Below are 130,943 nucleotides of genomic sequence, written 5' to 3'. Positions count from 1 at the left end.
GTCATACTATAATATTAGGTATGACTTTGATTTCTAATTTTCTGTGTAAAACATGTAACTTCATTAACATTCTCTAGGGACAATTCTTACTAGCTCTTATTTTATTTCTCAGTCTGCCACTAACATTCATGTGAAACTACAAAAGGCTGAACTTGGCTCTCAAACCCCACAGTGGAAGCTTCTTAATATAGCTTTTCATGTTTTCAACAATAGAGATAAATCTCAAAGGAGGAAAAAGAGGCATATAAAAGAAACTTTCTAAATATCAATCTGATCTTTTAGCAGTGGCACTTGGCTTTTCTGACACAGGTAAACTGAAAAAAGGCAGAGTGGCCTGAGCCCTTCCTGGACCATGCTTCAAGTGAGACAAGAAAGGGGACTAGGCAAGAGAATGCCCCAACTCACAACTTTCTCTAGGGCCCTGCCCCCTCTGCAATCTCAAGGGCCATTGCAAGAGTGACTGCCCTAGTCACCAGAGAGCAGGAGGCCATCCTTTAATTCCTTGCCCTCACAGGAGATCTTGTCACCAATGGATTCATTGCTGGCTGATCTACTTGGACTTGCTGCTGTAGAAGATTGATGGGGTTCAGGGTCCACAATCTCCACTAAGGTGTCCTTCTTGGAGCCCTGGGTCTCACTGGAGATCAAAGGGAAGATACTCTCTATACTCGTAGATGCAGAGTCCATATACACTGTTCTTCCTGAGTTTTCAGGCCATTGTATTGAATCCTCAGTCTCTGTAATGGATGTTGACAACCTACACAGCCTCTTCAAGTAGGGCCCATTCCATGCAGGTTCTAAACTCTCTTCTTCACCCATAGCTTTCTGGTAATACCAATGTGTTCCACACCCATTTTAGGTAGAGATCTTCCGCAAAAGATTAACTTTTCCTTTGCATTCTCCCTCCTCTTGGCTTTCATCTTCCAAACACATCAAACAAAACTCATTTTAGAACTACACCAACCTTGGGCTCAACTTATTCCCCTAGCCTTAGCCAAAGTCAGAGCACTTCCCTGGGCTTCTACCTTTTAGGCTCTTTTAAACTTATCTATGGCCAGCCATTCCTATTCTACAATCCTCCTAAGAACTTGGTGAACCTGGCAAGAGAGTGGGCAATCCCCTCCTCCACACAGAGAATATCAGATAGGTTGAAGAGTTTGCCAATAAGCCCCCCCCCCAACTTGGAGAAAATTAAAAGAGCTTATGAGACACCCAGTGACACAGTAGGGCCTCAGTTGACACAAACACTATAGACAGGGAGATCTGGTGACATGTAACAACTTGAAGACAGCAACAGCAGAAACTAAGAGTTGACCTACATCAATAATTCTAGGCTAGCTAGCCCACTAAGAATATAGGACTCATCCAACAGGCCCTGCAGGAGGAATTCAGGTGACTGGCTCTTTTCCTCATTGTGGTACTCAGCAATTGGACAAACATCAACCACACAGTAGGACCCTAAAATTCACACTACTGACAGTTGAGAATATTGGGATTGAAAGACCAAATATTTACCCAAAAGGTGAACATGACAAAACAAAAAACGTAAAATGCAATCTCTAACATATAGCCCATCAGGAGCAAGTACAGGTGAAAGTGAAATAGCAGACTTTAAAAGTCATACATCAGAAATTTCTGAAAAGATAGCAAATGAGATAAAGAAACAAATCTATGAGGCTATAGAGAAAAATCAAATTAGAAATAATATCTCACATAAAGACAGAAATAACAACCTTAGTGAACCTCAGTTGCCCAACATAGCTAGAGAACAAATAGATTAAAAAAAATACAGGAGCATGGGAAATTGATTGAAACTTTGAATGAACAATGAAGAAAACAAGCAGAATCCATGAAACAAATTCTAAGAGATACCCAAGAAACAAAAAAATTATATTAAAAGCTAGCAAAACTGTTTAAATGAAGCTGAGGGAAGAATTTCAGACCTTGAAGAAAAGATCACAGATAACAATCATGAAAGGGTAGAACTTATAAAAACAACAAAGCAGTATGAAATGATAATCCAGCACCTTCAAGATGATGCCAAGAGAAACAAGAAACAATATAATACTAATAGGCATCAGTGAAGATGCAGGAGTCAATGCAAATGACATAACTAAACTATTCACAGAAGTAATAGTAGAAAATTTCCCAAATGTGGGGAAAAATCTCATATACAAATAAGTGAGGCATATAGAACACCAAAAAGTCACAACTAACATAAATCTACTCCCAGAAATATAATAATTAAGATCCCAGACACACAGCATAAAAACAGGATACTAAAAGCTGTTAGAGAAAAGACACAGCTCACCTATCAAGGGAAGCCTAATACAATCACAGTAGACTTTTCAGCTCAAACTTTCAGGTTAAGATGAGCTTGGAGTGAAGTATTTCAAGCCCTAAAAGAAAACAACTTTCAACCCAGACTGATGTACCCAGAAAAACTGTCTTTCAAATTTAATGGAGAAACAAGATACTTCCATGACAAAAAACAACTGAAGAAATGTATGTCCTCCAAACCAACCCTAGAAAAACTATTGAAAGACATGCTAGGTAGAGATAAAAATGACTACAATATTCAGAACAACAATAGAAAACCACCATGCTGAACATGAAATTAAACAAGGGAGAAAAGCAGGAAACCAACAACATGGACACAACATGGCAAAGGCAAGCCAGTACATATCAGTGATACCCATAAATGTAAATAGGCTCAATTCACCTATCAAAATAAACAGGTTGATAGAATGATTCAAGAAACAGGATCCCACAATATGCTGTACACAAGAAACACATGTGACTCAAAAAGAAACTCACAGATTAAAAGTCAAAGGATGGAAAACAGTATTCCATGAAACAGAAACCCAGAAAAAAGCAGGGGTAGCTATTCTGTTTGCAGACAAAATGAACTTCAAGCCTAAAATGATTAAAAGAGATAAAGAAGGCCACTGCATACTTGTAAGTGGAAAACTACAAGAGGAAGAAGTAACAATTATAACTATATATGTACCAAATACAGGAGCACACAATTATATAAGACAAATACTAATGGACATGAAAAACCAAATACACAAGAACCCAAATGTGATAGGAGACCTTAACACCCCACTGTCACAAAGAAATAGATCACCTAGATAAAAAATCAGCAAAGAAATAACAGAACTGAATCATACCTGTGAGCGAATGGACTTAGTGAATGTTTACAGAGTGTTCCACCCAACCACATCAGAATATACATTCTTCTCAGGTGCACATGGGACAGTCTCCAAAATAGACCATATATTAACCCATAAAGCATTCTTAACTAAATGCAAAGAGAGTGAAATTATCCCATGCATAATATCTGACCACAGTGCATTAAAATTGGAAATCAATGGCAAAAAGCCTGCAAAATCTGCATAAATACATGGAAATTAATAACAATCTTCTGAATAACCAATGGGTCACTGATGAAATTAAAGAGGAAGCAAAACAATACCTACAATACAATGAAAATGCAGATATAATATACCATAACCCATGGAATGTGATGAAAGCAGTCCTAAGAGGGAAATATATAGCAATAAATAGTCACATCAAGGAAACTGAATGAGCATCAATAAATAACCTAATGCTACTTCTCAAGCCTCTAGAAAAGGAAGAGCAAGTCAACCCCAAAGCTCATAGAAGACAGCAAATTTTAAAGATTAAAGCAGCAATATAGTCTCTAATTTTCCAAACATGATTCAGCTGTCAGGCCTTATGTTTCTCATGCTTCCCACTCTCTCTAGCTCAATCCCTGGACCAAGGACAAGTCTTACCTACATTTTTACCTTTACCCTTTCAGATGGGGGAATAATTTCCTCCTCTAACTTCACTTCTCCCAGATCCATGCTTATTTTTCAGATTCCCTAATGTCATCTTAGAGCTTATGCCCAAACTGGGATAAGGGAAAACCCAACTAAAATGGAGTAATTGCTGACCTGTCAGTTAAGCAATAGGTATTGTTCCTCACCATGGGCATGGTAAAGCAATATTCAGATCATGAGTGCTGTACACTCACAAAAAGAGCTTTGTTATGTTTGTGTTATGCCTAAGTTATATGACCAAAATACCTGTAACGCTGTCATACTGTTCTGTATGCATCATTTTTCTGAGTGATCTAATTGATATGTTAATCAATGCTCCCCTCTGTAAAGAACAGTAAATCCCTGGGAATCTGACCTAATTGATATGTTAACCATTGCTGCTCTCTGCAAACCACAGATGTTATCTAATATTGAGTGCTAAAATAAGTTGACAAAGGATTGTTCATTCCTTGGAGACTTCTCTGTCCTCTGCAATGGGAAACAAAGGTCTTCCTCATTCCTTAGCAGATCAAGGATCTTTCATTTCCTGATCCATGCCCATAACCCCTTACTTTGTAAACTGTGCTTTCTACAAAAAGTCTGGAAGGTTTTGAGGGAGACACACAGCTTTTGCAAACTCCAACTGCACTGTGTCGTTGGGCCCAGGATAAAATAAATCAGCACTGCTTTTTAAAAACATGTCTTGCTCCATTTTTGACTTGAGGTTGGGGGTGTAAGGGGCTCATTTTTGGACTACAAGAATGGGCAATTTGCTTCTATCTCTCGTAGGTCCTTTAGTTATGACCTGCCTCCTTTTAGCATCTTGCCTTTCTAATTCTCCAATCCAGTATATAAGCATTCACCAATGATGAACTCCTTGTCTGGGCTGAGAAAGTTGGTACCAGCTTCTACACAGCCATCAACCATCATTCTGTTGATCCTCCTGAACCCCCATATGATATCCCTGAACATATGATAGCCCCTGAACAGGGCTGTGTCTGAGAAATTGATGAACAGGAAAGGAAAGGGGTGCTATGTGTCCCAGAGCTTGAACTATGGAGATAACAGGTGTAAGTTGTTGAGACCCCAGAGTGTCTGGATCAGTCTGCACAAACACAAAGGAATAAAAAAGGGCATTCTTAAGATGTATGACTATAAGGTGAGTGGTGGAGGGTGGATATGAGACAGCAAGGTTTGGCACCACTGGGTGGATTGGGGTAACAGCACTATTGATTACCCGAAGGTCCTGTACTAGACTGTAAGACCCATCAGGCTTGAGTACCAGGAGAATGGGAGTATTATAAGGTGAATGGGTAGGTTTAAGAAAACCACTGTCTAAAAGGCACTTAATTATAGATTTAAGTCCCTTTAAATGTTTGGGAGCTATGGGATATTGGGGAACACAAGGAAAAATTGAAGGATCCCTGAGATGAATTAAAATAAGCATGGCATGGGTAGCAAAGGGGAGATTGGTGGTATCTGAAACTATGGGATCAGCTAGAGAAGAAGTGAGTCTGGAACCTGCATGGAATAGGCCATGTCTGCAAAGGCTGGATAGGGTGGCCATCAACACTCACTGTAGAGACTGAGGACTTAATATAGCAGCCTGAAAACTCAGGAAGAACACTATATATGGCCTCTATATCCACAAGTACAGAGATTGTCTTACCTGAGACCTCCAGTGGGACTTGGGGCTCTGAGGACACCTTAATGGGGGCTATGGGCCCCAAACCCCATCAATCTTCAGCAGCAAGTCCGAGTAGATCAGTCAATGATGAATCTGGTGGTAACAGAGTCTCCTGTGAGGGCAAGGAGTGAGAGGATGACTTACCCACTCTCTGACAGCTGTGGCAGTTGCTCTTCCAGTGGCCTTTGAGATTGCAATAGGGGCAAGGCCCCAATGGAATGCCAGGGTTGGGGCACTCTCTTGCCAAATGTCTTTTTTTTTTGCTGCACTTGAAGCATGGTCCAGAAGGGGCTCAGGCAGCTCCACCTTGTGTCGGTTTACTTGTCTCAGAGCTCCAAGCATCACTGCTAAAAGATCAGATTGTTACTTTTCCTTTTGATTTTTATCTCTGTTGTTGAACACATGAAAAGCCATATTAAGAAGATCTCCTGGGGGGTTTGAGGGCCAAGATAAGCCTTTTGTCTTGGGAGCTGGCCCACAGTGAAAGGTATCTGTCTCTTTCACAGTCACAAGACATCTGGTTTTTATCTTGGGTAGGTGTACAGATTTAAGTATAAAGAAGACAAAGGCAAAGAATCAATTAAGTATGCAGGAGACAAATAATACAATCAACAGGGTATTTATGATTATAACTTCAGCAATGGCTTTCCATAAGGAGGATAAGGTCCAGGGAATTTTAGAAACTGACATGTCATTCATTTGTCATATACACATTTAGGTTTTACGATTGTATAAGTACCTCTTATGCTGTTAAAATGTCTAATGCCATCTGGTTTTTGGAGGATGGCCTGTTTTATTAATTTTATCTTTTTATTTAGGAGAGATATCAGCTATGGTGTCATTTAATGCCAGTGGAGTATAGTTAAGTATGGTCCCAATATGCCCGGTCAGCAGAGGGCTGAGCCAGGGCCGGGGGATGGGCTGGGACAGGCTCAGACCTGGCCCCTGCCCCAGCCTCAGCCCCAGTGCCAGTTTCATTGCTCTGTCACCCCCTGCATCATATAACCTTTTTTTTTTCTGGAAAAGATCTGGTGATCCCAAAACAGGAATCCAAAAGGAATTTATAATTATCTCTTAATTTTAGTTGTTGAACATCTAGAAGATTGATAACAGTACAGTGCAGTATAGGCAGTAAGCTTAATGTAGAACATTAAATGGAACTATTATTTTCTGTTAACCATGGGTGTTTTAACATTTGAGCACTGAATAAATTTGTGACATTGTTTGGACTGCTCACTATTTAAACACCTCTAAGCATAACATATACATTACATAAATTTTTGTCTAAAAATTATTATTTGACTAGTGACCTGATGTTGGTCTGATCTGAATCTCCTGGCTGGAACACAAGAAAAAGACAGCAGATGTCTGGATCTGAAAGAAAATATTTGTTATCATAAACAATCCTAATTTTATATCTGAAGGTATAGATATACCATCAGATCAGCAACAATGAATTGTCTTAGTCATATGAACTGTAGTTGAGGTGTCTCCCACAAGGCTATGGATATTATTTGGGCCTCCAATTAATGAACAAGAGCTGGTTAAAGTTACCAGGTGGCCACTTTCTTGTTTATCAGTTGGAGTCCTGTCCAATGTCTCCTCACCTCAAGGGATTTTGTTGAACCAATTTTAGCATCATTTTGACCAGCTGGCAACATAGGTGGAAGCATGTTTTTAAAATCTATAACCCAAATAAACCTTGATTACATGATCTGAAAATATAAAAAAGGAAGAAAATTGTTGAGCTCAAATAAAAAGAAACAGTTATTTACAGAGCAGGCAAATGGACAAACAGACAACAAATATATAAATGATAATCATCTTGTAAAATTAGAGTGCACTCAAGTATATTTGGCCAATTTGAACTGTAATAAATATGACTAATGTGAACCTTCTTGTAGATTAATTAATAGAGCTCTCTTGAAATAATACCAGAAAAAGGACCTAATTTATGGCTAATCTGAGATAGCTCAGAAAGTTAAAAAGCATAATCTTTTGGGGCCAGCCTGTTTCCAAAGCAGGAGTAGAGATCCATCTGGCAGGCATGGTGGGCAATCAAGATGGCTGCTGGCAATCATGTGGCCTGCCAGAGGGCTGGAATGCCTGAGACTGAGTATGGTGAGCTGGCGGAGAACATGGCGACACAGAGGAAAGAGACAAAGAATCCTGAGACAAGACAGATGGCTTGGGCGGGGGGGGGGGGCAGATTGAGAAGTTGGAGACTGAAGAGAAATGCTAAGGGAAGGATTAGAGACCCTAGGGGAAGGATTAGAGACCCTAGGGGAAGGATTAGAGACCCTAGGGGAAGGATTAGAGAGACCCTAGGGGAAGGATTAGAGACCCTGGGGGAAGGATTAGAGAGACCCTAGGGGAAGGATTAGAGACCCTGGGGGAAGGATTAGAGATCCAGGGGGAAGGATTAGAGACCCTAGCGTAAGGATTAGAGACCCTAGGGTAAGGATTAGAGACCCTGGGGGAAGGATTAGAGATCCTGGGGGAAGGATTAGAGACCCTAGGGGAAGGATTAGAGACCCTAGGGGAAGGATTAGAGACCCTAGCGTAAGGATTAGAGACCCTAGGGTAAGGATTAGAGACCCTGGGGGAAGGATTAGAGACCCTGGGGGAAGGATTAGAGACCCTAAGGTAAGGATTAGAGACCCTAGGGGAAGGATTAGAGACCCTGGGGGAAGGATTAGAGATCCTAGGGGAAGCATTAGAGACCCTAGGGGAAGGATTAGAGACCCTGGGGGAAGGATTAGAGACCCTGGGGGAAGGATTATAGAGACCCTAGGGGAAGGAAGAGAAGAGGATAGTGCAGGAGAGTTACCTAAAAATATTTGAGCAGGTGCACATGATTTAATGAGAGAAGAGCACATTCATAGGGTAAGGAAAGCCTGTACCTACGGAATTTCTGCTAACTTGTCACCGGTGTAACAAAAGACATAATTCTACAATGGTTTTCTTTAGGCCAAGGTACCAAGGTTACAAACCAGGCATCCCAGAAGTGTGTTTTTTTGGGGAGAGAAAAAAGTATATCCCATGACCAAATTAAAAGTCAACCAAAAGGGACAATTTTGCCCGGACCACACCTGACCAAAAGAGATCTCACCTATTTTGGAAGCGCAGTTAAAGGAACAGCTCCAACTCGTACCCAGTGGCCATTACCAAAAGGCACCGGTGGGATCCCAGAAGACCATTGTAACAGCTGTGCCTCGGACTGTTCAAGGAACGTGAGAACTGCTACCTCAGTCCAGGGACAGAGTGGGTAATCAGGTGTGAGCCCAGCCCACGACCACGGAGTAACCCTAGGCCGGAGAGTGGCTCTCCTGAGGTAAATGAATTAGGCTGGTGTTGTTTGCAGGCTGATGGCGAAAAGTTGAGCAGCTCCTGTGTGTTGAGAAATGAGGAATTAATCCAAGATGCGGTCCGGTCCATGAATTGGCAAGGGGACTCAACTGGGGAGTCTTCAAACCTTGAGCTCAATTCCATGAGAGATTATTAGGCTTTTGAATCATGCTTTCCTTGTGTGACAGGTAGCAGCAGCAACAGCGCCCACCTTCTGGGCAGCTTCTTTCTTGGCATGATGAGCCTGTACTCCCGGTCAGGGAGCCAAATGATAGGATTTTTGGTGTGGTAAAAGAGAGAGAGTATGAAGTAAAAATGGCCTTTATTCTAAGAGCACAGAGAGAAACTCCATGACCCCGGGGCCTGGCTTTCTCTGCTGGAAACACGGTGTGGGGGGCATACATACAGTTTCCACTGCTTAACGGCGGCATTGCTGATGCGCGAGTAGCTGATTGGGACTCTTTTCGTGCCACAGGTAGGTTGCATAGGGGAGGAGAAAGTGACCTCAAGGCAAACGGTCCCTTTGCCTCGCCTCCCACCGCCGCAATGTCCTGTCTAGTGCAAAATCTTTTCATGTAGTGAGTCATGTCCATTTGTCAAGCTTAATTGCCTTTAATCCATGAGATTGACTCTTGCCTGAGTAGATTTCATCCAGCAGAACTGTTTTAGAAGTTAAATTCCTGAAAAATGCTAACAGATAATAACTACAAAGTTTCACAGAGAAAACTTGCAATAGAAGGCAGCATAATATTGTAACATAAAAATCATGATGGAATTATATTTGAACAATTAGATTTTATTATCTCGGAAACACATTTAAGAATTTATCTTAGTATAGAATAAATTTTTAGTTAGTTTTCTTGATCTAATTTCAAGATATTAAAAGTTATAAACTGTTATCTAAATATGTTACCTCTTAATAGAATATCATTTGAGGAGAATGTACTTGTTTGTATATGTATTTTCTATGTTATATACTTCTAATCTTTTAATTTCTAGAGAGGACACTTCCTAAATTGGGCCATGTTTTGGTATCTTTAACCGTGATAAGATAATCGCATAACAATCACATAAATAAAAACATGGAAAAATATTTGTGTCATCTGGCTGGTTATATCATGCCAGATTGTCATGCATATTTCATCAGAAATAGCTGAAACCCAAGTGAGATGCTTGAACCTAAAAAAAATTATCACCGTAAGTCAACCATGTGATAAGAAGGTTTTGGTTTTTTTTCAACGTTTTTTGAAGCACTGCACACTTGGGAAGCACAAATATAAAACTCAATTTACTATGAGATTAGCAATGATTGGCATCACAGCTATTTAGAAATCTTCACATATATTTAGTCTCTATGGTTAAGACAAAATTTAGTTTCCATTACCATATTTTATAATGTGTAACTATATTGACAAGAATTAAGGACATTTTTATAGCTCTGATAAATTTAGGAAATTGTGTTAATCACTGAAAATAAAGTTATTACCTAATATACAAGCATTTCTCCTTTATAAAATAGCAAAATATTTATTTAACCAAAGTCAATAGATGTGGATCAACTTTAAATGTCAGCACCAAATTTAAAGAGATGTCAAAGTTTGAATACCATGTATGTCTAGACCTATTAGTTACTTCATATGTATTTAACAAGTGTTCCTAACTCCATGAACTTAATTTTAATGCTTAGACTCACAGCAGAGCTTGTTTTTAGCTTCATACACACATATGTTCACATTTGTAAATTAGGTCATAAACTAAGACAATAATTATTTATTTAATCAATTGTGAACAGATTATTGAAAGCATTTTACAGATTAATATTTAAATATTTTAAACTCTTTTTTTCAACACTAAGTACATTTATTAGATATTCTATAATTCTTAAATCTCACTTTTTTTGTTTGTTTGTCTTTTTGGTAATGGGAATAGAACCCACAGCCTCACACTTGCTAGGCAGGGCTGGACTGCTGAGCTATAACCCCCGCTCAAAGCTCGCTTTTTAATGATTAAAAGCCTAATGATAAAAATGTAAGAAAAATTTGAGTAAAACACAGAACCTTTGCTTTTAAATTTAGTTTTATAAGTGTAGCATCTTAGTATTTTTAGAAAACTGTGTTGTTTTGGACATAGAAAATTTAACCTTTTACTGAGTGTGGTGGTGTACACCTGTAATCCCAGTACTTGGGGGGGTCGAGATATGAGGATTGCTTAAGGTCTGAGGTCAGCCTCGGCTACAAAGTGAGTTCAAAGCCAGCCTGAACTGCATAGTGAAAGCTTGTCTCAAAAAGACGAAAAAACCAACCAAACAACAACAAAAACCTTAACCTTTAAATCAGAACCAAAGACAATTACTTTAGATCACCCATCACAACTGATAACACTAATACAGCCACATGTGGAGCCTCTCAGCTCTTCTGGCAGTGTCATCCACCAGGACCACGCAGCTTCTTGCGAAAGCATGGCAAACTCTTCATCTTTGGTGACTCTCCTTTCTAGCACACCGTGTTTTGTCTCCTGTTCTCTGGAGTATGACGATATCCTTGTTTAGGGGGTTGGGTGACTCACCAAAGTTATAGCATCCTGTAAAGAGGTTTCCTCATGTCACCAGTCCTTGTTGACCTTGGAGGGCTGCAGCAAAAATATTGGCTACCTTTTCAGGTACTTAACTTTTGTCTTTAAACCTTAGTTGTTGAATACCCAGAAGGTCAGTACTGAAGTGAGAGCAGTGAACTTAAATATCAGAATGTCATCTGCCTATCAAGCACTTTGAAATATAAAGTACACACTGAGGACTATTATTTTTCACCAATCATGGTTGTTTTAGAAGTTTAATCCCTGCATAATGTTAACAGATAACAATTATAAAGTTTAATGAAGAAAACTTGAGATCAAGAGCCACACATAGGGGCCTTGGGAAATAGCTCAGTGGCACAGAATCTACTTGGCAAGTACAAGGTCCTGAGTTCAATTCCCAGTACCAAAGAGGGGGAAAAAAAAAAGAACCACACATAGTATTTAGCATGATGACCTTGTCTTTGAAACACAATTAAATGCCCAATAGAGAATGGCCTTTTTAGTCAATCGTCTCTATCTGATCACAAGACATTAAATGATACCAAGAAATTCTCACCTAATTTACCCTTCAGTAGTGTCTATAATGTACTTTAGGAGCTTTTAATGTCTATCCTATTATTTTTAGTGTGTGACGTTGTCTTGAGTGCTTAGTGCCTGAGCATCTCAAATGTCTGAAGACACTATATAAGCTCTTAAAAACTATCATTTGGTTGCTGATGGTCTCATGTTGGCTTGACATGCATCTCTTATCACCGGTAGCTGGAACAGAAATAAGAGAAAGGCAAATATCTGAGTCTAAAAGCAAAATTTATCACTGTAAACAACCCTAGTTTTACATCTCTGACGATCTGCACACCTAGAAATCATGAATGTACTTGGAACACCATGAAATCCGCAATAACAAAGTGCATCAGCTGTATGGAAACCTTCGCCTCTTAATTTAATTTTGTACCAAGAGCATCTTTTAAGATGAAAACCTTATTGTTTTACCCACAGAAAACCTGACCTTTTGATGATACCCAATAGAAACATATTAGAGGCAGCTCCCTGGGAACATTTACTCCACCCTTTATTCAATAATGGGCCCATAATTCCCATAGCCTTGCGGGACACACACCTCGATAAACATTGCTAAACGTATTAATGGAACTATAAGCAGTCTGGTCAGAATTTTCCCTATAGGTCATCAATTAGCAGAGATCTTTTGTAATAGAGTGAGAAGGAAAAAACCCTTTTATGCCCATGAAAGCAAAGACTGTTATTAAGAAGGGATTTAGGCTGATGGTGTGTATTATTGGAACAGACCTATTTCTGTTTAAAACTGTTAATAAATTCGTAAGGATCCCTAGGGATACTTTTTGTTTTATCAATGGATCTATTTGTATCATAAAAACCAGTGAGTTTGCCTTGTGGAATAGCATTTTAGAAAGAAGAGACAAATGAAAGGAGTTAACTTTCAGCACTGTCTAAGGGTAGCAAGGCTGATGGATTTGGACTAAAGCATTTACATTATTCTTCCAGAGTCTGAGGGTCAAATCCAGACCAGTTTTTAAGAACACAGCCTGGAAGTGAGGTGACCTTCAGGGTCACAGGGAGGGAGAAACTGGTCGGAGAATGCAACAGCCTCAAAGAAGAGAACCTCTGGGAGCCTGAGAAATAAATACTTACAATGTGAGGGCAGAAAAGCATCCAAACCAAAAGCTTTGTGAGTGTGATCTCCACTCCTTCTGAAAGTGTCTCCAAAGACAAGACCCATGATTAACTCCCACTGCATCGCCAAATAGCAGTTTAAATCCCTAATCAAAGAAGCTGAAGTGCTTACCTCTTAACTTTCCGAGCGCTAGAGAAAAGAGTAAGAAAAATCAAAGGACAGATTGGAGATGCTCTTTTAAGATTTGTAGTTTTGGGTTCATGTACTCGTGCTTAAGCCTTTCTGAAGATGGCAGATCCTTTTTCCTGATAAATTTGTCCCACTTTGCCTCAGCTTGCTGGCTTGACTTTTGTTGTTTATAGCTTTCTCTCTCTTTTCTTTTTTTAATTTGAATTCTTACTTTTATTTTCTTTTCCTATTTTTTAAACTTTTACTTTCCTTTTTTCCTATTTTCATTTTTTATTTTCCTATTTTTATGTTCTTTTGTTTTCCTGTTTTCATATATATTTAGTATTTGTAAACCAAGTCCAGTTGTCATAGCATATAATTATACAGCCCTCCCTCTGGCCCCCTCTCTTGGTCCCCTAGGTGATCATACGGGAAGGGAATTTTCAGAGGGCAATCAGGGAAGAAGAAGAAGACTTTTTGGAGGAACTTCTTTTGTTTGGGTAGATTGTTTATCAACATGGAGGTACAGATCACATGTACAGTATGCTAGCTTTTATATAAAAAAAGGGAAAAGTCATACACACACACGCCTCTCCACAGCACAGAGATACACTTGGAAGGTTATTCCAGGAACTAATAATATGGTTATCTAATGACCTTCAGAGGTGATAGTGATGGGTTAAAAGAATCTGACCTCTCTGAATATATGAGCCAAAAAATCAAATATTAAAGTTTTACATTTCTTAAAAGGTAATAATGTCAAGAGGATGAGAAGAAACTCTAAAATTAAATCTGAACAGAAACAGTGACTCTGATTGTATGTCTTACAAATAAAAAACATAAAGAAGGAAAAGTATTTTTCTGAAATTTAAAGAAAAAGATTATTAAAGATCTGTAAAACAATTCCAAAAAGACTGACTTTTCCAGAAAACTGTGGCTACACAATGCATTGCATATATCAGATTAAAACATTCATTAGACAAAAATACAGAAACCATGCAGCAATTCACCATTGTTCAGCAATCTGAGCAAAGACAAACTGTCTAAGGAACAACATGGATGACTTGCAAAGGGTGGGCTCTTTAAGCACTGATTAAAAAGTTTACAAATGGATGAGTGTGCTCAGTTATATACACTGAATTGGACCTTTGGCACTAGGAATCAGAGCATTTTGTCATGCAGCATTAACACATAGTGTAAAAGTGCCCAGTGTCAAAGGAATAGAACCAGCAGCGTTCAAAAGCAGCTTTGTCAGCTAAGCAATACAGCGCACTATGCCGTGGCTCTCTGCTGTCTGTCACTGAGCACACTGGTAGCAACACTGCAAAGAAACAGAAAAGAAAAGGAAGTGTGACCTTTTTATTTTCTCCGTTTAAAATCAAACAAAGATATCAAACAAAACAAACACCAACTTTGTTATCCACTAACATCTTCAAATTACATCATTTGTACAAGAGACACACTAGGGACAAGAACGTGTTGACAGAAATGCAATTCGAATTCCAAATTCCAATTTTGTGTGTAGTGAGAGATTGCAAAAATGAGTCAATATGGTGACTTTGTTGAGGAACAAAATGAAAACTGTGAGATAAGAGGAACACGGATATGGAAAATCAGAAAGAGAACCCTGTTATCATTGAATTTATTATTTTTTCATCATTGAATTTAGAACTCAGTTCAGAAGGCTGCATTTTAGTGTCAGTCTTATTTATTGTTCATAATCTTCATTTTGTGTTTTTATTCTGTTGCTAAAGTTTTTATTTTAGCTGTAAAGGAAGTCCCTTTGCTGGTAGTATAATAGTAAAATAAATACATTATTTCCTTGAGTTGCATGATCTGAGATGTTTTAGTAGAACTTCTGAAATATCTTTCTGTCTTTATTATTCAAGAACTTAACAGTGGTAAATATGAATAACTTCCTGGAAATTGACCCCAAACCTGAAAATTCTTTTGATTTTCATATTGAATTCTATTAGCTTTTGTAGTTGTTTCCTTTATATTTGGTCCCCACATTGATGATTTAGATATGTGTCCTGCCCTCAATACTCCAATATATTAGCTTTCTACCTCAGCTTTGATGGACCTAGGACGTGGCGCTTTGGATAAAGAATATCTGATTCCTACTATGGAGTAACCACTGGAGTGAAAGAGGGTGACACGGGCTGGGGGCCGACATCCACTTCTGTGCTATCCTTGTTGTTTATTTGTTTCTGATCACGATGTCAGTATTAATTATACTTCAACTTTACCACATTTGTCCTTGTTTTATAGTTTACATCACTGCTTTTATTATTTCTTCCTGAGTAGATTTCTCAAAAGTAATAAATAGAGTAATAAATGTTTATATGACTAACTGGCAATGGAAAAGTCAGCTTTATAATCTATGGGACCAGGAGAATGTTTATACAACGGCCCTAGGTATAGGGTGGCCCCATGCTGTTCTATCTAGTAGTATTAATTTTGCTAGGAAACCAATTTTTGCTGGACCTGGTTTATACTAGTTCATTAGAGCTGATGGTTACATTTTCAGGAATTTTATGAGACAGTTATTAGCATCACACTGTGTAAAGTGCCATCAAAATAGATAGATGTATTTATTTATTTTGTGGCATTGGGGATTGAACCCACGGCCTGTGTCCTGGCTTACATTCACACTCCTTTTATTTTTAAATTACTTTACTGAGACAAGTTCTTGTTAGTTTGCTGAGCTGCCCAGGTTGGGCTCAAACTTTTGATGCTCTTGTCTTCTCCCCCTTCTACAGCTGGATAGCAGATGCATGATACCATGCTTGACTTAGGTTACATTTTTGAAAGATAATAAATACTGAGAATGTATCACTTCCTAATTATTTGATTACACTTTGCTCCCATTTTAGTTACTTTTCTTGGTGAGACAAAATACCCAATGCTCAAAATCGAGGAAGAAAATGTTTATGTAACTCACAATTTGTAGAGCTTTCAGTCCATAACTGGCTGCTCCACGGCACGTGGCTTGGGAGAGCAGAACAGTTCATGGCAGCAGAAAACAGCAAATCAAACCAGAGCAGGGAAGTAAATCTCTCTCTGCTCCTTTTATCTCACCCAGACTACTAGGATTAGGGTGGTGCCGATCCAACCAGCTGCTGATCCAGTGATCACTCAGCCTTAATCCCAGTACTGAACCATGAGTCAATCACAAACTTGAGAGTCAGCTGTCTCCAAAAAGCCCATCTAAAAGTACACGAGGCTTTGTGGGGACGTCTAGACACACCCATAACAGCTCCTACCTGTGTTATTGTGGTATATGCCTTATGTGTGTGTGGTACAAAGAGTGGATTTCCTGCTTATTATCTCTTCCCAACTCTGTGTTCAGTGATATCACACCAGAAATTTAATCAGACATAGTAGGAATATTTGTATCATTGAATTTCCAAACACTACAAATCAGGGCTCAGCTGTTTTGAATATTATCTACATTTTGGAAGATAATGGAGAGTATGCTCACATGGCAGAATGCTTAAATGCATACCATGCCTGTATTATTACATCAAAAAAATGCAATCAAAGAATTATTCTCCCAGTACTTGACTCTAGTATCCTATTCAGTAATAAGGGAGTCAGGCCAATAAGAGTTCTGACTTACTTTCATTGTTTCATCGGCATCTTGTTTGTTCATGCAAATGAAAAGTCAACCAGCATTTTCAGCAGAATGACATTTATCCATCATTTGCAACCATAGATAGGCTACAGATGATTTAACAAAAATCTTGGAAACGTACTTCAAGAACCCAATGGCTATCTGAAAATTACAGCAAAGTGTTATATATTTTATTATTGTTTATTAATTATTTTACAGGCAATCATACCTATAAAATTTGGTTTAATTTTTTTTGGTATGGAGGATCACACTCAGGACCTTGCACTTGCCAGGCAGGTGCTTGTGCTGTTGAGCTAACCCCCCCAGCCCTATATCTGTAAAATTTATAACATACTTACACATACTTCTTTTTTCCAGCACTGAAGCTTAAGCCCAGGACTTTTCTACTGAGTTGCATCCTTAAAATTTTTTTTTTTAAATTTTGAGACAGGGTCTTACTAAGCCACTAAGTTGGGCTGGGCTTCACTTCTCCTGCCTCAGTCTAGTAGACTGCTGGAACTACACCATCATACCCATCATACCCAGGTTATGCAAACATTTACTCCCAAAAAGCTGACTGTTCAATAATTAACAATATCAGTGTGGAGATCATGCATGTGTGTGTTATTCTTTTTAAAAATAAAAATTAGCTTGTGCTCTCTGGGAGTTAAATGCTTGTCTTGTATGCCTGTGAGTCTGATTCAGTGGTTAACTGGATAGCCAGGAAAGACATTAACACTTTCTACCACCAGCTAACCATAGTATCAGGGAAACCTACATCACTCCTGGAGCAGGGGAGGCCTGGTGCCTGTTGTAGGCAAGTTGAAAGTAGCTTGGTGGTCGGTTATAGAAGTTTGGAGAGAAGCTGAGCGGTGGCATTTAGATGAAGTAGGCAAATGGAAATTCAACCCCAAATGCACACAGGGGCTATTATTCTGACACTGCTGTGGCTGTGAGGCAGGAGAACCAAGGAAAAATGACATGAACATAACCAATTCTGCCTTGGAAAGCCACCCCTCCACTCCCATCCCTGCTCCCAGGTCCTCAGGTGACACTGCTTCCTAGGGAGGAAGGTGGTTTTAGGATCAGACACCCGTGGGAGACTCAGAGTGGAGAGAGGATAAGCACCCGAGGGGAGAAAGAAGGGTTTGGGTAGAATGAAAATAACTTAGTAGACAAAGTCCCACAGGAGCCAATGATGTTCAACAGTTTGCTCCTTCTAAAATCTTCTTTCCACTGTCACTGGGAAGCTGGGTCCCGATGCAGAGAGGAGCAGGCCCCTCACCGTGATGGTCCTCAGTTCTTCCTGCCCTTGAAAGAATTCAGTGAAACACACAGGTGACCATGCAGGAGCACAGGCAGAAGTTGTTGTAAAGTAGATACAGAGCTAAACCGTCAAGAGAGAAGCCACACAGGGCCACCAAGGGATTCATTGAGAGTTTAGATATCTTTTTACGCACACAAAAATTATTCCTGGTATTCAAGGAACTATGATGGTTATAATGCTTATCAACATTTCCCTTAGAGTGATTATTTTTGACAATCTGAAGGTGCAGAAATAACAGGAAGACAAAGAACAAAAAGACCTTTAATGAGATACACACACTGAGAATGTGGGAGCTCACTCAGTGGACAAAGGATTGGGGGTTGCTTATAAAAATGACCTTTTGGCGAGGGTTAGCTAACCAGTTAGTTAGTTGACAGTGATGGATTATTGCTACGTGTTAGTATGTGCAGGTTAGGGACTGGGAAATCCTTGGCACCTACGGGAAGAAAAGAGAGGAAGCCTATTTTGGGGTTTGTGGTACAGAGGAAGCAAACTGGTAAGGTGCCTTTCATGGTCTCCTCACCATGTTGAACCTCTTCCATGAGGATATGGCAGATTTATGTGGTTAACACTTATCAGAGGTTACTCTGGAATGTTGGCATCTTGAAGGTGACTTCACTATTCCATCTACATCGTCAGTGTTTCCTCAGAGGCCTTCATCATGTAAGAATTTAAATCAGTTCTCAGCCCTCGGTGGGACGGTCTTTAAAGAAAGTTCCCCTTTCTGATATCCTTGAATATGGACCATGATACCAGAGAACGTAGAGGGCCTCGGTGTGAGAGAGAGGTGGCCAGGCTGCACACAATGTATGACCTAACAGGTCCTAGTGCTCTGTGGGATCACATTGGGTCTGAGACTACACTGAGAATACACTGAAGTCTTTGTTTCTGTAACTGGCAAAGATATTTCGCTATTTTGGACCCCTCCCTTGTCCATCAGGCCCTAATGTTTAATAACATGCCTAACAACGTGGCTTTCGAGGCCTGCTATCCTGCCCTCCGATGGCTTCTCATCAGTCCACCCAGGAGTGATCAGCGGAGCTCCAGCAGTGAGGCACGTTGCTAAAGCAGGAATCCCCTTGCTAATAAAGCAATCCCAAAATGCTGGCTAAAACTCACTTCTTACAACATGTGGCTGCGAGGATGCTAAAGAAAACACTTGCCTAAGCATCTGGCCCCCAACTCGGAGGAAGGGGTTGCTGATTTTTTGTTGTGTTTTGAGGTGAGACAGAGGGGAAGCCCTGGGAGAGTTCTGCATGTTTGGCCAGGATCTGCCCTGCCCTGTAGTATTCTCTCCATTTCCTGTGGGGGTCCAGGGTGGGGTAGCTGAAGACAGTAGGATACTGTTCAGCACTATTGTACAGTGTCATCAGAAAAACAAGATATTTAAAAACAATTGCAATGGGGCTGAGGATTTAGCTCAGCGGCATAAGCGCCTGCCTTACAAGCAGGCAGTCCTGTGTTCGATCCCCGGTACTGATAAAAAGACAAAAAAAAAAAAAAAAAAAAAAAAAAAAAACAATTACAGTAAAGTCTCATTAAGTTCCTTCAGCATACTCCCCCGCACTTTGACCACATTGTTCTTTTTGCTTTCTGATGCAGTTTCCGAAGTCCCCTTTCACGAGTGACTTTACCAGGTCTGCTAAAATACACAGTGAATGCTGCTGCAGTGTCATCCGATGGAAATGCAAGCTTCTCACAACATGCCACTGTGTCTTCATCCAAATTGTTCACTGGAGATGGGACTTCCAGCTCTTCCTCCAAGTAAAAATGAAAAGTAAACGCTTCACATCAATTCAGGACACCGAGGTGGCCACCACAGAACAACTGAAGATCCTCGCCAAGGTGGACTTGTAGAACTGCTTCAGAAAATGGTAAGAATGATGGGGTAATACATTTAAATCACAGAGGAGTATTTTAAGGGAAGTCAAGGGCCACATATCTTTTACAGTAATTTTTGAACATTCGATCACACCTCATAGATCAGAAGTAAAAGACTAGGAAGCTTCTTTGGCATGGCTCTGAGTCGCTTCCTCCTGACATTCAGCTTCATCTTGACCAACCAACAATGTACAATGTGCTTCTCTGCAGAGAAGAGCAGCTCTGATTTTGGTGGGTCCGAGGGGGCCTCACCGCTCTCCCACAGAGGCGCAGAGTCTCTCTGCTCAGTGCACACTGAGAAGGACCTGCTGCTTGCTCTGTTCCCGCTGCTGGCCCCCAGGGAAGGTGTCCAGCTCCCAGTGGCACTGGGAAGCCCTTCCACCATCTCCCCTCTCCGTGATTTCCCTAAGATGTTCCCCGTTTACCAATACTTAGGGCCAGGAAAGCCGAAAACAACACCTCCCGGATCATGTAGCCGCCTAGCTACTGCCAGCTCCTTTCTCTTTACAGTCAAGCTACTGGGCGGGCTGCCTTCACTGCCTCAGCTTCCTTTGCTCCTTCCTGTCACCCCCACACCCCCAAACCAGGCTGCTTTGGCCACAGTCACTTCTGTCCTGGCAGCTCTGAAGTGCGGGCAGCTCCCCCTGACTTGAAACACTTTTATCACGGTGGGGGGGGGGGGCAAGGATACATATGTCAGCTTCTCTTCCTCCTCTCTGCCCACCCCACTGGATACCACCTTCCAGCCACTTGCTAAGGCCATCCTCAGAGGAGCTCTCCAGCACAGCAAGCCCAGCCTTCAGTCTCCAGCTGGGCTGGCCTCTCTCCCTCTCCCCTTCTAAGCCCTGCAAGGTCATCCTCCGGGGTCTCCCACACTGCTGGCCTGCGACTGTGTCCTTCCACTTGGCCCCTCCAAAATTCTTCGAGCTGTCCTTTCGCTCACGATTCTAGACACGTAATATTGACAGTCGGAAAGCAAAACTCATAGGAAGGAAAGTCATAAGTCCATTGATTGTGGATCTTACTTCCAAATGAAGGTCTTAAGAGCGTCCCAGTTTGCTGGCCCACTTATGCCCTGGTAAAATGTCGGCTTCTGGCGTTTCAAACAGGAACCCATCCCTGTGTCCTCAGTCCAGCAGTGCTGGCCTCTGCTCAAGTGGTCCTTGCCCTTGCTGTGGCCAGAGGAGAGGGTGTGCTTCTTCCTGGGCGGCTCAGCTGCAGACAGAAGAAAGTCAGGCCCCCAGGGTTATTTCTAGGAAACCGAAAGAGGCAAAGTTAACTTCCCCGAGCAGCCAGGCCGCCCAGTCTGGGGATGGCTAAGCCCGGGATGGCCGCGTCTCGGGCCTTCCCGTTGCTGGTCGAGGGATCCTGGGGCCGCGACCCTCCCAAGAATCTGAGCACCAAGCTGCAGTCCTATTTCCAGAGCCGCAAGCGCTCCGGAGGCGGCGGGGAGTGTGAGGTCCGCAGAGACCCCGAGAGCCCGGGGCGCTTCCTGGTGCTCTTCTCCGAGGACGGTGAGGGGCGCACGGCGAGGGCGAGCGGGGCGGGCTGGGGCGGCCACCCGCTCCTTCCCCGGGGGATCGGGGTCCTGGCCGCGGGTGCAGGTCCGCCCCGCCCAGCGGTGGCGTCCGAGGAGCTGGAGGTGAGGCAGAGCTGGAGCGCGCCCGCCCCGACGCGGCCGGTCCTCTGCGCGCTGCGCCCCTGCGCGGTCCGCTGGGCTGGGGAGCTGTGGCCAAAACAGCCAATGGATAGATAGTCCCTGTCCTTCCCACCGCTGCCCTCCCTCCCCGTTGCTGTTAGGGGGGACGCTAAGAAAAATGAGAACTCCTAGTAATTCCTCCCGGGTCGCGGGATTCCCAGGGCTTCTAGACTTTGTCCAGGGTCATTTAGAGAGGGGCAGTGGTGCTACCCAAAGGCACCTGGTCTAGGTGTAAATACAGGCTTCGCTGTGGTCCGCGCTGGGAGGGGAAGGCCAGGCGCCACAGATCAACAACACACTTCGTTGGAGACTTCCTCCACCTCTGTTGTTTCCTCCTCCTCTCAGGGTGGCTGCAGAGTGACAGCTCGAATGGTGCTCAGAGGTGATGCTGGGTTGGAAAGTTTCCTTCTCTTGGGCTTGCAGGGCTGAGTTCTCCCAGCATGGCTTCCCAGCTGCGGTCCTACCTGGGAAGCAAGGCCCGGTCTCATGGCTTAGGATGCAGACAAGCCCTATGGGCCTCGCGGTGAAGGATTGGCCTAGAAGCTTTTGGGCCAGAGGAGAGGCAGGGAGGCCTAGAGAACCAGGCAGCTGGAATGGCCCAGCAGGGATCCAGCCTGGGGGAATGGCTCAGAAAGAGAAAGGCATACAGATGGGTGTGCAGGAAGTGAGTGTGGAAGAGGACAGAAGACCCTTGTTTATGAAAAACCAAGGATAGTCTCTGCCAAGGACTGCCTCCATGAGTGACTATCTGGAAGGCTGGCTGGGCAGCTGAGTCATTGTCCAGCCAGTCACTTGCTCAGTTGGATTCCAGCTGTCAACATCAAAACCCCTTAGGGATTGCTTTTCTGAGGGTCCTGTCAGTCTCAGCAGTAGTGCTCTAATTGTGGGCTCTGACTTTCCTCTGAATTCCCAGAGGGCAGTGAGCAAGGGACCTGGGCAACTGTTGGAGAGAGTCCCAAAGTGAGTGTGGGTGGGTGGGAATCAGCCCCTGGGGTGACCTCAGTGCCTGAACTTGGAGAATCTCTGGGGTCTGCTAATAACACAAAATGAAGGAAAATGGAAATCATCATACAAATTTTCAGCAGGCTGAGTACAAGCAGCTTCCCTGTGAGGCTTTCTTCTTCACAGCTGCAGGCTCCCTGCACCTCAGAGGGTCCAGTGCCCCCTTTTCCCTTACCCCTCAGCTAAGGAACTCAAAACCTCTGGGAGCTGTTTATGGGCAAAGTTCTCAGGGTGGGGAAAGTCCTTTTTCAGTTTCAGTTTCCTTCTTGGGAACCACTTTCGTAAGTATGGAGTCTTCCAGAATTCTCTGACAATAAACAGCCAGTCCTGGCATTCCTGCGGGGCAGGGTGTCCAAAGAGAGCACACTGTTGCCGTCTGCCCACCCTCCATGGCAGGCAGTGGCCCTGCCAGGTGTAGGCCCGCCGTGAAACATGACCTCATGCCAGTGGCAGAAGAATAGAGACGAGGCACCAGTGCTCCTCTGCAGAGAGTGGCACACAGCAAATAGGAATGAGTAGGAAGTGATAATCCGGCTTTCATAGTTACATGATTTTGTTGAGAAAAGCTGGTTATTCCCCCAATTCCTGCTCCTCTTTCTTCTCCTCCTCTTCCTTCTTTTTCTTTTTCTGGGCTGGGGATGCCCTCAGGGCCTCATGCATGTTAGGCAAGTGCTCTCACACTGAGCTGTCTATACCATCAGCCCTGGACCTCATGTTTTCTTTATTTACTTAAAAATTTTTTTTTTTGGTGGTGGTACTGGGGGTGAAATGCAGTCCTGTGCATTCAAGGCAAGAACTGTACCACTGAGCCACATCCCCACCCCATGTTAAACCTTGTTTTGGGTGTATACATTTTGTCATCCTTTCTGGTCATAATTGAGCTCCTGCTGATTGTCTCAGACACCTTGGGGTGAGGAAACCTATCTACTTAAGTAAAATTAAACATAGATGATCTGAGCTTTGTTGTAACCCAAGTATTGAATATAGTAAAAATCTGAGTATTATAATCCCTTCACCAACCCTCACAATCCAGAAAGTTGTATTTGTAATCCCATTGAAATGTTATTGGAATCCCGGCAAGTTAATTCCAATCTACCACCTCAGTGTAACCCATAGCAAGAGTAGAGACACGGCGACATAGTCAAAGTTAAGGGCAGTCGGGGTCCTAAGCCCAACCAGGTGAAGATGTGTGGACAAAGGCCTGGATCCAAGGCCCCTCCAAGTATTTATTATGTTGTGAAGAAGCAAGTGGCTCAAGGATCAGTGACAGTGAGGATGGTGGGTGACTTGAGCTGGCTGGCCAGGTGGGGAAAAATCATCTCTGCAAAATGCAGGGAGAATGAGGTGAACAAGGATCAACCTGCATAGTTCAATTAAGGTAGAATTTGAATTGTTTTAGGAGGCTGTTGTCTCAGTTTCTGATACGATAACTTTTGCAGCTTACTGGTAATGCTTTCCCCACTCTGAATGAGGAAACAGATTTTAGAGGAGTTAAAGCATTGCCGTGAGTCACTTTGCTAGTTTGTGGCAGAGTTGAAGGTCGAATTTAGGTCTTTTTTTTTTTGTACCGGGAATCAAACTCATGACGTTGGGCCTGCCAGGCAGGCACTTGTGCCACTGAGCTAAACCTGTGGACTCGAATTCGGGTCTTTGGACTCTTTTGTCCGCTCTTCAGTTTGTTTACTGCTGCCATTCTCCTGAAGTGCTAATTATTTTTGATTTTATATTTGCAAGTATCACTCTTCCTTTCTTCTTCTTCTTCTTCTTCTTCTTCTTCTTCTTCTTCTTCTTCTTCTTCTTCTTCTTCTTCTTCTTCTTCCTCTTTTTCTTCTTCTTGTTCTTCTTTTTTTTGTATTGGGGATCAAACTCGTAACCTCATGCTTGCCAGGCAGGTACTTGTGCCCCTGAGCTGAATCTCTGGCCCTCATTCTTTCATTTTGCACTCCCTTTACTAACAGATGGGAGGCTCTTATCATCACAGGTTAACAAATTGGCTGAAACAGCTTTCTGTTTAGGCTCCTGGTCATTTTGCTCGTGGCCACCTGAATCCCTTCAGAAAATGTGGCTTTGATCACGTCATGTCCCAGGCACCAAGTCTGCCCTGGCTCTACAGGAGGGTTGCTTTCATTATGTCACATTAGTGTAGAATGAAAATCATCACCTTTTTGATGTCTTTGTGACAGGCACTGTGGTTCTTTACAGTTTTTCTTCAGTTTAAACTAAACTGGTACAAAAAAATTTCCACTAGCCTCATTAATAAAAGGACAGCATTTTGGGGGCTGGAGATTTAGGTCAGTGGCATAAGCACCTGCCTTGCAAGCAGGCAGTCTTGAGTTCGATCCCTGGTACCAATAAAAATGAAAAAAAAAAAAAAGACAGGATTTTTTAGCAACGCCTATTGAATAATACACTAAATGTGTTTGTAATCAACTTACCATTAATGTGACAAAATACCTGAGATTCGCAATTTTTAAGGTGTAGTTCTGCTCAATAGTTTTGGAGGGGTCAGTCCTGCATCAGTTGGCCTCTTGCTTCTGGGTCCTCAGCAAGGCTGTACATCATAGCGGGCGTAGTTGAAGAGGAAGCCCTCTTCTCATGGTGGGAAGGCGAAAAGGGAGGAAGAGGAAGGGGAAGGGTCCCCTTTTCCCTTTAAGGGTTGGTGCATGTGACCTACCTCGCTCCCACCAGGCTCTGCCGCTTAGAGGTTCTATCACTTGCTGTTGGTTCAGAGGCTGGAAACTAGTATTTCAGTGCTGGGCCCTTGAGGGATGTTCCATGTCCAAACTCTAGCATTATTTATTTTAAAATATATTGGAGGATGCACTGCAAATTCACATCTGCTTCTAAAGTTTCCCTCTGTGTACTATGGATAGCGTCTCTTGAGAAACTAGCTCAACTATTGACAGAGTGACGAAACCAACGGACACCATGGGATACTTATATAAATGACAGCTGCTTGTCACTTGGCTTTATTTTCATATTTTTTTTGACATTTCAGTTCGACAGACAGTTCTGCAAAAACCAAATCACGAGTTAGTCTTGCCAGGAAAAGGGACGTACCAGTTAACAGTCCAGCTGCCCACCACTCCGGATGAAGTCCCAGATTCTAAGGAGAAAATTCCAACACGTTTTGTAAGTAAACAAAGGGATCCAGGCATCTGAGCAGAGGAGGTAAAGCATTCATCACAGTGGAGTGAGAAAAGTAGGCTGCACATGCGCAGGAGCAAAGGCAGTGCGGGGGCCACATAGAGTGATGAAGAGGGAAGCGCTTTGTTTGACTTTAGACACTTGAAAAGGCAGGATGTGAGAGTCCCCAGGACGGTCAGGGTGGGGGCGGTGAACCTCCGGCACGTGTGCCCTGCGAGCTGTTTGCATCATTGAAAGCTCTAAAAATGTCACCACCACTGGTTTAGGATGTAAATTTTGAATCTGTTGGCCTTGGCTGTTTTGTAATTTGCAGCTTGCTATTTTCTTTTTGCCTTTACATCATCTTGAGGGGACAGTGGTTCGTACTGCAGGTAATCTTTCCTTAACTGTAAGGGAGATTGTCAGATTCTTGTGAGGATTTAGTGTAATGACTGCTTTGAAGACCCGGAACCTTTCTGCTTGTATAGTAAACAGTAAATGTTAAGTGGAAAGACATCATGAGCTAAGCTCTTTGTCTGACTTAGGTTTTACCCCGAGCCCCTGACACTGGGTGCAGAGCTTGGTGCAGGGGTGCATGCTCATAATCCAAGCAAGTGAGACGCTGAGGTAGAAGGATGGTGATTTCTAGGCCAGCCTCAGTTACTTAGGGAGATCCTGTCTCAAAACACAAAAATAAAATCCCAGTTGATGTACACTGGGATTTCTTTTGTTTGCGTCTCATTTTCAACAATGATTATTGTGACTAGTAAGGAGATAAGCTCTGACATGCGGCCCCAGATGCAGTCAAGAGCCCCGTCACTGGAGCTTTCCTGTTTGGGTTTCTATGTTCTCTGCATCTCCAGGGTGATCCTAGGGTCATCTTCTTAATGTAAAGAAATTATTAGCCCTATATTAATGTTACTTTATTGTCTGGGTTTCAGGAATCCAAGACCAAAGAAGATGTCAAAGAACCAGGTAAAATATCAGTTGAAATGACTCTGACCTTCACCAGACAATTTTGTTTTGATTAAATAAGACACTTGAGATCAATAAAGTTAATTAATAAAGAGAAAGAGAGAGAGAGAGAGAGAGAGAGAGAGAGAGAGAGAGAGAGAGAGAGAGAGACAGACACCTGGAGGACCTATCCTGTCTTTGTGACATACACAACAGAGTTTGCCCACCTAGGAGCTGCCATGCGATGCATGATCCTCATACTTGGGCAATGAGAACTCCTTGAGCTCTCAGAGGTTGGTTCACAGGATGGGCACAGTTCCCTCTGGAGACAGTAATGTGTTGCAGTGAGGGTAGAACAGAAGACTCCCGGGGCAGTGGCAATGAACTGAACTCTCAAGCCCACGTGTGCCCAACTGCCCAGTGAGAAACAAGGACAAGCATGTCGTGTTTGTGGACGCCGTGCGTGGTCAGTCAGTCAGCACTGCGCAGTGAGCCCTGTGTGTGCAGACCTGTCCTCTGGACCTGCTTCAGGGAGGCGTGACTTCTCTGTGGGCCACAGCTTCCCTGAGGTGGTGGCCTGTGAGGGAATGTCCCGTCTTCCCAAAGGCAGGAGCTCTTCTGATCTCCTGCTGTAGGAAAAGCCAGCAGACAACTAGATGGCGTGGACTCTGCTGCTGAACACACTATCGTGCCTTAGTCTGTGGTGCTGCCTGATCAAAGCAGCAGCACGTTCACGTGATTAAGCTTGCTGCTAAATGAGAAACTATGCTAAGTGAACCTAGCAAGAAAGAAACAGTGACACAAGTACCCACATCTTTGGGAAAAAGAGATCTGGAAAAAACATTGTCCTGGTCACAAGAATGGTAGTTTCCTGCAGCCTTCTTTTTGTTTATTTGTTGATTTTTAAGTAGCATGAGAATGAGAGCTTCCATTACCTAGAAAAATGACTAATTAGTGGTTAGGAACATGCAGACTGTTTTCACCTGATGTGAATTTACAATTCCATTATAGAATCCAATAAGCACCTTTTATAAAAAGCTTAAGATTCTTATGAAATAGGAATCTTTTTGTGTGCTTGGATTAATTCTTGCTTTCCATCTTTCAGATCTGAAATTGGCTCATTACTGTTTATTCAAATCCTGGTGTTTATTATTGTGATCTCTTAAAGCCTTATTATTTTCTGAGAAATTGCCTTAACTTCTGTAGAATCAAGCTCAGTTTCAGAGGAAGTAGCTATTTGTATATGTATACTCCTACTATTGTATATCCTGGATCTAAAATGTATTTTTTAATTGATTTTATCGGTATACATGATGACACACATAATGACTGCATTCCTCACAGGGAGTTTGTACCCGGACAGGACGGATCATGCTTCTTTTCTCCCCATTCCCCTCCCTCCCTTCACCCCTTCTTACCCTCCTTATTTGCAAAAGCTTTGCTTCTGTTTTTGCCTTCTGTTCTCTTCTTTCCTTTTGCCTTCCTTCCCTCCTCCTCCCCCTTCCTAGGTCCTCTCCCACTTGAACACTTCCTTCCTGCTTCCCAGTGTGTGTCATGTGTGCTTTGGTTTCTCCCACAAGGAAAACACTGATATTTAAACATCTGTGTCCAATTTATTTCACTTAAAGAGTACGGTCTTAAGATTCGTCCATTTACCTAAAAATGTCTCAAGTGTATCCTTTATGGTGTAGCACTCCATTGTATATAAAAACCATATATTCTTACTCACTCATCTGCTAATGGGCATCAGGTCTGTTTCCCAGATTTAGCTGTTCCACACTGTGGTGCTATATACGTGGGTGTGCGTATATTCCTATGCCATGATGCTAGAAGGAGAATAATTGGGTCAAATGCAACGTATAGTTTCAGTTTTTCAAGGACTCTCCACACTGGTTGTACCAGTCTACCCTCCCACCCACAATGGCAAAGGGTCCTTTTTCCTTACAGCCTTCTTGCCAGCATTTGTTATTGGCTGATTTCTTTAATGTAGTCATTTTTTCTTGGGTGAGATGAAATCTCAGTGTCATTTTAATTTGCATCTCATGAATGACCAGTGAAGTTGAACATTTTTTTCATGTATTTATTTGCTGTTTGTGCTTCTTCATCTGAGAAGTGTCTCTTCATTTTCCATGCTCATTTTTTTGACTGGGACTTTAAATTTGGGGGAGTTGGGTGCTTTGAATGCTTTATATATTCTAGTTATTACTTCTTTGTCTGAAGAGCAACTAGTAAAAATTTTTTCCCTTTCTGTGGGTTATGTTTTCACTCTGTTGGCAGTTTCTTTTGATGTTCAAAGACTTTTTATGGTGAGATGGTGAGATCTCAGTTTTCAATTCTTTGTAATATTTCCTGTGTTATTTGGATTTTGTTCATAAAGTCTTTTCCTATACCTATTTCTTCAAGTGTTTTATCTCTTTTATCTTCCAGGAGATTAAATGTTTCTGTTTTAATATTTATCTGTTTGATCCATTTCAATTTTAGTTTAGTGTAGGGTGACAGATGTGGATCTACGTTAATCTTTGTCATGTGGAAATCCAATTTTCCCAGCACAGTTTATTTAAGAGGCTATCTTTCTTCCAGTGAAGGTGTTTGGTACCTTTGTCCAAAACAAGATTGCTATAAAAACAAAACAAAACAAAACAGACAAACAACAATAAAAAAAAAAAAACGCAAACTAGACCCAAGGATCCTTGCTGTTTTTACCACTGTAGTTTTGTAGTATAATTTCAAGATGGGGGTTGTGATGCCTCTGCCTTGCCTTTGTTACCCAGAATTGCTTTTGCTATTGGAGATTTCATCTAGTTCCAAATGAATTTTAGGATTATTTTCCTAGTTCTGTGAGGTATGCTATTGGTATTTTGGTTGGGATTGCATTAAATTTATTGTGGCTATCCAAGAAAATGATATCTATTTCTATTTCTTTCTTTCTTTTTTTTGGTACCAGGAATTGAACTCAGGACCAGTGCTTGCCAGGCAGGTGCTTGTGCCACTGGGCTATATCCCTGGGCCTTCTATTTCTTTATATCTTACTTAGTTTCCTGTTTTGAGAGTATTGTAGTTTTGAATCTATAGATATTTCATCATTATTATTATTAGATTGATTCCATGTATTTCATTTTTCTTGCTACTATTGTGAAAGGTATTGTTTCCCTAATTTTTCTCTCAGTGAATTTTCTATTTGTGTGTGGGGACGCTATTGATTTTGGAGTGTTGACATTGTATCCTGCTTATTAAATCTAGAAGTCTCTTGGTGAAGTTTTTGAGATCTTTCTATATAGAGTATCATGTAATAAGCAAATAATGATAATTTAACTTCTTCTTCTTCTTAATCGTTTTTTTTTTTTCTTGTCTAATTGGTCTGGATAAAGTTTCCAGGACTATGTTGAGTAGTAATGATGATACTGGTCATCTTTGTCTTGTTCCTGATTTTTGAGTGAAAGCTTTCAGTTTTTGTCCTTTTAGTATGATTTTGGCTATTGGTTTGTCATAGATGGCTGTTATCAGATTGAGGTAAAACCCTTCCATTATCATTTTCTGTCAGATTTTTAGCATGAATGGGTATTGGACTTTGTCAAACGGTTTTTCTGCACCCATTGAGATGATCATATGGTTTTTGTCCATAGTCCTGTACATGTGATGTATTAAACTTATTGTGCATGTTGAACCATCTTTGCATATATGGGATAAATCCTATTTGGTCATTGTGATAATCGTCTTGATTATTTGCTACATTCTGTTTGCCAGTATCTGACTAAAGATTTTTGCATCTATGTTCCTTCTTGGCCTGTAGTTCTCTTTTTTTTTAGTTGGCTCCTTCTCTTGTTTTTGTATCAGGTAATTCTTGCTTCCAGGAGTGAGTTTGGGAGTGTTGCTTCTCTTTCAATTTCATTTTTTTAGTTTGAGGCGTAGTGGCATTAGGTCTTCTTTTAAATTCTTGCAAAATTCAGGAGTGAATCTATCAGTTCCTTGGCTTTTCTTTGTTGGCAATTTTAAAATTACTTCTTCAGTTTCATTAACTGATATTGGATTATTTAGAAATTTTATACCTTCTTGATTCAGCTTTGGTAACTCATGAATCTAGGAATCTGCCCATTTCTTCTGTGTTTTCTACCTTATCAGAGTACAGCTTCTCAAATTAGGTATTAATGATCTTGTGGATTTCTGCAGGATATTAGATCGAAAATTTAATGAAGGGTTTGTTTTTCATGGCTTCATAAATTTTACCATAACTTTGTCTTAACTGATTTACTAAGCATTCTTGCAAATTTGCTTAAAATTCAAATTATATTGTCAGGGAGATCCACCTAGCCACTCACCAACAATGAAGATTTTAGACCCATTTTCTAACCTGTTTTTATCTGACCCAGACTCCAAAGATAGCAAGCATCTAGGAACTTAGGTGGATTTAAATAGGTAGTCTTACATAGACCTTTATGTTGGCTCCTTTAAGAGAGGAAGAAGAGGTCTTCTATTGAGTGGTTAGCAAACCTTTTACCTGGCTTGTTTCCCCAATTCTACAAAGGTACAGATCTTTCACGATCTGTACCCTTTCCTCTTCACAGAAGCCTTTCCACACCAGCCTTCTGTAAATTTCTTGGGCTCCTGAAATGCTCCTGGATGCTCTTTATCAGTTCACCACACTTCTTTCAGGATGAAGCTGCTGATCACAGTGTTATAAAACTGTGCTGCTGGAGTGACTTACTGTGTAGTTCACACAGGCCAGCACTTTCATTTTACTGTGAAAACACTTGTCCGTGGTCTCGTGTGGTAGAGTGGCACTCAGAGATCAATCACACATCACTCATCACAGCCCAGTACCCACTCTTTTTGTTCATAGTTATTTCTTTAATGCTGTGTTGTTCTTGAACCCTTAAACTGTCTTGTGTTTGGCATGTGTGTGTGTGATTGGATACTTTTGTTTTCCTCCAGAGAGCCAAGCAGTCATCTCCAGTTCAGCAAACCTTTCCTGAGTTTCAGCTGTGTGCCATGGGCCAGCAATGCAAGGACGAGTCGGCGCTACCTCGCTTTTGAGAAGCTTAGTTTAATCATTTTAATGTAGAGCTGTGATAGGGGCATGTGTCAAGTGCTAAGAAGGATAAGGTAGGTTCGTCAGACACACAAGGCAGGAAAGGATGTGATACACCTGAGCTGCAAACAGTGGACAGTGGGATATCACATTTCATTTCTAACTAAATGAAGGAAAACCCACCTAAGGCTTGATTTTTAGTTGAGTTGGCCAAGATGTCTGGAAAGAAACGGGCATGCCTAGTGATTATTTACTTTGCTAAGACTATGGTGGATAAAGAACATCTCGTATCTCTTTTTTGTCCGCCTAACATTAGGTGTGTCAGAAGAGGTGGAAGATATCCCAAGAGAATGTGAACATGTTCCCAGTTTGGTGGCATTTGAAAACCTCCACACGAATGTGACTGACATGATGTTAACCTTGTTAGTGGAGAACGTAACTGGCCTGACCAGTGATGACTTCGAGGTGGAAATAATACGAGATTTTGCTGTTGCTGTGGTTGCCTTTAAAAAGCACACAGGTAAGCGCGAGTGACATTTCCTCTTGCACCGCACCTTGGGTTTGGGATACTCAGCAGCAGAACATCGAGGAACGTCCAGCTTTTTGTGGTGGCAGTAAAAGAGCTAATATAGATGCTTTTCTTTCTCTGTTTAGAAGAAAAGTACCTAAGTTTTGAAAATAAATTCTCACCAATTTTAATTGTTTAATGGATTGAACTTTAGCGTGTGAGTGTGTGTGTGTGTGTGTGTGTGTGTGTGTCAGAGAGAGAGAGAGAGAGAGAGAGAGACAGAGAGACAGAGACAGAGACAGAGAGGCAGAAAGACAGACAGAATAAGTCTTTCTTTGGAGTAGACATTTTCATGTATTATCTCACTGGGAGAAGTAACTATTGATGTTTCCGAACTGGATTTACTGGAAAATAATGATAACAAAAAACACATAGTGGTTATAGTAAATCAGGTACTATGCTCAGCCTTTTACCTGTATTGAATTATTTCTTCCCTTCAACAACCTTGTGAGATTATGAGGTTACTCTTATTACCCGCAGTATACACGGGAGGTTGAGAGAGGCACAGAGGTTCCAGTTAGTGAAAATCTGGGTCTGAATCCAAGCAGCCTACGTTCTGTTCTCTTATCCAGTTGACCATTTTTCTCTTTAGTACTTTGAGGGTCATTCACATACACAGGAATGAGAAAGTGCATGTAATGCAGTGAATAAGCATTCTTAAGGGTCATTGTCAGGAGAGGAATTATCCTCACCTAAAACCAGGAAGTTTTCCAGTTCTGAGGCCTCAGTCCACAGTCATGGCTATGTAATGGTCAGTCAAGAACGGAGATCCTGGAGTCAAAATTCCAGCTCTGCCACTGAACTAGTTATACAAGGCTGACTAAGGTACTCTCCTCTCTGCACCTCGTGTCCTTTGCCTACAATATGGGGGTAGCCTGGGGAGGGAGCTCAATGGCAGAGCAGTTGCCCAGCAGGTAAGAGGCCCCGGGTTTTATCCCCAGCATCACAATGAAATAGTAGGTAATGTTTAAAAGGCATTTAGCATAGTGCCTGAGACATGGTAAGGATTTAATAGTTATTCTTATTTCAAGTTTTTTGCTATTATTGTTATTATTGATATTGTTGTCTTATTGTTATTTTAGTTTTTGAGTCAGGGTCTTGTTATGTAGTCCAGGATGGCCTCGAACTCACATGTAGCCCAGGCTGGGATACTTATGACTGTTGCCTCACACCTGTGACTCTCCTGTCTCAGCCTCCTGAGTGCTAGAATTACAGGTGTGCACCATCACATTTGACAACTTTATTATTATTCTTATAAGGGGAATCTAAATGGCTTTGCTCTTGTTCACTGGTCAAATACCTTGAACACCTAATATTTTAACCAGCTTTCAATTACTGTCACAAATACCTGAGACAGTCAACATATCAGAAGAAAAGGATTATTTTAGCTCACAGTTTTGGGGGATAAGTCCATGGTCAGTTGGCCCTGTTGCTTTAAGGCTTGTGGCTGAGCAGCACACTTTGTTGGCAGCACGATAAAACTGTCCACCTCGTGGCCAAAAGAGAGAGAAGAGGAGGTTAGAATCCCACTGTCCCCTTTCGCCCCACACAGTGACTGGAAAACTTCTTCTTAGGCTCCACTTCTTAAAGGTTCTGCCACCTCTCAATCACGCCAAACTGGGGGCCAAGCCGTTAGCACATGGGCTTTGGGGGACATGCAGATCCCAACTGTAGAACCCACTGCTGTGTGCTCCAAGCACTGATCTAGGCGCTGGGGTGTGAGCATGCATAAGTTGCAGCTCCTGCTCTGGAGAACCTCAAGCCTCTGTATAGGAATAATGAAGGTGAAAGGGGAAAAGCTGGCTCCCTCAGCTGTGAGCCACAAGCTACGGGAAAGGGGAGGAAAGGGGACCGAATCGAGTGGCCTCAGCTCGCTCCTGTAAAGGCTGTCTCCTCAGGGCCCTGCCCTTTGTGTCTGCCAGCCCTATTCATCCACGGACAAAAAAACACCTCAAGTAATTTCCTAATGTTCTTTGTTTTGTAGACACTATGAAATTTGTTTCTGACTGTGCCAGTCATGATTTGAGTGAAGGACTTTAGTTGTCTCCAAGACTTCTAGAAGAAACAAAAACAGTCCGGGTTGAAAACGTGCCCCCTGATGTTGATGACTACCAGCTACAAATTTTCTTTGAAAATCCTTTGCATGGAGGAGGAAGAGTGGCCCACATTGAGTGTTTTCCTGAAGAGAGTTCAGCTCTGGTTGAATTTTGTGACAGAAAAGGTAACATCTCTTAGCCTAGTGTACCAGGCGTAATCTAGACCATGTGATGCAGATCCTGGCCGTTGGTTAGATTCTGATGTGCTTTCTTTGCTTATTCATGACTGGAAATGGAGTTAATTACTTGTCCTTCTGGAATATGATGCTTAATGAGGTCAGTGATTCACACTCTGGAGAAGTTCTCAAGGTTTAGAAACATTAAGGAGATTCTCTCACGAGTCTACCTACAGTGCACTGAAAAATAGCATTCTTGAACACTTTCAAATACCGTATTTAGAAAGAGGTGATCTGTATCTTAGCCATTCACATTCATTTCAAGTTAATTTCAGCAAGTTTCGGTAAAGACATACTCAGAAACACACCAGGCTCCTATGAAGTGCTCCTCCACTCCCCTTCATCTGCAGGGTCCTCATTCAGGGCATGTTCTTTACAGCCGGGACAGGCATTTCAGCTGACATCTTCAATAGTTCTTAGTTCAACAAAAGTTCGAATTCTGGTTTTGGTGCTTACTGGGTTTGTGGTCTTGGGTAAGTTACTTTAACCCACCAAACCCTCTGATTTGTTATCATATATTAGGTATGACATTTCTAGTTACCTTGCAAGAATATTGTGAGGTAACAGATGCAAAGTGCTTGGCATCGGTGCCGAAAATGTACTAGTGGTCACTGGTATTGCCCAGCCGCAGAGCCCCTAAGGACTGTAGGGAGAAATTGGGTTTATATTTTTGGTCACATGCTTTGCATCATGCCTGACACTAGCCTGAGGAATCACACACAATGCAGTTATGTTTAACAACTTTTTCACCACGGACACTATTTTAATCCAGCTTGTTAGTGTTCCTCATTCTGATTCCCTTCCCGATGCTGTCCCGTGTACCTGCCTAACAAAATGAAGAGGGCCTCCGAGGAGGAGAAGAGCACACAGACACACACATAGATGTGCGAGGGGCCGTCTCAGTACATGCTGCAGAAGGGGATTGTAGAGGGACAGAGGGAGGTGTAGCCTATGGGCTGGGCCCCGGAGGACTGTGAGGATGGTTTTCATTTGGTAGGCTGGAAGAATGTGAACTTTGGAGCTCACAGATGATAAATCTGAGCTCAGATATGGAACCAAATTTAAGCTCTTCAGCCTCTGTTTTATCATTTTATCAAAAAGGATCATACTCATAGCTCCCTACTGCAAAGGGTTGTTGTAAGTATTAAGTGAGTTGAATCTGTGTGAAGCACTTACAGTGGTGTCTGGTACATGGGAAGCTATTGCAGTTATCCTCCTTGTGAAGATGCTAATGGAATGTAAGTTGACTATTGAAGCTAAAATTGTGGGAATGGAGAAGAAAAAAACAGGTTGCTGCTCAAACAAGCTTCACTTTGAACACCAAAATACTGTTTACACAGTAGCGAACATCATTTCCATGACTTTGACCAAACTCGTATTTCTTAGTGTGGTAGCAATATAGTCATGCTATCAGGAAAACAGAAAACAGAATTTTAACTTGACTTGGCTCTAAAGTAATTATTGCACTAACTAGAGGCTATCTGTGACTACATTTGAGCACTTTGGAAGTAGAGCTGCCTTTTAAAAATATGTCATCGACGTTCTACAAACATTAAGATTTATTTCCCTGTAGAATGGGATAGTCTTGTTTTACTTTAAAGCATATATTATTACAGTCACCTTATTTTCACTTTTTAAAATTTCTTTTGCTTTTGAAGTGTTAGACACCATCCTGACCAAGAAACACAACTTCAATAAGATGCCGCTCTCTGTCTTCCCCTACTATCACTCTTTGGGGACAGCCTTGTACGGAAAGGAACAGCCTCTCATCAAGCTGCCAGCACCATTTCAAGAGTCGTTGGTGCTGCCTTTGTGGAACTTCTTGCAGAAAAAGACCCATCTGAGAAAAGAGCTGGATGATGAAATGGCACAGCATCACTGTTCGCTAACATGGTCCCAAGTGGACAATAAAGTTACCATCAGACCTGCAGCCACCTTAGTCAATCAAGGAAGACCCAAAATCAAGACATGGCAGACAGATGCTTCGTCAGCACTCTCTGGCCTCAGCTCTAAATATACAGTCACTTCACTTAACGTGACTGCAAGAGTGTGGGACGTCATAAAAAACGACTTAGAAGATGATAGGATTTTGATCGAGTTTGATACCTCTAAGGAGATTGTAACCTTAACAGGAAAATCAGACGATATCCAAAATGTTAGTCCACAATTCAAGGAATTAATAGAAAAGACTACTCAAAAAATTCAAAAGGAAGAGCAAAGTCTGAAGGAAAAAGTGGCCATTTCTTCAGAACAGTATTTTCTTTTGCACCACAGTGGTGTTCTGGAGTGTATGTGCACAGAATGCCCAGACATGGAGGTTCGTTATGATGCGAATGCTCAGAACCTGTGCCTTAAAGGACCCCACATCGATGTGTACAAAGCGAAGCGTGAAATTCAGAAAAAAGTGCACACTATGGCTCAGAAAAGCATTGAGGTCTCTCCTGAGGTCTTCCAGTTTTTACTGCAAGGTAACTCGAAAAAATTCTCTGAGTCCTTTTTTATAGCACAAAAGAATCTTACAGTTTATGAACTCAAGGGTACCACTGTCCTCCTAACCAGCTGTTCTTCTGAAGTCCTGGCAGAAGCTGAAAAACAAATGCTCAGTGCCTTAGATTGTAAACACATTGACGTTGAGGGCAAGGAAATTCTTACTACTGGCAAATGGGAACAGTTTATTGCCAATGTCCAAAAAAAGTTTTATGCTTCCACAAACATCCTAATCAATAAATCCACTGCAGGCAGCCCAGGTGAAGTCATTGTGGCAGGTCTTGCAAAAGAAGTAAGTGAAGTTGTCCGCTTGGTTCTTGAATTCTTGAAAAAACACATGAAAATAGAGAGGTTGGTTGAAGTAGAGACATCCTTGATTGTAGACTACTTAAAAAAAGACAAGAAGCTCCTCGGGTCAAAAATAAATAAGGGAGATATGCAGATACTTTTCAATCCAGAGAACAAACCCAAAGGCATTTTACTAGTTGGCCCCAAGGACCAAGTGCTAGATGCTGTGGACACAGTCAGGGAAATTGTGAAGTCTGTCTTTGTGAGAAGAGTCTTTATTGACAAGCCAGGAGCCAGGCAGTTCTTCCAAGACAAAGCACAGTTTTGCAGAGGTGAGATTAGGAAGAAGTACGGTTGTTTCATTGAACTGGAGAATAAGGAACAGGTAAGAGGCACAGCTGATCGGTCAAAGTACCTCATCCAGAGGCAGGTGGCTCCTGGTGTCAGTCTGACTGCCCAGCAAGGTGACTTGACTCAGTTTCCAGTCGATGTGGTGGTGAATGCAGCAAATGAAGACCTCAAGCATCTGGGCGGTCTTGCTGGTGCCCTCTCAAAAGCAGCTGGCCGGGAACTGCAGGAGGACTGTGGTGAGAAGGCCGTGAAGAGGGACGGCCGCCTCCTGCCAGGCGACACCATCCTCTCAAGGGTGGGGAACCCGCCCTGCCGCCATGCGATCCACGTGGTGGGGCCCAAGTGGTCTGAATCTGAGGCCCCGAGGTGTGTGTACCTGTTAAAGAAAGCTGTGGAAAACAGTCTTCTTTTAGCAGAAAAACACAAGTGCCAATCCATAGCCATTCCCGCCATCAGTTCTGGAGTCTTTGGCTTCCCTTTACAGCGGTGTGTGGAGACCATTGTTCTGTCCATCAAGGAAAGCTTGGAATTTAGGCAGGTTGGGAGCACCTTGAGAGAGATTTATCTTGTGGACTCATCGGAGAAGACAGCAGAGGCTTTTGCTAAAGCTGTGGAAACTATATTTAAAGACACTCTGTCAGTCAGCGTGTCCAAGCCGGATACAACTTCCCTGCCTAGAGGACCAGCAGCGAAACCTGTCACGTCACAGGAAGTGGCCTGTCTGACAGCCCCAGGAGGCTTGAAGATCCTGCTGGTGAAAAAGGGCGTGCAAGATGCTACGGTGAGCATCCTTCTCTTCGACCCCCCAGGCACTGTGATGCATTTCCCCAGTAGCTCATGACGTTGAACATCTTTTCATGTGCTTTTGGATGTGTGTATGTGTTCTTTGAAGAAACATCCGTTTAGATTGTCTGCTTTCAAATTGAGGGATTTCTTTGTTATTGGGTTCAATATACATTTTGAGTATTTTTTTTAAAAGAGATATCTGAGTTGCAAATATTTTGTCCTATTTTACTGGGCAAGTTTTCTCCTATTTTATACAAGATATTACTTCTTAAAAAGTACTTTTTCTTAGTTTAGTGAACTAGAAGATCAATTCAATTTGGAATTACAAGAAGCTTAAGTAATAATTACAAGAGTCACAGCTAACGTGGATTATTATTTGTGCCAGGCATGGTGCTGGGTGCTTGGCATGCTTTGGTGCCATGAAGTAGACTGTGGGGTGATCATCCTCACACACCGGCGAGGGCAGGAGAGTTAGAGGCTTTAGCTAATTTGCCCAAGTCCCATAACCAACCGTTGGGAGGACTGGAATGTATTCTGGTTCTTGGCCACTGTCCTAATTTAAAACATCAAAATAATTTGTTTTTCATGTTTAAAAATAAAATCAAATGTTGTTTTAAACAAGGATCAGGAACGGGAATGGGTTCTATTCTTTTTTTTTAGTGCTGGGAATCGAACTCATGGCATTGCACTTGCCAGGCAGACGCTTATGCTGCTGAGCTAAATTCTCGGCTCTGAATGGGTTCTATTCTTAATCCCCTGACACTGTGTGTTGATGGGAATTATTCACACTGGTGTTAGTAATGGACTGCAGTGCTTCCTCCTCGGTGGCTTGTGAGGTGTGTCATATTCTCCTCTCCTGGATTCTCTAACACAGCCTGATTCACCTGCTCGTGTGCTCTCTGATGCTAAAGCTTCTACAGCTGCTCACTCACTGTCTGCATGGCATCCAGGGGCTTGGCACCTGACATGCCACCCAGGGTATCACGTCTAGCCCAGTTGGCACCGTTTTACTGCAGACAGTCTTGATCTGGTCAAACTAATATGCTCACTGCTCCCGGGCTACTGTGTGTTCACACTTTTGCCTGGTGCTGTCTGCGTGCTGAAACCACTCCCATCTCTCAGGCCCCACAGTGCATGTGGCATCTTCATCAGCTACTGTGCGACTTTCCTCTGGACTCCTTCGCGATTCCCATACCATTTAGAACTTATTTTGGGCAGTTCTGTTTTGCTCTTGAATGTTTCTCAACTAAATACATCAAGCCCAGCAGCTCGCGTGTAGTGGTCATTGATGAACGAATTCCTGGTGTGAAACAAATCTTTGGTTTTGTCTTTAAGACCCATGTTGTGGTCAATTCCGTTCCTTCGGATCTTGCGCTGAACAGTGGGCCCCTTTGTCAGGCCATTTTGGAAAAAGCTGGACCAGAGATCCAGCAGGAGTTGAACACAGCTCTACAAGGGGTAGCTGTCGACGTGGGCACAGTTCTCCAAACCCGTGGCTACAATCTACAGTGTGACCATGTGCTTCACGTGGTGGCTCCAGCATGGGGAACCGGAGATGCACAAAAGGTAGGGCTAGCTTTAAATTCTCCGGAGGATGGAGGAGCTCTTTGGAGTCTTCTTTCTGTGTACTACAGTTTGGACCTGTTTCTTTGGCGCATTCTACCATCGTGGCCCTTTTTTTGAGCTGTCCCTGGCTCTGGGGGACTAGCTAATAATATGGATGCATTGTCGCACTCTTGGTGCCTGGGGGTCGGGAAGGGTGGCTACTGCAGTGAGGAAAGTGACTCGGGGGCCGGAGATTAGAAGACAATGAAAGAAGAGAATGGTTGTCACTCGTGTCCTGCGTGATAGAGGGGTGGAGTGAGTTCGAGTCCTTTTTGGGGACGCTCCTCATGTTCTCTTCTTCTCTCCTGTGTGTTTCTTTCTTTTACTGCTCGCCTTTAAACCCTACAGAAAGTGAAGTGGTGTGGACAGAGATCACAGCAAAAGTTGCTAAGTTCTTGTTCTTTTGGTTCTGGCTCATTTCTGGGGAGTAGGTATAAGGGTGTGCTTTGTGCTTTTCAGATCATGAAAGAAATAATCAGAGACTGTTTGGAGATTACTGAGAAACTGTCTTCACGATCAATTGCATTTCCAGCAATTGGAACAGGAAATTTGGGATTTCCTAAGACTGAGTTTGCCGAATTACTGCTTTCAGAAGTACTCACATTTAGTAGCAAAAAGCAGCTAAAAACTTTACAAGAGGTTCAGTTTCTGCTGCACCCAAGTGATCATGAAAGTATTCAGGTAAGCTCTGCGCTCATTTCTGACTGTTCTGGCAACCTTAGTTTGGAACCTGATTTTGTCAAATGTTTCTTTGTAGAAAAAAATTAACTTCTTTTTCAAGCCAATTTCAAACACACACAAAAGTAGATACAATTTAGCAATTTATTTTAAGCAACAGGATCGTTTTTTTAATGAGTAACATAAATAATACTGTATCATACCTAAAGTAAATTCCTTTGATAACAGTCAGTGTTCAAATTTCCAGTTATCTCATAAATGTGCTACTTTGTCTTCACAGATGTGTGTAGAGTCAGTCTCCAAATTAGACCTACATGCCTTAATAAAGTTGACATAGTTCTTCCTTGTCCTCTCCTCCTCCTCCTCTTCTCATTTTTCTTCTTTTAGTTTTCTTAGTTTTTTTTTTATTTTTTTTTTATTTTTAGCTTTTGAGACAGTGTCTTCCTGTGTAGGCCTTTAACTCACTGTGCACTGTGTAGCTCAGGCTGGTCTCAAACTCACGGCAATCCTCCTGCCTCAATCTCCCAGTTACTGGGTTTAGGGTGTATAGTACCATACTTGACAACATTTTTGTTGCTGTTTATGTTGCTAGTTTTTGAAACACGGTCTCATTATGTAGTTCAGGCTGGCCTTGAACCCACTAGGTCACCCAAATTGGCCTTGAGCTCACAGAGATCCTCCTGCCTCAGCCTCCCAAGTGCTAGGATTACAGGTGTGTTGTATTATGCCCAGTGACAACATATTTCTTAAGACTTTCCGTGTATAGGATTTACTTTCACATGAACATAAAAAATTTAATACATATTATAAAAATGTAATTGTAGCCCTTTGAATGGGAAAACATCAAGATGGGATACAAGTGATTTCTGTTTGTATTGCTGGGAATGCAGTAGATTATAAGCGAAGGATGTGGTTGGAATCAATGTGCACATCTCCACGTGAGTAGGAGACTTAGGACCAGAAATACCGTCTCCAGTCTGTCAAGCCAGCTCACGTTTTTGGAATATCAGTTATAGGTATGCCACTAGAGTTGGTATCATGGGAGCACCACCCTCCAAACTTTAAAATTCAGTAGAGTAGATGGCATTGAATGTTTGGAAAGTTGTATGATACTGCAGAAATTTAACAGATTGGAGCCAGCAGCCCAAGATGTCCATGGATCAGTTCATTGGATCATCTGAATTTTTAGGTCATGCTTTTATTTTTTTTCGGAATCTAGACAATACCTTTAAGTCCCTGGGAAGCAAAGTAAATTGAGCCTCCTTCTTACTCAGACGCCAAACCACCTGAGAAAACTAAGCAGTCCATGTACTTGGCCTGTGTAATTACCGTTACTTCTGCTCAGGAAAGGAGTTTTAGCAATCTCCCTGTGACTGGCATTATGTGCGGTGATGTGATTCCTCCCACCAGAATGCAGCACATACTTTCCCCTCCTACAAATCATAATTACTTTGGGAGCTAAGCTTTGTACACACAAAGCAGCTAATGCAATGCTGAGCATTTTTGAATGAATGGCTGGGAGATGGGGTGTGTTCTGTGACTCAGCCCTGAACCTTGAATCTGTTTTCTAGGGAGCAGCAGGCATCATTTTATTTCCTGAACACTGAGTACTCTGAAAGTATTCTGTAAAAAAAGATTGGTTCTTATAGACACTCAAATGCCATTCAAAAGTACTATGACTTCTCTATATGTGGTTATTACACATGGAAGACGTTTTTAAAGATTAGCAAAACTTATTGAGCTGTGGGGGCTAATGAAGTTTACAAAATGGTGATCTCAACATGCCTTCAAGATGTGAGTTGTGTGGGCTATTTAACAAGGGTTTTTAAATCAGTTGTTAATGCTTAAGAAATTCAAATTTGGGCTGGGGATTTAGCTCAGTGGCATAAGTGCCTGCCTTGCAAGCCCGTGGTTGTGAGTTCAATCCCTGGTACTGGTAAAAATACAAAAAAAAAAAAAAAAAAAAAAAAAAAGAAATTTGAATTTTACATAAAACTCTAGGTGTCCAAAAATGATGTGATCTAAAAACTCCAATTTTCTGGCACACTGGGACTCAAACATGTGGGACCTTGCACTCGTCTTTCTCTTAATACTGTTTTTTTTTTTTAATCAATTGGCAAGTTATTTGCTTTCACTGATTGTGAAAATACTAATTTTCATTGCAGGGACTTTGAACAGTGCCAAAAAATGCATAAATTCGTTAGCTACCTCTCACCCCAGTCTTTGCTACAAGTGTCCTTTCAAAAATAGGATTATACAAAATATAATTTGGTTTTTTCTAAATTATGTGTACAGGATCTAGAGCTCTGATGAGTCTAATTCATTCATTAACTGAGGAGTATAAAATTGTGTTTGTTTCTAGGCATTTTCAGATGAATTTGCCAGAAGGACTAGTGGAAATCTCAGTGACCAAATTCCCAAGGCTGAAGCTAAGCAAGGTTTGCTAAAATTTTTAAACTGACAAATAAATGATTTCTCATTGCTAAGTATTCATGACAGAAGTTGAGAGCGATGATGATTTTGAAAAAAATTAAGTGATGAATATTGTACTAAATTATATTCCATATACCTGAGCATATTTATATGACCTAGGGCAAAAGACCAAGTTGTATCATCAAACACTGGGTTTTTAAATAGTGGTGAGACCATAACTTCCAAAGGATAAAAATGTGTATTTTCCAAAGTAGAGACATTGAGAGATAAGTACCAGGTAAATGTCTCTGTGTCAAAATTGCTGTGGCTGTTGTTGAGTTTGTCCTGTTTAGACTTCCCTAAAGTTGTGTTTTTAAGATGGTGGGGGGCGGGGTGTCTTGCTGTGTTGCCAGGGCTGGCCTTGAACATTTGATCCTTCTGCATCATCCACCTCCTAGAGTTCTCGTAGGACAAGCATGCATCACATTGCCCAGCGTTACTGAGTCTTCACCAATCTAAAAATGCACATCTTTTATCAAATGGGGAGATTTATAAGTATGACTTACTCAAAATGCTTTTTTTTTATTTTTCCCGGTTCCTGATTCCTTTTGCTAGTCTGGTCATGTGCCCAAGAATCCTTCCAAACTGTCTCTGAGGAGCTGTTTTTCTCTTTTCTTCTGATGAAAAATTTATAGTGGTTTACCTTCAAGGTCACTAAGTCTTCTCTGTGTCCGTTATGCTACTCAACCCAAGCAGTGAAATTTTAAACGCAGATAGTGCATTTTTAAATTCTAAAATCTCCATTTGATTCTGTTTTGTGTGGGTGTTAGTATTACATATTTGCCACACATGATGGTGATGCTCATCCCCGGGAATCTGTACCTATACACAATACATCTCCGTGCTTTTTTCTCAGCCTCCTCCTCTCCCTTTACTCCTTCTTCCCCTCCTCATTTACAAAGGTTTTGTTTCCATTTTTCCTCTTTCAGTCCCTTTGCCTTTCTTTCCTCTGCTGCTCCTCTTCCCACTTGAACATCTTCTTCGTGCTTCTCGGTGTCTATCCCGTTTTGCTCTGTACTTGCCCTCTGGGTTTCCCACACAAGAGAAACCATGCAAGACACACTCATGTGTCTGATTTACTTCACTCAAAATTAGGGTCTCAAAGTGCATCCTGTACTTTAAAATGACTCATTTATGTCTCTTTATGCCACAGCAGTACCATATTGTATATAATTAACACACTTTCTTTATCTGTTCCCGAGATTTAGCTATATGGATGTGCATATGTCACTGTGGTATGATACTTTGTAACTCTCTTGGGAAGATACCTAGAAGGGCATTAACTGGCTCAAACGGAACCTCCAGTATCAGTTGTTTGAGGAATCTCCATACTGATTTCTATGGTGCTTGTACCAATTAACACCACCAGTGGAAAAGGCATCCATTTCTCCCACAGCATTTGTTACTGGTTGATTGCTTGATGACAGCCACTTTTTCTGGAGGAAGATGGAAGCTCAGTGTCATCTTAGTTTCAGTTTTTGAATGACCAGTGATACTGAACATTTTTCCATGTGTTTTTTTGCTCTATGCACTTCTTCATCTGAGAAGTGCATTCACGTCTGGGTTTTTTGAGTTCTTTATATATTTTCCCTGTGTCTGAAAAATAGCTGGTAAAAATTTTTTTCCAACTCTGTAGGCTATCTCCACTCTGTTGGTGGTTTCTTTTGCTGTGCAAATGCTTTTTACTGTGGTGTGATCCCAGCTGTTGATTCTTTGTAATACTTCCTGTGCAGTCAGTTTTGTTCATAAAGTCTTTGGCCTCTATGAATCTCTGCAAGAGTTTTACTATTCTCTCTTCCAGGAGTTTACTTCTCTATTCATATCTGCATCTTTCATCCCTTTTGATTTTAGCGCATGGTAAGGGATGAGTCCAGGACAGTGACAGTGAAACTTTGAGACTCAGTGTCCAAATTGTAAGTCAAAACCACTGATTTAGTGTGCAGTGCCGACACTGCAGTTACATCTTTAATACTGAAGTTTTAGTTAGAAAACACACTGTGGTGGCAACAGAGAGGATTCTGTGTGCCCACTGCAGCATATTTTTCGCCACTGGCATAGATTCACTCTCTGGCGTGTGGAAATCCAGTATTCCCAGCATGATTTGTTAAGAAGCGTTCTTCCAGTGAATGTATTTGGCTCGTTTGTCAGAGATGAAGTAGTGGAGTATGCCTGCCATTGTTTCTGCATCTTTTAATATATCGCATTGATCCTCAGGTCTCTTTTTTGCCAGTACCGTGCTGTTTTTATCATGGTTGCTTTGTAGTATAATTTTGAATTGAGGATGATGTCCCCTGTCTTGTCTTTGTTCCCCAGAATTTCTTTGCTGTTCTAGGTCTCTTCTGGCTCCATATGAATTTTAAGATTATTTTCACTAGCCCCGTGACATATAGTATTGGGATTTTGATTGGGATTGCATTAAATCTTATAACAACTTTGGAAGTTTGGCCATTTGTACTATATTGATTCTTCCTACCCATTTTCTGATATCATCTTTAATCTCCTTTGTCAGAGTACTGTAGTTTTCAGTGTAGAGGTCTTTTACTCCTTCAGTAGATTAATTCATAAATACTTCATTATTTTTTGATGATATTGTGAGAGTTGTTTCCCTAATTTCTGTCTGAAAATTTGTTATTTGTGTACAGGAATGCTATTGATTTTTGAGTGTTGACTTTGTATTCTGCTGTGCTTGAATTTGGTTATTAAATTAAGAAGTCTTTTGGTGGAGTTTTGGGGGTATTTTTTGATGGAGGTATTGGGGGTCAACAAATAATGATCATTTAACTTCTTCCTTTCCTATCCACATTCTTCTTATTTATTTATTTTTTTTGTCTAACTGCTCAGGTTAATGTTCCCAGAACTATACTGAACAAGAGTATTGACAGTGGGCATCCATGTCTTGTTTCTGATTTCAGAGTGAAGGATTTCAGTTTGTGTCCATTTAGTATGATATGGGATGATGTTTTGTTCTAGCTGGCTTTTATCAGATTAAGATAAGACTTGTTATTCTAATTTCCTGTAGGTTTTTTTTTTTATCATGAATGAGTTCTGGGCTTTGTCAAATGCCTTTATCTATTGAGGTGATCATATGGTTTTTGTCCTTGATTCTCTTAATGTGATAGATTATGATTTTTGATTTGTGTATGTTGAACCATTCCTGCATTCTAGGATGAATCCTACTTGCTTATGGTGAATAATTATTTTTGGTGATTTGCTACATTGTTTTTGCTAGTATCTTATTGAGGATTTTTGCATCTATGTTCATGATGGGCCTGCAGTTCTCATTTTGGTTGGATCCTTCTCTGGTTTTTATATCAGGGTAATGCTTGCTTCCAGCAATGAGTTTGCAAGTGTTGTTTCCCTTTTGATTTCATTGAAGAGTTTGAGGAGTAGTGATATTAGGTCATCTCTAAAATTTTTATAAAATCCAGCAGTGAATCCATTAGAACTTAGGTATTTTTTGTTGGTAGATATTCTATTTTTTTGTTTTAATTTTATTTAAGGAGAAAAAAAAGAACAGAAAAAAGGTACAAGTTATGCAGCATTTCAGAAAAAATAAACAGTAAGAAATCACTAGTTAATAGATTACATATTGTCATCTTAGAAATAGTTGTTCAAGTTACAAAATTAAAGCATTTAAAATGGACGTTCAAACAGTGAGACTGCAAACAGTTCTGTTCAATGATCCAACAAAACTCAGTAATGTGGTTATCTATCGTATACACTTAAATATACATGCAGTTTTATCCTTTAAATCAGTTTCTTTTCCTCTCTTTTGTACAATGACAATTACACATTTTGTGTTTTATTATTCCCACAGTTCTTATTACTTTTTTTGAAGAGAATAAAACCAAATGTGATATAACAAAACAGAGTCAGTCAAATCAAAAGGATGGACATAATACATAATGTAAAAGCAAAATACAAGATGATCAACAATGGTTACCATAATTCCTCTTGCTATCTTAAAAAGAATTGTCTATATCATCAGTTATAATAAAATTGAACAAAAGAGTAAAGAACAAAACCAATAAAACCAAAACATTGTGGAGACATTACAGGTCTTCAAAAGAAGATAATAGTCAACCAGAATGGACGTCATAATGAATCTTATTATTGTCACAGCTGTTGCCTATACTTTCAAACTTGGTACTATCAAGCAAAACAGAATAGAGGAAAATCAGTCAAAACAAGATGGTGAGAGCAATACAGGGTTTCAAATCAAGTTAATAAGAAATCAAAGTGGGTTACTATAATATATCCTGCTATTTTTTATTTATTTTCCCTTAATTAAAAAAATAAAAATAAAAAAGTAAATAATAAAAAAGGGAGATTGAGATAAAAGAGAACATAACAACCAAACAACACAGGTCAAAATATAACCATTTAAGCAAAATAGTGTTTCACCACCAGATATCCCGACAAAAAGTAGTTACCATAGTGTCTTTTTCCTTGAAATCTTTGAGTATAACTTCGAATACTGTAGCATCAAACATACCAAGACAATGTAAAACCATTCAAGAGAATGACAATATTACAGGGTATTTAGAATCAACTAACAGAAAATGAACAATGGTTTCTGTATAATCTCCTTGTCTATAAATTTTTTGTTTATATTATCACATATAATAAAATCCAGTAAGATACAACATGTTAAGACCAATTCGAGACAGAAGAACAAAAGCTTGGATGGGACTTCAAAACAAGATGATATTAAATCAGCACTACCTATTATGATGTCTTGTTTTCTCCAAAGTAGCTGTTCCTATCATCCAACCTTCTCTGCCTCATTTCTGTTGAGCTCTTTTTCTGTCAGTAGTTGTCAGTTTGTCTTCTTCATTTTGCTTTCTGCACTATTCATTGTGGCCTCTCTGCCACTATTTCTGGAATCTTAGTATTTTTGTTTTTTAGAATGTCCTGCGGTATTCTCTGTAGAGTTCAATTGGTGGTTGCAAATTCCCCTAGTTCCTCTTTAACCTGGAAGCACCTTGTTTTTCCATCAATTTCTAGGGACAGTTGTGCAGGATATATCAATCTTGGCTGGAGGTTACTATCTTTCAAAGCTTGAATTATTTCCCCCCACACTCTTCATGATTTGATGGTTTGTGCCGAGAAGTCTGCTGTAATTCTGATGGGTGTTCTCTTGTAAGTGATCTGTTTCTTGTCTCTGATGGCTTTTAATATTCTGTTCTTATATTGGATTTCTGGAATTTTGATTATTGTGCCTGGATGTAGTTCTGTTTGGGTTGTAGGTGGCTGGGGTCCTGAATGCCTCATACATCTGAGTATCTTTACCTTTTGCTAAATTAGGAAAATTCTCCTGGATTATTTCTGTGAATAGCCTTTGTAGTTCATTTGTTTGTGTACCTACTTCTTCTTTTACATTCTTAATTCTTAAGTTATAGATGCTCTTATCATCTTCTAGCCTTTGTATTATTGCTGTTTGTTTCCTTTAAGAAGTTTTTCATTTTATGCTCCCACATTACAATTCTGTCCTCCAGTTCAGATCATCTATCCTTAGTTTCTTTCAAGCTGTTATGCCAGTTTTCAATAGAGTTTTTAGTTTCCTGATAATCTCTTTGAGCCTGCTTCACGTATTCTATGTTTTCTCTATTTTCTCCATCAAACAATTGTCTCCTTTTTTCTGTTCTTCCATTCCACCATCTGTTTTTTCTTGGGCAGTGCTTAGCATTTCTCTAACTGTTCTACTTATATCTTGCTTTACTTCATTAAATACTTCACTTTTGAACTCGTCTATGAGGCTCCGGAGATACCGCTTGATGTCTATAGGTGCCGTGTCTGATATTGCATGTTTTCTGTCCTCGTTCTCCTTTGCATTTACCTTTCCTGGATCAGTTCTCAGGATTGGGGGCTGAGGACCCTTTCTTATTGCTGCTGCCTCTTCTCATATTTTTTGTTCCTTCCATACAGGTGTATATAGGAGGCCCAGTTTCTTCCTTGTTGGTTACAGTTAGTTTGAATGGCACTGGCTAGTGTTCCCATCTACTGCAGTATACTAGGGAGACACAGACCTGGGCAGCCTCTGCTGGGCCTGCCCCTCCAGGTCAATCTACTGAAGGTTTCATTGCTAGCGTGCACTGCCAGGCGCTGGGACCTGGTTTGGGCTAGCCTACTGGGTCTTAGTCCGCGGCGTCATACAGGCCAAATGCTCCCCATCAACCTGCTTGAGAGGGGAATATGTGACTAAAGTCACTGCAGCATCCTGTTCTGGCTAGTCTGCCCGGTCCCAGAATGTCCAGGAGCCTCCTAGTCTATGGAAGGGTCCCCGTTCCTCTCACTCACTGCAGGTTGATGCAGGGCTCCCTGCCAGTCCTGCTCTCAACTCCTTTTGCTGATTCCCACTCTCAGAGCTTTTGCATCTCTATCCTTGCTGTGCCAATTCAGATGTAGCAGCAGCAGCAGGAAATTCAAATCGCAGCTTCCAGAAGTGCAGGTTCCAGCTTCGGTGCTGAGATTTTATCTGTTCCAGTTATAGCACCGGGATTGCATTTCCAGTTGGTTTCTCTCAGCTTAGTTCGTTCCTGGGTCGGCAGGGTATATCTCCCCTTGCTGAGGACTCCTCACACCACACCATTCCTGGATTCTAAGCTGGCTATCTCAGAGAGCCTCCATAGCTGCTGTTATCTGTCCACCATGTTCTCCCAGAAGTCTTTTATTTCTTTTTTAATTTCATTGCCACATGTTGAGTTATATTGTAGTTAGAATTTTTTATACCTTCTTGATTCATCTTTAGTAATTTGCATGTATCTAGGAATTTTTCCATTTCTTCTTAATTATCTATTTTGTTAGAATACTGCTTCTCAAAGTAGATATTGAGGATCTTCTGGATGTCTGGAGGATTTTTTGTGATTTTACCTTTTTCATTGTTAACAGCATGGATTTGAGTGTTTTCTTTTTAAAATAAAGTTGGCTAAGGGTTTGTCTGTTTTATTTAAGCTTTCAAAAAACTATCTCTGATTCATTCATTCTTTGTACTGTCTTGTTAGTCTGAATTGCATTAGTTTCTGCTCTCTTTACATTTTTCCTCACATGAACTTTGAGTTTAACTTGCTCTTCTCTTTTAGGACCTTGAGGTTAAAATTAGGTTATTCATTTCAGCTCACTCCGTTTTTCAATGTAGGAATTCACTACTATAATTGTCACTCATGAGACTGCTTTCATCGCATCCCATAAGGTCCAGTATGTCATATTGGCATTATTCTTTCGTTATAGAAATTGTCTAATTTCTTTAATTTTATCTGTGACCCCCTGGGTGTTCAGGGGGGTATTATTTAATTTCCATGTGTTTATGTCATTTTTGGGGTCCACTTTTATCAGGGCCCTGGCTTAAGACCACTGATATGCTCAGGGGTGGGATGACAGAATAAAACACAGTCATTATATATATTATATTAATTGCAACATAATGGTATTAGTTATATATATTAATTACAAAGGCACTAGGATGGTCACAGCCCAATAAGAACTAAGACCATGAGGCTCAGCGTCCTTGGTCTTTATTAGGTAAACTTGATTCAGGGGTGTGCTGGGCTGCAGAGAGTGGTGGAAGTGAACTGCTTAGGCAATCAAGGTTCAAGAATTGAGGAACAATGCATTTTTGGAAAAGCACAGAGGAACGGGTCATGGTTAATCAGTGACCTGATTGTCTGCCAACTACTGAGCTAGAAGCAATTTGTGAGAGTTGAAGTCCTCAGCTGCCATTCTGCCTTGCTTCAGTCACCAGAACTTCACAGACCATTTTCCAGTCTTCAGTCTGGCCATCGATTTAAAGATTGACCTGCCTATAAGCCAGCCACAAGTCTCACCACAACTCACGTAGGACTAGGACAGACTCTTAATTTATTCTTGTGCCAGTTTATTAATATCAATTACTGCCTGTTCTGCACTGCATTAGGCTGGTCCTCAGAACCTTTTTCCATTCATTTCCAATTTCATTGGGCTATGATCTGATTATACACATGGGATAATTTCTATTCTTTTGTATTTATTTTAGTGTGTTTTGTGGGTTGGTATGTAGTGTTTTGGTGCATGTGCTGCTAGAAAAACATGTATTCTACTGTTATTAGGTAGAACACTCTGTAGATATCTACTAAGTCCATTTGTTCAAAGCTTTGGTTCAGCTCTAATAGTTCTCTGTTCATTTTTTTGTCTAGTTGATCTGTGTGTGACAGTGGGTTATGGAGGTCCCCATTACCATGGCATCCATGTCTAGAATTAGGGCTGTGATGCTCTGGGCCTGTCACACGTGTATGCAGTTTTGGGGAGCAGGGGCCTTAGGACTTTTTCTAGTTCATGTGTAGAATTAGAAGATCTTCTTCTTCAGCTCCCACCTTTCTATGATTCCTCTTGACTCTCTGACTTCCAGAGCCCATTTTCCAGGTTCTCTGACCACAGAGACAGGGATTTTTCTGAATTGAAGTGGCCTGATGTACTGTCTTATCAATGCATCACTAGAGTTGCCTTCCAGAAAAGGAAGTGTAAACCAAGTAATGGAAATGCTGTGTGCTTACATCTGGGGAAACCAAGGATTCCCTCCCGTGGTCTTCAGCTCACAGGGACCTTTCCTAACCCTCTGGCCACAAGGACAGGTATTATCTGAGAGTGCAATCTGTTTCTCAGTCTGTGACTGGGGCCACACTGGGCTCAAAAATTTTAAAGTTAAAACCTAATGGGAAATTCTCCCCTGTCCAGATTGCTTCTTCAAGTTGTGTCTCCTTCCCCTAATCTGCTTGATGCTGTTGACAGAGTTCTTGGGTGGTGGCATTTTATATTTGACTGTGTTTTGTTTATAATTGTGGGAAAGTTGGCTATAGAGGCTGACTTCACCTCGGCCACCTGAAAGTACATTTGATCTTTACTGTATTTTGTAATCCTGTACTGGAAACAAACACTTCCTGGGACTCAAGTTAGAGGGCAGCGCTCAGAGAGAGGTAGCGAGAGAGAAAGACTGAGAGACTGAGATGCCAGAGACCCGAGACACTGTTGCTCTTGCTGACTTGGGTGACTGACTCGAGCTTTTTCTTTGCAGATTTCTATGGGACTATTTCTAGCCCTAATTTGGGAGTACATGAAATGAAGATTGGCCCCATCCTCTTCCAGGTGGCCTCTGGGGATATCACTAAAGAAACTGCAGATGTGATTGTAAATTCAACATCCAGCAAATTTAATCTTAAAGCAGGTACTTCACTTGTATGATTTTGATTAGTTAATAATTAACATGATAGACCCTGCAAAAGAGTGTGTCTATAGCCAAACTGGTTTGGGTCAAATTGTCCCATTAATATTAACTAAAAATGTTAACATGATTTGTACAGTGTTTCTTATAATTGCCAACAGTTACCGTATGAATGCTGCTTGTTTGTTATTAGCAGTACTCAGGCTGTAGGATTCCTTCAGTGCTGGACATGGGTTTAGATAATGAGGAAGTCTATTGACCCAAATGCACTGTAGTAACGTTTTTAAAGTCATGTTTGTTACCATCGGTATTTTCTCATCCAGGGGTCTCCAGAGCAATTTTAGAATGTGCAGGACAAGCAGTGGAATGGGAATGTGCTGTCCTAGGTAAGACCCAATACTATGTTGATAGTAAAAACGATAAGTAGAAATTAGAATTGGGAAGTTGTGAAGAAACTGAGGACAGTCCTGGGGTTGGGAAGGCAAACACATTAATCTTATAATCACACATTTTATGAGCGAATTTCCAGTTGTAGAGAATTAGAAGTGGAAAGTAATCTCACAATTAAAAGAGAAATTAAATTAAAAGAGAACAATTTCACCAAAGATAAAATTTCAGAAATTTCTTATTTACAAAATGCTTCCCTGACAAATCAAGCAGTCTGCTTTCTAAACAAAGAGTACATTAAGCAGTCAATGTTGTGTCTTTTTGTCTGTGTTTTCCAGGTCGACAGGGCAAACAAGAGTACATAGTTACTAAAGGTGGATTACTGATGTGCAAGAACATTATTCATGTTGTTGGTGAAAATAATGTCAAGAAATCAGTTTCCTGCGTTCTGCAAGAATCTGAGAAACGGAATTACTCCTCCATTTGCCTCCCAGCCATTGGGACAGGTTTGTAGCCTCTTTGGAAGTCAAGGCCAAATGTGAAGGCGTTGATTCGGTGCTTAATGAGGGTGTCACCGAATCTGAGTGAGGGTCCTTGGTTTATCTGAGTGGACAGCTTTTTCATTCTTAAGATAGTGAGTGAAGCTTGTGGGTGGTTTAAATAAAGGGAGAAAAAGTGAACTAGGTGTGGGTGTGTGCCTGTGGTCCCAGCTACTGGAGAGGCTGAAGCAGGAGGTACTTTGAGCCCAGGTGTTCTAGGCTATCCTGGGTCACTTAGCAAGACTTCGTAAAAAGGAGGAGGAGGAAGAGGAAAGTGAGTGGGTTGTTAGGGAGGGGAACGAAAGCAAGGGAGGGCAACAGAAGGAAGGGAGGGGTATGCAAGACTCCCCTCACACGCTTCATCTGCTTTTCTCTTCCCTGTACAACTTCCATCACTTAACCCTCCACCTCCTCCTCTGTCCTCCATGAAGAGCATCATGGCAACCCCAGCTCTACATCACCTGCATTGTAGAGGCCTCTCAGTCACTCAAACCTGGCACGTCAGAACTTCCTGTTTTGGGCTGCTTGCTGCTTTTGAGTTTGTTTTCCTCAAACTATGTGACGACTGGGTTGTGTGCTTCCTCATCTGTCAGTGTAGTGTTCAGGTAAACGTCAGTCAGCAGGTGCTCTCGATGCTGTCTCCCCAGGAACCAGGGCTGTGTGTGCGAGGAGGGAGCTAAGCAGGCCGGGAGGACAGTGGGTCCGAGTGGCCCTGCGAGGGAGGACTCAGCGCGGGAGCTGGCGTTCCCTTGCTCAGAAGCCTCAGCTTGAGTTCGTGGACCAGCACCCCAGGCCTTGGAAAGTTCAGTCTTAGTAAACGTAGCCGTCCTTGTCACTTTCTGGGCCTTCTCATCCTCTCACTCATATTTTGCACCCTGTAATTCTTAATGCTCCTGGAAGGAATGGTGTATCCACTTACTGCTCAGTTTCCAGAAGTATAATCTATTTATTTATTTAGGTGCTGGGGATTGCAGTCACAACCTCGAGCTTCCCAGGCAGGCGTCTATGCCGCTGAGCTAAACCCCTGGCCCACCAAAAGTATAATTAATGATCCTTTCATGTTTTATTCCCCTCCTGGTATCATCCATTCCTAGCAATCAGCCTTTGTCTAGGTTTCTGGCCACCTGCTTATCTAGACTGATGGCCACCCAGGCTCTGTCCCCACCTGTCTGGGCTGTTGGTCCTGTTCCTAGTCTTAAATTACTCTGAGTCCAGGAAACAGCATGCCTGGGGTGGCACAGATCTTTCTAAGGTAGTCTTGGGTGGAGTCAAAATGCAAAAGACAGAAAGGAAGTGGCTTTCACTTTGGCAGGTGCTCTGCCACCCCTCAGCCCACCTTCCAGCATTTCTGGGGTGCTGCCTGCCCGTGGCCGCTCCTGTGGACCTGGCCGCATCGCTGGCCTGCACAGGCAAGGCAGGGTTGGTGGGTTTTCCTTGCTTGTCCTTTCGGCCATCGTGGTCACCGCTTCAGCTGGCCTTTAAAGCCACAGGTGGAGGTGCTCACCCGAGTGGTGTTTACGAGCCCAATTAGGACTCTGATGAAGACAGCCCGTGGGAGTAGAGGCAGCGCCTTGTCCTGTAAAGACCCCGCATAAGGTGGGAGGAATGGGGGGTCGACAACAGCTGCAGGCGGCTTAAACCCAATGCAGACCCCAACGTCTCACTGTTCTCCCCTGGAAATCCAATCCTTCTTCGTATGTCCCCAGTCGTGTGAAAACCATCACTTTTCTCTGGCATCCTTGACTCCACCCTCTTTATTAACCCTACATTCACTAGCTCATTAACTCATTACCTCAATATGAGAGTCAATATTTTTGCACTTAGGCCCAGAGATGGAAAGATAAGGAAAATGTCCAGAGCACAAGGCACATCACTAGGTGCTCCCGACTTTTCTCCCTAAAGGCCTCCTCAGTTCCTGCACCAGGCTCTTCATTCCAGCCGCCTCTCTCTCTCCTAACTACAGACATATTCTCCGCTTGTGTGTCCTCCAATGTGGCCCTCCAGATTTATCTTTGCCCACTTGATCCTAGACAGAAGACTGAGGAGCAATCAGATTCATGTTTCTCAGAAACCAGTTGGCCCCGTCCGTGACTGTCTGAATATGTGCTTCTGTGACACAAAGTCCTCTCTGCAGAGCCCCACCTCCAGTTCCCTGTACTTTACCTGTTGACACCTGTCCCTCCTGCCTACCGCTGTGTGCTGGCTGAGTGGCCCGTGTGGTGGGGAATGGCAGATGTTTATAGAGAGCACACCAGTGATCCGATACTTCCATTTAAAGGCTTCCAAATATCATGGGACAATCACACTTTGTAAATGAGAATTTCGCTCTCTGTTCATCAGTTTAAAAAACAAAAAACCCGAAGAAACCCTCTTGGCTAATTCTGTATGGGGTTTGCTGCATCCCCACACTTGTGCAGATGGCCAGGTTGCTCTCTTGACTGCAGTACTGGGATAACCTGAATGGGCTTTTTTTTTTTTCAAATCCATTGTGTTTCAAAGAGAAAAAAATTTTTTTTCAAAACACAACAATTGGAACAACTGCACATAGATTGCACATTATGCTTCCCAAATCAGTCACCCAGGGTACGAGACAATAAACTCAGAGAAATTAGTAGTATAACTGTCTTAACTATATTTTATATAGATAAGCACATACATTGTTCTGAATGGGCTCTTAATCTAATGTATCAGCTTGGCCGGGAAGCTTTTGTGTCATATACCATGTGACTGTGCCAACTGCCATTCATGTGGGACCACCTCCTTGGCTGGAAAGGTACCTTTCATGAACTTGCCAGGGCAGTGGCTTTCATAGCATGAGAAACAAGATGGCATGTGCAGGAGACACAAGAGCATCTGCTCCGTGGCAACCTCAAGACCTGATGATCAGCTAAAATCTCAAGTGTAACTTGCATCCAAAGGATCAGAGATGGTAACAATTAGCTTACCACTCTGTATGTCTAACAATGTTGTTTGAGTTTAAATCCGGTCCCCAGAGTTACTTGGGAAAATAATGATACATAAAATCACACAATGACATAAGAAAAACATGCTTTTCTCTCCTGGGATCTGTGTTAGCACGTATTAGCATCTTTTGCCTCTTATGGCTCTTTTGAGGACACTGGTGACCTAGGAAGACAAGTTACCAGCATCCTGTAACTAAAGAAAGGAAACAGTGATATGGAATCAGATCAACAGGCAAACGTCAGAGAAGGTCAGAGACCAGAAGTCAGGATTCAGGGCCCTTGTTCCTTGCTGGGCGGTTGGCTTCCTGACATCCTGGAACAAAACTCCTCACCGCACCTAGGACGTCAAAGCTCTCTGCTTTTGCTTACATCACTAGAAAAATTTACATGGATGAAAGAGCTGGGATGCTGGCATTTGTTTTTCAAGAACTGGAATTCCTAATTTGCTTTTGGGATTTCCAGTTGGGTTTTGTCCTCCAGTCATTTTTCTTATTTAATTTTCCAGGAAATGCTGGACAAGACCATAATAAGGTTGCCGAAGCTATACTTGATGCCATTGAAGACTTTGTCCAGAAAGGATCAGTTCAGCATGTGAAGAAGGTTAAAGTTGTTATCTTTCAGCCCCAGCTACTAAATGTGTTTTATGCCAACATGAAAAACAGAGAAGGGTCTCAGGCTTCTCAGCAACCATCGATGTTATCTAAATTTTTCTGTGAGTTCTTTGTTTTTATGAAATACCTTTTTAAATATTGAGTTTATATAGGAAACAGCTAATTTTCTTTTTTCTCTTTAGCCCGCTTAGGCTTTTCAAAACCTCACCCACAAGAGAAACCTTTGATTTTGGAAAAGAAAACAGAATTGGTGGTCTTCCAGGTGTGTGGTGACAGCCAACGCTGCGTGGACCAAGCTGTCCAGTGGTTAAAGGACCTGATCACAAAGGAGCAGTATTCTTTCACTAACACAGATGAGTGTCTCAGAGATTTTGAGGAAAAGGAGTGTAACGAATTGACTGAGCTGCAGAAGAGATTAAATATTATCATTGCTCTGGACCAGAAGAGACCTTTCATGGAGGTTTCGGGAATTAGTAGAGATGTGATGGAGGCTAGAGATAAAATTGAGGAGATGATTAAGAAGGCAAGATTGGCCAGAGAAGAAGCAAAGAGGGCAGACTGTGTTAGTGAATTTATAGAATGGCAATACGATGACAATAACACTCCTCATCCTTTTGACAAAATAACCAATCTGCAATTGGAAGATGCAAGGAATAGAAAGAACAAGAGCATCGATATCAAAATTAACAATCAGTGCTACACGGTGGACCTGGAGACCTGCATTGCCACAAGTCAAGGTGGACACAGTTTCACTGTTAAGCGCCTCACAAAATTCGAAGGTGAGTGAAATTTTCATGCTTGTCATTTGATTATTTCACAGCTACTTTGGACTTAACAACTCTTGTGCATACATCAAATTTTCAGGTAGATAAAACTCAAGGAATCTTAATAAGACATACTAGAACATTCAGGTCTCTGAGTTCAAGAACCTGCAGTATGGCCAGGAAAACAGCGTGGATGTACTCAGCATCCCAAGGGTCCTGATGACAATAACCAAGCCTTGCATTTGTTCCCATTGTAAGCTTTCCAGAGCCGGTTCTGTTCGGGAGTAATAGCTCCTCCGGCCAGAGGAGGGAAAACTGTAGCCTTAGAAGAAAGTGGCTCAAGGTTGTTTTTTATTTTAAACAAAAGGACAAATGGACAAAGCAGAGAAGTCAGGCTGTGGCCAGTGACCTCTGTGTATGGGTGACTGATGACCCAGAGAGGGTCCAAATTGTCCTTCCAGGAGTCACACTGCTGCTGCCAAGTTGCTTTGCACAACATCAGGGAGGAGCCTGAGATTCCATGATTGCATCTGCTCCCCAAGAAGGCAAAGCTTACCTTGTGTAGGCTGCCATTCCTCCAGCAAACCACATAAGCCTCCTACTGGAAATCAGTGACTTGGTTTCCAACACACTGTTTTCATCTCTGGTGAAAGCAGTGGGAACAAACTTCTCAGGTTTTGAGGAAATCACATTGTCTATAGTATTCTGCTTACCAAGGAAGGAGATAGAGCTGCCACCTTAATGTGTCACATAATAAAACCTACATAAAACCTCCTATGTCTCAACGAGGTTGTGAAGATAAATGATAAATGATGGTAATAAATGATGGTGGTAACGAGGCAGTCTGGCAAAAACCCATGCATAAGCATAACAGCAGCTACTATTTAAAACATGGCATGGAAATAACGTTTTGTTACATTACGGGAGTGGGGGTTGAACAGAAAATCTAGATGAGGTGTACTGTGCCATGGTAGTGGGATCCAGATTTAAGGTACAGATACCCAGGCCCCAGCCCGCTGAGACTCAGATTCAATATGTCTGTGACATTGTCTTTTTCTTTTTTGGTTCTGGGCACCAAACCTGGGGCCTTGTGCTTGCCCAACAAACACTCCACCACCAAGCTCTGCCACCAGAACCTCCTTCTGAAAATCTAACATTCCAGCTGATTCTGATATGGGTGTGCTGTGGTCCACTCTTTGGAATACATTCTGCTAGAAAGATAAGGAACTTGCTGAGCATAGAGAATCAGGAGATTATAACACAACACAGACGAGACTCAGCTTTTCAGTTTGGAAATACACAGGGGAGTCCTCTCATGTCTGCTTTGCAGTTACCCTTCCTGCGTACTGGAGTGACATGAATCAGCAGAATCTCTGTGTGGTCCTGCTGCAGCCTTGGGACCAGGAATTCATCACTGTGGCAGGAAAGTTTAAACAGACTTGCCCAAATTTTGTCATTGAGAAGGTAAGTCCCATGTGAACAATGGACTTTCTTGATGGTGGAAATAAGTAATATCATAGTCCTGTATAAATATCTTTCAGATGCTGCCTATAAATTTTTTATATAGAATTAGATATTTGTAGTAATTAGATTGTAGGTTCTATATCATCACTATAACTGCTGAGACATTAAGATTTTTTTTTTTTTTTTTGGTCTTTTTCCTTTTTACCGGTACCAGGGATCGAACTCACGACTGCCTGCTTTCAAGGCAGGCGCTTATGCCGCTGAGCTAAACCCCCAGCCCGACATTAAGATTTTTGTGTCCTTTATACAATATGATCTTCAATGGCAGTGTGTTTAGAATAATAAAGATATGCCTTATTTACTTTGTAAAGCAAGCCAACAAAAACTCAAGGCCATGAGTTCCCAGTTGGGTTTGATAATTAGTAAGCACAACAAAGAGACACCTAGAGGCTCCTAATCTGGATTCTATTCTTCTGTCTCCTATTCGCAGGCCTGTGTGCTTGTTACCTGCATAAATTTAATAGCTCTTTCCTTATTTATCTCAATTATTTTCACATCTTCCATTTTATGTTATTAATATTGCCTTTTAGAATTATGTTCTTCTCTGACTTCTATGTCATTCGTTTTCCTTTTATCTGATTTTCTTTTCATTATCACTGGCAGCTGTTAAATATGTATTACATATTATGCAGCATGAAGACCTACACAGTTGTACATTTGTCCTTGAGTTTCCTAGTACACAAAGCAAAGAAGGAAACACCTAGCATACAATCATAATGTCCATAATAGGAAAAAGCAAAGCTTTGATAGGAAAACTCAGTTCTTTACAACACTGAGATTGATCCTCAAGACAGTTCTTGTGTGGACCAAGTACTGAAGAATAACTTTAACACCATCTTTACAAATACATTCAGTATGAAATTTATATCACTTTTTAAAAACATCCCTTAATTTAAAAGCGTTGAGCAAAACTCATGCCTGATTGAATGGAAACAATTCTACAAGGCATCAAAACAGAGGGATTCAAAGATGTGCCTCTTAGATGGCCCAATTGTGATAACAAAAAGTGCCATTCCAAATGCCAATTGCGGTGCACTGGTAGGAGCTGACTAGCTCACTGTGATAAAATGCCAATTCAGACAATTCAGACGGAGTAAGGATCAATGTCCCAGGGGACTGGCAGTGTCTAGGGTTGGTCCCAGAGGGCTTCCCATGTATCAGCAGACCTTGGCCACAGAAATTGTTTCAGCATAGTATTGTAAAAGAACCCTGTTTTCAAATAAATTTCCGAGTGAAATTTCAGCTTTAGGCAGCTCTAGAGGTCCCTGGTAGTGTGCAAATCCCAACATGAAATATGACTGATCTGTCGCCCTCTGGCACTGTTTGTCTTTTTTTTTTTGGTACGGGGGTCGAACTCATGACCTTGCGTTTGCCAAGCAGGCACCTATGCCACTGAGCTAAACCTCCAGCAGCACTATTATGTCTTATGGTGAAAATTCTTTTTTTTTTGTCTTTTTTTGAGATGGGGTCTCACTATGCAGTTCAGGCTGGCCTTGAGTTCACTTTGTAGCCCAGGCTGGTCTCAAACTCATAAGGATCCTCCCACCTCAGCCTCCTGAGTGCTGATGATAAAAATTCTTAACATCTCTAATCCTTCCACTCATATTCAACAATTTTGCATATTATCTTTTTCTTCCATTTTTACTGAAGCTTTGAAAGTTGCAGATCTCATGACACTCCTACTTTTATATTTCCTAAGTATGAAGATATTCTTCTTTTTTTTTAGAAACCAAAACATTGGAGACATTAGAGGACTTCAAAAGAAGATAATAGTCAACGAGAATGGGCATCACAATGAATTTTATTGTCTTCATAGTTGTTGCCTATACTTTGAAACTTGGTACTATCTAGCATAACAGAATAGAGGAAAATCAGTCAAAACAAAATAGTGAGAGCAATACAGAGTTTCAAATCAAGTTAATAGGAAATCAAAGTGGGTTACTATAATATATCCTGCTATTTTTAATTTATTTTTTCCTTAATTAAAAGGATAAAAATGAAAAAGTAGATAATAAAAAGGAGATTGAGATAAAAAAGAGGGCATAACAACAAAACAGTGCAGGTCAAAACATAGCCATTTAAGCAAAAATAGTGTTTCACCACAAGATAATCTTGACATAATAGTAGTTACCATAGTGTCTCTTCCCTTAAAATCTTTGGGTATAACTTCGAATACTGTAGCATCAAACATATCAAGATAATGTAAAACCATTCAAGAGAATGACAGTATTACAGGGTATTTAGAATCAACTAACAGAAAATGAACAATGGTTTCTGTATAATCTCTTTGTCTATAAAAGTTTTTGTTTATATTATCACATATAATAAAATCCAGTAAGATACAACACATTAAAACCGATGGAGACAGAAGAACAAAAGCTTGATGGGACTTCAAAACAAGAGGATATTAAATCAGCGCTACCTATTATGATGTCTTGTTTTCTCCAAAATAGCTGTTCCTACCATCCAACCTTCTCTGCCTCATTTCTGTTGAGCTCTTTTTCTGTCATTAGTTGTCAGTTTGTCTTCTTCATTTCGCTTTCTGCTCCATTCATTGTGGCCTCTCTGCCACTGTTTCTGGTATCTTGGTATTTTTCATTTTTAGAATATCCTGAAGTATTCTCTGTAGAGTTGAATTGGTGGTTGCAAATTCCCCTAGTTCCTCTTTATCCTGGAAACACCTTGTTTTTCCATCAATTTCTAGGGACAGTTGTGCAGGATATATCAATCTTGGCTGGAGGTTATTATCTTTCAAAGCTTGAATTATTTCCCCCCACACTCTTCATGATTTGATGGTTTGTGCTGAGAAGTCTGCTGTAATTCTGATGGGTGTTCCCTTGTAAGTGATCTGTTTCTTGTCTCTGATGGCTTTTAATATTCTGTTCTTATATTGGATTTCTGGAATTTTGATTATTATATGCCTGGGTGTAGCTCTGTTTGGGTTGTAAGGTGGCTGGAGTCCTGTATGCCTCATACATCTGAGCATCTTTACCTTTTGCTAAATTAGGGAAATTCTCCTGGATTATTTATGTGAATAGCTTTTGTAGTTCATTTGTTTGAATACACACTTCTTCTTTTATGTTCTTAATTCTTAAGTTATAGATCCTCTTATCATCTTCTAGTCTTTGTATTATTGCTGTTTGTTTTCTTGTTATTTTTAAGAAGTTTTTCATTTCATGCTCCCACCTTACAAATCTGTCCTCCAGTTCTGATAATCCATCCTTAGTTTCTTTCAAGCTGTTATGCCAGCTTTCAATAGAGTTTTTAGTTTCCTGGTAATCTCTGTGAACCTGCTTCACGTATTCTATGTTTTCTCTATTTTCTCCATCAAACAATTCTCCCCTTTTTTTCTGTTCTTCCATTGCACCATCTGTTTTTTCTTGGGCGGTGCCTAGCATTTCTCTAACTATTCTACTTATTTATTGCTTTATTTCATTAATACTTCATTTTTGAACTCATCTATGAGGCTCCAGAAATACTGCTTTATGTCTATAGGTGCCGTGTCTGATATTGCACGTTTTCTGTCTTCATTCTCTTTTGCATTACCTTTCCTGGATCAGTGTTCTCAGGATTGGGGCCTGAGGACCCTTTCTTGTTGCTCCTCTTTCCCATTCTTTTTGTTCCTTCCATACAAGTGTATGTAGGAGGCCCAGTTTTTTTTTTTTTTTTCTCTTTGTCTGTTATAGTTTGTTTGAATCTGCTGGCTAGGTGTTCCCACCTACTGCAGTGTACTAGGGAGACACAGACCTGGGCAGCCTCTGCTGGGCCGCCCCTCCAGGTCAACCTACTGAATGTTTCACTGCTACGGTGCACCGCCAGGCGCAGGGACCTGATTTGGTCTAGCCTACTGGATCTTAGTTTGCGGTGTCACCAGGCCAAGCGCTCCCCACCACTCCCGCTTGAGAGGGGAATATGTGACTATAGTCACTGCAGGGCCCTGTTCCGGCTAGTCTGCTCATTCTCAGAATGTCGTCTGTTGGAGCCTCCTAGTCTGTGAAAGGGTCCCCATTTCTCTCACTCACCACAGGTCGATGAAGGGCTCCCTGCCAGTCCCGCTGTCAACGCCGTTTGGTTCGCTGATTCCAGCTCTCAGAACTTTCGCGGGTCTCTCTGCCTGCCATGCAGATTGGGACGCAGTATCAGCAGCAGGAAATTCAAATCGCGGCTTCCAATGGCGCGGGATCCAGCTTTCGCACTGAGATTTTATCTGTTCCTGTTATAGCATCAGGATTGCATTTCCAGTTGGTTTCTCTCAGCTTACTTCGTTCCTGGGTCGGCAGGGTACTTCTCCCCTCACATGTAGGACTCCTCACATGGCACCACTCCTGGATTCTAAACTGGTAATCTCAGAGAGCCTCCGTGGCTGCTGTTATTTGTCCGCCATGTTCTCCTGGAAGTCTATTCTTCTAAATTATAGAAATACCATTATACCATACAAAAAGCACATTTAACAAGTATCATTGAATATAAACAAAATTTCTCTAGTGGCTCAAAAAAATCTTATGCCTGCCCCATCTAGATTAACATGTTATATTTGATTATTATGTATTTTTCCTCTCTTCTAATAACAAAATAGCACTCTTACATTTTTAAAAGTAATTTTTCATGAGATTGAATTTTAAAAAGCCTAAGTCATTTCTACTGTAGAATGTCCCACATGTGGATCTTTTGTGCTTTGATATTTTGGGAAGATTCAAGCAAATTTTTAAAAATGAAAGTCTAGTCTTGTCTGACTTCATTTATTTCTTTATCCTCTTATTTCTAATAAACTGGGAGTTAGTTTTAAAGGCATCAGTAAGTTCAGGTTAAAATAATTCTTTTTTTGCAGAATCTCATAAGTGATCAGGACACCCTGTGGTAAGGTTGTCCCACTGTTCATGAGGGTGTTATCCAAACTTTTCCCCACTGATTTTAACATCCTTGGATGATTCTTGTCTAAATCCATCATTCCACTGGAGGTTGCAAGGAGACTTTCTAATTCCTTCATGAATTTTCTAATTCATTTCTTCTATGCTTGTTATTTGGCAATTTTTCAGAGAATAAATTTTCTTGCCCCTGCTGTTTAGAAAATTCAGTATGTTGAATTTAATTACAGCATTATTTTATTAGACGTTCAAACTATCCTACAAATGGTGAGCAGCAAGTTGGCTCCCATCTCTTTTGGTGAGTCCATTACTCCTGCAGCATTTGTCTGCTTCCCAGTATGAGGTCTGTCATGCTCACCCTGTGCTTGACCGGCCCCAGGCTGGGACTCTTCGCGGAGAGGACGGGCAGTAAGAAACCGAGAGCTGTGGGCTGAGCGTGCTCACCACTGCTGAGGGGCTGCTTCCAGATAACGCTGAGAAACCCATGAGCTCACTTTCCAGTCAATTGTAATATTATAGAATTCTTCTTAATCTCTTATATTTTGTTTTGTGTTTATCCTGTAAAACAGCAAGTTTGGTTACTAGAACAGTAATTTATTTGTTTTGTAATAGGATACATAAAATTGTTTTAAGATTATACCAAAATTAGTAGTAGTAATTTTAAAATAGCTACATGAGTTTTCTTTAATTGTTATAGTTACAACACTATATTTTAAAATTAGTTTTCTTTTAACCTTTTTATGACTATAATATTTAAGATGTTTTTCTTAGTAGCAACATCTGCTTGAGTTTTTATTTTCATCTCTTACCTAGAGTATTTAATCTGTTGACTGTATTTACTATGTTTACTGGTATATTTGGGTTAAAATATTCCACATTAATCTTTGTTTTCTATTTATCACACCTATTCTTTGCTCTTTTTTCTCTTTTCCTGCCCTCATATGAATCAAGCATTTCTATTATTCTGTTTTTCTCCCCATGAGACTGTTAGTTGTGTATTCTGTTCTAATTATTTTATTTTGTTTTGGCACTAGAAGTTAGGTGTGTCACTGACTTACTAAACTCTTATTGAATCCTTATGCTCATCATCTCCTACACAATGCAGTGATCTCTGAACTCTTTAAGATGCCTTTATCCCCTTCCTAAATTTCCTGCTACTTTTAACAGCTGCCAAAATCTTTACCTTCCCTCTCACTGTTCGGTAACATTTGCTGTCTCTGTGCTTCCGCCGGGGTGATTCTGCCTGGATGTAGTTCTTCTCCGACAGATTGTATAGTAGTGAATTCTCAATTTTTGTTTTTCTGAAAATGTCCTTATTTCACCTTCATTTTGAAGGATTTTTTTATTAACAATAGAATTCTGGACTGGTGGTTGTTTCCTGTAGGCATCCTGAAGAAGCTATTCCACTGTCCTCTGACTTTATTATTTTGTTTGTATTTCCTTTCCTTCTGAATCTTGGCTTATCAAATTCTTGTCTTCAGCTAGACTTTTTTTAAAAAGCCTCCGTTACCTCATCTAGTAGTTGTTGGTGAATAATAAACCTACTAAACAAAGTTTAAGATTCAATTTATTTGCAATATTTTTTGATCTTAGAATTTATTCCACTGGGAATATTGACTCAGATTACTGTGTTCAACATTATTTGAGAGTTGTGCATTTATCTCAGAGATAGAATACTTGCCTTGCCTGCTTGAGGTCCTAAGTTTGGTCTCTAGCACCAAGCCAAACAAAGAAAAAAATTTAAATAATGTGTGTGTGTAAGTGTGCTAGGGATGGAAACCAGGGCTCTCACTTAGCTGTATCCCAAGCCTTGAAATAAATATTCTCTTTGTGCGGTTATTACATTTTAAAATTTAAGAAAGAAACTTTGTAAATTTTAGGGTGAAAAGACTAATTTTAGGGTGAAATGGAGAATGATTTCATAACTCTTAATAAAAATGTGAAGCTTTTAAAGATTGAGTTAAGACATATATGGTAAATGGAAATAAAATGGGACATAGTTTAAAGATTAGAAATTTGACTGTAGGTAAAGAAAAAGAGGAAATGATAAGTCAAATAATGGTGTTCTGTTATTATTTGATCATGAAATTTTTGCTTCATAAAGTAAAAAATATTTTAAATCAAATTAGGTTGACAGAATACATGGTAATGCTGAGACTCTGAACTAAAAGGCAAGTGGATATCGTAATTAAAAACAGCAGAGTCAGAATTAAGAGCCAACAACAGAGAAAGTCAGGGAGCAGTACTTGGCCTGAGACTTGTGCAGAGCAGAGCAGGATTCTGATGTCACAGACCCTCCAAGTGAGTTTCCGAAGCCCCTGGCCACTCCCGCCCACTGCTGCTCACTCCTCCCAAGGCAGTTTAACCACCCTCCTCCTGAGCAGAGGAGTTCAGATGCTCACCTGTGACCCAGAAGCCAGCCAGCTCCTCCACAGCCCAGCAGGCAGACCCCACCCATCAGGGTTAGTGCTGCCCTCCTGCAAGTGCAACTGATGCTTGTTTTCCAGGAATTTCTTTCTTGCTAGACACTCTGGTGGCTCTCAAGGTCAGAACATGGCCACCTGCTGGGTACAGTGGTGAATGCCTGTAACCTCAGCAGCCTGGCAGGCTGAGGCAAGAGAGTCCCAAGATCAAGTCCAGCCCGGGCAGCTTAGTGATTTAAAAAAGGCTGGAGTTGGGGCATAGTAGGAAGACCCTGTGATCAATAGCTAGCTCAGCCAGTATCCCAGGGACACTGGGGTGGCCAGAGGCAGTGACAGAGCCAGGTAGGGAGTGACAGGAGAAACTGGGGTACGTGTAATAAGCAGCCATCGGAGAGGCTGGGTCAGCCTTATAGTCATAATGAGTACTTAACCTCCTAGACATTGTTTGCTATTGTAGTGTGTAAAAGATGTCAAAAGTTAAAACAACGCTGGTCCCAATGCCTGTTCTTATGATAAGAACACTGAATCTAAACGATTTTTGGACGCTGAGAGTGCCATCTGGCAGTAGATTTGCTGCTGGATCAGTTTTTGTTTATTAAAAATCATGAACATGTTTCATTTACCACGTCTTGGCAAGTACTCTTGGCACTGGCTGAGTGTACTCTTTAATAATTTGTAGATTGAGAGGATCCAGAATCCAGATCTCTGGTATTGCTACCAGGCAAAGAAAAAAGCCATGAATGCCAAGAATGGCCAGCGCATCAATGAGAAGCTTCTCTTCCACGGGACAGACGTCGGCTCGCTGCCTCACGTCAACAGGAATGGGTTTAACCGCAGTTATGCGGGCAGGAATGGTAAGAAAGCAGGAGATGCGGCTGCCCAAAAGGGGTGCCAGCCGTGAGGGCCAGCGGTGGCAAGGAACACTGCGGATGTTCTGTGTTCCCACAGTGGGTGGTCAGGTTGCAGCCCAGGTTTCAGGGTAGGACTCACTGAATTTCATCCCAGAATGGCCTGCCACACTCAGTGCTTAAATCTAACACCAATTGCCTTATTTGACATGTTGGGCTAAATTGAAATTCCTAAAAGTGTTTTGTTTTTCTCTTCACAGCTATGGCATTTGGAAAGGGAACCTATTTTGCTGTCAATGCCAATTATTCTGCCAGTGACACATACTCAAGCCCAGATCCACGTGGGAGAAAGCATATGTATTACGTGCGAGTACTCACTGGAAAGTACACACAGGGGAACAGCTCATTGATTGTGCCTCCTTCAAGGGACCCTCAAAATCCTACTGACCAGTATGACACAGTCACAGATAATGCGAAGAACCCAACTATATTTATGGTATTTTATGACTACCAAGCATACCCGGAGTACCTCATCACTTTCAGATGTTAACTTTTTGGTTTTCTTCCTGAGACATCATATGTAACTCCTGGGAAACAGGTTCGCCCCACCCCACTGCTAACCACTTTTTCCAAGACCAGAACATCCCTTTTCCTTTTCCTCCTCCACCCTTCTTTGCCATGGTGGGGATCAAACCAGGGCCCTGTGCATGCCAGCCGAGCACAGCACCACCGAGCTCTACCCTCAGCCTGAAAGGTCCTCCTTTGTCACTGAAATCAACTTCCCTCAGCCTTTTCTTGGAACCTATCTTGAGAACAAATAAATTTGAGAATATGAGATAACAAAAGTTTATAGCTGTGTAGCCACAAGCTTGTGGACATCAAATCTGTGGGACAAGAACAGGTTTATATTTTCAGGAGGGACAGACTAGCAGTCTTACTGGCAGAAAGGCACAGTCACGCAGTTCTAGCTGGTACTGGTGCCGGTGGGAATCATGTCAGGATGCCCTCGTGCTGCAGGGGCACGAAGGGTAGGGCTGCCACCTTCCCTGAACAAGGATGGGCCTGACTGATGTTTCTGTCCTGGGGTTGAAGTCTGCGCCTGTGATACAGATATTCCACGAATGTTTGCTAAGCCAGTTAAGAATGAAACAGCCTGATTAGATCGCTAACAGCAGAGTCATCTCCGACATCCCTGGCTTCTTTGCCTCCAGTTGAACGTATTCCTTGACGGGAACCTGTTTCTTCACACAGCAGACCATGCCATGGAGCTGGGCAGCTGCAGCCAGGCCTCTGGGACCACAGCGCACTTGCAGCCTACACAGGCCGGACACTGGGACTTAGCTCAGGGTCTGGGTGAACTGTGTCCGCTGGAGCTGTGTGGCAGCCAGGTTGTTTCTAACGTTAAACCCAAACCCATTGTTTTCCACTGCCCAGTGAAAACAATGGGGCAAGGGGTTTTCAGTGGAAACCTACTGTGCTTGCAATTAAGGAACACTAAGGCTGTTAAATAGCTTATTTCCTAAAAGTCAGATCAAGAGGAAAAAAAGAGAAAGGCCCGGGATATAGTTCAGCAGTACAGTGCCTGCCTGAAAAGCTTAAGGTCTGAGTTCAATTTCCAGTACCCAAAAAAGAGAAAAATACTTCTTGTAATCCAACACGGACAGTGTATCTAAAAATGTTACCCATCATTTCTAAAAAGAAAAAAAAAAAAGCGCGAATAATTTCCAAAAAATACCATAGCAGCCTAGCTTTTGATAAGCTTTTAAAACTCTGTGCATAAGTTTTTAAAACCAAATCTGCTAATCTGTTAATTGCTAATGCAGCAATTTTTTTTCATACTCTGGTAAATTTCAGGTTCAGACAACACATTGAGGACCTGGACTGTACCAGGTGACACAGTAGGTGCTTCACATACATGACTCGCACTAACAGCCCTGTGAGGTGAGAATTCTGTGCACATTTTCAGGCTGAGGAAACATGCTCAGAACTCAAGTTTCCTTGCCTAGCACCACTTAGGGGACAACCCTGCAGCTGACAGCAGGCTCCTGGCTGCACTGCAAGCATAAGCTCCTCACCAGAGAATACGGCCTCCAGAGAACGTCGCGGCTTTAGGACTGTCTCATGTACTCTGCAGGACACTTCCCTGTTCCTTTTCTCCTTCTGGCTTCGCTTTAAAAAAATTATATATATCTATATATCTATATCTATATCTATATCTATATCTATATCTATATATATAATTTAAAAGAATATAATAAAAATGGTAATTTCAAAACAAGATAACAGGAGATTAACAATGGATCATTTTTTTATGTCTCTGTCTTGTCATCTGAGCGACTACTGCGAAGATAACAATGCCGGCTTCGTTTTCGGTTGGTCTCATTTGAAATTCCATAAACCCAGAAGCCAGAGCTGGTTCTGATGCGAAGCCGGCGCGGAAGGCGCAGTCGGACGCTAGGGGGCGCCGGAGGACAGATGCGCTCGCCCTCCCTGCCCGCTGGGAAGGAGAGGAGCAGGCCCAGAGGATGGACGCCTGGTCCTGACACTGCTCCTGCTGCTGCTGCTGCTGTTGGTTTATAAGAGGCCTGCTCAGGTCTTGTTGGCTAGTGTGGCTTCCTAACCACTGGCCTCTGAGTTAGGCACGAACACTGAAGCTGTGGAATTAGAATAAAAAGAGAACGTTGCTCTGATTTGCTTTGGTTCTGCAGTGGTTTGGCTGACTCAGGGCAAGGCTGATAGGAAGATGTTCTGCACTGAGGAATACAGACCCAGTCAGTAAATAGTACAGTCCTCTTTGATCTAAAGAAACGTCAAGCAGGTCATTTTCCTCCTTTTTCAGGAAAAATTAACAATATCACTTTTAGTCAAAACTTATTTTTATCTTAAAGATCAAATACACAGGAAGCCTAACGATGAGCAGCGGCCACTGTTGATGAAAAGTACACGAGACAGCAACAAGCACTTAGAGAACCAGCACTCACTAGGAATCTTCAGGAAGGGGCACAGTATAGCTGGAGTTAGTACATCTGGAGGAAAAATGGACCCCAGCACGGAGCCTTTGCTGAACCAGCCCACTTGGAGCCTGGGCAGGCTTGGCAGGCAGGCCAGAGCTGTGGCAGCTGTGGTACCCAAGGCAGTGCAGGCTGCCAGGGGGGCACGTGCAGGTGAGACTCCGGCTGCCCAGGGTGGCCTTCCTGGGCCTTGAGGGCCTGGCTCACAGTAGATGTTAGCCTCTGCTGCCCCTTGCTGCCCATCTGTAACTCGTAAACCTGCTTTGTATAACTTGTGCACTTGGGTGTTGTCTCAGGGGACTCGAGACAAGTTGGTAATCAGTACAGAGCAGATCTGCTTCAAGGTGAGCTAGTGACAAGTGTCCCGGAAGAGCCCTTTTTGGTTCTTCCTTTCCCTGGGCAAGCTCACATAACAGCATGCCCTCCTCCTAGAAGTCACACCTTTTCTTTGGACTTACTGACACCTAAGGGAGGGGCAGGTAGTCAATTCATTTCAAAAGGAGACTTCCTGTCTTCCATTGTGTTTGTCAAGCATGGTAACTCAGAGGTCAGTATGCTTTTTGAATTTCTAAATTCTTGGACAGTCATGGTAATTGTCCCCAGGTTTGGAAAATGCAATCAGAGTGGGACTGATTTTGCTAAATTAAGCTATCTGTCTTTGTCTGAGGATCAGGAGCCCCTGGTCCTTTCTAGTCCCAGGACTGCTCTCCGACATGCCCAGCTCTTCCCACAGGAAGTGCTCACATGAGAAGCCCACCTGCTGATCCGTGTCTTGTTGTAGATGACAGGAGTTCACCAGTGAGAATTCTGCTGGTGTTAGACATGGATCACCTTAGATCCAGGCTGGACTCCGTCCACTCATCTTTCAGACCAGCTGTCAACCAACTCTTTCTGTTAAGGGAGAGTGAATTTCTTTCTTGGCTTTCTGAGCCACGCAGTCTCTTGATCTAGATTCAACTTTGTCAGTATGATCCTAAAGCTGTCACAGGCACTATGAGGTGAACTCTGGGTGTGTTCCCAGGAAACCTGATTTACAAGACCAAGCAGCAGCAGGTCCAGCCCTGTTCAGAGCTGATGGAGAGAGTGCTTGCTTGGGGACACCTGGGGCTTACAGGTGTCACAGTCTGTAAGCCGGACGGCAGCAGGACGAAGGCTGAGGGGGAAAGCAGTGTTCACAGAAGGAGATGGCAACAGACTTGGAACTTCATCAGGTACAAGATAAACATGCAAACTGACCTTTGGCTGTTATACCTTTTATTTTAAATCATACTATAGTTTACAAATACATTTTTAAGATGTTATTAAAAATTCGCCTTCTATGAGAATCATAAGCTTTTCCCTTGTATCAAAAGCTGTGCCACCATCCTGATCACTTGTGGATTCACTAAACAGTCCAGCAAATCATCGGTAGAAATGAGCGCTTGAGACAGGCCGGGAGCACTACCCGCAGCAGCCTGTCCCCCTGTCGCGTTTCCGTCCTCACTCATCATTTGTGGCCTCTGGGGACAGCAGGATTTGGCAAAGTGTTTCTCATCTTTGTCAGCCAGCTCTTTACTGTCATTTTCAAATACGCCACCTCTGTGTGCAGGGGGCTCTTCAGGAGCTGGCAGTACAGGGCAGAGGTCGGGGCCAAAGCCGCTCGCCGCAGCCCGCTTTCCGGCTCCCGGGCCTTGGCTGCGGCTGCGTGTCTGGTCCACCTCGGGGTGGCTGCACACGTGTGATCCTTCCTTCTCCACGCTTCCCCCATTTGCTTCCAGCACGTCGTCTTCTCCTGCCTTTGGGGTTCTGGAATGACTGAAAAAGGCAGAAATGGCTCCATTTAAGTAGCTACAGTTGACTGCATGAGAGGTTGCTTCAACCTAAGGGAAAAGACACGCTCGTTGGAATGGCCGTCCCCACCAAGTTAAGCTGAAACAAGGGCTCTGGTTGGGGAAGCTTTACCACAGGAAGCCACTGCCATGATAAATACCTCAGTGGGGTTTAACCAAGCCCGGGTATCGTGGGGGTCCTCGGATGTTTTCAGAGCACACACAAGCGTACGAGTGATTGCCTCTTCCACGCGGGCTAGGTGGTCCTCCTCCTATATTGAGATTTAAAAGAACACACACTTTTAGCCTTTGTCTTCGGGTTTCATGCGTCAAAACAGAGAACTCTGTGTCTTCTGATTGTGTGTCCCACTCAATAATATATGCTTTGTTATAAGGGGAATGAGTAAGCTATTGGCAGGATGGTAATTATTTTTTCTTTTTTTTTTTTTTTTTTTTGGTATTGGAGATCAAACTCATGACCTTGTGCTTGCCCAGCAGGCACTTGTGCTGCTGAGCTAAATCCTTGGCCCTTACAATGATAGTTTCTATGTATTCACTGTTATCTGTCATCTAGAAGAGACACAATATTTCATCAACCATATTAAATATGTATTTTATCTATAGAACACTGCCCTCAAGTATGAACCACTTTGTGATTTGTTTTGATAGGTTTTAAGTTTCAACAAGCACCACATACAGAAAAGCAATCCTTACAGAGTTTGGAAGGCAACTTATTTGAAGGGGAAAAATTATAGCAAACATGCTTGACTACAAGAATGAAGATAAGCTTTCTTAACATAAGCACAAACTGTAGCTCTAATGATAAACGACATTAAAATCAACAACTATTAGATAACACAATGAGAAACAAACTAAAACGCTGTAACAAACATGATTGATCAAAGATTAACATCGAAAATAAAGAATCTGAACCTGACAATAAGACAAATACGAGTAAAGGTCTGCATGGCAGAGATCTTCAAATACTTACAAAGAACAAAACATGCAGTTTTACAAACAACAGATGGGCTAAAAGCAGGCAGATGACAGCACCACTGTTTAACACCCACGAGCTCCCTCGGGAGGGGAAGCCTCTGTCAGGGCTACTGCAGGGGTGACTGTGGTGCTGGTGGACAAAGGGACTCCGTGGATGCCCCCCAGCATCAGTTCCAGGTCAGCCTCCTCCAAGCAGTATTTCTACCCGCGAGGCTCCCATCTCCCCCTGCACGCTCACCTACCCCTCAAAGGCTACGCCTCCTCTCTCTAGGCGCACACTTACGGCTTCTACTGTACTCCTCCTGACATCCCACCTATTCCAAAGCCCTTCTCAATAACACAGAACAGGAAACCGCTGACTGAGAGGGGTGCAGCTGCCAAAGAACAGAGAGATGCCAGGTTAGGACAGCAGAGATGCAGCCAGGGTTTGGGGCTAACAAGGGCACTGGCACACTCCAAGCTGCTGGTTACAGTGACAGACATGGCCATAATAGGCGGAAGCTGTCACTGTCAAATGCAGCAGGCAGCCACAATTAGGCACATTGTATTGGTGGGGAAAGGTTTCTGGCACACATAAATGCTGCAAACCAAGTGCCCTAAGAAAATGTATAAAGCAACACTGAGATTCTGCACCTAACGAGGTCCCTGAACCAGGAAGTGGCTAAGCAGACCTTTAGTTACAAACTCACTGCGTTCCCAAGGGTTTGTTGTAACTCAAATTGTCAACTAAAGGCTCAGCCTCCTCTATACAGCCTTCAAACCTCTCGCCTGTAGACAAGCAGATCTCAGTGTCCTTAGGGAGACACTGGCCCAGGAGTTCTCAACCAAACCCACCCAGGAAAGGATGCTGTGATGCTCCTTCAAGAACTCTTTCAGAGTTAAGTCTGTGTCTCAGACCATTCGGAAGCACAAATTGTCAGCATCTGTCCAAACTCAAGACTTTGGTCATAAGTTAAAACCAAAAAGCTGGTCATAACCCATACTGTGCATTTATGTCAGGCTGGTCATAATCTGAGGGTCCACTGTGTTTCTATCCAGATGGTGTGGGACAGAATTGGCAGCAATAGATCCAGCCAGACCGACACAATTTTCCTGGTAACAGTGGTCATGGAGTGGACCCAGCACTCGGTATTAGGGCCCACTGAATGTCTTTCGTTTCTCTGTTTCTTTGAGACAGGACCTTGCTGTGTAGTTTAGGCTCACAGTGACTGTCCTGCCTCAGCCTCCAAAGTCCAGGGATTGCAGGCATGCACCACCATGCCACAACTGTGTGTCCTTTAAATAAAGAGAGTGTACATCTCGGAAAATTCTATGTTCATCTGAACTATGCATCAGCAGAGGACAGAATCACAGTACAGTAAAACAATATAATCACAGTGTGCTGGTTACAGAAAATTAATCACCAAATTTTATAGACAGGCTTTGTGCATCTTAAAAGCAAGGACTTAATTTATTTTTAAAAGGAAAACAACAAAAACATACCAGCTCAATCCATGAATTTATGCTGACGGTGACAGGATCAATGGATTCCACGTAATGCCACCAGTGTCTGGGAACAAAAAGGACCTGAAAACAAAGTGGAAAAGTAGATAGGAGGAGAACATTTCATTTCTGTGTCAGAGGACGAGTTCCACTGACGCTGTCAGGGAAAAAGTAACGCGAGAAATTCACAGGAACAGTGAGGGGCCGTGATCCCCAGGACGCTGTGGAAACAGCGCACAGCGACAGCGCTGACGGGAGGGAGACGGGACAGAAGCCCGCGGACCTGCGTCTCTCCTTCTTAGTGATGAAGTCACACGGAGACGGGATCCAGCCAGGTCTCTAATCTTCTTAACTCTTGGCCTTCTCTGTCCACACTTAAATTTCAGCAGAAACCTTGAGATTCTAAGTTTTCCTGCATCCTATCACAAAACAGTTTTATGTGTTCTGTGAAGTGGCACCGGCAGAAATGGATGCATAGCTTCTGTCTTTTCACAGTCCAAAACCTAAAGATAATGTGCAGGAAGGGCGTTAGGTACGTGGTGGGTAGAGAGTTCAGTGCTCGAGGGCTCCCGGGGTGGGAGAAACAGGCCTGGGCAGGGGTTGGGAACAACCTGGAGGGTGGAGGACGACCTGAATGAAGCCAGGAGGGAGGTTAGAGGGGAGAATGAGGACACATCCCAGGGAGACGTGGCAGGGACCAACGGGCGGAGCTGCTGGGGGAGGCAGCAAGCTGGCCAGTCTCAGCGGGCCTCAGGGAGGTGGGCACGTGGAGGCCTGGAATTCAGGGTGGAGAATGTGGGTTTCATCCTGGAGGCACACAGAGTTACTGAGGAATTCTGAGGAGGAGGACGGCTAAACTGACATGGAGAGAGGGACTGGGAAGCACAGGAGAGCCTTGCAATGGCCCTTCCCATGAACGTTAAGCTATGAATGGGAAGGTTTACTAGACATGAGCACCAGGTGGGGCCAAGGAGGATGTCACCCACACGGACTCGTACCTGATCAGCAAATGGGGATGATCCGAAACTTTGGGTTTAGGAAAAGAGGGGCATTTGCTCGCACAGGGCTGGAGGTGGGAAGTTTCTTTTGGGAGAAGGAATGCTAAAGCAGCCATGGGTTTAGTCATGAAGACGCTGCTATGGTTTGGAATGATCCCCAAAGGCCCTCTGTTGAAGGTGTGATCGCCAGCTGAGGCATACTGGAAGATGCTGTAAGACACCAGCTCAAGGGTCAGAGCCACGCAACCACCACGCGAAAATCCTGAAACTGTGAGCCCAAACAAACCTTTTCTTTAACAAGCTGACTTTCTCAGGCATTTTGTCATGGTGACAGGACACTAACACAGAAGTCATGAGTGTCCTGTTGTATACTACAGTTTCAATAAAGTGGTGAGAAACAGAGAACTGTTTTGTGGTAGCTTCAAGAATGGACAAGACAAAAACAAAACAAAACAGATAGGACAGAACAAATCATCCAAATTTGCCCATTAAAGACGAAGAAACATGAACTAGTGACGAGTTCATAATGATGGAATGACTATGAGAAAATGGGAAGAGGGTCAGATGTAAAGAAACCAGAACTGTCGTATATTTCTGGGGGGAATGTCAAATGGAAGAGCCACTGTGGAAGCAGTGTGGCAATTTCTCAAAACCGTTAAATGCAGTTATCAGACAACTTACCAATTCCACTTAGGTATATACCCGACCTGAAAATATATACTCAGTTAAAAACTTGTGTATACAATAGTATCATTCCCAGTAGCTAAAAATGTATATCAGCTGATGCACGGCGAAACACACGTAGCTTAGCTGTATCATGGCATCTTTGAAAAGAACGAAGTGCTGAAAACCTTCTACAACACAGGTGGCCCTCGAAAATAATACGCTCTATGAAAGACGCCAGAGGCCCTATGCTAGATGACTGCACTTGTATTAAAGGTCCAGAACAGACAAGTCTATGGAGATGGAAAATGAACTGGGGACTGTGTGGGGCTCGGGAGGAGAGGTATGCATGGGGAGCGACTGCTGTGGGGTGAGGCAACTTGGTCAGGTCAAAGGGAGCTGGCAGTGAGGAGCGTGAAGGAGCAGGAAGGAGCCAGAGGGCAGGGGACAGGGACGGAGCAGGCAGGAGACAGGGACAAGCCAGGGAATGAAGTCTGCCTGAGGGAACAAAAGTCTTCTGACTGCTCATAAACTACCACACAGCGAATGGCAGTTTTCAAACATTTACCCCTCTGGGTAGCAGCAGGAAGCACAACACGTTTAGAAATTTTCCCCACACAGTCACCCATTCTTGCGCATTCCCACGCAGCCTGCCTCTGGTGACCCCCTTCCTGCAGCATCCCAGCCTGCGTTTACATGTCCAGGTTTGGTTGTAGCCCATCTGAGCAGATACTAACTGTGACCACACCCTGGAGACACCGCAGTAACCACGCCTGCTGCTCCCTTAACCTCCAGGAAAGCAGCCCTGTGGGCTCTTCTCATCCTTGAAGATCTATTCACCCACAGGAGAAGCTGAGTTCTCTCCGTCTCCTTCCCACGAACTGTAAACAGAGTCAGGCAGGCCACCCCCAAAAGCACAGCAGCAGGCAGCAAAATACTCTCATTTGTACAAAGGGGTAAGCATGTGGCATAAGGGACTTCAGGGAGAGGTGGCCGTGCTTCTCAGGACAGCACCGGGTATCAGTATTGTCAAGGCCATCATTACCTGGCTTGGGCTCAGTGTGACCAAATGCCTTCGAGCTTTCCGGAACCAAGGGAAACGCTTTAAATCAGGATTGACAATGCTGACTTTACTGAACACACTAGATTCTTCATAAGGGATTCTAGTTGGATAAAGGCAGGGTGCATCTTCAGGAGGAAAGAGATGCCATCTTTTCCTGACAAAAACAGATGCGAGTTAGCATTCGGAGCTTGGGATGAGATATGCACAAAGGTAGACCTACGCTCATTGTCACTCATGTAAATGCAATCCTTAGAGGAATACGGGGGCTGCCCCTGTGGTCACCTGGCCTCTCATTCAGTGCTGGAATCCCGGGAGCAGACATTGGTGGGTGCCTCGGGCAGGACTCTCTCAAGCAGCACCTTTCATCGCTGGGCAGGATTTAGTCTGTAAGGTCATTCTTTCACTGTTTCAAATCAAAGTTTTCCCCCTTATATGTTGTTTTTATCTCTGATTCTAGAGCTACCCAGAATAACCCCCACCCTTTCACGTATCTGCATTCTGATCCAGAATACAGGGTTAGCTTCTTCTCTCAAATAGCTTCTAGACTGGTTGGCTGCACTACAAATTTTTTTAATTTAAACATTTGTTAAGTTACTCTATTAAGAGAAATGCATATATAATGCCACATAATTAAAAACAGTACGACTCAGAAGTATCCAAAGGAGAAGACTGAAATGTTTCAGCTAATTAAATAGGTTCTGAAAAATGGAGGTAATAAATCTTAGTTCACAAAACACTGGACACACCTGCATTTTACACCAATTGAGGGAGGTCATCTAAGGTAGAGCGGGAAACATGTGGAGAGAGAGAGGAAGGTGAGATGAGCGAGCAAGCCCAGAGAGAGAAACAAGGTCTAGTTCTGCAGACAGAAGCCCCTGACGCTCTGGTGAGCCCAGCGCCTCCACTGCAGCTCCCAAACCATTTTCGTTTTTACCTTGTTGGTTCTAGGTCTCCTGCTTGGCAGAACCTAGTGAGTGATGCTGAGCAGGCACCAAGTCTTTGCCACCACTTGGAAATGGAGCCTCTCAGAGGCTTTCCAGGCCCAGCTTCCCACCGAGTCACAGTTTGGTGGGCTGGAGCAGATTTTTCGCCTACAAGTTTTGAGGTTAAGTCATCTGCTTTTGAACTTCAAGGCTTGTTAGCTGATGGCTACATGAACTGATAGGTTGTACATAGTTACAAAATGAATTTCGGTCATATAAAGGGCGTTTGGGATTGTGTGTGCGTGCGTGTGTGTGTGCGTGTGTGTGTGCGTGCGTGCGTGTGTGTGCGTGTGTGTGTTATGGCTCGTGTCTTGATTACCCCCAAAGCCTCATGTGCTCTTAGGTGGGGATTTTGGGAGGTGACAGTGTCTAGGGTGTGTGACGTCGGGGTTAAGAGTGTGAAGCTGGGATTAAGGGTGCCCACCATGGTGTAGGTGGCACCACCCAACAGAAAGGAGGCCCGAAGGGATCCACGGGAAAGGCAGGCTGCTTGCTGCTGTCGCCTTCTGCCTGCCTGCTCTGTCACGGACAGCACCTCAGCAATCACTGCTGCAGCTGTGCCCCTTGCTTCACAAAAGGGAAAACGGGGGGCAGGTAGAGGTCTGTCATGGGCAGCACGGCGCTGGGGCTGAGGGCTGGTGTTCTGGTGTGTCTGTCGGCCTGCATGCACGCACATGCGTCCACGCACACAAACAATGCATGTACATTACCTTCCTTGCACCTGGAAGACTAAGTTACAGCCATAGGTGTCCAGATGACAGGGGGTGTGCGCGCCGAGGGAGCCAATCCACAATGTACTCTCCTGGCCGTTCCTCCCAGGAAATCCAAAGTCAGACCACAGCACATCCTGTTTTGGAATAAAATGAAGGTCCATCAAGAACCAACTCCTTCTGTATGGAAATCTTGTACATTTTCCATTGCACATCTGATTTTGGCACTTGGATATTCTATAACAGAAAGTTCTACAGATGGAGAAGATCAGGTTTCCACGGCACTTGCACGAAATCCTTTCAACCAACAACATGTGAGAATAACCTCACTGATGGTAGTAATTCAACGAATTTTTACTACTTAACACATGCCAGCATCTGCTATAGAAGAAGTTTGTGATGAATCAGTGAACAGAATGGAAACGAAACGCTCACCTAGATGAAGCCCACATCTGCTGTGGACAGACAGTAAGTAAAACATAATTATGCAGCTACTGGGGGAAAGTATCTGGGACAGCGAGAGCCGACAGTGCAGGAAATCTCTCTGATGTCAGCTTAGGACGTTAGAAAACCATCGTCCTGGGGCTGGGGATTTAGCTCAATGGCATAAGCACCTGCCTTGCAAGCAGGCGGTTGTGAGTTCAATCCCCGGTACCGATAAAAATGAAAAAGACAAAAAAAAAAAAAAAAAAAAAAAAAAAGAAAACCATCGTCCCTTTAAGCAGAGCCAGTATTTATGGGCAGTAAATACTTTTTGTATTTCAATGACCACATAACAGAAGTCCCTCTAGACAGGCATGGTGCTGTATGTCTATAATCCTAGCATCCTGGGAGCCCGAGATGGGAGGACTGCACATCTGAACCCTGCTTGGGCATCTTAGTGAAACCTTGTCTTAAAATAAAAACAAAAACAGTTGGAGATGAAGGTCAGTTCAATCCTCAGCGTGCACACAGGTACACATGCACACACACACACACACACACACATCATCATCATCATCATCATCATCATCATCTCCTAGATGAGTGGACTTATTTTGAAACTATTGCTCCTAGAGCCTTTCCCTGGACCTACTAAGCCAGGTGAGGTGACACACACCGCTCTGAAATGCACATACTCCCCCCCCCCATACTCTGTAGTGCAGTGTATTTTAGCACAGATACGGCACAATGCCCTGGATGTGGACTCTCGGGTTAGGAGAGGCTGAAGCTGAACACTGACCACATATGTAGGGGTGAGGCAAACACTTTCTGAGAACAAAGAGTGCCAGAGGTAAGTCACGTGACCAACCTGCTTCAGTCCAGAGAACGCCAGGCCCTGAGAAAATCCTAGGCAAACGGGGTGCCACGTGACCCCAACCCGCCAAATGTGTAACCAAATGCTCTCCTCTGGTTGAGCAGTTCCAGGGTTCCACCTGACCCCAGCTTTCTGTTTCTTATCTTTATTTCTTTACCTCTCTGCCCTGCACGGTCCTCACTCCAGGAATTTCAAGACAGGCCATGGCAGATGGCCCCTGACAGGGAGCCAAGGTATAAGGAAATCTGTCATCTAGCAGGTGAGGACACCTCTAGTGTGCACACAAAAGGGAGGGAGAGTGTACTGATATCCTCAGTATTAAGTCCATCGATATCCTCACTGTTGAGCCCATCAATATTATCAATACTGAGCCCATATCAAGTGTAAATCAGGACAAACAGGTTCTCAAGAACCACAGATGTATATACAAATATTTGTTGTGTTCTTGATCCCTATATTTAGTTTCTTTTTGTGGATGTGGACTAGGAGATTATTGGGCACAAGACTGTTGGGATGACCACAAAGGATGTGGCTTGGAGCACTATTTCAAAATCAAGTCTCAAGCAGGAAAAAGATCGCAGAACAGTCATCTCAATAACCTTAACTGAGCCGCAAGTGCCAATTCTTGTCTTCACAGTTCATGGAAATCTGGCTGCACTACAAGCTGAGGTTTCCTCCCTTCATAAAATAGAGTCATCCTTTAAGTTAACTGCTCAACAACTGGCTTCTGAAAAAGTAAATAAACAGTGTAAAGACGCTTTACAAGCTCCAAAATAAGACTGTGCTGTCTGAGATGACTCAGACTTTCACCTCTCCCTGCGCAGGAGGCTGCCTTGGCGGCAGTTAGTACTCAGGTCATTCACCCACAGCCTAGAGGAGAGAGAAAGAACAAGGCTGTTCTTGCTACAGGAGCAGAGGAACCAAAGTCCTGTGGCCTGCGGTCTGTCATGCCACCCTGGCACTCAACATGGGCTGTGGGAGCTACAACTGCTTAGAGTAAAAAAAAGGGGGGCCCACGGCTGCAGAGGCACAATTGTCATGTACCCTGAGAGGGCTGGAGCACCAGCTATAGAGCCCATGCCAGGCAGCAAGGCGGGCACTGACCCTCCTCCCATCACCGCCACCCCAAAGTGTTGGCGCCAAAAGGTGAGGCCAAGGGCAAACAGCTGTCCCCTCAGGCTGAGGAGCCACTGCCCACTGGGGAGCTCACTTGTAGTACCAACAGCAAGGTGGGCGCCCTCAGAGGTGAGAAAGGTGCAGAGCCCAGGGCAGGAATGCAAGTTTATTTTCTGCACTTAAAACTGATAATGGCCCAACCTATAAGAGTGCTGCCTTTGAAAAAACACTTTGCAAAATTTTTCGTATTTCCCTTACCATGGAAATTCCTTATAATCCTCAAGGTCTAAAACTTGTTAAACATGTTCACTGTACACTCAAAACTGAATTATAAAGACAAATGGGGATTCCTTACAAAATTTATAACTTATAATAGACCTCACTGGCAGTAAATACTACTAACTTTTAAAATTCTACCAAGGAGGGAACTACAGCAACAGAAAGAAAATTCAACAAGCTAAAGCTAAAAGAAAAGAAGCTGGAAGGATCTGAGCCCACTACTCAGCTGGGGTAGAGGGTATGCCTGTGTTTTTGCAGAGAACGCTGAACAGCTTATTTGGGTGCCAGAGTATGTTGTCTGGCTGCAGCATGGACCCGGATCCAAAGGGGGTGATTCTACCTTTCAAGAAGCTGATGCTCAGTCCTATGACAGTGATGCCTTGGAAACCAAGCCACAACCGCAACCCAGCCTTCCTGCAAGGAGGCTGAAGGCCAAGGGCAGTTAAATGACCTGTGTGCTTAGGAGTCCTCAGTCCTGTGATGGCGGCACACACCTGCCATCCCAATACTCAAAGACTGAGGCAGAAAGATTGAGAGTTCAAGGCCAGGCTGGGCAGGTGCATGACTTAAAAAGAATCTATCTCAAAATAAAAAGGCCTGGGAATGTGGGGGTGTAGGTCAGTATGAAGACCCTGGATTCGATCCTCAGCACTGGAAAACAATAGTTCTCAGGATCCCGTGGGCAGGAGAAGTTCTGTCCTTTCCCTCCTCTGCACCAGTTCTGCATCCCTGAAAAGTCAGCCTGGCTGCATCTGCATATACATGGCTCCTCTGGGATGGCAGGGTAGGGCTGCACGCTCTAGATACTGGCTCCGTCCTCAGACTCCTGACCTCACCCCTCTGAAGCCCATTCATTCTGTGAAAGTGAAGTGATGTCTCCTCCTGGACTTGTTTCTGAGGACTGAGTGGATTAAGACAGATAGAATAATTTTGAACAGCACCCCAAATACTCAACAATATACTTACTAAGGAATTCAGACGGTGGCCAGTTTCAGTCCTCGTGAGTGACAGCAACTGGAGGGAGGGAACTGGGCCTGTGACCTTCCCTGGTGTCAGCTATTTTCATTTTCAGGAATCATGTAACTGATGTGCTTCCAGTAAGTGATGTGCTGTGCACTAGTTTCCCTTCTTTGGTCAGTTGCGCAACCTTGCAGAGATTTTATAATCATAGAAGCTGGATACTTACCTGAAAATTAACAATTGATGTTCTTGGGGGACAGGATGTCATGTGAACAGCCTTCAGAGCTGTAGAAGAGGGAAGAGAAGAAGTGCACACCTTCTCTCTGCAGCCTCCAACACAGGCCTGCAGCATCTCCTGCCATGATGGCTCTGGCGATGTCACGGCCTCTAGACTTGGTCTCTCTTAGTCAATTCAACCATGAGTCCAGCTGAGTTTGTGATAAATATCTTTTACCTAACTAAATAACACATATCTCAATAAAAGCAGGAAACCTGGGGTGAATTATATCATAATGACTTTCCACCTCATAGGTACAAACTAAAAGGTTGTGAATTGCTAGAATGATGAAAGCTCTTAGATATGATGGCCCACACCTTCTGCTATCTTTAGGTCTCTGGAGTGAATGTTAATGTCTTTTTCCCCAATGTCTTTTAAACAGAAAAGGCAAATAAGCCCACTATGTATCAGAGCACTGTGACTTTTACCCCTGCTGAGAAAGGAAAAGTACAATTCTGAAAGGCAAGCACAAGATGCATTTCTACCTCTAGAGGGCACTGCTGTTTTCACAAAACAAGGGCGTTTTCCGGGTTGGCTGTGGGTTGCTGTTATTTCCCTGTTCTTGTTGCCTTTGAGTCCTTCTGCAGACCAGCCCTAATGAGGCCTCCATTTAACCCCAGAGAATTTGAAACATGAGGCATGTTGCTTACAACGTTCATCTCCTCCTTTAAAAAAAGTAACAGTAACAACAAAATCCTGCCAGCTGTCTATCACTGTTGCAGTTGTCTCTCTCTCTTCATAGTGAAGGGACTCCTGGGAAGAGCAGTTGACTCTCCTGCTCACCATTCCAGCTCCCTGCCTCAGTGGCGGACACTGTTGGGGTCTTGCATGTGATCAACCCCGAATAGAGAAGACAACTTGACCGCTTTCTGAGACATTTCATCTTTTTTTTTATTTAAGAGGAAAAAGAGAAAAACACAAAACAAAACAAAGCGGTGTAAGGGTACACGTAATACAGAACTACAAAAAAAAAAAAAAAAAAAAAAACATAACAGTAAGAAATCACCTGTTAATAGGTTACATATTATCATCTTGAAAATAGTTGCTCAAATCACAGTATCAAAGAATACAAAGTGGACATTCAAACAGGGAGACTGCAAAGAGCTGTGTTCAATGATCCAAAAACATTAATATAGTCAGCTATTTAACACCCCTAAACACACTTGCTGTTATATCCGTTAGAGCTCTTTTTTTTCCCCTCTCTTTTTTACAACAAAATTTACACATTTTGGATCTTATTACTCCTTAGTTCTTATTACTTTTTTTTTTGGGGGGGGGAGAGAATACAGTCAAATATGGCAAAACAAAGCTGTCAGTCAAAACCAAGGATAGACATAGCACATGGTGTAGAACAGAGTACAAGGTTATCAACAGTGGTTATCAACGTTGTCTCTTGTTTCCTTAAAAAGAATTGTCTATCTCATTAGATATTATAAAGTTGGACAAAACAGTAGAGAACAAGACCAATAAAACTTAGGCATTGTAAACATTACAGGACTTCCAAAGGAGACAATAGTCAAACCAGAATGGGCATCTTAGTGAATCTTATTGCCTTCAAAGTAGTTGCCTATACCCTCAAACTTGATACTATCATACAGAATGGAACAGAGTCTAATCAGTCAAAACAAGATCGTGGGAGTATTACAGGACTTCAAAACAAGTTAATAGGAAATCAAAAAGAGTTACTATTATATATCCTAATTTTTAAAATTTTTCCCCTTAATTAAAACAAACATAAGAAATAAATAAATAATTTTTTTAAAGAATAAGGGGGAGATTGAGATAAAACAGGATATAACAATATAACAATAGAGGTCAAAGCATGACTGTTTCAGCAACCTAGTACTTCACCACCATATAACCCGACTTAATAGTAGTTACCATAGTGTCTGTCTTTTTCCTTGAAATATTTGGATAAAACTTCATATACTCTAGCTTCAAATATTTCCATATCAAGAAGCCCAGAATAAAGCCTTTCTAATTAACGAGTGAAAACTTTATAAGGCTTCAAGGCCACATAATGGGGAATCATGATTACCACATATTTTTATATATTTGAATCATTACTTACATTAGGGAAACTATTCGGTATTCACACATGCAAGATTGATTTATTTCACTTATGAGTATGGTCTCAAGCTGCGCCCATTTATTGATAAATATCTCAATGTGATCCTTCTTTATAGCTGAATAATACTCCATTGTATAGAAATACCACGACTTTTTTATCCATTCCTCAGTTGATGGACACTTGGGTTGCTTGCAAGATCTGGCGATTACAAATTGTGCTGCTATAAACATATGTGCACATATATCACTGTGGTACGATGCTTTCAGTTCTTCTGGGAATATGCCTAGAAGTGGAATAGCTGGAATAAATGGGATTTCCAATCCCAACTTTTTGAGAAATCTCCAGACAGATCTCCACAAAGGCTGTACCAGTCTACACTCCCACCAACAGTGCAGGAGAGTTCCTTTTTCCCCACAGCCTCTCCAGCATTTGTTGTTGGTTTTCTTGATCCTGGCCATTCTTTCAGGAGTGAGATGGTATCTCAGTGTGGTTTTAATTTGCATTTCTCTAATGACCAATGATGATGAGCATTTTTTCATGTATTTATTTGCCATTTGCATTTCTTCATCTGAGAATTGCGTATTCATCTCAGATGCCCATTTTTGGATTGGATCTTTGAATTTTGGAGGTCTGAGTTTTTTTTAATTCTTTATATGTTTTAGACAAGAGTCCCTTGTCTGAGAGAGAGTTCACTAAAATCTTTTCCCAGTTTGTGGGTTTTCTTTTCACTATGCTGGAGATTTCTTTTGACATGCAGAAACTTTTTAATAAGAAGTGGTCCCAGTTATTGATTCTCGGAAGTATTTCCTGTGCGGTTTGAGTCCGGTTCATGAATTCTCTACCTACCTCTATGTCTCCAAGGTTTCTACCCAATTTGTCTTCCAATAGATTTAGTGTTTCTGTTTTAATATTCAGATCTTTGACCCATTTAGATTTTAATTTAGTACATGGTGATAGACATGGGTCTAGCTTTAGTTTTCGGCAAATGGAGAGCCAGTTTTTCCAGCACCATTTATTAAAGAGACTGTTGTTCTTCCAGTGAACCTGCTTGGCTCCTTTATCAAAGATAAGGTGGTTGAGTGTGTTTGTAGTTGTGGTTGTATTTTCTAATATATTCCATTGATCTTCGGTTCTGTTTTGATTCCAATACCATGTTGATTTTACTACTGTTGCTTTGTAGTATAACTTCAAGTCAGGGATTGTGATACCTCCTGCTTTGTGTTTGCTGCTTAGAATTGCCTTTGCGATTCTAGGTCTCTTCTGGTTCCAGATGAAATTTAGAAGTGATTTCTCTAGATCTATAAGGTATGTTGATGGTATTTCTATTGGGATTGCATTGAATCTGTATAACAGTTTAGGGAGAATGGCCATCTTCACAATGTTTGTTCTTCCTATCCATGAGCAAGGGATGACTTTCCATTTTCTGAGATCATCTTCAATTTCCTTTTTCAGTGTATTATAATTTTCACTGTATAAGTCTTTCACTTCTTTTGTAAGAGTAATTTCTAAAAATTTCATTTTTTTGCTTGCTAATGTGAATAATCCAGTTTCTCTTATTTGCCTCTCTGTGATTTTGTTGTTCATGTATAGGAATGCTATTGATTTCTGAGTATTGATTTTGTATCCAGCCACATTACTGAATTTATTTATTGTATCTAAGAGTCTTTCAATGGAGTTTAGGGGGTCTTCTATGTAGAGTATCATGTCATCTGCAAACAATGATAATTTAACTTCTTCTTTTCCTATCTTTACCCCTTTTATTTCTCTTTCTTGCCTAATTGCTCTGGCTAGTACTTCCAGTACTATATTAAACAGGAGTGGTGATAAAGGACATCCTTGTCTTGTGCCCGATTTTAAAGTAAAGGCTTTCAATTTTTGGCCATTTAGTATGATGCTGGCTGTTGGTTTGTCATAAATGGCCTTTATTATATTGAGGTAAAGACCATTTATTCCAATTTTCTGTAAAGTTCTTATCATGAATAAATGTTGGACCATATCAAAGGCTTTTTCTGCATCTATAGAAATGATCATGTGATTCTTACTTTTGGCTTTATTGATATGGTGGATTACATTTATTGATTTGCGTATGTTGAACCATCGTTGCATTCCTGGGATGAATCCCCCTTGGTCATGGTGTATAATCTTCTTGATGATTTGCTGGATCCTATTTGCCAATATTTTATTGAGGATTTTTGCATCTGTGTTCATTAGGGAGATCGGTCTAAAGTTCTCTTTTTTAGTTGGGTCTTTATCAGGTTTGGGTACTAGAGTAATATTTGCTTCCAGGAATGACTTAGGAAGGATTTCTTCCCTTTCAATTTCATTGAATATTTTGAGGAGTGTCGGCATTAGGTTTTCTTTGTATTTCTTGTAGAATTCTGCAGTGAATCCATCTGGGCCTGGGCTCTTCTTGGTGGGTAAGGACTTAATTACGTTTTCAATTTCATTAGCAGAGATCGGGTTATTCAACAGTTTTACATCCTCTTGATCTAGCTTTGGTACTTCATATGCTTCTAAGAATCTGTCTATTTCTTCTGTGTTATCAAACTTTTGAGAGTAGAGGTTTTCGAAATAGGTGTTGATGATCTTCTGTATTTCTATTGGGTCTGTAGTGATTTCTCCTTTTTCATTTCTTATTGCATGAATTTGAACTTTTTCTTCCCTTTTTTAAATAAGGTTGGCTAGGGGCTTATCGATTTTATTCATTCTTTCAAAGAACCAACTCTTTGATTCGTTGATTGGATTGTTTTCTTAGTCTCTATTGCATTGATTTCTGCTCTGATTTTTATAATTTCCTCTCTTCTTTTGGCTTTGGGCTTGACTTGCTCTTCTTTTTCTAGCTGTTTGAGGTGTAGCATCAAGTTATTTGTATTTATTCTGTTTTCCTGATGTGGGAACTCAGTGCAATAAATTTTCCTCTCAGGACGGCTTTCATTGCATCCCACAGATTCCGGTAAGTTGTATCTGCATTTTCATTTTCTTGTAGGTATTGTTTAATTTCTCCTTTAATTTCTTCTGTGACCCACTGATTACTCAAGAGTGTGTTATTCTGCTTCCATGTGTTTGCGGGATTTTTGCAGTATCTTTTATCATTAATTTCTAATTTCAGAGCGCTATAATCCGATAACATGCAAGGGATGATTTCAACTCTTTTGCATTTGTTTAAATATGTTCTGTGAGCTAATATATGGTCTATTTTAGAAAATGATCCATGTACTGCTGAGAAGAATGTGTATTCTGATGTTGTTGGGTGGAACATTCTGTATATGTCTATCAAACCCATTTGTTCACAGGTGTGATTCAGTTCTGTTATTTCTTTGCTCATTTTCTGTCTGGTTGATCTGTCCCTTGGTGTCAATGGCGTATTAAGGTCTCCTGTTACAATTGTGTTACTGATAATTTGAGTTTTCATTTCTGTTAATAATTGTTTTATATAACTGGGTGCTCTGGAGTTTGGTGCGTATATATTTAAGATAGTTATCTCTTCCTCTTGGAGTTTTCCCCTTACGAGTATGTAGTGACCTTCTTTGTCCTTTATGGTCATTGTTGGTTTAAAGTTCACATTGTCTGCAAACAGAATGGCTACTCCTGCCTTTTTTTGGATTCCTGCTGCATGAAGAATTGTTTTCCATCCTTTGACTTTCAGTCTGTGAGTATCCTTCTGGGTTAGATGGGTTTCCTGTAAACAGCATATGGTTGGATTTTGTTTCTTGATCCATTCTGCTAGTCTGTTTCTTTTGATTGGTGCTTTGAGACCATTTACATTAATGGTTATTACTGTTAAATGCTGGTTAATTGTAGGAATGTTATCTCTCTGCTGTTGCATCTTTATCTTTCTGTTCTGTTTAATTATTTGCTTTGCTTAGTGGTTTTTTCCTTTGTGTATCTAAACTGTGTTTCAATATTTTTTGCAGGGTTGGTTTGGTGTTCATGAAGTTCTTCAGCTGTTCTTTGTCATGGAAGTATCGTATTTCACCATCTATTTTGAATGATAGTTTTGCAGGATATATCAGTCTAGGTTGGAAATCATTTTGCTTTAGGATCTGGAATACTTCACTCCATGCTCTTCTTGACTTTATCATTTGTGCTGAGAAGTCTGCTGTGATTCTGATAGGTTTTCCTTTATAAGTGATCTGTCTTTTCTCTCTGACAGCTTTTAATAATCTATTCTTGTGTTGGATTTCTGGGATGGTGATTACTATATGTCTGGGTGTAGTTTTATTTTTGGTTATGACTATTTGGAGTTCTATATGCTTCACTGATCCTGATGTCAGTTTCTGATCTCATGCTTGGGAAATTTTCAGCTATTACTTCTCTAAATATCCTCCTGACATCCTTCATGTTGTCTCCCTCTCTTTCATTAATCCCTATCATTCTTATGGTATTCTTCTTTGCATCGTCTTGCAGTTGTTGAATTGTTGTTTCCTGATTCCTTGTTATTTTCAAAAGATCTTTCCTTTCCTGTTCACTAGCTGCAATCCTGTCTTCAAGGTCTGAAATTCTATCTTCACTTTCATTAAGGCGGTTTTTACAACTTTCAGTGGAGTTTTTTATTTCCTGTATATCTCTGTGCATCTGCATTATGTATTCTGTTTGTTTCTTATATTGCTCATCTAGGGATTCTATCTTTTTGTTTAGTTCCTCCAATTTTTTATCTGTGTTTTCTTTAGATATATTGAGAATCTCTTTCATTTCTTTTATCATTTCTTCTTTTATCTGGGAGATTATTTCGAGTTTGAATTTCTTTAAAGCTTCCTGGAGTTGCTTGTCAATTTCAGTAGCTATTGTGTCCGATATATGAGGTGGATGGGATATATTTTCTTCTATATACATCGCTCCTAGGGTTTCTTGAGATGGGCTGGAGGTTTGAGGTTGTAATTTGGTCTTTCGTTTTGTCATTTTCCTATATTTCTGTGTTTCAAGTGTTATTTGAAAGCTTCCTCAGGATCTGTTGAAAATCCCCTTCTATGTTTGCAGCTACTGAGACTCTGGCACCATGCTACCCCAAGCCATTGGGCCTGCAGAACCAGTGGCCCTCCTCTGCCTGCTCAGAACTCCGCAGTTCCAGACAAGCTGGGCCTCAGTGACACTGTGCGCCCACCTGCCCCTTGGAAGCTCCACAGCTCTTCAATCGCAGCCGGGTTAGTGTACTCACCACAGGCCGAGGTGCCTCAGGAACCTGTGATCCCTCTCTGCTTGCAGAGATATTCACAGTCCTCCAGACACACGGAGAGGCGGATGCAGGCACCCCAGATCCGCCCAGCTCCTCCTCTGTACACTGATGGCTAGGCGTGGCAGCAAAACATGCTGGGCTCCAGGGATAGTGTGGGCCCGCCCACCCGTCGGGAGCTCAGCAGTTCTCCAATTGCAACCGGGATGGGGAGGCGGATGTAGAGGCCTCAAACACACCTCTCCCCTTCACTGCACCTGGAAGCCTGGAGGGATTCCAACAGTCTGGGCGGAGATATCCACAGTCCTCCAGACACACAGAGAGGCCAATGAAGGCACCCCAGATCTGCCCAGCTCCTCCTCTGCCTATTTTATTTTTCAACTCTGTTTTATTTATATATATATGTGTGTATATTTATATAAAACTAGTTAAACTAATTATACTACTGCCTTTTCAGTTCACTGAAGAGAATGATTTGTGCTAGTATTGTCTGGACAATTGAATGCAGATGTTCTAATGCTCCATGTATGTACCATTGTTGTCCCCTGACTGATGAATTTTAAAATTGTGTTGTAGGGGGTTTTTGCTCAGTTTTCCCTTTATTTCTCTTTGAAATAAAATAGATTTGAAAAAGAAAAAAGAATTCAATTCACTTGCACATCACAACTTCATATTTTTGTAATTATAAACATTTCATTAAAACAGTGTTTGTTTGTTGCCTCCCTAACTAGTGTAGGAATTTAGGAAGTTCAGACCATTTGCAGAATAAGGCCCAGGCTTCACCACTCAAAGGCCAATATCTGAGATTTGAGACTGGTGGAAAGAATCAGGCTTACTGAAGGGCTTGGTACCTCAGAAGATACAGAGGCTACCACCCCAAAGCTCCATCTCTGGAGACTCAGGAACATACAGGGATTTATAGGAAGGGAAAGGAACATCAGGGTAGAAAGAGCATGTGTTCAGGGGGTCTTCAGACCCCAGGGGCATGTCTCTTTTTGCATCTGTACAACAATGCCACAAACTTTAACTCCTGGGGCCACCTCTTAGAGTTCTTTTTAAGCATTGCTTTTCTACCATTTAAACCTTTTACTAATCGACACGTTCTGTGTAGAGAATGCAAAGGATCTAAAAAATAAAAAGAGGCAGTATACATATCAAGATATTATCTGAAGATCAGCAGATGCACCGAGCTGTGTAAACAAAGAAAAAGTCTTTAGCATTTTAGATCCTGTGAGCACAGTGCTGGGGATCAGATGCAGTGTCTTCCGTCCAAGCCTCCTCCTCAGCTCCTTTTTAACCTCATTTTTTAATCTTGAGACAAGTTCTTCCTGGGTCACTAATTTGCCTCGGTGGAATCTGAGCTTGCAATCTTCCCTCCCAGGACTCTCACGATGCTGGGATTAACAGTCTAACTCCACACTTGCCTAGCATTTAACATAACAAGTCAGGTGGGGTTTCTCTGCAGAACTTAGAATGCCAACCCGAAGGGAGTGGACCTGAAAAGGGTTAGGGAGGAAAGCAGCCTTGCAGCATAGCAAGCAGCCGGAAGCAAAAGCCACTGCCAAGGTCAGTTCCCAAGAAGCAGCCATTGTCGTAAAATCAGTAAGAATCTTTATTAAAAATATGGTAGTATTTTGAAAAAATCACCAGGCTCCCAGCAGAAGTCTCAATCCCACTAAAATTAATCAGAAATTTGATTCAATGTTTTAATGGAGAGGGCAAATTTCTTTTAAAAAAAATAGAATGAATTATACCATACAAAAGTTCTTTCCTAGACTGTATGGGAAAAACTCATGTTTTACAGTAGTGAACACCTAACTCTTATTACTTGTTCTTGTAACCTACAGGACAGAACTTTAAATCTCTTTTTTTGACAACACACTAAGGTGGAACAGATTGAAACTGAACAAGTTTCACCTTCATAGCAGTGTTTCTTGTTCATTGTGCCCCAAAGTTCATTGCTATGTTAATTTCCAACATTTCTCCTGCCTCATGTTTACTGCTATGATAATAGGTCAAATAACATCTTTAAATTTTATGAGACATGATTTAAAACTGAGTTTCCACAAATCACCAAAGTATGAAACCTCTGGATTTGTAATCAACACGTTGTATTAGTAAGGTTTGAATAAAATTTTGCAAAGAATTCTCCCCAGCTTTTGTCTATCAACAGAAAAAAGTGGACTTTGCCAATTATATTTTCAGTATTGACTTCCTTGCTTAAACCTGCTATTCACCTGACAGCCCCAAACTCTGTTCCCTGTAAAGATGTCTCATCATCACTCAAACAAAGCCCTTCTGGGGGTCACCTGGGTCTCTTCTCTGTGCTCCCTCCTTCCCCCTAATGTTATCTATGCTAAGAGATGCACCTGTCTCATTCCCCCTCAGTCCTTAGCTCCACCTTGGCTCAAGTTCCCATTCACTTGTCTCTGTGATAAATTTCTCAGTACTTTTCTGTCTCAAGAATCCTGTTCTCTACTCCAGCTGTTACACTGGAAATTATAATAAGATTATTCTCTCCGGTTCCTGATACCCTAAACCCTTGTCATTCATTTCCTAAGCAGCTGTGGCACCAGGGATGCTAAGAGAATCTGTTGTTCTGGTTTTCTTACATTTTTTTTCTTTTTTCTTTTTACTGGTACCGGTGATCAAACTCATGACCGCCTGCTTGTAAGGCAGGTGCTTATGCCACTGAGCTAAGTCCCCAGCCCCTGAGAATCTGTTGTTCTAATGATTGATCTTTGATCCAGTTCCTGAGCAGAGCTCCTGACCCTTAGACTTTGTTGGGTGACAGGAGAGTCTTTTATTCTGCCTGAGGTAATTCAGAGTGGGTGGCTGGGAGGGCGGGGGAGGCAGTAAAAGATCAGACATGATCAGAAGCTTTCCCCCAACCCCATTCCTGTCCTTTGGGAAGAAAGTGGCCACAGGATGGGGTAATAATTGATCAAACCAGCAGGGCTTGTGTGCTCACATCCAGAATCAGCTCTCTGGGAAACTGAACTGAAGGATACCCACCCAATGTGTGCCAGAAAATTGTTGGTGCATCAGGAAAAACTCACACATTTTGGCAGCCAGAATTTGATTAAGTGTTGAACTATCACAGGACAAAACAGTTAAAAAGTGCTTTTCCTAATAGAGCAACTTATACATTTCTTCTGGTTGTGTCTTCCTAAAGCACAAACGTTTTCTCTGTAGCTCAGAACTCTTAGCAACCTTCATTACCTAACAACTGAAGTGTAACCTCAGTAATCCTGACTTGCTGCCTTTCCCACTCACAGAAAGTGAGCCAGGAGGGGCAGCGACACCTTCCTGTTGGGTGCTCACATCAAATGGGGCCTTCACAATCCCTTTGAGAGGGTACTGATGTACAACTAAAGAGTCTAATGGAGGGCTGGGGTTCAATTCCAGGTACCAAAAAAAAATCTAATGGCAAACACTCGAAAGCCAACCTAAAGCAACAACCAGATCTATTACCTGAGCATCAACGTGGACTCAAAAATACGTTGCATAGAAACAGCATAACATAGAATATATGATTAGGAGAAGCTTTAAGTAAACACTTAAAAACACACCAGGCTTAAAAATGGAAAAACTGGGCCTGGTGACACAGGCCTGTAAGGCCAGCACTCAGGAGGCTGAGGCAGGAAGGTCATGAAATCAAGCCCAGCTAAGGGACTTTAGTGATTTAGAAAGTGTCTGTCAACGTACAATATAAAAATGAGGTGTGATGGAGCTCAGGGCCACACCCAAGCTTCAGTCCTCAGTGCTGAAAGTGGGGGCCTCTAGAAAAGGATACTAACCCCGCAGTGGGACTTACCACTGGGAAAGCAGGGTTGGCTGGGCCACGGGCTTCCTCCACACCTGTAGCTTTTTATTTCTTTTAAAACTGCATAAAATACATGAAGCAAATAGAAAAAAGGTTAAAATTTTTAGTTCTGTGTGATAAAAATACAGATATGTATTGCTTCATGCTTTGTTTTCCTGTATTCTAAACATTTTAAATAAAACTAAAGTGTACATACCTAGCAGAAGTCCTCCTGATGGCATATAGCTTAGCGGCACAGCACCTGCCTGGCAAATGCAAGGTCCTGACTTCTATTCCCACTGCCAAAGAACAAAGGTTCTCTACATGAATCCATTTATTGGTTTATGAATGATAGTACAGGAGAGAGAGGAGAGTGGGAGGAAGTAGAGACAGTTAGGGTATGTTATGTGCGTGTACCAACTCCCCTCTATGCACGCACTGGTCATGTACTGGAAATGTGTACGAGTAAATTTTAAAAGTCAGGTGGTTCTCAATGGTCGGCTTTGATATTACTACTTTGTATTCCATTAAAAAATTCCAAAACTTTGCACTGGACGCTTTAGAACATTTGGTAACTCTATGGTTTCATAGGTCATGTTTCAGACATCGCAACAGACCCGAATTGTTGCCACAGAGAACCCAGGGACTGATCTGGGGCATGAGAGGCTGGTCCCAGCGTGACTACACACCCATTAGTTCACCCTCAGCCTCCTCCTTCCCAAACCAGTCAGCATATTCTCTGAAGGAGACACAAAATTTGCTGTGAGCCGTCCTGTTATCCCCGCCCATCCTTGCTCTTTGTAGAGACGAAACATTCTTTGGGTGGGACTACGGACACCTCTTTAAAAACCCCAGTCTCCACACTTGCCTAACATTGCACCCCACTCCTGTGAAGATGGAAGAACCTGAAAGGGTAGTTGGAGGCCTGAGCGAGGCCAAACCTGCTACTCCTGAAATCCAAGAGATCGCAGATAAGGTGAGCTGATGCATCTCAGAGAAAAATCCGATCAAAACCTCAGTCTATAGTACGGTCCTGGGGTTAGAGCATAGATGAACATGAAACCCAGCGCAATGGTAAGTGTGTGGCTTTGGGTAAGTGAAACTGGAATACTGGGCTTTTCAGACGAAAGCTTGAATGATCCCAGCACTACCAGAGTGACCATCACCGAGTCACATTTCTTGCTGACTCATTTCCGCATTTGTTAAAGGAGGTTTGCACTGGAACAACTCTAAAGCCTTTATACTTCTATGTCTGATTGGAGAACTACTGATCAGTTAGTTAAGAATGTTTCCACCCTGTAGTAAAGCTCTAAAGTCATTAACAATTTGATGATATTCAGTGCTCTGCAGGGAGAGTTTTTATTTATGTATGTATGTACGTATTTTAGTGAGAGGAGTCAGGAACAGTACTGTAAAGGTGATCACTTACAAACTTCCTTCACATTTGCCTAAATAGATGGTGTTTTAGTCTCTTCAATAGAGAGTCATTAAGTTAGTAGACAAGAGAACTAGCATGACCTCTAATGCCAATAGGCCCCCCAATTGATTATGAGAAAAATAGAACTCAGTATTTTTAGCAAACCAACAAATTATAAATGTTGTTACATTAGGTATCCCCTGCGTAGGTCACTATGATGCGTGTTTTTAAAATTTAATTCCAGGGAGGAGGCAGGGCAAATTCAAGATGAGTCCAGAGTATGTTGTACCATCAAAGTAAGGAAGTGCTCATGAAGTGACAGAGTTGTGTTGTCAGGACACCAGTTTGAAGGAGATCCAGATGGCAAAATCTAGGGCAATTTAAGTCCCCCCAAAAGAAAACTAATTATAACTATAGAATTAAAGAAACATACAGGAAACGTACACAGTTCAATGTATGAATTGGAGAAAGGAGATAGTCTTCCTTACAATAGAATTCAAATTAATAAATATATGAGAAATGATAGCAAAAATCACAGTTTGATTTTACCATAACACAGTAGTAATTATTATGGGCAAGAAGCATCAGTGGATGCTCAACTGCAGATGACAGCATGAGAAAAAGATAGTCACGTGGTCTGGCTGTGTCTCCTTGCAAGACTACATTAACTATAAAAATAGTAACTCTAGGGTTAAGCCTGGCAGATGTCTAAGTGTTAACATCAACAGTGGGGAAATGGGAGTTCCTGAGAGGGGCCACTGAGAGCCCAGTTTGTGCTGTCCCTGCCAAAAATGTAGGTGACTAACATAAGGGGAACCAGACAGATCCAAAGGGAGCAGCATTCTACACACTAACAGTCCACTGTTATTCCCTAAGTGTCAAGGTCGTGAGTCACAAAGAATTAACCTTGGAATTAACCCACAGAGGAGGGAACTGAGAACACTTGGAAGTTAAATGTAATATAGGATCTTAGAGCAGTGGCATTTTTGGGAACAGCAAGCAAGATAATCCAAAGGTCTACAGACTGCTTAACAGCATTGCACCATGCATATTTCCTGGTTTTGATGATTACTCCCTAGTTAAGAAAAATGATAACACTAGGGGAAACAACGCTGTATATGTTTGCTAAAACTTTTAAACAATTTCTTTTAAACTTTAGTAATGATTGCCCTCATTTTTATCAGTCAAACACATATATAACTACTAGTGGAGCACCCCCAGTCACACTGTTACTATATTCCATCACCACACCGACTTGCCCTTAATTAGGCCTCTCCATGCTGAGTGAGGATTACAGGTGTGCATCACTACACATGGTTCTGTATACTTGGTTTCTTTTGAAATACCAAAGACAACTCAGGGATCTATCATCTCGGATGATTTTTAGGAGGATGTGGTACCCAGGTTTGTGAATCACACAGTGTCTAACATATCTCTGATAATTTGTTTCCCTTTTTCTCTTTTTAAGATTAAACCACAGCTTGAAGAAAAAACAAATGAGTCTTACCAAGAATTTACAGCCATCGAGTATAAAACTCAAGTGGTTGCTGGAACAAATTACTTCATTAAGGTCAGACTTCAACATCTACTTTAGCACTCAGAGATATATTTCTCTTTCATTGTAACATTTCTTCTTCCCTCCTAATTGTCCTCGATTAAGATGCCAGCAGGACAACATGCTAGTAAAAGGCTCTCAGATTTGGCAGAGGATCTCATACCATTCTTTGGAATTCATGAACTTCTTTTATTGATTCTTTCTCTCTCTTTTTCTTTCTTTCTCTCCCTCTTTCTCTCTTTCTTCTCTCTCTTTCTTTCTTTCTTTCTTTCTTTCTTTCTTTCTTTCTTTCTTTCTTTCTTTCATACCAAAATTCAAACTAGGGACCTTGCACCTGACAGGCGGGTGCTGAGTTGAGTCCCCAGCCCCATTTATGAATTGTTAACTTCTCATTTCTGGAAATCATACAGAAAAGAGCATCCATAACTGTTCAGGGTGAGCATGACTCCCAAATATACCCATGTGGACTGGCTGATTTGTTTCCCCCTTGACAACATGAGTATTTTCTTCCTTTAGGACTGGGTCACTGTATCATTTAATTTTTTGATATAGCCATAAAACTGATTTCTAAAATATTTCATTTTTATCTACTTATTTGGGCACTCATGATTAAAATAATGGCCTTTGCACTACATTCACAACTAGTTTTTCCTTGTTTTGTTATTTAGATTACATATAGTTATTTACATTACGTTATTTGCATTACATATAGTTTTGTTATCCTTTCTTATATATTTATTAATTTGAATTCTATTGTGAATAGAATGACCTATATTCACAACTAGTTTTTCCTTGTTTTGAGGCAGGATCTCATTAAATTGCCCCGACTGGACTCAAATATTTGATCCTCCTACCTCATCTTCCCAGAATGTGGGAACTTCAGTTGTGAGATGCCACACCTGTAACTTTTAATGTGTTTAAATAATCCACAGCTTTCAACTGTGCTTAGAGTGCCACAAGCTGAATCTACTGGGGTTGTAATAAGTTATTTACATTAGATATAATTTTAATTTATTAGTACATGTAGTGTATTGCAATTACATTGATCAAAATACTTAATGGGCAAAAATGGTTAAAATGCTTTGTATAGCACATTATTCAAGTTATTTCTGAATTCCACTTAATTTGGAAACAGAATAATACAGCTTTGGAGTAATTTACTCCAGCAACTTCTTGACTTTTAGCTCTTTCTCTTCCTCCCACTCTTCTCCCCTCTTCCTCTCTCTCTCCCCCATCTTCCCTTCCTCCTCCTTCCCTTTCTCTCTCCCTCAATCTCTCCTTTCCCACTGCAATGACTCCAGCATTCCAGCCTCTGCCCCCAGGTCCCTCCTCTCTCCTGGCAGCCTGGTTGTAGGCTCCTTTGCTCTGGGCTGCTCTCTGGGTTGAAGGTCTCGCTAGTGAGCTGATGTCTCTGTGCATCTTGGGTACCGATCAAGAGGCAGTGTGGGACAGGACTGAAGGCTGTGGTCTCAGAGCCTCCCAGGTATGACCTTGGCTGGACTTGTTCTACTAGTCCTGACTGAAAGCAGTGTGAACAGAGAGTTCCTCCTCTGAGCTTACTCCTCTGACCTGCACAATGGGGGTGAAACCCTGAGTCAGGCACAGTGCTAAGAGCTGGGCATGTCTTCTCTCAGGTAATGTTCACCAACAAGCAGTGTGAGGAGAATAAGCTAGTGCTGTTGTGAGGCTCATGAGAAAAGTTGGATCTGGGAAGGTGAATTAACTAACAAAGGTCACGTAAGAAGAACACAGTCAGGATTTGGGGACAGAGCATCATTGTGCTGCCTGTAGTCAGGTTTGCCAAGGTTGAAGCCTGCCCTGTGAACCAAATAAATACAAACAAATGAACAAATAAATGTAGCAAACAGTTTCCCAATTTGGAAGTCAGAAAACAGAATCACCAAAATATAGAGGCTACCAACTTGACTCTGTTCCATGCATCTTTGAAACAAATGCATCTCGGGACTGTCATTTGTGCCCAAATTATAATTTTAAAAGTGCAACACGTAAACCTAGATGAGTGCTTCTTGCCGTGGCTTTCACTTCGTAGCTTTCTTGTATAAATAAGACTGTGGCGGGCTCATGGAAGCTGGTCGAGGATTGCTGCCCTAGAACTGGAATTGCCATTCCAGAAAGACCAATGGCAGGGAAGGCGTCACAGGTCTGTAGACCTCTCACACGGTGCAGATCCAGATGAATAAACCAGCTTGTTCTTTTTCTCTTTGCAGATTCAGATAGGTGGCCAGGTCTGTGTTCATATAAAAGTGTTCAAACCTCTTCCTGGACAAAATGAAGATGCTCTGCAGCTTTCTGGCTACCAGACTGGCAAAAGCAAGGACGATGAACTGAGTTACTTTTAGAGACTTGTTCCAAAGTGGTCTGATTCTCTGCACTGGGCACAGATGAATGATCCTTGTTAGTAAATGTGACCATCAATAAAGAGACATTCCTTTGCAAATGAATTCCCATTTTTATGCATGTGTTTTATTACACAGAAATTGCCTTTACATTCTCAAAATAAAAACTATTGTTTTAGAGCAGAAATTACATTCAAAGTAATATTAATTGAAATCTTAATCCCCATCCACACCCAGCAGGCAGGGAAGGTCTTGAGGTCTCAGACAGTTATTTAATCAATTTCCTATTCCTGGTGATTTCTGAGAACCTTCTCCACTCTTATATTTTAAGATTGAGTCAAATATTTTACAAAATGTATTTTTATTTTGAAACAATCTTAAACTCAAGGAAAAGCTGCAAAAATAAAAAATGGTCTTCCCTAGATACTTAGTTTGCTATCTATAGTTAGCCCCTGTCACCAACAAATACTAGGATTCCCCAATACAAATACCAGTGTACATTTCCCACAGCCAAGGACTTTGTTGCTGAAATATACCGTTCAGATTCAGGAAATTATCACTGATGCCTGCTAGCAGATAGCTCCTGCATACCATTCAAGTTTCCCCAATTGTCTCAGTAGTAAATTGACTTTTGGACAAAAACTCTTGTCTCCTCTCATTCACTGGAGACCCTCATCAAGGCTCCACCAAACCGGTGGAGTTATGCACTCCTGAGTTATGCACTATCAGGTGGTACTTCTGGATCTGACTATTAATCAGTTTGAAGGAGACAGCAGCTTTCAACCCTGCTACTCTGCTGCCTGATAATGACCCCTCCTTGCCCCTCCACAAGTGTATTGAGGTTATTGACCACCTCATGGGGCTCTGACCGGACTTGATGGATGAGCCTCTATCCTGAGTTCCATCATACTTCTCCGCTAGGACCAGTTACATCTATCAAAGTAAGTGGGTGGCAGGAGCTGCCATTACCACAGAGCCTCAGGTTCTATGGGAACAAGCCTTGGAGCCGGGAACATTGGCCCAATGGGCTGAACTCATTGCCATCACTGAGGCCCTCAAGTGGTCAGAAGGTAAAGACATAAACATTTATACTGATAGCAGATATGCATTTGCTACTGCCCATGTTCATGGGGCCATTTATCAAGAATGGGTTTTATTGACTTGTGGGGGCCAAAAGATAAAAAATGCTCCTCAAATTTTAGTCTTTTTGCTGCCATTTGGATGACAAGGAGAGCTGCTATTATCCACTGTAAACCCCATCAAGTGGGAGATGATCCTGATATACAAGGAAACATCCTGGTAGACACCACTGCCCGAAAAGTGGCCTGATTTTATCAGTGAGGACTGAGGTAGCCCCAACATTACTGCTGGTCCAACCTACTCTGTCAGAGCCCATTTACACCTGAAAGGACTTGCATCTGGTGGTTCAACTTCAAGCAAAGCCTAATATCCCTGGGGGCCGGTACCAACTGTCTGATAAGTGAGTCCTCCTCCTCACGGCACTGGGACGTGAACTCATCCACCAGGCCCATGGGTCCACTCACCTGGGAGTATCAAAACTTGTTGTCCTCTTTTGAGGCCATTTCTTTATTCCTCAATTATCAAAGAGTACCTAGTTTGTGAGCATCAGATGCCCCCAATGTCAATTAGTGAACCCAAAAATGACAGCAACAAATAGAAACCACCCACTACCATGGAACCATGCCTGAGGAACATTGGCTCACCGCAGCCGCTTCCCAGGGAGGTGAGCTGCTTCCTTGGTTTCCCAGGGTCCTAAGTTCCAACATTGGGTAGATCTCAGGAGATACTGGTGGTTTTCCCCCGGGAAAGGCAGCAGTCTGACACACCACCACCACTTACCAGGGAAGCAACCTGCTTGCCTGGTTTTCCAGGATTCTAAGTTCCAACATGACATGAATCTCAGGACACACTGGTGTTTATCACCCAGGAAGGGGCGCAGTCTGACACACCGCCACAGCTTAGCAGTGAGGCCAGCTAAGTTACAACATGGCACAGATCTTAAGAGACAGTGGTGGTTCTCCCCCTCGAAGGGCCAGAGTCTTTTCTAGGGACTTGTATAGAGTGAAATCATGAAGTTAGATGGGTCCAATTTGGAGAACAATGGGAATTCACCAGGTGGGCATAAGACAGGACAGAACAGTGGTCAACCAATAAGATTAATTGCTCAGGTAAAATTGATTAAATTAGGAACAAATAGTTGGGTGGGTCACATAGTAAGCAGGCATGTTTAACAGCAATGACTCTTCCTGTAGGTGGTGGGATGCTGACTCCTGACTTACTCAAGGTGAAAACAAACTATTAAGACTGTGGATCCTTAGGATGTGTTTGTATTTATCTTCCCTTTTGTGTTCACAGCTGGCCCACAACAAGAGGTGACTATCTCTTGCAAGGCTGCAAGGTATCTGAATTGCTCTGGCTACTTTGAGGGTTCAGCCCTGTCTGACTGTCTATAATATTTCTTTTTTTTTTTATTTGGAAAAGAACAAACCCAAATGAGAAAGAAAACAAAGTGGGATCAATCAAAACAAAAGAATGGACATAGCACAAGATTAAAACCACTATATAAGGTAATCTTTTTCCCCACAGCTTCTCCAGTATTTGTTGTTGGTACTTTTCTTGATCCTGCCCATTCTTTCTGGAGTGAGATGGAATCTCAGTGATGTTTTAATTTGCATTTCTTGATGACTAACGATGATGTACATTTTTTCATGTATTTATTTGCCATTTGTATTTCCTGATCTGAGAACTGTGTATTCACCTCAGATGCCCATTTTTGGACTGGGTCCTTGAGTTTCAGGGATCTGACTTTTTAAAATTCTTTTTTAGATAAAAGTCCTTTGTGTGAGGGACACTTCACTAAGATTTTTTCCCACTTTGGGGGTTTTCTGTTCACTATGCTGGAGATTTCTTTTGACATGCAGAAACTTTTTAATAAGTTGTGATCCCAGTTATTGATTCTGGGAGGTAGTTCCTGTGTGGTTGGATCCTTGTTCATGAATTCTCTACCTACCCCGAGGTCTTCAAGATGTTTACCTACTTTGTCTTCCAACAGATTTAATGTTTCTGTTTTAATATTCAGATATTTGATCCATTTAGATTTTAGTTTAGTACATCATGATAGCATGGGTGTAGTTTTAGTTTTCAGCATAAGGAGAGCCAATTTTTGCAGCAACATTTATTAAAGAGATTGTCATTTTTCTAGTGAACATGTTTGGCCCCTTTATCAAAGATAAGGTGGTTAAGTATGTTGGTAGTTGTAGTTGTATCTTCTAATCTATTTCATTGATCTTCAGATCTATTTTTATTCTAGTACCATGTTGAATTTATTACAGTAGCTTTGTAGTATAAGTTCAAGTCAGGGATTGTGATACCTCATGCCTTGCCTTTGCTGCTTAGAATTGCCTTTGCTACTCTAGATCTCTTCTGGTTCTATATGAATTTTAGGAGTAATTTCTCTAGATCTAAGAGGTATGTTGATGGTATTTTCATTGGGATCGATTTGAATCTGTATAACAGTTTTGGGAGAATTGCCATTTTCACAATGTTTATTCTACCTATCCATCAACAAGGGATGTCTTTCCATTTGCTGAGATTATCTTCAATTTCTTTTTCAGGGTAGTATAGTTTTCCCTGTATAGATTTTTAATTCTTTCATGAGATTAATTCGTAAGTATTTCCTTTTTTTTGTATGTTACTGCAAAGAGTGTGGCTTCTCTGCTTTCTCTCTCCGTAATTTTGTTGTTAGTGTATAGGAATGCTATTGATTTTTGAGTGTTGACTTTGTATCCAGCTATATTGCTGAACTGATTTATTATATCTAGGAATCTATCAATGGAGTTTTGGGGGTTTCCTATGTAGAATATCATGTCATCTGCAAATAATGATAATTTTACTTCCTCTTTTCCTATCTCACTCCTTTTATTTTCTCTCTTATCTAATTGCACTGGCTAGTATTTTAGGTTCTATGTAGAATGGAGTGGTGATAAGGCAAATCCTTGTCTTGTGCCTGATTTTAAGGTAAAGGCCTTCAGTTTTTGGCCATTTCATATATGCTGGCTGTTGGTTTGTCATAAATGGCCTTTATTATATTGAGATAAATACCATCTACTCCAATTTTCTGTTTGGTTCTTATCATGAATGAGTGTTGGACCTTATCAAAATCTTTTTCTGCATCTATAGAAATAAGAATATGATTCTTACTTATCTCTATTGATATGGTAGATTACATTTATTGATTTATGTATGTTGAACCATCCCTGCATGCCTGGAATGAATCTTACTTGGTCGTGGTGTATAATCTTCTTGATGACTTGCTGCATCCTGTTTACCAATATTTTATTGAGGATTTTTGCATCTATGTTCATTATGGAGATTGGCCTATAGTTCTCTTTTTTAGTTGGGCCTTTCCCAGGTTTTGGTACTAGAGCAATATTTGCTTCAAGGAATGACTTAGGAAGAATTGCTTCCCTTTCTATTTCATTAAAGAGTTTGAGGAATGTTGGCATTAACTCTTCTTTGTATTTCTTGTAGAATTCCACAGAGAATCCATCTGGGCCTGGACTCTTCTTTGTAGGTAAGGACTTACATTTTCAACTTCATTAATAGAAATCAGGTAATCCAGCAGTTTTAATTCTTCTTGACTTAGCTTTGGTAGTTCACATGTTTCTAGGAATCTATCCATTTCTTCTGTGTTATGGAACCTATGAGAGTAGAGGTTTTTGAAATAGGTGTTGATGATCTTATGTCTGTAGTGATTTCACCTTTTTCATTCTTTATTGCATGAATTTGAGCTCTTTCTTTCCTTTTTAAAATAAGGTTTACTAGGGGCTTATCAATTTTATTTATTGTTTCAAAGAACCAACTTTTTGATTCATTGATTCTTTGGATTGGTGTCTTAGTCTGTATTGTATTAGTTTCTGCTCTGATTTTTATAATTTCCTCTCTTCTTTTGGCTTTGGGCTTGACTTGTTCTTCTTTTTCTAGATGTTTGAGGTATAGCATCAGGTCATTTATTTGTGTTTGTTCTGTTTTCCTGATGTGCAAACTAAGTGCAATAAATTTTCCTCTGAGGACTGCTTTCATTGCATCCCACAGATTCCAGTAAGTTGTATTTGTATTTTTGTTTGCTTGTAGGTATTCTTTAATCTCTTAATTTCCCCTGTGACCCACTGATTGCTCAAAAGTGTATCATTCACTTTCCATGTGTTTGTAGAACTTTTGTAGTTTCTTTTGTCATTAATTTCTAGTTCAATGGTGCTATGATCCAATACCATGCCTGGGATAATTTCAACTCTTTTGCATTTACTTTCTGAGGGCTAGTATAGGGTCTATTTTTGAGAATGTCCCATGTACTACTGAGAAGAATGTGTATTCTGATGTTGTTGGGTGGAACACTCTATACATGTCTATCAAGTCGATTTGTTCACAGGTGTGATTTAATTCTGTTATTTCTTTGCTGATTTTCAGTCTGGTTGATCTGCCCCTGGGTGTCAATGGTGTGTTAAGGTCTCCTGTTATAATTCTGTTATTGCTTATTTGACTTTTCATTTCTGTTAATACTTGCTTTGCATAAGTAGGTGCTCTGGAATTTGTTATCTCTTCCTCTTGAAGTTTTCCCCTAACTAGTATGTAATGTTCTTCTTTATTTCTTAGGATCATTCTTGGTTTGAAATTCACGTTGTCTGCAAACAGAATAGCTACCCCCACTCTTTTTAATAGGCTCCTGTTGCATGTAGTATTGTTTTCCATCCTTTGACTTTCAGTCTGTGAGTTCCCTTTTGGGTTAGATGTGTTTCTTGTAGACAGCATATGGTTGGATGTTGTTTATTAATCTTTTCTGCCAGTCTGTTTCTTTTAATTGGCGCATTGAGATCACTTACATTAATGGTTATAACTGTTATATGTTGGTTTATTGTTGACATGTTATCTTTCTGCTGTTGCATCTTTATTGTTGCATTCTGTTTGTCTGCCTTGCTTAGAGGGTTTTTCCTATGTGTATCTAGAATATTAGTATTCTTTGCAGGGTTTGCTTGGTTATAATGAAGTTTTTCAGCTATTCTTTGTCAGGGGAGTATCTTATTTCTCCATCCATTTTGATAGAAAGTTTAGCAGAATACATCAGTCTATGTTGGAAGCTGTTTTCCTTTAGGACCTAAAATACTTTGCTCCATGCTCTTCTTGACTTCATTGTTTGTGTTGAGAAGTCTGCTGTGATTCTGATAGGTTTTCTTTTATAGGTGATCTGTCTTTTCTCTCTGATGGGTTTTTAAAAAACTTTTTGTCTCTTTTTTCTTTTATCAGTACCGGGGATCGAACTCATGACCACACACTTATTATCCTCTAATTAGTCTCTAACTCCAGTTTTCCTTGAGTTAGACTTAGCAACATCTAGTAAACACTTATTAATCTTGCTATACTATTTTTAACATATCTGTGTGTATAACATCTTTTATTTCCATCCTATCCTTGAGGGCTGATACTTCCAGTTCGTCATTGCTCGTATTCAGTAGAATTCATTATCTCTAAAAGATTTCTGTTTAGCATCTTTTCATGGAATCTATTTTTTTGGTAAATTATTCACTCGTTTGAAATAGCTTTGATCAGGTCTTTTGATTTTTGGTTTTTGTCAAAATACATTGGTCACTGTGTTTTTTAGTTCAATCATTTTGTGGGTGATATATTATTTGAACTTGCTGAGTTACCATGTGTCTGTTCTAGTCATTTCATGCTGCTCAGCCACTCATGTTTGACTTTCACTCTGTCAGTGCCATTGAGTTTTTTAAAGAGAGTTGGGAATCTTTGGAATCATTTTCTGTCCCATTTTTTTCATGTTCCTTTTTTTTGGGGGGGGGTATGTGTATGTGCCGATGGTTGAAGTCAAATAGAGTGAAAATTTGTTGTTGGTATGAAGATCTCTTTAGTTAGGTTCTGTTTTCTACTGATATGATCTTAGCTTTATTTGTCTAAAGGCTTTTATTTGCTAATTTATTCTCTTCAGTTGTATTGGGCTGTATCCAGTTACTGTGTTATTGTAGAGATTCCTACAGGTTATATCATCTCCAGATCTAACCATCCATCAATAATAAACATTAAACCATTTAATTTAATTTTCCCCTTGTATTAGCACCAATTCCAAACTATGCTGTATTTATTGACAGCTAATGTGAGATGAGGAAGAAGGGAAGGATAGAGAAAGGGGAAATGGGGAAAATAAGGAGAAAGGAGAAAAGAGAATGTTTATAGATAAGATACAAAGTCAGACACTGTTGGACTCATTTCATAGCTAAAATAAAGTGTTAGTACTGAGTGAGTTTAAAAGAATATTTTTGGATGCATGGGAGGACTGCAGTGAAAATACAGAATAACTGGAGGTTGAGGGAAGCTGTGGAATAGTCAGAACCTACTAACACATCTGTGGTTAGATTTAGTGGGATTCTGTAAGCACATTATATTAAAGGTTACCCAGCATAACTGTGAATGCTGCCATTTAAGTTAAAACACTGGTATAATCTTATTCTGCTGTGTACATTACAAGCACTTGCTATATATCTATTACCCAAAGGGCAAAAAAATGAAGAATAAATTAGGGAGGTGAGAAAATTAAAATGAGAAAGAAGAAGACTGATAAGAGAAGAGTAAAAGACATAAAAGCTTGCAAAATTAAAAAAAAAACGAAAAATAAATTTGTAATTAAGAATTGAAGAGGAAAAACCTGGAGAGAACCCACAACAAACACACATAGAAGAAAACATTCTGCCCCCCACCACGTGGCTGCTTTACCATGCAGTCAGTATCCCCTTTCCCTTCCCACTGTAGTCATAGTCTCCTTCCATGCTGATCCGGCCCGCGGATGAAGGCCGTGGTCCTTGCCTGGAGAGGAGACGGGGATGGGGGGCTGAGCAAGAGAAAAGAGAGATGGAGACAAGGCGGGATTCCATTCAAGTCTCATTTATTCTTAAAATGGCTACAACTTATATAGGGTGGAGGTGGGCCAATAGGGCAGGAAGAGGGCACCGAGTGTTATCTGATAAGTCATCGTCATATCTGGATATATGACATAAGCAGGAGAGGATTATGGGTAATGTAGGCAGATGTGGCAGAGGCTCACAGGAGGGCGAGATAAGGTGGCAGCAATGAGATATGCCGCTCCCTACATCTCCTCCCTTTTAATTATATTTTTTAGGAATATGGCAGGCCCTGTGAGGACAGCGCCTGTCTTGGGTCAAGGACTCTTCATATGTACCCAATCGAGCCTTACCCGTCATGGGCCTGCAGGACAGCAGTTGGTCCTGTGTCTGTCTTAGGTGGTCAATGGCGTAACATATGTGTCCTAGTTGCCCATCTCTGGCTGCCTGTCCAGTGCCTCAGGGCATTGGGCCCACATCATTATGTGGACCAGCGGTGGAGGTTCTCTCCCAATAAGTTTGTTGTTCTGCCATCTCCAATTGATGGTAATGTGCCTGAATGGGCTTTGCCATAAGTGTGTCAATCCTGTTATTAAGGAGTGTCATGATCCTCTGGAAAATACAAGGGCCTACAGTAAAAAGTACCAATAAAGCAGCTAGGGGTCCCAAGAGGGGGGCAATGTAAGGGAAAAGACCCCCCACATGGAAGAGAAGGTCATTTCTCCGAGGCGCTCCTTTTCTCTCTCTTTGAGGCACTCTCTTAGTTTAGTCATGGACTCTCTGACGACTTCTGAGTGGTCAGCATAAAAACAGCATTCTTCTTTGAGAGCAGCACATAAGCCACTCTCCTTCATAAATAGGAGGTCTAGTCCTCTTCTATTTTGCAGAACTACCTCAGGTAAAGACATCAGAGATGCCTGTAAAGCTACCATGGATGTTTCTATTTCTTTTAAATCTTGATCTACTGCTGCCTGTAATTGAGCTAGTTGTGATTTCCCAACACTAGAGCCGTAGTCCCTGTTCTTCTTCCCATTGTGACTCCTAACCCTAGTAATACAGCTAAGGCGAGTGTCGCAGGTTCTCTCTTGTACATATAGCCAGTCTGCGATGCCTGGAGATAGTAGTCTCCTGGGTGGAATGTTATGCAAGGAAGTACCTGTACCAGAACACAAAAATCTGCAGACTTGTTAAAAACAGTGGTTGCTATACAGGGTGAGAGGCCAAAATTGCAGGCCCAAGACATTCCTGGGGGTGGAATGAGGTAATTATTTGGCTTGAACTCTGAATGAAGCTGGGCACAGAGTCATGCTGCCAGTGCTGGTGGATGGCTGGAGTCCCTGAGACAGGTCCCTCTACCTGAGACATCAGGGAAAGTCAGCTTGTGGTGATTGCCCCAGTCACAGGCAGATGAGATAGAAGAACTGTTAAGGGTTAAACTGAGGGCCTTTCCTTCATAATATGGGGGAGGAGCAGCCAAGCATAACCAACAGGATTGCGTGAGATCAAGTTGGGTGTGATTTAAAGCCGTGTATGCCCCTTTAACCAAATTGAACAGGTTAGAATGTGAATATTGAGGGGCAGGTATGTGATCTCCCTGGTGTGGGGGGGCTTGAGAAACACTTATGATTGGGTGACTTACGGTGGTTTTTTGGACAGCAGTAATGGGATTTGGGCCTATGGGTGTGGATGAAATCTGTAGAGGAGCCTTTTTTAATGAGAATAAGGCCACCCTTGTCTCAGCCAGATTCATGATATTGCATTCCCCAGGTGCGCCCTGTCAGCCAGCCAGTTTCATCAGGGGTGGTGATGGTTATATCTATTATATCGCAAATTTGGCCTGTTCTGCTACTCCACCAGGAGGGAGAATGGGTGGAGCGCCACAGTGGGTGGCAGCCTGATGGCCCCCACTTTACTTTAAGATGTTTATCAGGTATGTAGGGGTCCCATCCTGTGGCAGCTGTTTCACAGCCTCAGTAGGAACAATAATAATGTCCTGGGGAATTACAATATGATCTGCCTCCTACTGCGGTGGGACAAAAATATACTGGCAATGTATTTTGACATAGATTAATGGGCACAAGGGCACAGGACTGGACCTTAAAATTTGGACTTCCTGATCCTACCCAGGTTGTAACCTCCGTTTGATCATCCCAATGAATGACTGACCACTTCCAAGGTTGATGGGGATTATCAGTCATTGCACACAGGTGTAGTCGTGTTAGAAGTCTGACAGTGATCCATACGGAAGCGGAAGCCAGCATTGCCTGTAAGAGAACACAAAGGGTTTGGGCCTCAAGAGATGGCATCACTCCTGGGTGTCATTTGGATTTTTAGATGAAGCGCTGTCTATTTGCTTTACAAGTCACTTGGGTAGCCATTGGGCTCCCTTTTCCTGTTTGGAGTAAACACACACTGAGCCTCGGCCCCAGATGAGGACAGGGTCAGGGCCTTTCCAGGTGTTGGTTATTGGGTCCTGCCATAACACAGAGGCAAATTGTGTTTGTGTCTTCAAGTGCCAGAAGCAAGATGCTGCAGAGCAGCCTGAGGCATCCAGAGATAAAAAATTTAAAATAAAGAAAGCATGTGAGAGAATATTTCTAGGAGACCCTCGGGTTGGGTACCAGGTTTCTCCTTTTATTTTATCTATAGTGGATTTGAGGAGCGATGTGCATGTTCGACAATACCTTGTCCTTGAGGATTGTAAGGTATACCTGTAGTGTGTAGAATACCAAGGCACTTGCAAAATCGGGTGAAGGAGGTACTGGTATAGCCTGGGTCATTGTCTGTTTTGAGCTGTTGGGGACATCCCAGGATGGAGAGGGCTGACAACATGTGGGCTATAACATGTTTAGTAGCCTCTCCTGTCTGAAGGATGGCAAAAATGAAACCTCTGTATGTATCAACAATTATATGTATATATTTTAAGTTGCCAAATTCATTAAAATGATTTACATCCATCTGCCACAAGGTATTGGGGATTAAACCTCTTGGGTTGATGCCCAGATGTTGAACAGGCAAATGAACAGTACAAGAGGGGCAATGTTTTACAATTTGTCTGGCTTGTTCCCGAGTAATGTTGTGGAGGAGGTGAAGGGTTTGACATTGAGGTGGTGTAACTGATGAGTCCGTTGGGCCTCGGATACCTTAGAGTCCTCTGTGGGCTCAAAATGGGTCATGAATACCTGTGTCCATGTGGCAATATCAGCCAAATGATTTCCCTGAGCAAGGGGACCCGGGAGACCAGAATGAGCTCGCAAGTGGCCAATGAAAAACTTATGACTGCGAAGCCGAATTATGTCCTATAATTGCCTGAATAGGTTTACAGCTAGGGAGGCATGGCTATGCTTGCAACAGTTTCTAATAATGGAACAGACTGAGCGAGATAGGCACTATCAGTAAACAAATTGAAGGGTTGATCGGGGTAAGCGGTAAAAACTGCAATAATAGCCTGTAGTTTGCCAACTGTGCAGATGATGTATCTATCTGGAGGGTAAAAACACTGTTTAGTGCTATGTAAGCAACCCTGCCAGAGGAGGAATCATCAGTGAATAACACTGGGGCATCGGGAAGAGATTGTAAGGCTGTAATCTTGGGGAATATGAACGAGTGATGGTTAGCAAAATCAATCAATTTATTTGGAGGGTAATGATTATTAATGGTCCCTGAGAAGGAGGCTATAGCAGTAGGCCATGCCTCAGTGGTCTGGAGCAGCCAGTCCACCTGATCTTTGTTGAAGGGTTGAATGATGACATCTGGTTCCTTTCCAAAATAACATATTCCTAGCCTTCTGCCCTGAATTATCAGCTCAGAGACTGCTTGGTAGTAAGGCAATAATACTCTCTTTGGGGAGACTGGCAGATGAAGCCACATAAGAGGAGCTTGTTTCCAAAATACTGCCATGGGAGAGAGTTTTGTATTAAAAATGAGATATTGTAGTGGCCTATTATAATCTATGAAGGAGACAGTTTGTTGAGCGATAGCCTCTTCTACTGTATGGAGTGCTTTTCTAGCATTGGGTGTAAGTTCTTGGGAGGAAGTTGGGTCAATGTCTCCTCGGAGGACCTCATAAAGGGGTTGTAGATCATGTTTGGTCAATTTCAAATAGGGTAAAAACCAATTAATATCACTTAGAAGCTTTTGAAAATTATTGAGTGTCTTAAGGCTATCAAGCCTTAGTTGAGGCTTTGGAGAAAATACCTGAGTGCCTTGCAACTGAAAACCCAAATATGTATATGGGTCAGTAAGCTGGACCTTGTCAGGGGCTATTTGAAGCCTTTTGTAAGGCAGCTTGTAGTGCCTGGTAACACTGTAAAGTCTGGTCTTGACTCTCTCCCACCAAGAGGATGTCATCCTTATAATGGGAGATATATATATTTGGCCAGTGGTCTCTAACTGGCTGTATTGCGGCAGTGACAAAAGACTGGAATAGCATGGGGGAGTTAGCCATCCCTTGTGGTAAGACTCGCCATTGAAATCTCTGCATAGAGGCTCTAAAATTAATTGATGGGAGACTGAAGGCAAAATGCTTTTGGTCATTTGGATGTAAGGGAATAGAAAAAAAGCAATCTTTAAGATCTATGACAATTTTTAAAAATCCCAGGAGAATGGCAGTGGGTGAAGGGAGGCCTGGCTGTAATGGTTCCATCATAACCATGGTTTTGTTTATTGCCCTGAGGTCCTGTAACAAGCTCCATTTTCCTGACTTCTTTTTAATTACAAAAATTCCAAGGAGAATCACTTGGTACAATGTGGCCTGCATTTAACTGGTCCTGCACCAGCTGCTGTGTGTCTGTAAGCTTTTCAGAGGTAAGGGGCCAACAGGTTTGTCTGACAACCAGGTAATCTCTTTTGCATGGGCAGCAGGAGTGTCAATGACCCCTATTGAAAATGGCCTAGGCCTGTTTTAGAGGGGTTTGGGGTTGGGGAGATAGGAACTTTAATGCCTGAGCCCTGTTTACCTAAACCTTGATTAGGAAGGAATCCCTGAGTGAGCATTTGTTTGTTAACTATGGTATTAGGGCTGCCCATCATCATTCCCATTTGAGTTAGCAAATCTCCTAACAAGTTAACTTGTGCCTCACAAGTTAAGGGGTAGCCCTTCCACAATATAGGGCTGTATGTGTCCTTGATTGTTTTCTTTATCTTTCCAGGTAAGTAGACTGGCACTACACTGTGGATTTTTAGATTGTCCAATCCCTTGCAGATGAGTCATAGTGGTTTCTAAGGGCCATGTGGAGGCCAGTCCTCTTTTCTAATGACTGTCACATCAGCACCTGTATCTATGAGCCCTGAGAAACTTTTCCCATTGAGCAATAAAGCCATAAGAGGTTTATCTTTGTAAATGAATTCAGCCCAATATATATCTGAGGACCCAAGGGAAGAATTTCCCCTTTAGGAAGCCACAGCTGCATTAGGAGTTTGGACTAAAGGCAATAGCACCATTTGAGCAATACGTGGCCCTTGACTTATGGAAATTAGGCCAGAGATAGAGGATGGCATGACAACAATTTCACCAGTATAGTCGTTATCTATGACTCCTGGAACAACTTGTAACCCTTTCAATATTGTGCTGCCACATCCAAGAACTAATCCACAGGTGTCCTTGGGAAGGGGGCCAAAAACTGCAGGAGGCAGATAATGCAGCCTCACCCTGAGCAAGTGTCTCTGCAAACTGGGGATCTGTGTGATGTTGTGTCAGCAGCTCAGAGATTAAAGTCCAATATGAAAAAGCAGTTACTGGAACCTTTTCTGGACCAAAAACCCCATAGTAGTCTTTGAGAGCATCTCCCACTCTTTTCCACATATTTGAATCGATGGTGCCCTCTAGAGGGAACCATGGACACACTGAATGTATAAACTGAAAGTACTGTAGCAAGTCTTTAGTCTTAATCTTGATCCCTCTAATCTTGAGTGCCTCCCTGAGGCCATTGATGAACAATTCGTGTTCACTAAGTGCTTGCCCCATGCCAGTAGAAAGATAAGATTCGTTCACCTACCGTGATTCAGGCGAGATGTAAGGCGGCCATCTGCACAGATCACATGGACAAAGTCCTTGAATCCGTCACGCTGTGCAGCAATTTACTCCTGTGAACGGTCCCACGCTGATACCTCTCATGCCAGGCCTAGCCCCACATTGGGTGCCACTTGATCCAGCCCACGGATGAAGGCCGTGGTCCTCACCTGAAGAGGGGACGGGGATGGGGGGCTGAGCAAGAGAAAAGAGAGATGGAGACAAGGCAGGATTGCATTCAAGTCTCATTTATTCTTAAAATGGCTACAACTTATATAGGGTGGAGGCGGGGCAATAGGGCAGGAAGAGGGCATGGAGTGTTATCTGATAGGTCATCATCACATCAGGATATATGACGTAAGCAGGAGAGGATTATGGGTAATGTAGGCAGACATGAGGATTATGGGAAATGTAGGCAGACATGGCAGAGGCCCACAGGAGGGCGAGATAAGGTGGCAGCAGTGAGATATGCCACTCCCTACACATGCACTGAACCTGAATTTGCTCTGCCTGTGGGCTGCTCCACTGCCTGCCTGGGAGTGGTGAGGGCTGCCAGTCTCTGGACTGACTTCCTGGCTGCAGGATCTGATTTGTGTGTGCTTGACATGCAGGTATCTGTCTTGTTCCAAGATCCAAAAAACTAATTTGGGAAGAGTAAGTGAAGTACTGTGTCTGACCCCTGGCTTGTTGTCATCTTTCACTGGTAACTTGCCATTCCTGCTCCCTTCACTGCTGGGCAAAGCAAAGGTTCATCTCAGTGTTTTTTGTCCAGGAACTTCCCGCTCAGCGTGTCACAAGAAGCTCCAGGTCTTAGCAGACTCCTCTGTTCCTTCAATTTCAAATCCCCAACCATCGCTCACTCATAAGCTTTCCAGCCCACAGAATTGGTTGGAGTCCTCTTGGCCCTAGTAGAGTATCTTCTGTGTTCAGGAGGGTCCACAGGCAGTGCGTGGGTTTCTTGCAGTTTCTAATCTCTCCTGTGTTTGGGGAAGCAATAGAAAACTTCCTACTCTTCACTTCTTTTGTTCAGTCTGTCTCCCTCCCCTATATGTCCAGGGATGTGGTCCAGGAGTCTCTGCTAGTGGACTCAGCACCACCCACAGCTCTGGAGTTCAGCGTCTCTCTGCATTGTGGAGGCTTTCGTTTCAGATGCTGGGTAGGGGTAAGATACTGTGGGACAGAATTGTTCCCATTTTAAGGGAGGAACTTGGGGGTAGGGAAAGGCTGTTTCCATGTTGCTTTTTCTTCTTTTATCCAGCTGCGGTCGGGGCTTCCCTGGGGCCTCAACCACAGTGCGCTGCTACACTGGATTTCCTCCTCCAGGTGGGAGGGTGAGAGTGAAGGGACCTGTGCAAGACTTTGGCCATTGCAGTGCTGTCTCCCTCACTCTGGTGATTCGAATTCCTCTCTAGATGATATGGCCCCTGGGTAAAGGGGGAAAGTGCAGTCAAGGATCAGTGGCAGTGCCGCTTCACTTTTTAAACAATCCAGGTATTGGCCAGATCTGTGTGATTCATCTTCTGACTGGTTTTCATTCCTGGGTGCAATTTCCCTTCACATCTCAGAACACTATTTTTTTTCTGTGACTCTCCTCCAAGTATCTCCAACACATTTCCTACTCTAACTGGCCATGTTGGAATCTGGTTATATCTATTGATTGGGAAGTTATAAAATGATTATGTAGAGACACTTGAGGTATTGACAAATATGCTTCATGGAGGATTATGTGGGTAAAAATAATTAATGGGCCATGTTCTAAAAGTAGTAGAGTCCAGTCCCTAGGATGAAGGGGGTCAGGAGGGATTGCAATGGTTAGAGCTTCAGGGCCAATACAGCATTAATTAGCTGAGTTTTATGGATAAACTTAGCATCTGGATGCATTAAAGATTAAGGTAAATATCTTGTTAAAGAAACTATCTAGCATAGTTTGAATGGAAATCATGTTGTCCTTTGAGTACCTAGATACTCTTTATTGCATGGGTTTACAGTAACAGTTAAAGATCAAATCTTTCTTATGAGAATATATATAATTAGAATTGTGTGTATGTAGTCAGGCATAGACATAGTTAAATATTTTAGAGAAGTGCTGTTTTTAAATACTTACATCAGAGGAGTTTAAATTTCTAAAGTGCAGTAACAACATCAGTTCAGCTGCTTGTTTTGAAGTGTCTCTTTTTAATTCAATTTTTCTATTAGGCTAACTCCTCAAAGCAAATCATGGAGGTTTGTTGCCACTCACTTTTCAATTCATGAGTGTGAAAACTCCCTGAGATATGCTCTCAACTTCTCTCCAAGTTGGTTTCTCAGATAAATTTTAATTACATTGTTTCCTTCACTGGTAACTTCATGTCCCGTGTCCTTTTCTCTGAGTATTTCATCCACTGGAATAGAATAATTATAAAGAACATATTGATTGAGTGTCCACTTACTTTTTTTCTCTGTGTGTCTTAAAGCAGAGTCATAGAGAAGTAGATTATTATGCAATGTGTTTGTGCTGGCAAAATTTTAACTCCTTTGGTAACTGTTGCTCATTATGGCCCATTGTGGGTGCACAAATGTTTCTGTTAATTTGAGCACACACAATAACTATAATGCTAGGCCACAAAGTATAACAAAATATAAGAAAAGTATAAGAATATAAAATATAGTATAAGAAAGTGTAGTCTAATGTAGTTTAAATGTAATTTGTGAATTAAATTGTGAATCTGTAGAACTTTTGCTTCAAAAATTAGTTTTCTCGGACATACTGTATATAGATCAAGAGTGATACTTCAGAATATACATAATGACAAACATTTTTGCCATTAAATATGTGGAATTTATTTGGGCTTAAAATTAGAAGGTTGATCTTTAATCTAGCATATCTGTGTATTACAGATGGCGGGTAATAAGAAAACTGAATGAATGCCCTGGTAACTGTGTGAATTATTTTGAGGGTCACAGGAGCGTGAAATTTAGTCCTGACCTGCTCTCCTTTCTCCTCACAGTGCAAGAATGAATGCTCAACAAGCATGTGTGGCTGTCTTTTACAAAGCTGAAGTCTACGCGGAATTTGCTGATTATTTTTATGGGGGAAAAGTGATTCTCTGTAATCTGCATGAACTAATCTTCATTAATGCATTTGATATTCCCCACACAGGAATTAAATCACAAGGAACATTTAATCTAAACAGTACTGTGAGTATAAGTTATGTATGTCTGTTGGGTCAGTTGCTTGTTTTAAACTGACTCACTTCAAATGGACTTTTTTGTTTTTGTTTTTTTTTAACTTTGTGTTAGAGGTTTATATATAGCTGTGGAAATAGAATTTCAACTATTTTCTGAAGTCCAAATTTTTGCAATACTATTGTGAGTTACTATTAATAATTTAAAAGCATAAATCAGATCATAAGAATATTTCTTGCTATTAAGATATATTTAAATTTGTGTTCTATTATCTGTTTAGAAAAAGTATAACAAATATTCTATCATCTATAAAATATATAGGTTCCCTATCACTTTTTCTAAGTTACTACAAATATTAAATAATTTCAGAAAATAGCATTCTATCTTCTATAAAATATATAGTTTGCCTATCACTTTCTCTGTTTAGTAGAAGGATTAAATGAGATATTATTTTTGATCTTTATCAGTTTCAGTATCATCTTCAAGAAATACACTACTTAGAATTCATTGTAGTACCTTAGGTACAGGTGTTTAATAAAAATTATTAATATAAACTTGCTTTGGCCATAAGATCCTTTTTTTTTTGTACCAGGGATCAAACTCATGATGTCCGGCTTGCCAGGCACATGCTTATGCTGCTAAGCTAAACCTGCAGCCCAAGATCCTGTATTAATAGAATTCAAATGTATTGCATATTTCATCAGCTGTTTAATATTGTTGGCTCATCTTTCTAAACTAAATAACAAATCTGAGTGAAATTTGATCTTCAAATGTTACATATACTGTATATAGGCATATATTGCTTCTAAAGTAGCAGGCTATTTGTTAAAATTTCAGAAATACAAATTGCTGAGAAATAATTTTATATTCCACACTTAATCAAGCAGACATAAATACGTCAAATTGTAGAAATTTATGTAATTTTAATGTAATTTGCTTATTTGTAATTTGTAATTTTTCACATACATTCAAGCACAATTTGAGATATATCTACATACCCTATAAATTGTAACCTGTATTAACATAAGTAATTTATGCTATTTTAATTAAACAGTTCATAAATCTTCCTTATAGCAAGGAAGTTTAGGTTTATCTATATAATATGGTACCTTTTCAAACAAATTTTAAATTTGTTTATATAATAGCAGAATGGGAAGAAAAAATTAAAGAAATTGTAGCATAACTAAAATACATAAATTTTGATTTTGATATTTTGAATATTTGCACACTGGTTAAAGTACAAATGTAAAAACAAAGTAAACAGGTAAAATGACCATTGGAATCATTGTATTCAGATTGTTCTAGGAGTAATTTTTTCAGGGCAACCTAGATAATTTTTTGTATATTACCATGTAACTGGAGCCTAACAGATTTTTTCATTAATAGATATGCAAAAAATATTTAAAGAAAATAAACTGAAAATTCGCGAACGAATAAACTCATGAAAGTGTTCACATATTTCGCAGAATAACATATTTTAGTGCATATTTTGAATAGGAAGTGTCTATCTTTACATTAAACACTGCAGATATTTACTGCATATTTGTCAAATCAAGTGTGGAAAAAAGAAAATACAATGCTAATCTTTGTATTCTTTGTTTCCTTAAAAAAAACATATGGTTGTTTCTTTTAAGAAATGCAAACTCAGATATAAACCTAATAATAGAAACATTTTAGAAATGAGAATCAACTTTTAAAAATGAAAATGGTTTAAAATGGATGTGTGATGCATATGCACTACAAATTTGAAGATCATGCGTGACTATTTTTATGAGATATTACTATTATACAATCTGCATATTCATCATACAAAATAAGATATAAATTTTTTCCTTCATGTCAGATAGCTGTTTCTCCTCCTTCAAATTCTAACAGATAACCATGCCCATTTGTGCTAGCCAAGAACAATTTTTCTAGCTCTTGGACTTGAAAAAAGTACAAAAATAAGGTGAGGATTCTTTAGTGTCCGGCTCATTTTACAAAACATAATTTTTTTGTGTGTTGCTAAAATAATAGTTAATGCCATAAAACTGCCTGTGCTTTTTTGAGATCTGCAATGTAGACTACATGAATCAGAATGTACCCTTCTCTTTCAACACTTGGGAGATCCCTTTCTCTCGCTCAGATTGTTTTTTAAGTCCCTCATATTCAATGCAAAAATTCCTCAAAATTCTAAAAAATATGTGGATAAACAAACTTGCTTTTGATGAGATTATATTTATATAAACAAGAATTGTATCAAGATTTTGTGAAACTATGCATGTTTTAGAAAGATCTATTGTCGTTAACATACTTTAACCAAAACTTAACTAAAAAGTTATGTAAAGGCAAATGCAAATTTAAAATAAGAAAATATGAAGCTTAATTTTTCTGATCAAAATGAGACTAAAAACATACAAATATTTTTTAGTCATCTATCACACATTTTCAGTATCTATATATATATGCATATGTGTATATATATGTAGTTCTGACTTCTCTATTGTTCTAATGTTCTATTTTTACACTGAGCTTTGTTTTCTATTTTGTGCATTTTGACTACTGTATTTTTAAACTATAATTAAAATTAGAACTTTTGACACTTACAGATTTGTTCTTTTTTTCAAAGGTTGCTTTTGCCACTTTAGGTTTTTAGTGATTTTATATCAATTTTAATATATTTTTCTATTTATGTAAAGAATTCACCTAGTACTTCCATTAAATCTGCAGGTTACTTTCCATACTGTGGACATATTCACAGTTACAAATCATTAAACCTGTGAATATTAGGAGTGCTTTATTTTTTGCCTTTAATTTCCTTCACTATTGTTTTATAACTTTAGTGATTCTTTTATTTTTTTAATTCACTCCTAGGCATTTTATTCTTTTTGTTGCCAAATATAATTATGATTTTTTGTCAATCACATTTTTTAAACTTTCTGTCATTCTGAGTATTGAAACCAGAGCTCTCCACTGAACTCCATCCCCAGGTCTTTTAAAATACCTTTTCTTGAGAAGGAAGTTGCTAAGCACTAAGTGAGCCTTGTGGGGCTCCAGTTTGCACATCTCCTGTCCAGTCTCGCAGAGTGCTGGGAGTAAGGCTGTGTGGCCATGCTGGCCTCTTACCTCTTTTTATTGGTTAATTATTTGCGTGTAGAACGACTACTGATTATTATTATTATTTTTGGTTCTATGTTTGGTGATGCTGGGTATTGAATCCACAATTCTTGGGCATCGCCATGTTAGGAAAATAATAATCTCGTTACTCTTCAGTCTCTACAGTTGATATTTCATGAATTTGTATTCTGGAGTTTTCAGGAATTTATCAAAAATAACTTTTTTTATTGGGTCTTTGGAGTTCACTACTTATATAATCATTCTATTTGTAACAACAATTCATCATCTTTGATTTTAATATAAGTTATTTTTGTCACTTTTTACTGTCTAACTGTCTTGGCAGCCAGGTATGGTGATAAATGTCTGGAATCCCAGCATGTGGGGGGTGAAGCAGGAGGATCACCATGAGTTCAAGGCCAGACTGCATTACCTAAGTGAGTTCAAGACCAGCCTGCACTAAATAGCAGGACCCTGTCTCAAACAATCCTGGCCCTCAAGAAAAAGTAATTGTCTTGGTAAAGATTTTCAGGGAAGTGGTCTTTCTTTCCTCATATAAGATCTTTGAGAAAAGTTCTTAGATTTTCCCTATTCATCATATTGACTGTAAGCCTTTAATATATGATCTTTATTCTGATCATGCAAACTACTTCAATAACTATTGTCTTTAGCAGTTTAATCATTAATGAATGTTCAGTTTTGTCAAATGCCTTTCTGCATCAACTGAAATCATTACATAATTTCTTTCTTTGGGGTAATTTTGTGATGTATCATTGTGTTCCCATATTGTCACTGTGACAAATTTCTTAAAACCAACAACAAAAGGAATGCTTATTTGGATTCAATATTTCAGTTTACAGTCCAATTGCTGTGATTATTTGCTTTGATACTGTAGAAATAAGAGGTTTGATACTGTAGGAATAAGCAAGGAAAAGGACTGGAAGAAAATTTGAGTCTCAGTATTTTTTTGTGGGTATATCTCTGGGAGTTCAAGGGCAGCCTGAACTGCATAGCAAGATCTTGTCTCAAGAAAACAAAAAAGATACAAATATATTGTCATGCATACTTTTCTATGAATATAAAATATTAATTAGTTGTTAGCACTAGTTCTCTAATGAAGTTGATGGTATAGCAAGAAAATAATTTAGGCATAAACAATACAAAGCCTCTTTAAAATTCATACATGTAGCTATTCAAGGTTAAGAGACTTTAACATTGTATAATTCTTTTTGATGCATTTTGTACCTGATGTGTGTTGTATTATTTAACATTTTCTAAACTTAAGTATTTAAAGAAAATGTTTCATTTTTATTTTTCTGACAATAGGAGTAATCTAAATATTTTGTCTTATAGAGCATTTTGATGACACATATATGTACATATTCATGAATCTTAGAAAAATAATAACTAGTATATTCACAGTGAAGGTCTTACTCTTTATACTAAGTTTGGGTTAGGATATTTAATATGCTCAAATTTATAAATTTTTTTCTAAATTTTATAAATTACTTTCATAAAAAAGCAAACCCGAAAGTTTGATCACACCATGCGATCACGTGTGGGTGGAGTTTATATTTGATTGAACAGTGGATATTCTTTTTCCTCTCACCAGGTTAATGCACTGAAGATACTTACAATTACCTGACAGAACTCTGTGGTGTCCGTTTCCCTGTCACTGATAAACTACTGATGATCATTCATATTAGACCAGTTGGCAGCCCGATACTCAGATAACTTTACTGTCTTTCATCTGACACTTTTTATAATGGTTATTGTTTTGACTATTAAAAGGAATCTTCAAACAAAGCATCATTTTATTATTTCTGATTTTTTTAATCTGAGCACTGAGTGCTTGGTGTCATTAAAAGCTTACAGGAATTCCTATTTCAGAATTCCCCTCACAATGATCTCACTCATCAGCTTCCAGCTGGGCAGGTAGACTTGAGCAACATCTTACAGTATCTCTAGATTAAAAAAAAAAAAATATATATATATATATATATATATATACATATATGTATGTCTTTCTCTTGAAATTCAACCACCTCAGGAATAAAGCGTACAAGTATGTATTTCACTTTTTAAAGGGATAAACCAAATTTTGCCTGCTTTTTGGTTTCTACAGTGACATTAAAAATTTTTGTGTGGGCATGTGGATATATATGTTTCTGTGTGAACATACAATTTTGGCATTTATAATTCTCCTGTAGTGTTAGTTCTTTTTAAGATATGTCATTATTACCTGAATTGCATCTTCCAGAATTAGTCTTTAATCCTCTCTATAAAATGTCATGCTCCTTTAGGCTGGAAGTAAGACAGTATAAGAATATTTTATACAGCTATTTGTTGATAACTTAAGGTTATATTACAGGATTTCCACAGTTTATAAGTATCTAAATAATTGAAATATGTTATATGTTATTTTTCATAAAAAACAAGTGAACAAATGAAATTAATTGAATTTCAGTCACTGTAAAAATGTTTTGTGCAATAAATCACTTAAAATGTAGTTATAAAAGAAGTGAATTCTCTACCAAAATGTGAAAATTAGCTAATTATAAAATTAATTCTTCTAATAAATTACATGCTCCAATATCCTTTATATATTAGACATATGCATTAACTTAGTTACATTTCATTTCTGAATGTAGTTTGCAGATATTTATCTTAAAATGAATGGACTTGATGTTTCAAGTTAGATAGCAAAACAGCAAATACATAAACATTAATCAACCATAATAAAGAATATATCATCAAGAATAACTGTAAGCTAAATATAAACCAAAAAACAAACTCCATCTTTTCCTGCATGAAAAACTTGTTCATAAGAAAGGAAAAGATGCATTTGCTAAAAGTTTGTGTTATAAGCTCACAGAAAGAATTTTCAGACATTTGCACACTGGTATGTAACAAAAATGCATTTCCTGGCAGGAGTTGCACACAGTTTATATAATCTTCAAAGTTAACTTTAAGATAACCACTATGTCAAATCTTTTGCCACGGTATATTTTATTTGATAGTACCACTTTTCGTCCTTCTCAACTTATACCCTAAACTCACAGTCCAATTTTTGTAGGTTTCTAGAATTAAAAACTAATTCAATACTAATAGAAGAATTTTAAGAATAATTAAATGATTACTTTTGTGTTTGCTGTTTGCGATGACACTCATTATCAGTATTACTTTGCTTATACAATAAGGTGGAAAGAAACCACCAAGATTTTAGTCATTACACATGAATTTCCTACTTATTTGATTTTTATGCAGAAATTTCTGAATAATATTGACTACAGTAATGAAATTAATATGTGAATTCCGCAATTTTCAAGTATAAGATCAATATACATCATCAAAATTATCTGCAAATGTTTAGAAAATAAATTGGAAAATTATTATAGTTAATCTAAGTATCACTTAATATAGTGGAAATGCAGTTTGAAGTGAGTTTAATAAAAGAATTAAAGTACTACAAGTCCTTTGAATGTGCAATAGTTCTCTTTGTGTGACTTAACCTTCCATTATTACAAAAAAAAACCATAATTACAAAAGAAAAGCTTTGTGCTGGTTAAATTTGAGAGATTCCAGTCTCTGGGGGTGTTGACTTGCAGTGACACAGTATGTGCAGTGAAGCAAAACTTCTAACCTCATGCTGGGAAATGGTAGAGGGGAGGGAATGCACTGAATTTCATGATCCTCTGAAGAGCTTTGGTTCTAATGACCTAAGTACCTCCAACCAAGTTCCACATATCACAGGTTTCACTCTCTTCTACCAAGCCTTCAACCCACTTTTTTTAATTTTAAAAAGATTAAGATAAAAGAGAACATAACAAAACAGGTCAGAACAATTTAAGCAACATAGTGTTTCACCACAAGACAACCCAACAACACTAGCTCCCATAGTGTCTTTTCTTGAAATATTTGAATATACCTTCATACACTATAGTATCAAACCTAACAAAATAGTATAAAATCATTCAAGAGAATGAAAGTATTACAGGGTATTCAGAACCAACTAACAGAAAACAAAAAAGGATTACTATATTATTTCCTTGTCCATAAAATTTTTGTTTATACTATCACACCTAACAAAATCCAATGAGATCAATGTGATAAAACCGATGGAGACAGAACAACAAAAGCATGGTAGGATGATATTAAATCAGCACTAGCTAGGATAATGTCGTCTTCATCAAAATAGCTGTTCATATCATCACAGACAATAAAATCAAACAACCAGAATAAAACCATTCCATAATGAATGAAAATATTATAAGGCTTCAAAGCAATATAATGGGGAATCATGATTACCATACACTTTGATGTATTCTTACCATTTCTTACACTAAGAAGACTACGGTATTTATACATGACAGTTTGATTCATTTCGCTTGTGAGTATGGTCTCAAACTTGAGACCAAGCCTTCAACACTTAAGCACTGAAGATCAAAACTGTAGCACCTCTTATTTCTGTTTTTGCTTTCCACACTTTCAGTTAGCTACAGGCTTTGTGTCCGTAATCTATGGAATTATCCAAAAATAAATCATTTGTAAGGGTTAAATTTTACACCCTTTACACTTTCAGTTAGCTACAGGCTTTGTGTCCGTAATCTATGGAATTATCCAAAAATAAATCATTTGTAAGGGTTAAATTTTACACCCTTTACAGTACTACAATGAAATCTAATTCCATTCTTCTCTATTCTGCTTCAAACATTAATTGTTGCTTTCTCAATCATTTCCACATTGTACATGCTAAATCAGTAACAGTAGAAATCTTGGTTTTCAGATTATCATGGCATCGCATTCTTGTGGTCAAGTGACTTTTTTGTTAACTCAGCAAAAGTGCAAAGCACAGTATTAGTTATGTTGGCAATTTGGATATGCCTGAAAGAAGACAGTGTTTTCTTTAAGGAAAAAGGTGAAAGTTTTTGACTGAATAAGTTCTTTCCTTAGAGAAAGCAAAATCACGTTGCATTGAGATTGCTAAAATCCATAGTAAATGAGAAAATGTTAATTTCTCAATGTGCTTATAGTTTAAACTTTACTACAGATATGCACACAGAATAAAACACTGTATACAGGTTCTAGGATTTTCCATAGTTCCAAACATACATAAGGGACCTTGCAATGTATTTCTACAGGTAAAGGCACTAGTATACAATACAATGTCTATCTAATTTTTTAATATTTTGGATATTTTCTCTATTCAAAACTATCATATGCAGAACCTTGATTATTTCATCTAGACATGAATTAAATCACAGGTTCATTCTAAATAAAAGGAAATTTTGGATAAACTACACAGATAGTTTCTAAATATGGATTTTAATGTCAGTGTCTAGAGACGGCAAGATAAGACAAAATTGAAAGACATTTTTAAAAACTTAGCTAGTTTTTCTGTAAAGGTAATATGATCAGCAGAATATTGGTACTGGTATAAAGCTAAAATGTCAACAGAAAATTTTAAAGTAATGCAAAATTAGTTCTATACCAAAATGTTTCTTTGCATTTTTATGTATGTATTTAATTGGTGCCATCTTCCCAACTTAAGTCACTTAAGGTAATCTTTTAAATAACTGAAATTTACAAATGTTTTTTACCAGAAAAATGAAAGGATACCTTTCTAATTCTGCACATTACAAAAAATTTAAAATACAAATAAATGTAAAAGTAATACAAATATTTTATAATAAAAAACCATGATTTTAGTTTTGTGGTATTTAGTAAGCAATAATCATCTTAAAAATAAATTCAAATCATCCATATAAAATGTATCTGTTATTTAAAATACATACCTAATAAACTATGAAAATAATAGACTAAATATATTTGCAAGTTTTATAACCATTGAAGATTTTTTTCTTCAAATATAACATACTCCTTCAAAACTACAGAAAAAAACTAATATAAATCAGCATAATTAGGACCATGTACAGAAAATGTGCATAAAATATGCTCAGTATTATCAGTCATAAAGGAAATACGGACATAAAAATGGGCTCAATATTACAAGCATAAAGGAACTGCAAATTAGACTCCCAAACAGATCCATTCACATGCACTATAACAGCTGCAACCCAATGTAATTATGTCCCTGTAATATGTTGGCAAGAACTGACACAGTTGTAGCCCCTATATATTATAGGTGGGAGAATCATTAGAGGAATGCATAGTCCAAGCTTCTTTTAATTAAAGTTTACTTTACATCTGGCTAGTAATCCTGTAATTACAGTTCCGAATATTAACCATTTCAGTTGCTCATTGTTAAATGCAAGTGTGAGATGGAAGGAGTCTTTCACGGTTTACTGCCAGTTTTCCCACCACTGCAGACACTGTAACACAAACATTATTGCTTATGAATTTGCTCATAAAGCTAAAAGCACATGAAAAACACAACAAAGGTGTTATGAAACTAGTTTTCAAAGAATGAAGATTTTGATATGTATTTTAATGTATTAAACATGGTTTGACAGCTAAAATACCAGTAAGAACAGTTCAATATTATTCATTCCTATGCATTAATTGAATACTTAGTAAGAATACGAGGATATGACACAGGCCACAGCAAAGAATGAATTTGCAGTCAGACAATTTTGTACACAGTATGCAAAAATAAAACACTGAAATGAGGGATGAGAATATTTCAATTAGATTTCTGTGGTCCAAAAAGGTCAGAAGGACTGGGAGGCGGGCATGCAAACAGAACCATGTTTTCAAGATGTGAAAAGCCTGTGAGAAGAGGAAAAGCAAAGCGTCTGTGTGTCTTATGTACAAAGCAGAGGCCCAGCTGCGTGTAACTGGAAGGAAACAGTTTAAACTGTTTCATTTTATTTTGTTTTATCTGAACATTTCATCAGGTTTCATTCACTTTGTGAAATTTATTTTAGATGATACAATAAGACATAAGATTGTACATTCTAATGGAGTGTCATGTAATATTTTGGTAGCAGGTTTCCAAACAGCAGCAGGAAGCAGTAGTAGGAGAGTTTTGGCCAAAATAACTTCATCCAAGGTGACTATAGCATCTCTAACTTGTCGTGACAGAGCCACTTGCATTCATGAGCAGGGTCTACTCAGCATCCATCAGGGGGAGTCAGATTTTAGGCACAATCTGGTGGGCCAAGCGTGGTGGGCAGACACATGTCAGGCCTGGGTGGTCGACAGTTGCTCAGGATGTCCAGGACAGCATGAGGCACCTGGACAGTGAGGCTTGGACTAAGATGAGCTTGTCAGGTTTCTTAATCACAAGGACAGCAGCTATTAGAGCATGAAGATAAAAAAGGGAGTAGGCAGCCCTGAGTAAGCGTCATTGTTTATGTGAACTCAAGGGTCCAGATTTTATAGGATGCAGAAGCTCTTAGAAATTTATGGATGTTTTTCTTGTACTCAGTTTGTGCAAGACATTGTGCAGAGCTTTTCTGTCTTTCCAGCAGGCAGCTGGACAAGCAGGCAGCTTTGACCTCTGGGAGGTTAAGTCTAATTCAGTTAACTTCTGAGTTCCTATTGGGTTCTTTCTATTTTAAAACAAAGAGGGACTGGCCGACAGGAGCTAATCAAAGGAAGGAGACATTCTTTAGGTTCAGACAGCTATTTCAAAAGACAGTGGGTGGCAGAAGTCTGAGGCAGTGCATATGGAGGACAATGCTGCAGCACTGTGAGCTCAGAGATCCCGACCTGGCCTCACACACAGGAGAGGCCCATTTCAGCAGTCTCACAGTCTACTGTGCTTGCTCAGGAGATCATGACACAGCTGAAGGAAACAGAAACCGGTTGTCTCAGATAAAAGGTGTTGGTGGCTTGCCCAAGTCTGTCCTCAGGCTCCCCCCAAGGAATGAGAGACTCCTTAACTCTTTAGCACAACTGAGTCCAAGTGAGCTAGAGCAGTCCAAGAAAAGTGCATGGGTTGGGAACCACAGGGTGCAAAGTGATGGCCGCACTATTGATGGCACAGCAGTTATTTTTCTCAGGCTGATGCAGGCTTGTCTTCTTCTCAGGGGTCAACAGAGGGAGTCTGACTGACTCGGTGTAAAAGGGATGGTCCCTTCTAATTTGAAGAGCAAGCCTCTTCTCAGACAGGAACTGATGTTGGTGAGGTGTCCTTCCAGGCTGTTAAGCTAGTGCCTGACAGAAAGAGAGAGAGATAAGTGTCCCAGTTGCCCCAAATGGTAACTTTTGACAGAGGGAACTTCAGAGGGTAAGAGGGTTCTGTTCCATTGTCTACCAGGAGGCACTGGTTTGCCCCAACTTCTACAGTGACTGCAGGTTCTCAGGGGCCCAATTTGATAGAGCTCAGTTTGTCCTCTTTATCCAGGCCCAACATGGAGAGAAGAGGTTCAGGTTCAGTGGGGCCTGGATAATCAGGTTTCTTTGCATCTTGCATATGGAGTGAACATTTACTTGTGTCAATAACCTGAAGCAAGAGAGTATGACTGTCTATCAGACTGAATTTACCTATGTGCTTTAATCAGGTTTCTGGGTGACGGCAGTTGATTAGCTTTTGTGTCCTTTTGGATGTCTTTGAGAAGTTCTTGATTGGGTTGTTTCTAAGGTAAGGTGACCTTTGGGAAATGTCATGGTAACTCATTCATCAGGGCTGACAGTCCTGTATTTCTTGGTCAAAATGTAGAACTCAGAAGGAATTGCTGACAGCTGTTGTGGGTAAGCATTAAATGTTATCTGATCAGTGTAGGAACCAGAAGGCTCTGGAGAGGCCCTCTGTGGCTGAGTGTGGGCAGCGGCTGACTGGAACTGGTGCAGAGGCTGGAAGGAGGTGAGTTGGGAGCGGGGAGTGACGCTGTAGGTGCTGGCAGGGACTCTGGCAGCTGAGGAGGGGTCAAGGTGGACTTCTCAGGGAAACCTGCCTCTGCTTTCTTTCTTTTTTTTTTTCCTTTGAGACTTAGGGAGCGGTTTGGATTCATTTTTAAATCCATAAAAACCCTTTTCTGCAGTCAAGAACTGCAGGTTTTGACAAATTAACTCCCATTTCTGGCTTCCTACATGTGTGCTCTGTATTCTTGAACAATGTGGCAACACAAAAAGGGTGAGTGAGCACCCCTCAGAGGTGCTCTGGGTTTAGGGTTTCTGTAATTGAAGTTTACAGTGCAATATCATATTTAATCAACTATAGCTTTCAGTCCTATTGACTCTAATTTCAGTGTTTCTCAAAGGGAGAAATTTGAATATAAATAGTTTATAAACAATAAAATGGAGTTCTGAGATAGTTTCACTGACTCAAAAGCAAAGAATCAGATGAAACAGTTTTCTATATAGAAGAACTAGGGGTGATGTTATCAATAAACTGAAATGCATCTTAAGAATAGACTGAATCACTCCAAGAACTAATATTATAGAACTAGTATTATTAGTTATACAACTACTATTGTAGTTCTTGCTATTTATTATTATTAAGCAAAGTGTTATCTTGATTTTCTTCCTGGAAAACTTTTTTGGTGTTTTAGTGTGTTTTCTGTTCACAGGGGTGAAACACCTGACATTTGCAATTTGAAGAGCAGAATACTTACTCTTTTGGCTCATGCTGACTGGCTCCGAGACAAAGGCCTGCTGGGGAAGGACCTGGGAAGAAAAGGCTCCTCATGTCACGGTAACCAAAAGGGAGAGAATGCAAGGAAAAGCCAGAGAATGATGGTACTTTTCAGTTTATGCCCACATAATCCTGCTCCTAGCCCGGTTACACTTCTAACAGCACGTGCAGTTGCTAAACTCATTAAAGGATGAATCAGTGATGAACATAGTGACTCCAGGGTCTACTCACCTTCACTCCCCCACCTGAGATTTAGGGGGGATGTTTTAAGTAAATCTTACAATTCTGTTCTGTTCCTGAAAAGATTTATCATCTCTTTGTGTAAAATACATTTACCCAATCACCAAGACTCACCAAGGTCTTAAAAGTTCAAGAGCTACTTTTTGGAAAAGTCCTTGTCTAAAATTTCCTTTGAGACTGAAGGCATACTCTTAGCCATGAGCCACTGTTAAAAATATTTAAAATACTTCCAACATATAATGGCACATCACAAACCTATTCTAAAAGACTGAAATAAGATACAGAGAGTTATGTAGACTGGATCAAAGTGAGAATGGAGCCCAGCACAGTGAGCATTAAATTCTAGAGCACTGTGTCCAGCACTCAGGGAAAGCTGTGAGAACATATGAGAGCCAAAGTTTTTGTGAAACCTGGTCCATGTGAATTTGCCTATTGAAGCCCTCGTGGCCTTTATTGGGGTGGTGCTGCTAACCCCCTGCAGCTTTTCTGACTAGCTGTTCCTCAGACTTGGCATCTTCAGCTTTCTCAAGCCTCCATTACACTTTGGGCTTCTCCTTTCCAGCTTAATGCATTACTTTCAGGGCCACACTGCTTGACCTACCACATCTTCTGAAATCTGGGTAGAAGACACACGGCTCTTACATTCTTCCTTCCCATAAAACCAGCACCATGTGGAAGATGTGGAGGTCTGTGGTCAGATCTACCAGTTTCCAGTTTCTCTTGGATCACGGTTACAAAGACATCTGATGCCTGAACTACAGGAAATGCTTTCCTGGATAGCACTGAATGAACGTGGCTCCCCAGGGCTCTAGTTCCAAACCAAAGTCTGTCATTGTTGGACTTTTAGTCTTCTGATGGGTAAAGTATGCTTAACTTATGAAATGTTCCTCAGATAATTTTCCTATTTTCCTGATGCAAAGAATTTGGCTCTTTTTTCATGCTAATCTTTTAAACAACTGTGCTCTCCTTTCTGCCAACTTTCCCTTGCTATATTTCTAATGAAACTGCAAATTTTAAAAATAATTTAACTCTGTCATTTTTTTTCTCATTTTCATAACAGATCTTGCTAGAAACAGCAAGCATCCCTAACTATAGATGAACTATTGGGCCGCCTTGAACTTTCCTCAGCCACATAAATCCATCATACTTAATCTTAACCTTCTGCACAGTCTCATGATTTAGATAAAGATTTCATTTGATTTTTTGCCAGAGCATGACACCCATGACCAGGAGTCCAACAGCCAGTGGAGTTCATATTCCTAACTGAAACTTCCCGAGACTAGCTTTACTGTATTCATTCCTATCAGTATTCTGTTCTTCTAGCTCTGATCAGAATTTCTCACCTACCTTGGCAAACAGTATTCTAGATTATTCTGGTCAGATTTTCAAACTACTCCCAAGAATGTCTTCCAAACAAGTGGAAGACAGTAAGTCAGATACA

At 41.0% G+C, this 130,943-nt stretch overlaps 2 protein-coding genes and 1 pseudogene across 2 annotated transcripts; 2 read left to right on the top strand and 1 right to left on the bottom strand.

Annotated features, from left to right (window-relative positions):
* The first annotated feature begins 21,347 nt into the window (after positions 1-21,347).
* On the top strand, positions 21,348-68,355 carry LOC100718919 (protein mono-ADP-ribosyltransferase PARP14-like; annotated as a pseudogene).
* Positions 68,356-71,773: 3,418 nt separating this feature from the next.
* LOC134470514 (HSPB1-associated protein 1-like) lies at positions 71,774-79,403 on the bottom strand. The gene is made up of 5 exons (XM_063225080.1): positions 79,225-79,403; positions 77,514-77,685; positions 74,808-74,891; positions 72,491-72,601; positions 71,774-72,380 (listed from the first exon to the last, which is right to left on the bottom strand). Exons 1-5 carry the CDS (start codon positions 79,386-79,388, stop codon positions 71,847-71,849), a joined length of 1,065 nt encoding a protein of 354 aa, XP_063081150.1. The 5' UTR covers positions 79,389-79,403; the 3' UTR covers positions 71,774-71,846.
* Positions 79,404-95,059: 15,656 nt separating this feature from the next.
* Positions 95,060-99,620, top strand: LOC134470585 (cystatin-A-like). The gene is made up of 3 exons (XM_063225336.1): positions 95,060-95,175; positions 97,085-97,186; positions 99,400-99,620. The coding sequence occupies exons 1-3, from the start codon at positions 95,095-95,097 to the stop codon at positions 99,529-99,531; spliced, it is 315 nt and encodes a 104-aa protein (XP_063081406.1). The 5' UTR covers positions 95,060-95,094; the 3' UTR covers positions 99,532-99,620.
* Positions 99,621-130,943: the final 31,323 nt, after the last annotated feature.

This window comes from Cavia porcellus, unplaced genomic scaffold (assembly GCF_034190915.1).
Source record: "Cavia porcellus strain 051 isolate PalLab524CR breed Dunkin Hartley unplaced genomic scaffold, mCavPor4.1 scaffold_15, whole genome shotgun sequence".
NCBI classification, from domain to species: domain Eukaryota; kingdom Metazoa; phylum Chordata; class Mammalia; order Rodentia; family Caviidae; genus Cavia; species Cavia porcellus.
Note: the sequence above shows the minus strand (reverse complement) of the source record. Positions and strands in the feature narration are given on the sequence as shown.

Coding starts and splice junctions, on each gene's coding strand:
- LOC134470585 (XM_063225336.1), top strand. CDS start 95,095: ATGGAAGAACCTGAAAGGGTAGTTGGAGGCCTGAGCGAGGCCAAACCT. Junction 95,176..97,084: donor TCCAAGAGATCGCAGATAAG/GTGAGCTGATGC, acceptor TCTCTTTTTAAG/ATTAAACCACAGCTTGAAGA. Junction 97,187..99,399: donor GAACAAATTACTTCATTAAG/GTCAGACTTCAA, acceptor TTCTCTTTGCAG/ATTCAGATAGGTGGCCAGGT.
- LOC134470514 (XM_063225080.1), bottom strand. CDS start 79,388: ATGGACCTTCATTTTATTCCAAAACAGGATGTGCTGTGGTCTGACTTT. Junction 77,686..79,224: donor GTCTTCCAGGTGCAAGGAAG/GTAATGTACATG, acceptor TGTTTTTGTCAG/GAAAAGATGGCATCTCTTTC. Junction 74,892..77,513: donor TCACACTGAGCCCAAGCCAG/GTAATGATGGCC, acceptor CTTTGTTTTCAG/GTCCTTTTTGTTCCCAGACA.